Raw genomic sequence first — 119,576 nt, 5'->3', positions numbered from 1 at the left:
ACATCTGAGCCAGGCATGGTGATGCACACTTTTAATCTCAGCACTTGGGAGGCAGAGGCAGGTGGATCTCTGGGTTCCAGGATAGCCAGGGTTTCATAGAGAAACCTTGCCTCAACAACAACAACAAAATCTACCTTCTTGTTTGTTTGTTTTTCGAGACAAGGTTTCTCTGTTGTGTAGCTTTGGAGCCTGTCCTGGAACTCACTCTGTAGACCAGGCTGGACTCTGTGTGTGTGTGTGTGTGTGTGTGAGAGAGAGAGAGAGAGAGAGAGAGAGAGAGGGAGGGAGGGAGGGAGGGAGGGAGGGAGGGAGGGAGGGAGGGAGGGAGGGAGAGGGAGGGAGAGGGAGAGGGAGAGAGAGAGCTCTAAGACAGACTTTGTGATCCCCAGGAATCCAGGAATTGGGTGTTGCCAAACATGGATGTTGGGAACCAAGCTCCGGTCCTCCGGAAGCGCCATCTCTGCCGCCCTGTGACTTTTCTTTTAAACTTTCAATATATCAGAATTCCAGAGGCCCTCCCAGCACTGGCTGTGCTTTCCCAGCTGAGAGTCTTTGAGATGCAGGGCTGAATGGCACTGTGGTGCCTAATTCTCAAGGCCTGCTAGACCAGTGCTGCCTCTGCCTGCCACCTGGCCCCGCACAGTGGTCAAATTTCATGTCCCTTCACATAGCTGGTAAAGTTAAGTCACTTAGGGGGTGAAGAATAACCACAGCTCGAGGTAAAGAAATGAAATTGGCCCTGTCCATGAAGGCCTTAAAGATGGCTCAGTGAGTGAAGGTACTTGCAGTGTAGACTGATAACCTGAATTTAACTCCCCAGACCCACATGGTGGAAAGAGAAAACTGACTCCAGGGAGTTGACCTCTGACCTCCACGTGTGCCATGCCATGTGCATGTCCACATACACGCACACAGACAGCACGTAAAATCTAATAATTTTTACAAACTAGGAGCTTTTTAGCTCATTCCTGCCAGATTGCTCAGAAGGTGAAGGTGATGTGTAGAGGGGCCCATGGCTGTCTTTGGAACCTGGTAAAGCCCAACAGAAGCCAGCAACCTCAAGTGGCCCTCCCAGGAAGCATGTCCATCCGATGCAATCATAGACTGAACTAATAATTCCCTTTTGTTTTTATTTGTTTGTTTTTAGTTTTTTAAAGATTTATTTATTTTACTAGAGTGTTTTGTTCTCATTTATGTCTGTGTACCACATGTGTACCTGATGTCCTCGAAGTCAGAAGAAGGAGTCATATCCCCTGGAACTGCAGTAATGAATGATGTGAGTGTCATGTGAGTTCTGGGACTTGAACCCAGGTCCTCTGACAGATCAAGTGTTCTTAACTGCTGAGTTATCTCTCCAGCCCCATGTTTGTTTTTGTGAAATGAAATCTCATATAGCCCGTTGGACCTAAAACTCACTAGATAGCTGAAAATGGCCTTGAACTCTTCTTCCTGCCTCCATCTCCCATGTAAATGGTAGGTCACTTCCCAGGAGAAGTGAGAGATGGGAAGTCCCTAGGAATATTTTTTCAGACAGAATGACAGACAGATAACAGATAGGTTGATAATAGGTAGGTAGGTAGATAAACAATGGACAGAAGATAGATTGGTTGATAGATTGTGGGTATATTGTAGATGTCACTAGATGATTGATAGGTACATGAGATAGATAGATAGATAGATAGACAGACAGACAGATAAATAGATAGACAGACAGATGATAAACACAGCAGATGGCAGATGCATGAGAGATGGCTAAGAGGCAGCTATTATTTCAACTATTTGAATTCTTTGATGGAACCAAAGAGCACACGACATCCTGGAGGGCTAGCCCAAGACCAGCGGGAAGCAGAGGGTGTCTGACCATCTCCCCCTCTGTACACACCACCCCAGGCTCAGCGCATTGAGCTCTGCTTTAGAGAAGAGTGATTCGCCAAGACTCTGGGAACGTTGCCACTCCTTAGAATGTCTGAAGTGATCTTTATTGTTTTTGTTTTTGTTGAGAATGGGATTTCTCTGTGTAGCCCTAGCTGTCCTGGAACTTACTCTGTAGATCAGGCTGGCCTCAAATGCAGAGATCTACCTGCCTCTGCTGTGATTAAAGGAATGCACCCAACCCCCCACTCCGGACTTGAAGTGAACTTTTAAAATTTCCTTCATGCAGACTGGGGATGTAGCTTGGTCTGTAAAGTGCTTGACTAGAATACATGACACCTGGGTTCCATTCCTGGCACTGCATTAGCTGTTGGGGTGTGTAACCCCCGACTCTGTCATCCCATACTTGAGAGGTGGAGACAGAAGGACCAGGAGTTCAAGGGAGTTTAAGGGAAACCTGGGCAGCATGAGATGCCGCCTCAACAAAGTGTGTGTGTGTGTGTGTGTGTGTGTGCGCGCGCGCGTAGAGGGTACATTCACCATGTAGGTAGGTGTGTGTAGAGGCCAGAGATTGATGTGGGAATGTAATCCTCAATCATCTCTCACTAGTCTAGGGTAACTAACCACTGCCCTGCCCAGATTTTACTTGGGTGCAGGGGTTTAAATCCAGGGTCTCATGCTTGCACAGCAAGTGCTTTACCCAGTGAGCTGTCTCTCAAGCACCCCAATTTGTAAGTGGGTTTCATTATTATTCAAGCTGGCAGAACCAGTGACATGTTAATGAAGACCATTACAGAGTATTGCTACAGTGCCAGGAGGAACAAGGCACAGCCAGCAGAGAGGTGACCCTCCTGAGTATGATGGTAGCAGACAGTAGGATGCTGCTGACACCCAGACTATGACAGGAAGAGAGGGGAGAAATGCTCAGGCAGAGGAAACCAGAGGCAGAAAGCTGCTGAGGCTGCAGAGTGGGAAGGGCTCACTGTTGAAGGTCCTGCTGGGTGGTAGAGAGGAGACACCAGGTGGCCAGACAGATGATTATCCCTTAAATGGGAAGTCCATGGGTTGGCCTGTCCTTGTGGTCAGAACCAGCCTGTGCTTGGATGCTATAGAGTTTGCCCATGTCCAGCTGGTTTCTGTGGCAGGTGGCACCTAGGAGGAGGTCTCAGGTCCACATACAATGCAATTTGCAAAGCCCAGAGGGTGAGTCCAGAGGCTTCTGCTTCCATAGGAGCCCAGGCCCCAGGACACAGTAAACTGGTTAGAAGCCAAGCATGGTGACTGGTCCTGTAATCCCAGCACTCAGGAAGCTGAAGCAGGAGGATTTCCACAAGTTCGAGACCAGACTGTGCTACACAAAGAAGCCTGAAAAGCTTGAGCTACATAGAGAAATCTAACCAGCCTGGGCTACAGAGTGAGATTCTGGCTCAAAAAACACATAGAAGCTGAGCATGGTTGTGCACACCTTTAATCCCAGAACTTGGGAGGCAGAGGCAGGTGGATCTCTGTGTGTTTGGAGACCAGTCTGGTCTACAAAGTGAGTTCCAGGACAGCCTAAGCTACACAGAAAAACTCTGTCTCTAAAAAGTACAAGGACTGGTATAGAGATGCCTTTTCCTTGTCAACCACTTGGTTTTTCCCCACCAGTCGCCTGGGCTCTGCCGCATTGTAGTCCCCAAATAACACACAAGACGCAGTATTACTTATGAAGCTGTTGGCCTTGCTTGTTTCTTACTGTCTAGCTCCGACTTAAGTATTTACCCCATAACTGCCAATCTAAGTATTTCTCTTACCAGAGAAAAGTTTCCGGGCTTCTTACCCCTATGGCGGTTACATCTTGACTCCCTGTGTTTCTCCTTCCCAGAGTCCTCCTTGACTCCTAGTCCCACCTATCTTGCTTCCCTATTGGCCAACAGTGCTTTATTGACATATACACAGGACTTCCCCATCAGACTGGAGAGATGGCTCAGGAATTAAGAGTACTGCCTGCACTTCCAGAGGTCTGAGTTTGATTCCCAGCAACCATGTGGTGGCTCACAGCCATCTGTAATGAGATCTGGTGCCTTCTTCTGGTCTGCAGGCATACACACAGGCAGAATACTGTATATGTGATAAATAAATCCTTAAAAAAAGAAAAAGAAAAAGACCTGTCTCAAAAACTGAAAACCCAACTCTGTACTAGGGTGATAATTCACTGGGTAAAGTACCTTTTATATAAAAATGAAGACTGCTGATCAGTTCCCCAGAACCCACACAAAAAGCCAGTCACAGCAACACATACTACAGAGACAGGGATTCCTGGGGCTCACTGGCCAACCAGCCTAGCCTACCAGCTGAGTCCAGGGGTCTTGAGAGACCTTGTTTCACAAAGGCAAAGTGGACAGCTCCTAAGGAGGTAGTCCTCTGCCCCCACATGCATATACACACGCGTGTGCAACTAGTCCCACTTATTCCCACATGTAAGCATAATGATACAGAAATCGTGCTGAGGAGTAGAGGCCAGGCACAAAGGCCACACATTGTGTGACTTCATTTCTATGAAGTCCATTCTATGAAATGTCCAGAACAGGCGAGTCCACGGGGACAGTAAACAGACCAATGGTCCTCTGGGGCCGACAGAGGGCAGAATGTGGGAGTGACTGCTGATGGCAGGAGTTTCCTGTCCAGAAGTGAATGTTTCTGAAATGGATGGAGCTGATGGCTGCAGGGCCCATTAAATATAGTAAACCCCAGCTGTCGATGCATGGGTTGTGTCAGGTGCTGATCATGCATCGCCAAGGCCAATTGCTTCTTTGGCTTGGTTTTGTTCTTGTTTAGTTCATTTTGTTCTGTGGTTCTTTTGAAACAGGATCTCACTATGCTGCTGTGGCTGGCCTCGAACTTGCTATGTGGACCAGGCTGGCATGGAACTTGCTGCCATCTTCCCGCCTCTGCCTTCTGCCTTTTGGGATTACCAGCATGCAACACCAAGCCCTACATTTGTTTTATTACTTCTATTTATTTGTGTGTTTGTGTGCAGGAGAGTGCCACAGCATGCCTGAGGAGGTCAGAGGACAACTTGCTGGACTTGGTTCTCTTCTTCCACCACGTGAATCTCAGGGATCAAACTCAGGTACTCAGGCTCAGCTGCAAGCTCCTTTACCCACTGAACCGTCTCACAAGCCTAACTTTTTTGTTTTAAAGATGTACTGGTAAACTTTCTTAAGCTTAATTTATAAAAAGACTAACAGCCTAATAGAAAACCAGGCAGAGTGACTGGGTAGTAAGTGGGAAAAATGCAAAACCCTCAGCATTATTCATAATGGAAAAGAAAATGTGAAGTAAGGGCCTGGGCATGGCTCAGAGTTAGGCCACTTGCTCAGCAAGCACAGGACTCTGGATCTGGCATCCCAGGCACTGTAAACATATGAATGAGTAACTAATTGAAATTCAAATTAAAACTACCCATAGAGTCTTCTATGAGTGTTCCTATAGTTCCAGTACTTGGGAAGCTGAGATGGGAGGATAGTGAGTTTAAGGCTAGCCTAGGATATGAGCAGGACAGTCTCAAAACAAAAAGACCCCAAGGTCCATTAATCATTTCTCGGAGCAGGGGGAGCTCACATTTGGGCACCTGCTATATTTTGCTTGGAATGCTGGGAACAGAGCCAGTTGCCTAGTACAAGCTTCACCAACATTCCACCACTGAGCCACCCAGCCCCTCGGCACCCACCCTTGCTGAGACCATGAAATGGCAATCTCATATCAGACTTCAGGGAGTCACAAAAGGGCCAGACAGCTCAGAGTCAATGGCTAACTTCCTGCATCCATCACATGGTATGTGCAAAGAGAGTCAAACACCTGTAAGGACACAACGAAGACTGATGCTTGAGTTAACAGAACACGTGGACTGAATAGTGCGCGCTCTCCCCCCCCCCCTTATGTTCATGTAGAGGTCAGAGGTCAACAGTAGGAGTCAGCCACCTTCTTTTTTGAAGACAGGGGTCTCTTGCTGGCCAAGGGCTCACCAATGAGACTAAGCTGTCTGGCCGGCAAGCCCAGTTCTCTTCTGCCTTCTCTCCAGTGCACCACATCTGGCTCTTTACCTCGGTGCTGGGTACAGCATGCACACACTGGCACAGCACGTGCTTTACAGATGAGCCATTGCCCCAGATGGCAGTCACTAATGGACAGACCCCATTCAGTAAGTGCTCTTGGCGAACTGTCTTGACCTTGGAGGATCACTGTCCTCGCCCTTGAACTCATATTGCAACATCCCCCTGCCTGACTCTCAGGCCTGTGGGCCTTCAGAGGCAAGTGTGGCACCTGCAGCTGCGGAAGGCAGTCTGGGCGTCTGGCAGCCTCAGTGAGTCACAGGCATGCACTGGCTGCACACCTACATGAACCCACACACATGCTGATGTGTGCATGTGTACCTATTCACAAGCATGCACACATCAGCACACAGTGCACCCACATCTCCTTTGGGGCCAGCCTCTTCCTACAGCCTAATAAAGAAGACAGCTCGGTTAAGGACATCGACACATTGTTCTGCACATGACCTTGACCCTGAAATCAGTTCTGAGATCCCATGATACTCACAGGCCTGAGGGGAGCAGATGACCTTTGAATAGTTATCCGTGGCCACCGTATCTATGATAGGGAAAGCTTGGAGACCCCTCTTGTTGTGGGGAACAAGTTAACTGTGGTAAAATAAAGATATAGGAGGAGACACTCTTGGCAGCCAATAAATCAAACTGAACAACAGAGAAGCTGTTTTTACTAAAGGAAAGTGGCTTCAAGATCCACAAGTAAATTCAAGATGTAAGTAGGAGCCAGCCACAGGACAAAAAACAACTTTAAAACTCTATTATTTTCACCAGGTATAATGGTGTGTGTACACCTTTAATCCTAACAGTCTGAAGGCAGAGGCGAACTAATCTCTGTGAATTCAAGACCAGCTTGGTCTACATGAAAAGTTGTAAGACCCTACCTCAAAAGTAATTAATTAAAATTTTAAAAAATGGCCGGGCGGTGGTGGCGCATGCCTTTAATCCCAGCACTCGGGAGGCAGAGGCAGGTGGATCTCTGTGAGTTCAAGGCCGGGCTTGACCGACAACCTCCAAAACAATACAGAGAAACCCTGTCTCGTAAAACCAAAAAAAATTTTTTTAATTAAATACAGCCATTTATTTATTTGGGTTATGTTTCCAATTTCGGAGTTTTCTTTGAGTACTTATTTGTTTTACAGTTTAAAATTAGGATAAAAAAGCTTGGTGGTGCAAACCTGTGATTCAAGAACTCAGAGGCGAGGCAGGTGAACTGCTTCAAGCTGAAGGCCAGCCTGGGCTACATAAAATAGGAAGATTTTGTTTCTAACAAATAGCATAAGCTCAGGGAGGGACCCTGGTGGTTAGTACGGAAGATGCTGGGTGTAGACAGACCCAGAGCAAGAATCAGGGGAATGCTGCCTTGCTAGAAGCTCAACACAGGAGGCCCACCGCAGTCCCCAACCAACCCTCCCCACACCGTGTTCCCGTACACACCACTAGGGGCGCCTTTTCGTTCTCTGCCGGGTAAACACACAGGTGACCGGTTCCTCCAGCAGTCTAGCTGACTTTGACCCTAGAGGGATTAGCTGTGGCTGACCAGCACCCCACCCACATGCCCCGTCCCCAATCTGTGTGCAGACTTCAGCTGCCTGACCTGGCTCCTTCCCTCCCCGTCTCCTGGCACAGGTCGCCTGGATCACCCTGAAGTGGCTTGCCAGGAAATTACATTTAAGGGGCAGAGCAAACAGGTGTTTCTAACTAAACCTGGGTGGAGTGTGGTCTCTGCAGCTCCTGGCCACTCTCACCCCTATAGGCCACAGGGAACAATCACTCCCTCTCTCATCTCTGTAGTGCTAGAGCTAGTCCAAGAGGAAACAATAATTTATCTGGAGGCCAATTAGCGCTAGGCAGCTCCCTCTTCCATTGCACAAGTTCTGTAGGGCAGAAAGTGCCCGAGGCCTCAGTAAAGTTCCAGATATAGTGTGGAGCAGAGAGATGCTGCCAGTCCCACAGAAGGCTGCTGCAAGGCCAGAAAGACAGGGTTATCAGTCTAAGTGATGAAGCAGGTGGCCTCAAGGTTGGACCTTGGAGTCTATGTTTATTTCCCAGATGGGAAAGACTACAGCAATCTACTCATAGTTCAAGGCCAGTGAGAGGGCCTCCCACAAACAACACACCTGACATAGACTGGTTAGGAGCATTCAGCTGATGAATTGAAAAGCTAAATGTGGTATGCCCATACAGATGGAATATTACTCAGTCATAAGAAGGAATTAAGGACATGTACCACAGCACACCCAGGAGACCCCTGAGAACGCCGTACTCACTCAAAAACACCAGACACAAATGATCATATTATAGGGTCCCACTTGTATAAAATATCTAGAAAAGATAAATCCTTATTTTTTAATTTGACAGAAAACAGATTAATGACTGCCCAGGACTGGGATATGGGGAACAGTGGCTGTCAGGGATTGGGAGTTGGGGGACTAGTGACTTTGAATGAAAGAGGTTTAGAGAAAACATTATGGAATTGGATTTCGGCAAGGATTATAACACCCTGTTTGTACAACCAAAACCACCAGATTGTGTGTCTCCAATGACTTGTTAGGCTATGTGAGTCATGTCATTGTAGGCTTAAAAACTGAGACCTTACATTTAAAAACTACCATACAACAAAGTCAAGTTCATTGGCTGAACACAAAGAGCTAAGCAGAGCTGTATGCAGCCACTACATGGTAGGTCTCACCATCACCCCATTTGCCTCCACAGAGGTTGACACTGGAGCTTCTATGCTGGGAGTACGTCTTCTCGAGAGAGCCAGGACTAGTCTGGTTGGCCCCTACATCCCCTTCGGGTCTCTGTTGCATAGCTGTACACAAAGACAGGATGGGAGCCGGGCGGTGGTGGCGCACGCCTTTAATCCCAGCACTCGGGAGGCAGAGGCAGGCGGATCTTTGTGCGTTCGAGGCCGGGCTGGACCGATAGCCTCCGAAACAATACAGAGAAACCCTGTCTCGTAAAAACCAAAAAAAAAAAAAAAAAAAAAAGACAGGATGGGAAGACCAAAAGACACTTGAGTAGAGGGAACAGAAGGAATGGATGCTCAGAGGCAGGAAGTGGAATGAGTCACTGAGCACAGGCACAGCAGAGCTCAGCAGATGTGGTTAACACGGGCTGGGAAGAGGTCCAGGCCCTAGGACAGGAGCAGCTTACAAGGATGCCACCTAAAGTCAGTTGTACAGGGCACTGATGTCACTCTTGAAAGTCTTCTCTGCCAGGCAGTGGTGGCGCACACCTTTACTCCCAGTGCTCAGGAAGCAGAGGCAGATGGAGGTCTCTGTGAGTTTGAGGCCAGCCTGGTCTACAGAGCAAGTTCCAAAACAGCCAGGGATACACAAAGAAACCCTGCCTTGAAAATGAAAAGAAAAGAAGAGAGGGAGGGAGGGAGGGAGGGAGGGAGGGAGGGAGGAAGGGATGGATTCTGTGTGTGTGTGTGTGTGTGTGTGTGTGTGTGTGTGTGTGTGTGTGTGTGTTATATAGTGGAGATCAGAGGACAACTATGAACTGTTGGTTCTGTCCTTCCACTGAGGATACAAGTTCAATTCCCAGCAACCACATGGAGGCTCACAACCATCTATAATGAGATCTGGTGCCCTGCAGGCATATTTACAGGCAGAACACTGTATACATAATAAATAAGTAGATCTTTAAAAAAAAAGAGTTTTCTCCAAGGCTAAGCTTTACTGCCCTGCTTGGTATTAAGAGGGGGAGTTGGTCTGGGGGAGAGGGAGAGTGAGGAGAGGAACCAGGAGGAATGGAGGTAGGGGACACTGTAGTTGGATGTAATGTATGAAGGAAGAATGAAAGTTTAAAAATATTTATTTGTTTTTGGTTTTTACAAGACAGAAAAATATTTATTTTTAAATTAAAAATATTTATATCTAAAGATTTGTTAATTTACTTCAAATATTTATTCATTTATTTTTATTTTTTATTTAAGTTGTATGGCAGTGGATCTGTGCTTGGTCCCCCCAACCCTATATCTAGGATCTCACAATGTAGGCTTGGTTGACCTAGAACTCACAGAGATTTGCGAGAGTACAATGATTAAGGAAGTACTCCACCATATCCATTAAAAATTTTAATAAATGTTGGGAAGCTCTACATAGCCCCTCCCCTCCCCTTCCAGACTCCACCCCTGAAAAAGGGCACCGTCAGCAGCTCCTCCCCTGGTAACTGCTCAAGACTGCCTACAGGCCATTTAAGACCAAGTCAATAGATCGGCCATGTGTGGTGTGCTCGGGTGCTCTCCTGTGCCCTCCTGGTTTCTCTCTACCTTCCTGAGAGTCACCTAGGAGTGCTCTGCTTTGCTTTGTCCTGTTTTATAAATATGGGTTTATTAATTCAGTTTGATTTGAATAATTGCATCAGCAGTGGAGGAACCCAGTAACTAGGGATCCAATATTTAGCAATAACAACAACAATAATTATTATTGTTTTTTTTTTTTAAAGAAAAGCCTCAGGGCAGGCAAGCTGCAAATCTCAGCAGAGGACCAGCATACATCTTCATAGGCAACTCACAACTACCTGTAACTCCAGCTCTAGGGGGATCCAACGCCCTGAGGGCACTTACCCATATGTGAACACACACAGATAAAAAGTTTTAAGATCTTGCCAGGCATTGGTGGCGCACGCCTTTAATCCCAGGCAGATCTCTGTGAGTTCGAGGTCAGCCTGGTCTACAAAGTGAGTTCCAGGACAGGCTCCAAAACAATACAAAGAAACCCTGTCTTGAAAAACAAAAAACAAAGCAAAAGAATAAATAAAACTTTTAAGAATAAATACACAGATATTTTAAAACCAAAAGCTCTAAGGACACAACTTCCTGCCTGTCACCTGTTTCCTCTACCCCCACAGGCATCCTGACACAGAATGCTCTGTCACCTACTTAGCTTGAGCCATCAACTGGACACAGCCTAGACTTATCTGAGGGAGTTTCATTTGGGGGGGTTGTCTCAATCAATTGGGCTGTGGCATGTCAATGGGGGTAGCTCAGTTGGTGGCATACTCATCTGGCACACACAAAGTCCTGGCCTTTGTTTCCTGCAGGGAAACAAACACTGGGAGATGGTGTCAGGAGGGTCAGGAGTTCAAGGTCATTCTTGGCTACATATTGGGTTTCAGGTCAGCCTGGATTACTGGAGTCTGTCTCAAAAAAAGGGTGGTGTGGAGGGGCTGGAACACTCACTTGCTGTTCTTGCAGAGGATCTAAGTTCAATTATTCCTAGCATCCACATGGTCCTGCACAAGCGTCTGTATCCAGGATATTTACTTATTTTTGTGTTTGCCCATGAGTGTGTGTGTAACAATTCTTTTTCTGTTCTGCCAGCTAGTTTCCAAATAATTACAGGGAGACTTCTTATTAATTATGAAAGCTCAGCCTATAGCTTAGGCTTGTTTCTAACTAGTTCTTATAACTTAAATTAACCCATTTATGTTAATGTACCTTCTACCACGTGGCATTACCTCTCTTCCACCTTGCACCTCTTCTCTCCTCTCCATGTCTCCTGGCGTCTCTTCTTCTTCCTTTCTCTTCTTGGAAATCCTGCCCAGCTATTGACCGTTCAGCTTTTTATTACACCAAACACAGCCAATGCATCTTCACACAGTGTACAAATATCCCACATTTCCCCCTTTTGTCTAAACAAAAAGGAAAGGTTTTAACTTTAACAACAGTAAAACTATATACAATAAGAACAATTATCAAGTAGGGATTACATTCACAATGTCCAGTCTATTTGATTTTGATTTGGCAAATTCAGAGAAACTACTCTTATCTGTTCCATCTTGGTGAGTCCAAAGCTTGGTACCTAATTCACTTTCATTGTTTGGAGACTGTGCTGGAAATCTCTTTGAAGACCAGGCTGGCCTCCTCGAACTCACAGAAATTTGCCTGCCTCTGTCTTCTGAGTGCTGGGATTAAAGTTGTGCGCCACCACCTGGCCCTAATTCACTTTCTATCCTAACTTGTATTACCAACTCAAAATTATCTTTTTAGACCTCCAAAACATTTTCTTAGATAAACACTTTAAGCTTTCATGTCTCTCAACCTTATATACTTTTGTGAGTTTTTTCTGAATTTGGTAACAAAGAAAACTGTAACTATAACTATCTCATCCTCAACTCCATCATAGACTTGAGAAAAATATAATATTACCTGAATAAAGAGGAAATGCAGAGCAAGCATCTTCTAAAACTATGGAAGTGACAGAAAAGCTGAATGCCTGGACACTTACCCAAGGTTCCTCTACAGTGTTGGGGCATCCATCTTCAGCCTACAGGCCTAGAATATCTGACAGACTTCTCTGTGAAGCAGGTATTTTGAAGGATCGTCCTGTTTGTCTTGGCAAAGTTCGGCAGTTGTGTCTTGTTCGGTTCAGTTTGGACAGCATATTGTCAGCAGTCAAGGCAAGGATAGTTTCTTGCCCAAATGGCTAACTTTGCCACAATAAAAGCAGGCTCATTATGGAGGTTCTTCCATGCCCATCATCCTTTTTTAAAGTAAATTGGTGCTGCCAGGAACAAACTTGTCTCATTGTCATGAGAAGCCTTAGATTATTAAGACATCTTAAATGCCATATTCTGTAGGTCTCTGAAGTGTTTGAAGACCGCCTATCTAAAATATATCTCTGTTTAACCTTGAAAACATACCTAACATGACTACAAGTTTTATTATTATAGATGACTAACTACTAATCTGTATTTCTTAATTATACATTGAATTTTTAAATGAGCTGCATAGGTACAATACCTTAAACAAGAGTAAAAATATATATACAGTATAACATAAGTAACCTTAAATTTATATCAATATACAAAACTATCTTAAACAAGAGTAGAAACATATATAGAGTACATTCTAGTGTGTGTGTGTGTGTGTGTGTGTGTGTGTGTGTGTGTCTGTGTCTGTGTCTGTGTCTGTGTCTTTTCCCTCTGAGCTAACCATCTCACTGGCCCTGTCCTCATCTCCTACTGTGATGAAACTGAGGAATAGAAGCCACCCACACTGACACTCCTAGCCTCTGCTCCTATGTCTTCACATGTTTCTCTGGGACAGCAACTACTGAGAATCTCCCCTTCACAGGGTGCTGGGGGGAAGAGACGGAAGACAGTAGAGTATAGTCATTGACCTGAAGGTGACTGCCAGGGAGGGGACCATCACAGGACCTTTGCACTCTCTGGTGGGAGCATCAGGGAACAGGAAAAGCCTCTTGAATTCCAAGTTCCTTTCCCCACGCCATTGGCAGCCTTGCATTTGTTACCCTTGTGACATCTCCACTGTCCTCATTGAACCTGGTGATGCTGGCTAAACAAACAGTACCTCCTCTATTGACTCAAAACGTGTACCGGGACTCAAAGTTCAAGTTCAGGGGGACTTGAGGCTTCGAGGAGGAGGGGAAATCACTGAGTTCTGGGATTACAACATTCTTTATTATGGGATAAAGTTCCCTCAAATGTTGTGCACTTAGATGGAAAGCTGTTGGGTGCTGCCAATGGGAAAGGAGGATGGGAGACTGACCGTGGAGTGGCCATGCTCTAGGCAAGTCAGTGGGGACTTTAAGAGCTCCCTGTTGCCTATATTAAGTGGGATAATTAGGGTTGGGATGTGGTTTGGCCTACTATGTGTAAGACCTTGTCTTTCAGCCCTAGTACTGCCAAAAATAACAAAATATGAGTGCTGTGGTAGCTCAGTCGTACAGCACCTGCTTAGCAGGCATTAATCAACCTAACTCATTCTTTTTATTGTCCTCAAACTTGATATATGGCCAGTGATGACCTTGAATTTCATGCTGGAATCACAAGTGTGTATCACCACACCTGCTTTAAGTGGTGCAGCCGATGGAACCCAAGATTCATGCATGCTAGACAAGCACTTTAACACTGAGCGACACCTCCAGCCCTGGTCTGTTTGTTTCTTTGTATTATATGTGTGGAGGGTATCTACACATGAATACAGGCGCCTGAGGAGGCCAGAAGAGAGCCTAAGATCTCTAGAAACTGGAGGTAGGTGATTGTGACCCTCTGCACATGGAAGCTCGGAACCAAACTTTGGTCCTAGGGAAGAGCTCATTCTTCGCTCATTTTGAATCATTTTCTCCAATCCTGGTTTTGGTTTTGTTGATACAGGCTCTGCTGTAGCCTAGGCTGGCCTCCAATTCACATGTGATCCTCCTGCCTCAGTCTCCCAATGCTGGGTTTATAGATGTGAGCCACCACAGAGTGCAAACGTGGAGAGCTGGCACAGTCTATGTGATTAAACCTGAGAAAGAATGAGAAAAATAACCAGAAGAGCTTGAGAAACGTTATTCTAGCTTTGGGGCCAGTTCCTGAAATATTTTCAGTGCTCAGGGAGTTTAGGTTAGGGCCCCATGCTCTCCCCTGGGGCGCGGTGTAGGGGGTGTGTCCTTTAAGCTCTTTATTAATAGCCACCTCGGGAGCTACAGTTCCTTGGAACAGAGTCATAGTGGGGGCAGAGGAAGGAAAATGAAGTTCCCACAGCATAACGCAGTTCTGATTCATTACCGTACCTCCCCAGGGCACAGGTACACGAAGTATGAAGCGCCCAGGCGCTCCCAGTGATGAAGTCCCCGCCCCTGCTCCTGCCCCGCCTCGCCTTGCCTGCAGGTGGCACCGAGGCGGGCAGGGAGGGCCCCACGGTCAAGGCCGCAGAGCCTCCCAGACAGACAAGGCACAGGGCCAATCCAGACTGACAGACGCAAAGCAGGACACCGAGAAGGGAGGAAGTGTCCTTGGGGAGGGGACCGGTTAGCGCTGGGGTTCTAGGGAGAGGAGGAAGGGCATTTAAGGTGAGTGAGACAGTCCACCCTGTTAAGGAGCCTTAAGTAGGGAGCGGCAGGTGGTGACGCTAGAGCTACCAGGGTAAATCCAACAGGTAACAGCGCAGGGCCTAGTCTCCCGCCTTCAAAAGCGGAGAAAAATCAGCCTTCTGCAGGCAAGCCTCAACAACAACAATGATAATAACGCCGATGAAAATAAGGAGAGGTTCTCCCCCTTCGCCACTTTAGGCCTGGTGGACGGAAGACAGTGTTTCCAGATAGCACCTCGGTAGGAGCAACGCTCATGCCACACTTGTCATCGGCTTCCACGCCCAGAAACAGGTGCTCAGAGAAGGGCGCTTAAGAAGACCCATGGCATGTGGGTGTGGATGTCCCTAAATGTCCTTTGGAGGCCGTTTTAGTCAAGTCACAGCAGAACTGTGCAGCCAAGTGAAAGACCCCGATTATCTCCGAGTCACTTCACATAAACGAAGTAAAAACTGCAAAGTTGCACACAACTATCTCTGGGCCTTTTAAAACAGCAGGGGGTGGGGGCGCGGTTAACCATAGTTGGGGGCGGGATCAAAGGGGAACTTTCATTTTCTCTTCTGAACCCTTCCGTGGTAACACGGAGGAACATGGAGGCAAACAAGGCTCTCCCATGACCAGGCGCGCTCGACTTCAATCTTCCTTCTTCAGTGCATTTATGGAGCGGTTGCTATAAGCAGTCTGAGAGGGCGCCCCACCTGGCTGGTTGAGCGCCCTGCCGGGTCTGGCCAGGCTTCTTCGCACCCCATCCGCAGCGCATCCTGCAATCTTTGTCCCCAGAGTGCTGCCTGGCAGTTCCTCTGCAGAGGTCACTCTGCACCAGGTTCCAATCACTTGTCTCCCGGGACCTATTAGTTCTAGGCATCCAGATAGTAATTCTATTGCTTTTTGGTACTGAAAATCGAGGACCTTAACAGGACAGGCATGCACCACACCCTAATTGTCCCACAAATGAGTTTTTTTTTTTTTTTAACCCAGATGACTTTATTCCAGGGAGCCTACGAGTATGTTGGTCTCTGGAGCCAATCTGCCCTAGGGTAAACATCTGTCACTCAGGTTTGGGACTTGGGCTTCTTCACTCGGTGATGTTAGGCAAGTCATCCCATTCCTTTTTCCGCCACGCTCCTGTCTTGTTTTTGTTTGTTTGTTTGGTGGTTAAAAAAAAAAAAGAAAAGAAAAGAAGTCCGGAGCATGAACAGTAGGGGTGCAGAGAAGTGTGCCGGTGCGTATATATCGCGAATGTAAGCCAGGCAAGGTGCAAAGAACTTTTATGGGCATGGCCCTACCTAGTAAGTTAGCCCCTTTTGCAGAAGAAGAAACAGGCTTGCAAGATGAGGAATACTGTCCTAGCATTGCTGTTGGCAAGCTCCGGTGCTAGCCTCAGTTTCCTCACGGGACTCCTCCCCGTAGTCCCGCCCCATTCGGGCCCCGCCCCATCCCGCCAGCGCCGCAGCGGGGCCCACTTCAGCCAATCACCCACGGCGCGCGTCCGTACGCTTGGCCTCGCCCGCCCCGGCCCGGACTCCGCTCGCTCATTCCGCCGCCGGCGTCCGCAGACTCGGTAAGGCAGCGCTTGGGTAGCGCTGTGGCACCGCCCTGGGCCGGGCGCGCGGGTGTCACCTCTGGGGGCGCGGAGGGGAACACAGTCTGCACCCACGGGGTTCGCGGGAGCTGCTCATTGGAGAAGCAAAGGGCACCCCCACCCCTGCGCAGTAACCGGTGTGGGGATCCCGGGATGGGAGGAAGGATGCTTGGTCCCCGGACTGGGCATGATGCCTTCGCCAGGGACTCGTGGGGCCTCGGCTCCTGGTGTACCTCCCCATGGTGGATTCCTTCTACGCTTGGGTTTGACGTCCTCATTACACCGTGACGGATGCTCAGCATTAGGCATGACTCCTTGGTCCCTCCCTGTCCAGTAGAGAGGTCAACTCCCCTTTCTTGTCCCATCCCACTCCTCACTCCGCGGGTGGTTTGGAGCCCGCGTGGACGCCGTACCCTTTTCCAGCCCCATCCTACTCGCCACTGTGCAGGGGGATTGGTCCCGGGGGTCTGCGAGGGTCGGGCGCGGCAGCAGGAAGGATGCTCCGCCTCGGGACTTGGCAGGTGGCCGGCGCCCCCTCCCCGTGCGGTGCAGTGCAGCCGTCGGGACACGCCCTTGGCGCAGAGACTCAAGTGTTGAGCACCCCTCACCCTCTGTTTTGCGCGGGGTTCAAGGGCAGGTGGGTGCCCAGAGACTGCCCAAGGTCGCGCAGGGACCGGAGCCTGGGAGGGTGGTGTGTCACGTGACCCGGCCTAGGCGAACTTGGCCAGGGACAGCCCGACGGCGCGGTCTGGGCAGTCCTGAGACCCGCTTGGCTGTCCTAACAGCCGGTTCTTTTCGTTTTCCTTCATCTTCATGTTGTGAATCCGGGCTTGGCTTTCGTTAATGCCACAGAAAACAGATGAATGCTTACTTTTGAAGTAGTTAAAAAGTTCCTCGAATGAACCAGGCTAGACATAGATCAAACTCGGTACTCTCAACTCCTGGCCAACTCAGCTCCTTTCTGTTCCTTGCATTCAAATAGTTGTCCAAGGACAAATTTTAGTTGGAAACTGCTAATTTCGGAAGTTCGTAAATAAAATGAAAGTGAGTTTAGAAGCCTTTTGGAACGCGTATTTAGTTACAGCATTTTCTCGCACAGGCGTCTGATTTCTGGTCATTCCTGATATTCAAGCGTGTTTATCTCTGTCAAAACCACAAGCCAAATGAGTAAAATACAGCTTTGGTTTTTTATTTGTGTCAGCAAGCATACATTCCCTCCCCCCACCTTTTAGTCATTCACTGGGAGGACGGTGGTGTGGCGGACGAGCAGGGCAGTAGGTAGGTTTGGGCACCATCCGCATCCAGTGTCTCGCTGGTCTGGCTTTGCCGCAGCACCAGGAGACCTTCTGTCGTGTAAATTACTATTATCTTAACTGTGACTTAACCTTACACTGGAATTACTTTTGGGGGGGAGGGGAGGGTCCATGTAGCACAGGTTGGCACAGGTTGGTCTCGAACCCCTGATCTTCTTCCTGCACACGTGCTGTGATTTCAGGCGTGTACCACCATGCCTGGCTTTGAACTCCATCTTAACCGTCTCTGGAACCCCTGGCTGAAGCGGTGTCTTGTACAAGACAAAAAACCTTTAGAGTTTGAGCTAGTAAGCCACCTGACTGCAGATGAGGAAGAAAAACGCCTCCCTCCCGCTGCCGCACTTGGCCAGGACCCAGTTGTCAACCGACCGGGCAGCCCTGGTTCTCCCGGGATTTGGGGGCGCTGGCCAGCGCTTACCTAACCCTGATTCCTCTTGCCCATTTTTGCCCATTCATGAAAACGGGGATAATTTTTTTTTTTTTTTGGCTTTGGTTTCTCAGTGAAACCCTTTGAGGCACAGTGTTCGCAGCTGTTTTGTTGCAAGCGACATCTGTCGTCGGACAAAGCGGGTCGGTGTGTCTCCCGGGGTGGCGCTCTGGGATGGCAGCGGCAACGTTCTGGCTAGCTCCGGAAGGCCTGCGTGGGCTCGGCTGGTGGAACAGGATCCGAGCGCCCCGGACGCGCCAGCACGGGGGCGGGGCTCCCGTAACCTTTCCCCTACTTTTCTCAGCCGCCACGTGACCCCGGCGCGGTGGGGGGAAGGGGCGGGGCGGGAAGCCGCGGTTGCTAGTGCCCTTCCCTTCCCGAGCGCCTTGAACTTGGAGTCTTGGTCTCCAGGCGCCTAGAGGCCCGGGACGCTGCTGTACTTTGACCGTTTACTGGTTTTGTTTTGTCGGAAAATATGTTTAGTCACTCTGCATAGATACTTACGGGTAGGCCAGAGTCCTGCGGCTGGTGGAAGCCTGCATTTGAGCTAGGTTATAATAAACGGTAGTCCAAGGTGAATCGTTGTAAAGTGTGTTTAGCAGATGTCCAGTACCCTGAGGAGAGAGGATCGCTTGAATCCGGGAGTTCAGGGATGGCCTGCAAACATGCAAAGATCCCCAGCTCAGGAAAGAAAGGGGGGGGGGCATTGTTAAGCCGGAGGCGAGCCTAGCAGGCTGAAAAAGGATTACTGCACATTTGAATTAATGCCAGCTTAAGCTTTTATTGCAAGAATTTTTGTTGTTAGGAAAATAAGCCTGCTGCCAAACCTGATGACCTGAGTTGGTTCGATCCCTGAACTCACAGGGTGAAAATTATCCCGATTTGCACACACGTGTATGGTGTGTGTATAAATGATACACATTTTTAAGTAAAAAGCAATACCAGTATACTGTGCAAAGTTAAGGCGAAAATGGGGATGCAGTGTGATCCCCTTCCTCCTGGGTAGCTGTGCAGAGGCTGCCGCTGAGAGCAGTTTCTTGAGGCCTGCGATGGTGTTTGCCTGTACACCATCTGGCACCAGGGAGGTGGACAGAGGAGAGCAGAACAGGGTTTAAGGCCAGCTACACCACCAGGATACACAAGAACTTATCTCTAAACCAAACCTAGGCTGTGCAGGGTTTTTGTTTTGTTTTCAAATTTCTTACCTAACACAAGGAGTAAGTTCCCACTTGTTGATTTCAAATATTTGTTGCCTTTGTACCCTTCACCTAGAGCCCCATGCAAATATTGAGGCGGACATTGGGTACCCAGGCCCTGGGCTAAGGCCAGCCTTGCCCTGTTTAGGTAACGTGGCAGCCTGGTTCTGAGAAGTGCCCACCTTTGCCCTTTTTGTGCGGGTTGTTCTGACCTTCAGGAATGTTTTCCCGAAGTTAATAACAGAAGGCGTGCTCCCATTGAGGGGCCCGACACCTGGGTAACTGCCACTTGGGAGGTTGGGAAACGCAGTGGCTGCTGACCTTACCTCTGAGGACTGTCAACCCATGTTGCACACAGACCCGTTTAGATAGGATGGAAGTTTGGCGTGGTTGAAAACATCTGTAATCCCAGTGGGGGTTGGTTTTTTTTGGGGGTGGGGGTGCTGAGGCAAGAAGATTGCCATGAATTCCAGAGCTGTATAGCAAGCTCTTCTCTCAAAAAATAAAATTAAACAAAACAAACAAACCCAAAACAGCAAAACCAGGCTTAGTTGTCCATGCCTATAATCCCAGCTCTTGGGAGGTGGAAGAAGAAAATTAGGAGTTCAAGATCAGCCTCGGTGACATACCCAGTTTGGGGCTAGCCTGGAGTATATAAGACCCTGTCACAAAACAAGGAAATAAAAATTACAGTGTCTACACTAGTGTTGGTGACTTGTGGCACTTAGGAACACATGAGCCGTCTAGACTCTGTCCCCTTGTCCGTATGTGATCGGAGCTGAGTCTGTTTAAGTCAACTTCCTCAGTGTGAAGGAAGGACAGAAGGAAGGACAGAAGTTGGAGTGTCCTTTCTCCACTGGACTGATCCAGCCTACTGATACTGTATTAAGAGGGTGGGGTCCTTTGGGAGTTTCACTGGTTGAACCCCTAAAAGTCCGTGCCTGGGACGCCATTAGAGGAAGCGGTTGGGCCTCTGCCTCAGTGCGCCTTCCCCAGTGCTGATCAGTACCTGTTGTCAGCATCCTGCCCCCAGCCAGGCCACTGGCTGCAGCCACCTCACCCACTGCCACCTGCACCGGCTTCCTTTAGGGTCCTCGGCTTTGGGCAAAGCCATGAATAGAGAATCCAGCATACCTTGTTAAGATGCCCTGAAGGGACGTTCATATGCATGCAAAGGCAGGCCAGTGAGTGACTCCCTGTACCTCCACTCTCCTTGAAACAGAGTCTCACTGTGTATCCCTGGCGGGTCTGAAACTCACTGTGGACAACAGGCTGTCTTCTGACCTCAACTTCTGATGTTCTTCCCTCCATCTCAGCCCTTTGTGAAACAGATCCGTTTACTAACACATTCACTCCTAGCTGCCCTGGATGTGCTCTGAGGAAGGTCTACCCCTGATTTGTTGAGCACAGCCCACTCATTGTGTCCTGTGGGTCAATGAAGGTGTTGTGAAAAGAAATGAATGGACTTTCCTGGTTAGTCAGAAGAGAGGCAGAATACCCCAAGCTGACATTGAGGCGTTGACATGGGTGGGGTATGGGGGAGAGCAAGGACTAACACCCACTTTCTGTGTTGACTGCACAGGCTCCTGCTAGAATGACAGAATGTGGCCTTGAATTAAAGAGTGGGTGATGGGCTGCACGCTCTGATGTCGTCAGTCAGTGGGAACTGGGGTGTTGCACTAATAAACAGTGTACAAGAGAGGGTGATGTTTGTCAGTGAGAGATAGAGCCACAAATGAGCCCACATCTGTGTTTAGCCACTTTCTGAGCGAGACCCAAGTCACCTGCTGTCACAGAGCAGGGCTCTTAGTGGTGACCTCCACCCCCATACACACAGACTGAGACTGAGAGTAACAAGATGAGGTAGACCTCAATCGCAGCACTGAGGTAGCAGAGGCAGGCAGATCTTAAGCTTGAAGCTGGCCTCGACTTCTGAGAGTGTGATCTATGCACAGTCTTGAACTTCATGATGCTTGAAAAAGAAAAAAAAAGATTTATTCTATTTTGTTATTGAGACGGGATCACACTTTGTAGTCCTAGCTGACCTGGAATTTGCTATGTAGGCCAGACTGGTCTTGAACTCACAGAGATCTACCTGCTTCTGCCTCCCCAGTGCTGAGATTAAAGTGTGCCACCACACATGATTTTTTAAAATTATTTTTACTTTTTAAATGTATGTGTGTGTGTCTGCAAATGTGCACATGAGTGCTGGTGCCTCTGCAGAGAGACATCAGCTCCCCTGAGACTGGAGACAGGCGATTGTAAGCTGCCTGATGTTGGGACAGGAAGCTAAGCTCAGGTCCTCTGAAGAACAGGGTGCACTCTGAGCCTCCTTCCAGCCTTGTCCCTGATAAGCTAAAACACTATACGTCCCATAGAAATGAACTTAGAAGGGTAAATTTGGATCTTTTCCTGGGCCTGATGAAGTGAAATGCCATTTTCTCTGTGACCCTGGGTGATTTCCATGTGACCCCACGACAGTGGGGAGGACCACAGGCCCCTCACAGGCTGTTGTATTGCTAAGGTACAGCCTTCAATAGATTGTATTGACTCAACACCTTTTATTTTTTCCTTCTTTTTTTTATTGTTTTGGACTGGCTTCAAGGTTTATTGGTGAAGACCTTCTGTGGGGGTGTGGGATTCAGCACAGAGGAAGACCTCAGGAGTGCAGGTCCAGGGGACCACAATTGAGGATACATTTGCACCCCAAGCCATCAGGGATGAATCACTTCTGAGTTCCATATCTTCAAATCCATCTGCATTAAACTCGAAGCCCCACTTCTTTGAGATGTGGACCCTCTGGCAGCCAGAGAACTTGGAACTTGGCCCTCGAAGGACCTCAGTCACACTTCTCTTACTCTGTAGCTTGATGAACATGACTAGGGCATACTAACCTAGCCAGTGTGAACCCTGGCCACTGTGCCCTGGGAACTTCTTGAAGGTACTCCACACACCTATTTGGAACTGAGGTTGGGGACAACTGGCATGAATATCCACAAGAAACCTGTGTCGAGGGTCCCTTAGGACAACATATGCACACGACAGGTTTCTTTAGCTACCAGGAGGGCTACTGTTTGCAGCCATTGCGTGACAGCCCCTCCATTCTTAAAGAGATTGGAGTCAGTAAAGGGATTTAAGGAGGCTTAAGTACAAAAGAGGAGGGGCGCTCAGAAGAAAGTGAGACACGGCACATCTAAGAGCCCAGAGACTTGCTGTGAGCCCTATTTTCATCTTACAGTATTTTTTTGAGACTTATTTTGCTGGAGGTGGTGGCACATGCTATAATTCCAGGACTCTCTAGGCAGAGAAAAGCGGATATCTGTAAGCTCAAAGCCAACTGGCATATACAGGTAGTTCCGGGCCAACCAGGGCTACATAATGAGAACTTGGGTTTTCTTTTTTTAACAGATTTGTTTTAGTTATGTATTTGTATATGTGTATGGGAACCACTTGAGTGCAGTGACCTCTGAGTCCAGGAGAGAAGGTAGAATATACTAGAGCTGGAGTTAGAGGTGTGTGAACTACCCCCCATGGGTGCTGGAAACTGAACTCGAGTCTTCTGCAAGCAGCACACATTCTTAACTCCTAAGCCATGTCTCCAGCCCCATCTGAAGGTGGTCTGTGGCATGTGACCCTTGCCTCTGTAAACCGGGACATTTGTAGGAACAGTCTCTAGATGCCAGGATTGCAGCTAGACAGATTTTTCCTACTGCCACTGTTTTCTGCATTGCTTGTATTGCAGATGTCAGGTTGCTGAGGTTACAGACATGCACAGAATGTGCAGGGCAGTCCCAGAGGTTATGGATCATCTGTGGGAGCAATATCTTGGTGTGAGGAGAAGTTTGATCTCCTTGAGCTGGTAGATACGTGTCCTTCCCTGGCAGTCAGAACTCAGGCTGGCATTCTGATCTGACAAGGTTGGATCCAGGTGCTGTTTCAGGATGGATGGGCTGTACTATTAGCCTTGTCAACATGTGCTTCCCTTGTTAGTAAACTAATAGTACATATATTTTTTTTGTGGGGCAGGTGTGCACATGTGTGTGCTGTGTGTGTGTGTGTGTGCTTGTGTGTGCACTTCATACTACCTGTGAGGAGGTTAAAGGACAATTTGTGGAAATTGGTTCTCTTTCTCCGGTGTAAATCTCTTGAGGACTGAACTCATGTTGTCTGACTTGATAGCAAGAGCCTTCTCCTGCTGAACCATCTCATTGGTCTCCATTATTATTTTTATTACTAATTTGTTTTGTGTTTTTGGGACCGAGTCTTATATATGCATGCTTCCCTCAAACTCACTATGTAGCTGAGTTGATCTTGCCCCGCCTCTTGAGTGCTGGACAGGTGTGTCCAACCAAGCCTGCTTTAGTGGTGTTGGAGATGAGCAATCACCAGGACTTCCAGCATGCTAGGCAAGCACTCTGTCAACTGAGCCATATCCCCAGCCTTGGTTATTTTCTTTATAAAAGGGTGTCCTTTGGTGGCTTTCCCTAAATCCAGTTTGCCAAAGTCACATTTAGCTGGTTACCAAATCTTAATAATGAGGCGCAGTATAACGCCTAAATTTGAGTTTGCTTTACTTTTAAATTTCCTTTCTTTTTGAGGCAGGGTCTTACTATGTAGCTCTGGTTAGCCTGGAAGTGGAGATGTAGACCAGGTTGGCCCCAAATGCACAGATATCTTCCTGCCTCTGCCTCCTGGGATTACAGGTGAGCACCACCCCACATTTAGCTTTTATTTACTAATTTATTATTGAGACAGGGTCTCGGGTAGCCTAGGCTGGCCCTGTAGCCAAGGATGCATTTGAATTTATGATCCTCTTGCCTTCACCTCCCAAGTGCCAGGATTAGAAGTGTTTACCATTAAGTCCAGCTTGACTTTTTACAGTGTGTGATATTTCTGTTGTTATTTTTTAGAGACATAGATTGAATGATGACTGAAAACCTATTTTTTTTACCATCCAAATACTAACCAGACCTGACACTGCTTAGCTTTTGAAATCAGACCATTCAAAATGGTATGGCCATACCCCCAAATTCATTTTCTAACCTGACCTGAACTGCTGTGTCTAGCCTATCAATGTGAGTGGCATACGGTGATGGTGCCTTACTATGGAGAAGTCACCTGTGGCCAGTTTATATAATACACATAGGGAATGCTCAGCCTTGAAATCAAGGTACAGCTTTTCACAGCGAAGCTCCCTTGCTGTGGTTAGTCTCCAGCCACACATGCCCTGAGTGAAGAAAGCTGTAGAAATCTATCTGGTAGCCATAGTGACAGTTTTCCTGGTAGAGTTTTTGAAGGGGACAGGGGCTAGTGTCTTGATCTGGAGATCCAGTCAGTTCTCATAAGGCACACTAAGTCAGTGCCTTGGGCCCTGCCTTCTCCTCTCCCCATGCTCACTTCCGCTCTTGTCCAGGCTCTCCATGCTCACTTCCACTCTTGTCCAGGCTCTCCCATGCTCACTTCCACTCTTGTCCAGGCTCTCCCATGCTCACTTTTGCTCTTGTCCAGGCTCTCCCATGCTCACTTCTGCTCTTGTCCAGGCTCCCCATGCTCACTTTTGCTCTTGTCCAGGCTCCCCATGCTCACTTTTGCTCTTGTCCAGGCTCCCCATGCTCACTTTTGCTCTTGTCCAGGCTCTCACCAGTCCAATGGCTTCTCCCATCATAGGTCATAGCATAAGGCCCTCACACCAGGAGGGAGTGACCCTGAACTCCCCAGACTCTAGAACTACGAGGCATGTCAATCTCTACATAAAGTGCCCACCCTCGGCTCTTCCATTACAGCAACTAAAAGGTACCAAGATGTTCCTTCACTTTCCTTGTACCCTAAACCCACCGAAAGCACAAGGTAGGTGCTCATGTCTCATGCTAATTCACTTCCAGTGGATAGATCAGCCATATTGAGGTTTTTAAATCTCTTTTTTATTTTTGATGTGTGCATGCATCATTTCACATGTGCACGAAGTTCCACAGCCTGTGTTGTCTTCAGTTATTCCCTAACTTTCTTAAGACAAGGGTTTATCTGTGTAGCTTTGGCTATCCTGGAACTCGCTCTGTAGACCAGGCTGGCCTCAAACTCAGAGATCTGCCTGCCTCTGCCTCCCAAGTGTTGGGATTAAAGGTGTGCACCACCTTGCCCAGCCTCTCTAAGCCAGAATTATTTCTATTTAGCAGAGCATAGTATTCCCAGGAGTTACCAATGGTAAGAGACCCTATTGGCAGCGTCTTTGGGGTTTGTCCACGGTCAGGGCCCAGGGCTCATCAACCTGGTGCTGTCCTTGGTGTGGGAAGCCTGCTATGTTCCTAGATGCCCTGCCTGGAATCCTGCTAAGCTGCCTCTTCCTGTGTGTAACCCGTTCTCTAAGGATTTCCAGCAGTTGTTTACTGCTAGGCAAGATGGACAGCTGGTGAGGGATTAGAGCTTGAGGCAGAGCTTGCTCTTGTGCACTGGTAAATTATTCGAATCTGTGGGCAGCTAGGCCGTTCTGATAGAGTTCTTCCTGGCCCGTTTGTAATAATTGAATTTTCCTGTTGGCTGTCACCTATCATTTCGGTTATAGCAGTGATCTAAGCCAACATATGTTGCAACTGCAGGAATCTTAAACTGGCCTTTGCGGTCACAGCCACCACTGCACCTTGGTAAGTGAGGACATGCCTGTTGGCGCTGGGTCTGGACTTGATTCCTGCCCTGCTGTTGGCTGGCTGTGACTTTAGCAAGCTTCTGATGTCTAAGCCTTGTTTTCCTCATTAGTGAATGGGGACAGTCATGGGTTCATTTCTTAAGAGTTGTAGTTGGAATTTGATGAGTAGATAGAGGTAAAACAAATTAATAAAAGCCTGGTATGATGGCCACTGCCTTTAATACTTCTTGATAGGCAGATGAAAGTCAATATCTGTGAGTTCCAGGTCAGACAGGGCTACACAGACCCTGTCCAAAAAAGAAAAGAAAAAGGCAGAGGCCAAGGAGATGGCTCAGTCAGTAAAGCACTTGCTATGCAAGCATGAGGATCTGAGTTCAGATCCCCAGTACCCATATTAAAAGCCAGGAGCAGTGGTGCACATCTGTAATTCCAGCACTGGAGAGGCAGAAACAGGAAGATCCCTGGGGCTCATTGGCTAGCCAGCCTAGCCAAATTAGTGATCTCTGGGTTCAGTGAGAGACCCTGTCTCAAACAATAAGGTGGAGAGAGATAGACACCAATTGGGACATGCATTAACACACATGAACACACCCACAAAATAGGCCATGTAATCATGGGAATGGGTATCCCATATTTTCTTTGCCATGGAAAATGAGCCTGCCTGCCATCTATGCTGGTGTACTGTGAGTCACAGTCCTGCCTGTTGTTCTTTCTACCTGTCTACCCACCTGTCTGACGTCCCATCTGTGCACTACAGGACCATGTTGAAATACTCCCTGGAGTATTTGCATAATTCAGTTGCTTGGAGGCCTGTCATCCGTGGGCAAGTCTTACTGTTTGATTTATATGATGGACACAGTTTCCACATTGCAGTTTCTCTGGCATGTGCCAGTTTCTGGTGGTGTGCTGGGCCTCTCCTGAACTTTCCCCTCCTTTCCCAGCTGGCTGCCTGCCTGCCTGCCTACACTCTGCAGCTGCAGGGATGCTAAGAGGGCCTGGTCTGGGAAGGGAAGGGAATTTTTTCTCAGGAGTGGTAGCTTGGTGGCATAGCCAGTGCTAGGGCTCATGGGCTGACCTCAGAGGTGAAATACTTTTGATGTAGAAGAGTTGGCTGTGGATAAAAAGAACCCAGTGGGCACATACCATCAGCGAAAAACAGAGCCATTTATTTAGCCAAGGGCTGGGGCACAACACCAAGCCACGTTGTTAAAATGAAGACAGACTTAAGTCAGCAAAATGCCTCAGTGGTAAAGTGCTTGTTGTGCATGCCTGGTGACCTGAGAGCAACTCCCAGATCCCATGTACATGTAGGAGTAGAGACATGACTCCACAAAGTTGTCCTTTGACCTCCACACATGCCCAGCGGCACACACACCCATCATGCATACACACACTCTCATAATAATAAATAAATCTTTAAAAATGAAGACAGTTTTGGCAGTGGCAAGTGAGATGCAGTCCTCAGGGTCCTCAGGGTTCGATCAAAAGCATTAAGTAAGATTGGTGTCTTTGAAAAGCTTTCAGCTTATTGGGGGATGATTAACCATAGCTTGGAAGGGGAAGCCCTCTGCCAGAAAGCATAGGTGAGTGACGGAGTGTGTCTTGAGGCATCACTATGCTTTGGAAATGTGAAGTCAATAGCTGGTCAAAACCGGGCCCTGACTGAGGGGTATATTTAGCTAAGCGTAATGAAAGGTGAGAACAGGAATGACCCAAGAGGAGTTGAGGAGACAGGTCAGTCAGTAAAGTGCTTGCCTTGTAAGCATAAGGGCCTGAGAAAGGTCAGGCATGGCAGTGCATGCTTGTAATCTCAGCTTTGGAGAGGTAGATACAGGAGCATCTCTGGGGCTTGTCACCAGCCAGCCTAGCCTAATTATCAAGCCCCAGACCATTGAGAGAACAACAGTGTATATGATGCCCTAGGAACAACACCCAAGGTTCATCTCTGGCTTGCTCAATGACACACACACACACACACACACACACACACACACACACACACACACCCTTGGATCTAGTGCAGGTGGAGGTACAGAATTGCAAGCTTGGGGGCAGATATTCACCAGACCTGACATGTGAGATTGGTGACATCCTGTTCTGTATTTTGGTGTGCCAGGAGCGGATTACAGTAAGGGGCTTAGTGCTCTACCGCAACACTCCTTGGAAGTCTCTCCAGCAGTGGGGCTGGTATATAAATGATGTTGGGCCTGAGTGTGGGGGTACCTGCACATTCCCAGGCAAAGAGGTTGGCAGGTGGGATGTGGGAGTGGACAGTCACCACTCTAACACTGTCACTTGGGTCAAGAGCCCAGACTTCCACACCCACTTCTCAGAAGTATGTTTCTCTCTGACACCAGATACCACAACCCAACCCTACACCATCAGGATTTTTTTTTTTTGCTTTTGGCATAGTGGATGCATTTCTGAACATCTTCCTGGCACCTGGGGGGTGCATTCTTGCTGGAGCAGCCACCTGCAGTTTTGCCCTGAGCCAGTTTGACAACACAGGGCAAGAAGCCACCTTGTTAGGAACAATCCCAGAGGGGCCTTTCCTTGTGCCCAGTCAGACCTGCTTCTGGGGTGGAGCAGTCAATGTGTTTACCTAAAGGGTGTGTCCTGTGTAACTCTTCCCCTCTGGTTTAGAATTCTAGTCCAAAGGCTAACATTAGGTGTGGTGGTGTATACTGTAATCCCATTATGAGGATAGCCACAAGTTCAAGGCCAGCCTGGTCTAGATACCAAGTTGTTCTTGCTGAAGAACTTGGGAGGAACAGTGAGTGGCAGAGGGAAGGTCCAAGCCCTCTTCCCTCCCATCTATGTAGTTCTCTTATGCTTTTCTTTCCAGCATATGTCTTGTGGTCCTCTTTGAACTTGGGATACACAGGAGATGCCCTGCGGGGCAGTTACTTCCCTGTGGTCCTGTGTGTGGACCTTGTGTCTCTCTCCACCCTGGGCTTTGATGGATCAGAGCAGCCCCACGCGTGCCACCCCCCAAACCTATAAAACAGAGCTTCGCAGGATACTTGGGACATCTCTGTGAGTGGCAGTAGACACTGGAGAATTGGGAGGGGTAGCAGAAAGCTGGCTCTGTGCCCAGGCGAGAAGGTGCTGGTGGAATGAAGTGCCTCTTCGCTCTGTGGGCTCTGTTGCCTGGGTGAATAAAACAGAGGTGGGGAAGGCAGTTAAGACAGTGTGGTCTGTGCGTGCCCCAGTAGGAGAGGCAGATAGAGAGGGTGCAGCTGGAGAAAAGGTAGACTGATGTCCAGTCTGTAGTTTTGGCCTTGAAGGGGGGCTTGTAACATCTGGTCATGTGCACAGGTTATAGAGGCCTGATTAGGGACGGGAGTGGGGGGGCAGGCTGCCTCTCAAGGTACAGAGAACCAAAGAGTCTCCCATCAGTGCAGAGGTCAGGGACTGGAGGCCATAGGAGATGATGTGGTAGGCTAGGCTTGAGCCACTGGTGACCTGAGGCAGGAAGGAAGGAGGAGGAACTGGAAGTGTGGACTAGGACAGGGAAACCAGTGTTTTAGTGCATATTGTACTTAGACATGGACCATGGAAGCCTGCCATGACCTCTTTGCAACAGCCTTTGGAAGGGAGGAGGAGGCTGCCCAAAGTCAGTGGCCTGTGTCCAGGTACAGCTGGCCTGCTAGACAGAATGGCTGGGCCAGCTGGCCCCAAGGGCCATTCTTCTAGTACGTCAGGGTTCCCAGCTGCATAGACACAAGGACACAGCCTTGGTGCCCAAGCTAGGCAGGGTGTGATGACCAGAAGTACTCCTGGGAAGGGAGAGCTGAAGTCAGGGCAGTGGGTGTCCTTTGTATCCAGACTAAGGTGCTTTGCAAAGAGCCACCTGGGGGACAGATTGGCTTCCTATTGACAGGGGGCACCTAAGCCAAATACAGCTGGTGAAAGGAGATGAGAGGAGGGACCTGTCCTTAATCCTTGCTCTGAGACAGAAACACATTTCTAGAGAAAGAAGAGGAAGGGCTCCTGATTGGCAGAGAGCTTGAGCACACTTCCTTATGAGGCCAAGGCGAGGTAAACAGAGCAGCCAGGCTCCTGGGAACTGAGGTGAGGATATAAGAATCGATATGGCAGTATTTGTGAACCACTTGTACACAAATCCTGCATGTACAAACACACACACACACACACACACACGGTATTAGGTAGCCTGTGGCTGCTCAGACACGGATGTGAAAGAGAAGCCTAGAGTTCCAGGGACCTGTGTGACAATAGTGTGGCTACGTGTATGAGTGTCTGCATGTACATCATGTGCATGTCTTGCCTCTGGAACCCAAAGGAAGGCATCACATCCCCCGGAGCTGGAATGAGCCACACAATTTGTCCTCTGCAAGAACAGTATGCGCGCTTAACTGCTGTGCCGTGTCTCTATTCCTTTGATGCTGTATTCTTATTTTTTAACTATTTATTTTTATCATTTTAAATTATGTGGCTATGTATGGCTATGTGCATGTGAATGAAGGTGTCCCTGAGTCCAGAGGTGTCCATTTTCCCTGGAGCCAGAGTTATAGACAGTTCTCAGCCACTTGATGTGGGTGCTGGGAACAGAACTCTGGTCTTCTGCAAAAGCAGTGTGCATGTTCTTAACTACGGAGCTATCTCTGCAGCCTCCCAATACTGTCTTAATTAAAAGGGCTAGATAGCCATAGGTCTGTGTCACCAACCAACTTATTCATTGCAGGGGCGGGTACATGGACAGGTTCTGTACTGACCTGGATGTGTTATATCATAACTTTGAACATTTGAGGAAGTGTTGGGTTATGGCCAAGTTCATGGAGGCTTTGGGGACACTTGTAAGGTTCTTGGATTCATGAATGCTTTCTTCCCTCCAGGAGACTCTGTATACCTCCGCCCCTTCTCCTCAAGCATCCTCTCAGCCTGTGTGGTCACCTCTGGGCTGTTTGTGTGTGTTGGATGGCTTTTCCGGGTGCGCCCAGGACTCCCAGTCCCACAGACAGGCCCTCTAGCAGCCACTTGCGTTTGGTGTTTTACAGAGAGCTTTTATTCTCCTACAGTGACTTCAGAAGGGAGGTGAGGAGGAGCACAAGGGTGTCCAGCCTACAGCCTGTGGGGCACATGCAGCAGAAGACACGAAAATAGCCTGACATAGTTCATAAAAGTAGGCGTGTGCCGCAGCACACGAGTGGAGGTCAGAGGACAGCTGCACCATGAGGGTGCTGGGGACTGGACTTGAGCAGACGGGCTTGGCGGCGAGCACCTCTGCCCTTAGCAATCTTGTTGGTCCAGAATCTTTTTCCTTTTTCTTTAAACTTGATTTTTGTAGATAGTAATGTCCTGTTGAAAGACAAAATGTGAGACACCCTGCCTACAGTTACTTTCCCTCTGAGGAGGAAGGCCCTGTTCCCAGGGGCTCTGGGAATACTGACTCAGTCAGGGATGAGGGAGCACCTTCCCCCACTCTGGCCTGGGGTCAGGTTGACTAAGCAGCATTATGGTGACTGGGTTGGGACTCACCGTGACTACTGTTCATGGAGTGCCAGCCCCCCAGAGACATCTGTGCCCACCTAAAAAGTAGGGAGCTGCAGGCAGCAGTCTCTGCCAGGTGTGGGGTGTGGTCTCCTGCCCAGGAAGAGAATGGCAGGACTAGCATGCAGCCTGTGAAGGGACTGGTATCCGCTCAAGACCAAGTTCTCAGCACAAAGGAGAGTTATTTGCTCCAGAGAGACAAAGGATAGGAAATAACCAAGACAGGAGACAGAGGATGAGGGAGAAGGGGTTAGGGAGGAGATGGATGTGGCCCATAGGCAAATAGCAGTTTGTAAAGGTAAAAGGGGAAACCCATGTTAGGACGAGATGTTTAATTTTGATTGGATAGGTTAATTAGGGCAGCCACAAGGGGGCTTTTGATTGCTGGACTTCAGTACTTTGATAGCTGAACCTTGATAGTCAACCTCAGGAGGAGGAAGTGGCCAAATAAGTAACTAGACCTTGGTGGCAGCTTTAGGAGTCAGGTCTAATGGTTTTTATCAAGGCAGAGGGAATGGAGGAGAAGGGCAAGGCCTGCCAGAGCCATGTTCACCATTCTTGAGCTGGCTAGAGTCCCATCAGCATGACCAAAAGGTACAGTTCAGTCTTGTCAGATCTCAGAGTGTGGTGTGTGGAACAAAACTTTCCCTGGAGAGACACAACACACGGGTGTACTCACTCCCTGATGAGGATCCCACGACAGACTACCAGAATCTAACTTGGTGGACCACCGGCTTTATTGGGGTTACTTAAGGAGCAGAATTCAAGACAGTTGCATCACCAACGCCCACTCCCACATAGGAACCTGGAACTGCAGGCAGCTCAATATGTTGGAGAGTGTCCTTTCTAGGTGCCCCAGTTGGTCTAAACCTCTTCCAGTCAGCTTGGGTGGTTTCTGCTCCTTCCAGGCAGCTGGTCTGTCTGGTCTCAGCTTCTTCAGAGCTGCTCTGTTTTGCTAGTCTCAGGGGCTCTGTTAGCTTCTATTGCTTACTCTGGTGGGAGGAGCCTAGTGTGTCTGGTCAGTTTCAGGGACTTCCTGAAAGTATTTTGAGTTATTTACTTTCCTACATAAGGAGCTTTCCTGCAGGATGGAATGTTTTGGAGGGAACTGTTACACAAGTGGACGTGTGATGGGATGGGGGCTTTGGTGGCAGGGGCTGCCTTTTCATTCTCCCTGGCTGCCTATTTGATCTTCCTGTCTCCACTCTATCTCCTGCAGAGACTACTGTGTAGTGCATGGATGGAGCAGGTACTTCCCATCCCAGGAGGCAGGGGCACTCAGGACCTCCTTAACCCCATGAGAGCTCGGGCACACTGAGAGGACCGCTGCATTAGATACAATAAGAGTTGTAGGGAGGGGGCCTGGAGAGATGGCTTAGAGGTTAAGAGCACTGACTGCTCTTCCAGAGGTCTTGAGTTCAATTCCAAGCAACCACATGGTGCCTCACAACCATCTACAATTCAATCTGGTGTATATGTAATAAATAAATAAATCTTTAAAAAAAAAAGAGTTGTAGGGAGATCTTAGACGAGTGCGGAAAAAGAGTCCAGCAGGAATGACCTGCGTGTGGTCACTGCCTACTTTCCCTGGATCTCAAGGAACATTTGCACACCCTTTCCCATCCCAGTCCTAGGTGCCATGAAATCTCCAAGTGTGTGTGTGTGTGTGTGTGTGTGTGTGTGTGTATACATCACATGAGTGCAATGCCCATAGAGACCAGAAGAAGGTATCAGATCTCCTGGAACCAGAATTACAGGTGTTTGTGAGCTGCTTAATGTGGGTGCTGGGAACTGAACTTGGATCTTCTGGAAGAGCAGAAAGGACTCTTGATCACTGAACCATCTCTCCAGCCTCTGAGACAGTATTTCTAAGTAGCAGCCTCATTGAGGTGGTCCTAGCTAACTATGCCACTTTGACACAGGTTAGAGTCATCTGAAAGGAGGGAACCTCAATTGAGGATATGCCTCCACAAGATCCATCTGCAAGGCATTTCTTTCTTTTTTTGTGTTTGTTTTTCAAAACAAGGTTTCTCTGTGTAGCCCTGACTGTCCTGAAACTCACTCTGTAGCCCAGGCTGGCCTCGAACTCACAGAGACCTGGTAAGACATTTTCTTAATGATTGATGGGGGAGGGCCCAGTCCCTTGTGGATGGTGACATCTCTGGGCTGGTGCTCATGAGTTCTATAAGAAGGTGAGCTGAGCAAGCCATGCGTAGCAAGCCAGTAAGCCGCACCTCTCCATGACCTCTGCATCAGCTCCTACCTCTGGGATCCTGCCCTGTTTGAATTCCTGTCTGAACTTCTTTTAATGGTGTACTATAATATGGAAGTGTAAGACAAACAAATCCTTTCCTTCCCAACTTGTTTGGTCACAGTGTTTCATCACAGCAGTAGTAACCCTGACTAAGACAGTGTGTAATTCATATAAGCAACTCACATGCCTAAAGTCTGTATTTTGGAGATTTTTAATTTACTCACAACAATGTGCTACTATCTATCATTTTACTCAGTTTGGAAACATTTTTATCAACCCCAAAGAAACACTCCTTAGCCTTCATTGCCTTTCCAAGCTCTCTCAGCCCCTGGCAGTTCCAGTCCTTCTATTTCTATAGATTTTTCTGTTCTGGACATTTTGTAAAGGGAGTGATGTAGGGAGAGACCAGGTACCTGCAGCTGACCACGCCCCTTGGGACGTGATCACGAGTATGTGGGAAGATTCAGGGGATGAAAGAAGGAACAGATGGGCACTCACTCTCGCTTGGATCCTGACCATGGTTCGGAGACCATAGAGCGCTTCCCAGTAAGTGATTTCTATATTTAATAAAGTATCTTAGGCCCTCTTATTCTTGTAACATTGCTTCCTTATGAGATGACATTTGACTTCTTGGACTTCATGTTGTGCTCTTGGCTTTTTTTTTTTTAAATGACACACGTAGCTCAGGCTGGCGTCTAGCTTACTCTCAAACCAAAGATGATTGATGATTTCAGCATTTGATCTTCCTGCCTCCCCATCTCAAGTGCTAGGATGACAGGCATGTGCCACCATGGTTTATTTGGCCTTGTGTATGCAAGGTGAACCCTCTTCTCACTGAGCCACATCCCCAGACCCCGATGTCATGGTTTCATCCGTGGTAGTACCACTTTCCTTCTCAGGGCTGAGTCATGTTCTGGTGTGTGAGTATGTCACAATTTACCTACGCACCTTCTGTGGAGGGACCTGGCTGTAGTTTCCTCTCCTGCTGTGGAAAGCCTGGCTGTTTCTATCTGACATCAACATGACTGCTGTGAACACGCCTGTATAGGTTTTAGTGTGGACTTGTTTGAGTTATCTTGGCCAAGGAGAGGAGTTGGCTGAGTTCCGTGGTTTTTACATTTTTGCTTTGTTTTGTTGAGATACGGTCTTTTTGGGTAACCTAGACTGGCCTTGAACCCACTACCTCGAAGGAGTTTCATGTTTAGCCTCTGTGGAAAGGACAGACTGTCTTCTGGAATGACCTAACCCCATCACATTTCTATAAGAGCAGTGGGTGACGCTCCTGACTTCTTAGTGTCCTCAACAGTACCTGTCACTCACAGTTTGCGTTCCAGCGGTTCCTGGGGGTGGCATGTGCTGTGATTTGATTTGTACTTCCTGGTGGCTTCTGGGAGCAGTCTGAGAAGCTGAAGTAGCCTGTGAAGCCAACATGGAGACTGAGACTGACTCATTAGACCTGGCACCAATAACTACTTAATGGTCTGAAGCAGAGAGGCTGCATTTATGAATTGCTTATGCAAGCCCACAAAGCAGTAGGACTGCCTGCTACCTTCAACCTGTCAGAACAAACGAGGCTGTCATTAAGATTAGGCAGTTTTTTGTCTGTTTGTGACAGGGCTTCATGTAGACTAGGCTGGTAATACACTATGTAGCAAAAGATAACCTTGAACTCCTGATCCTCTTGCCTCTGCCTTCCTAGTGCTAGGTTTATAGGCTTGCACACCTGATAGGTTCTGAACATTAAACTCAGGTCACATGACAGGGACATTTCACTCTGGAAAGGTCACTATAAGTATCCCCAGGCCCCATGGTTGTTCTGAGACTAGGTTTGGTTTCTATAAGTATCCCCAGGCCCCATGGTTGTTCTGAGACTAGGTTTGGTTTCTATAAGTATCCCCAGGCCCCATGGTTGTTCTGAGACTAGGTTTGGTTTCTGGGCAAACATGGGTTCATGACTTTGGATTGAACTGACTGCAACACTACATCTAATCTTCTGTTAACAGCCTGGTTGTGGGCTGAGGTGAATCAGTGGGGAAAGTGCTTGCTGAGCAAGCTTGAGTACCTGAGTTTGAGCCCCAACATCCATGTAAAATGATGAGTATAGCAGCTCTGGGCCAGTAATTCCAGCTCTGCGGTTGATGATGGGAACAGGAGGAAACAAGGACTCAGGGATCACTCCCCCAGCCAATCAGCACTCCAGGTTCAGTGAGAGACCCTGCCTCCAAACAGTAAAGTTGAAAGCAATAGAGGAAGCTAGCAGATATTGAACTCATGCCTTCATGCACATAAAGGAGTAAAAACACCTAGGAACATGTATACACACACATGTAAGCAACAGAAAAGTCTACACCGAAATAGTTACCTGGTGTTTTAAAAATTTATTAATGTATTTATTGAATTTGCTTTTGGTTTTGTAACAAGGTCTGTCTGTAGCCCAGCCTGGAATTCACTGTTTAGCCCAGGCTGGCTTTGAACTTGAAACAATATGTCTGACTCCTCTTTGAGGTCGTATAAACATTTGGCAAGGTGGCTAGTCACGGAATCCTGTTTGCCCAGATTGATGCTTGTGGTGTGGGGTTCCTGTCTGTACTACTAGCCCCATGATTGTGGCAGATATAGGAAGCTTAACCTGGGGCTGACTCTGTAGTCAGTGGGGTGTCTGCCTAGCATGCCCTGCCTTCATCCCCGGCAGTGGATAAAGCAAGCACAGGGGCTCATATCTGAAATGCCAGCACTTCAGAAGTGGATGGAAGATGATCTGAAGTTCAAGGGAATTTCAGATGTGAGCCTCCTTACCCCACCAGAGTTGCATCTGTGCCTCACCCAGGTTCTGTGTGTGTCTGCACAAGCAAGGGCTTGTAGTCTTGCTGCATTCTCAGGTAGGGTCTGTGCCTTCAGCATGACCAGGCCCTGTCTCTGTCTCCCCGCCTGCCAGGCAGGATGTAAATACACGGGGACTTTGCTCAGGCCCTAAGTTATCTTCAGTACCGGGCTCTTTTGGCTCCCTCAGCCTTTTGGAGGTCAGAGCAGAACTCAAAGACCAGTTTCCAGCTGTGTTGCCCCACCACATTCATCCCTGGCTGCTCAACCTAGGTGTCCTCGGTGACACTGTGGCATTTCCAACGAAGTAGGCCCACAGGCGAGATGTCAGCTGCTTGTCCCCCCACCCTACCCCAGGAAGTGGCTTTGCAGAGCACATAGGTCCAGCCCACGGGACTCAGACTGTTGAGTTGGTTGTCTTCATCTCCGATGGCGCCACGCTGGGCCAGGGCTCTCTGCTCTCCTTCCAGGAGGGCATGCTGAGCTTTGGGGTCCCCTGTCTGGCACTCTGTCTCCTGCACCCTAACTGCCACACAGGCATTGCTTGCTCTTTGCCTCCTCTCTGTGCCACAAGAGGGCTGAGGGACCGTTTCTGCCAGAGTCCGGGTTCTCACCTCACTGATACATGGCAGGAGGCAGCCAGCAACTGTTTGTTGGATGAACAAGTGATTGACAATCGACAGGGTTGCAGTCTACAACTCAGGCTGATAGGTCAAGTTGGCCTCAAACTGTGGCAATCCTGCCTCGTCCTCCTGAGGTCCATGCTTCCACACCTAGCTTTGGTTGGTATCTTTGAACTATATTGATATGTATTGATTAAAAATTTGTTTTTCATTGCTGGTGATAGAACTCAGGGCCTCACACATGTTAGACAAATGCTCTACCATTGAGCCACACCCCAATTTTACTTGTTGATGTCATGTATCCCAGGATAGCCTCTAACTTTCAGTATAGCCAAGGATAACTTTGAACTCCTGATCATGTTGCCTCTACCTCCTGAGTGCTGGAATTACAGACATGTGCCACCACACATAGTATTGGGCATCGTGTCCAGGGCTTGTGCAAGCTCAGCAGGCACTCTTCCTCCTCAGCTACAGCCATAGAACCCTATCTGCTGGTTTTTGAAAAAAAACACAAAAAATACATGTATGTGGGCTGGAGAGATGGCTTGGTGATAAGTGCTCTTAATTACTGAGCCATCTCTCTAGTCCTGATACCTGTTGGTTTTGACAGGTTTATCAGACCTTGTGGACCTCGGTGGCAAAGTTACTATGTGATGAGAACACACCCATAAATTAGATTTTATTATGGTTCTGCATAGTATTATTATGGTTCTGCATAGTTTTTTACCTCTTATCTTAAATATATTAATATATTAATATATATTAGTGCTTTGTAACAAACAGCTTTGAAAAACAGAGGGGGTCACACACCTTCAGAAGAGGGGACTCCTCAGGCAGCTGCTGGGGGAGTGGAGGAACCAAGAGGGGAGAGTGTGTGTGTGAGGATGCCTTTGAGGGAATAGTTCTAGGGGGTGGGCAGAATACATGGGGTGGTGGTGACATAGGCCCACACCGTCACCGCAGGCCTGTATGGAGCTGGACAGGTGCGAAAATGTGGAGTGAGGGGCAGCACTGTGTCTATTGGGGACACGTGTGAGTCTGTTAAGTCACAGGGTTAAATTCAGAGGGCATCCTACTGGAGGCGTTTCCCTAGTTCCTGGTGTGTCAGGTTTCTCTGAGACATCTCTATCCCTGCTCCAGGTCCCTACTCAAGATGGCAGAGGCTCATCAAGCTGTGGCCTTCCAGTTCACCGTCACTCCTGAGGGCATCGACCTCCGCCTGAGCCACGAAGCCCTCAAACAGATATGCTTGTCAGGATTGCATTCTTGGAAGAAGAAGTTCATCCGCTTCAAGGTTGGTTGACTGGTTTTCTCTGCAGTGCTTGCTGGGATTCAAGGTTGGTTGGCTGATCTTCTCTGCAGTGCTTGCTGGGATGTCTAGTGTACCTCCTTAGGTTTCACTCAGGGAGGAATTATGTCTTAGGCGGGTCTCTGAGAGAGAGCAGTGGTCTTCATACTGGCGAAGGCTTATGGAGCACACTTGTATAGAATAGGCTCATAGCTCCTTATTGTTGGATTTCAGAGGGTTTTTTAAAGTTTGTTTTTGTTTAATGTTCATTGATACTTTGCTTGCCTGTACAAGGGTATCAGAAGCCCTGGAACTGGAATTATAGACAGGTGTGAGCTGCCATGTGAGTGCTGGGAATTGAATCCAGGTTCTCTGGAAGAGCAGTCAGTGCTCTTAACTGCTGAGCCATCTCTCCAGCCCCTTGTTTTTTGTTTTGTTTCTTGTTTTTGAGACACAATCTCTTTGCATCCCTGACTTTCCTGGAACTTGCTGTGTAGAACAAGTTGGCTTTGAACTCACAGAGATCCACCTGCCTCTGCCTCCTGAGTGCTGGGAAGGCAGGCCTCTGCCACCACACCCCTGGCAGACAGGTGATGCTCACCAGCTCACCGTAAAACAGGCTGAGCAGCTGAAGCTAGAGCAAGGGGCCCACTCGTCAGGAGGCAGAGTCAAGATGGGAACGTAGGCCTGCTCTTCATCCCTCAGCTGAATCCTTTGCACCTCAATGAAAAGGCTTATTTTCAAACTTCAGTGGGGTCGTGTCTTATTTATTTATTTAATATAAAGAACAGGTCTTGTGTATCTCAGGCCAGCCTGGAGTTCTCCATGTAACGAAGGAAGGCCTTGAATGCCTAGTTCCCTTGCCTCACCTCCCTGGTGCTGAACCGCAGGCCTGCTTATTGGGCCAGTTTATTAGGGCTTGGCCTTGGGGATGGTACCCAGGGCTTCACTCAGGCTAGACAAGCATGTCACCTCTTAAGCCACATCTCCAGTCTGGTGATCTTGTTGTTCCTAATGGAATTTTGTTTTCTTTTTTTGTTTTGGTTTTTTGAGACAGGGTTTCTTTGTGTATGTAGCCTTTCAGCCTTGGCTGTCCTAGAACTCACTCTGTAGATCAAGCTGGCCTTGAACTCACAGAGATCTGCCTGCCTCTGCCTCCCAGGTGCTTGGATTAAAGGCGTGTGTCACCATTACCCAGCCTTGTTTTGTTTTAATACAGGGTCTTACACTGTAGCTTAGGCCAGCCCAGAACACAACTAGACTTGGCTGGCCTTGAACTTTCAACTGTCCTCCTGTGTCTTTTTTTTTTAAAGAAGGGATCTAATGTAGCTCAGGTTACCCTGGAGTCCTCAGCATTTCAAGTGCTGGAGTTGCAGGCATGGGCCACAGATCCAGTTCAGAGAATTTGTTTAATTGCTACTTCACTAAAATTCTGAGACACCAGAAACTGTTTCCACGCATTCCAGTATAGCCCATGCCACAGTTCTCAACCATGGCCACCTGCAGAAGTGGCCTCTGCTTTCTGCTTTTTTAGATTTACTTACTTTTATTTTTATCTTTTTGGAACCAGCAGTTGCAAAAAAGCATTATTGGGGGTGAGGAGACACACACACACACACACACACACACACACACACACACGCAGCAGGCACACAGAGCAAAAGACCCTCTGCAAAACATTTCAGGAAGCCAAAAATACAGTCTTTTTCTGAGGGCAGGTTTTTAAGTCTCTGAAGAGTTTTCCTGTCTTAATTTAGGGTTAGTCAGTTTGAAGAAAGATAGGTTGGTTGATTGGCCCACATAAAATGGTGTGTGCGTGCGTGTGCAGCATGTGTGTCTGGTACCCAACGAGGTCAGAAGAGGGTGTTGCATCCCCTGTAATAGGAGATAAAGATGGCTGTGAGCCATCAAGTGGGTGCTGGGAAATGAACTTGAGTCCACTGTGTAAATATAAGTGGAGGCCTGACCTTTACATGGGTTTTTTTTCCTCTGTAAGTCCTCATATATTGAGACAGCCTCACTAAACTGAGCTCACTGATGAGGGCTGGTCTAGAGCCTGACTAATCTAGCTAGCCAGCTTGCCTCTGGAGTGCTGGGTTACAGGTGGGCGCTGTTCTTGCCTGGCTTTTAAATTGATTCTAGAGATCAAACACTGGTCTTTCCTCCAGCTTGTGTCCCCAGCCTTGTTTTGCTTTTTTGAGCTAGAATCTGACCCTGTAATCCAGGCTGGTCTGTAACTTAAGGCAGTTTTCCTGTCTTTGCCTCTCAAGCGCTGGGGAGCCGTGTGAGTCCCTGCCCTCTTTGCTTGGAGAATTGTTGTTGTTATTGAGTTAAGGTCTCACTATATAGCTGTGGCTGTCCTGGAGCTCACTGTGGAGACCAGGCTGGCCTCAAACTCACAGAGATCTACCTGCCTCTGCCTCCCGAGTGCTGGAATTAAAGGCGTGGGCCGCCACCGCCTGGTTTGGATTAGGGTTATTTTTTACAGTATATCCCAATGGTGTGAGGGCTCCTGTAAATATATCTTGACTTAGAGGGCAAGGGGAATTTGGGAGTTGGAGGTCCCTGAGTGCCAGATAGTGGCAGACTGGGGTGGGACCTCATGGTGCCCAGGCTGTTAGTCACCATATGGGGACATATATGGTAAGTCAGGCCTGGTGTTCCTGCTGATCCAGAGTCCCTCTTGGGGAATCTCCCAAAGTGTGTTAGGCTCAGAAGTTGGGAAAGAAGAGACTGCATGAAGGTGAGGCAGTTGTGGCTCCCGGAAGAGTTTCAGCTCTGGACGCTGGTTCTTGGTGACTTGCATGCCACACCTCCCTGCTCCTGCTGTCCCAGCTGCCTGCTGTCCCAGGGCTGTTGTAGTGCAGTGATAGTGGCCTCAGCAGGATGCTGTTTATAGCTTGTGTGTCTTTCCAGAATGGCATAATCACCGGTGTCTTCCCAGCAAGTCCCTCCAGCTGGTTTATCGTGGTGGTGGGTGTGATATCATCCATGCATGCCAAAGTGGACCCCTCCCTGGGCATGATTGCAAAGATCAATCGGACCCTAGACACCACGTGAGTAAACTCCCCTGCCCAATCTTTGTAGGACGATAATAGTACCCTGCTGACTGTCCTTGCTTTGGACTTTCCATGAGACCATGGCTGCCCTCCCACGTGGGTCCTCTTCACTTTCCTGACCTGGTATTGAAGTCCCTTGGAAATCTGTAGACACAGCCACCCTCCTATGGATAGTAGGCCAACAATGGCAGAGGTCTGGGGTACCTGACTTCCACGAGGTGTCTGTCTCCCTGAGGTCGAGTTGTGGCAGTAGATGGAGCCCGTGGTAGCTCAGAGGGCATCTCTGCTACAGAAGATGGCTCCCAGTGTGCTGTTCCACTGGAGCTAGTTTATCCAGTGATCTAGTCCCCTAAACTAACTGTCATTGGTTGCTTAGGGACACTTCAGCCCTTGGCCCCTTCAGCGGCTTAGATTCCCCATTGTACCTTGACTTTGAGTTTTTGTTTATTCTGGGAACTTGAAAGTAGTTGTCACCCTGTTTAGAGACAAGGTTTAGCCAGCTTCTGGCATTTCTTTCCTTTTTAAATTTTTGTCTAAAGATAGTGTCTCACTATGTAGCTCTAGCTGGCCTGACTATGTAGACCAGGCTGGCCTCGAGCTCACAGAGATCCATCTGCCTTTTATTTCCCAAGTGCTGGGATTAAAAGTGTGCCACACCACGCCTGACTTTTTGTTTAAATATTTATTTATTCTTTTAAATATATATATAATATATATTATATATATAAGTGTTTTGCCTACATGTACCTATGTATGTATACCATGTGTGCCTGGTACTCTCAGAGGCCAGAGGAAGCTGTTGGATCACCTGAAATTGGAGTTACAGGCAATTGTGAGCTACCTGATGTGGGTGTTGGGAACTGAACTCAGGTCCTTTGCAAGAGCAACAAGTGATCTTAACCACTGAACAATCTCTCCAGCCCCATAGTACTTTTCTTTAAAAAGGGGTCTGTTGTACCTGGGGTTCTCCTGCTGGATGCTGGACCTGCTCTAGAAGGTAACATGGAAGCATTCTATATACTTCTCTCCTTTTCTGGGATAGCATGAAACCTTGGGCCTCATGCATGCTAGACTAACTCTTACTACTGAACTGTGCCCTGGCCTCAGGTCGCCTCTGGTGGCAGTTATTCCAGTTATTCCAGGCAGCTTCTGACAAATCCCTGACACCATGTAGGATGGAGATGCTAGACTCTCTTATTGCGGAGTGACTGGACACAGGACACCATGCCTCAGTTACCTTGTGCACTGTGACCCCTGCATTTGGACTTTCCCTTTTGTTCTTCTGAGACAGGGTCTCAAGCTGCCATGTAGCATAGGATGACCTTGAACTCTTGATGAACTTAACCCTCCTGCCTCTCCTGGGACTACAGTCATGTAGTTGTCCCGTGCTCAGTGCCCTTCACAGCATGGCTTTCAGTGGGTTTATAACCAAGGAGCAATAGCCACAAGGTCCTTGCTATGCACTTGGCCTTGTTTCCTGGCCAGCTGTGAAGTCTTTACAATGTTGAGGGTTATGTCTAAGCTCAGCTGGGAGTGTGAGTTCAGTGCCTTCGGAGTTCAGTTGAGGGCATTGGGCCCTTTGGAGCTGGGGTTACTGGTAGTTAGGAGCCACTCCACAACAGACCTTGAACTCTGGACGAGCAGCACTGACCACTGAGCCATTTGTCCAGCCCAGATCTGGGCCTTTCTAATCTTGCTTTCCTGGTTGTTCAGGTGTAGAGACTGTACACTAAAGAGTTGCAAAAGCAAACTGATAAGAGAGTGACCCCAGCTAGAGGAGTTGGTTTCTGTTGAATTGCAGCATGGGCATGCTTAGGGCAGCTTGAGTTAGGTGCTCCGAATCCTGGAAGTTGGTGTTTCATGGGCCTCCATGCCCTGCCCTCTGATTGAGACACCCAGGAGTTACAGAGAAGCCAGCCAACTCCTTAACTTCTAGCCCTCCAGGCAACATTGTTCATGCCTTTGCAAGCAACTGCAGGAGACTGGATAAAAAATGCCTGTTCAGGCTTCCTGCCAAGGGCCTTGTCTGCCTGGGGCCTGGGACATCCAGCAGGAGCTAGGTTATCAGCAGTACGTGGTGATCTGGTCACCACAGACTGAACCTTACTGCCCTCCTACAGGTCCTGAGAGGTAAGGGAAGCCCTGCCAGCAGCTTGCATGATGCTCTGTGTGTTGAGCTGGCTGCCTGGTCGAAGGTAGCTTGCAGAGCCAGCAGTTTTGCTTTGCTGTTAACATGGGCTGTGCCTCAAAGCCGATTGCGCATAGCCGTGCCAGCTACTACAATCTTGTTTAATCTCAGTCTTTATAAGATTTGTTTCTTTATTCCTTGGAATCTATTTTCGTAAACTGGGTCATCTCTGGCCCAAATTTAGAAAGGCCAGGTGAAGGGCCAGAGACCTGCAGTCTGGAGGGTTGTTCTGGGACCGTCTTCCAGTTGAGGACAGAGTGCTTATGTTCCTAGGCTGCAGTTTTGTTTGATTAGATCTGAAAAGAAGATCAAAGAGGCCAAAGACACAGCAGAACTTTGGCTTACTTCTTTATTTTATTTTTCTATTTTGGTTTTTTTTTTGTTTTGTTTTGTTTTTGTTTTTTGTTTTTGGTTTTTACGAGACAGGGTTTCTCTGTATTGTTTTGAAGGCTATCGGTCCAGCCCGGCCTCGAACTCACAGTCTATTTTGGTTTTTAAGATAGGATCTCTCTATGTAGTCCTGGATAATATCTAAAACATGCTGTATAGACTAGGCTAGCCTTGTGAACTCATAGAGATCTGCCTGCTTCTGCACGAGACATCATGACCAGCTTGAATTGTTTTCTATTCTATGTGTAAGCATGTTTAGCCTACATGTGTGTCTGTGTACCATAAGTTTACCTGGTACCTTCAGAGATCATAAAAGGACATCAGATCTCCTGGAACTAGAGTTCCAGGTAGTTGTGAGCCTCTATGTGGGTATTGGAAATTGAACCCAGGTCCTCTGGAAGAGCAGCCAATGCCCTGAACCTATGAGCCATTTTTCCGGCCGCTTGAATGCTGGGTTTGACCAACTGTGGGAAAATACAGTTCATAGTATAAGTCTTTTACATCAGAAGAAACTTGTCTCTGTCACTTACATGACGTTAGGTTAATATTTTCCAAGATTAGAACTTTTGTAGTTATGTATGCTATTGTTTTGACCATTTGGAGTCTCAATTTTTTAAATAGAATCTCTTTTATTCATTCCTTAACAGTTCCATACATGTCAACAGTATGATCATATCCATCCTAACTCTCCACACCCACTCTTTTGTTAATCTACCGAGTCTAGATAGTGCCCCACTGGAGAGTCAACTCATCGGGCTGGCTTGGCCTTGGCCCACAGCCTCGGCGAGATCTTGCTTGTGTCGTGTCCAGGTGACAGCATTTCTCCGCTCTGCTGTCTGTCCTGCTGCTCTTGCATTCTTCCCACCGATTCTTCCCTGATGTGTCTTGAGCCTTGCAAAGGACGGGGCTAGTTTTTATTTTTGCCACTGTTTTTCCATTTCCAAAACAACTAAAATACCCCCCCCTAAATAGCTGCATTTGTGTTTTGGTTTTTCTTTCATAGCCGGCTACTTTGTTTTTGTAAGTATTTAAAATCTTTTAATTTTTTGTTCTAGATTTACTTATTTTTATTTATATGTATTTTTTTAGGATGTTTGTTTTTGAGACAAGGTTTCACTGTGTATGTAGACCAGGCTGATCTTGAACTCACATAGATCCACTTGTCTCTGCCTCCAGATGCTGGGACATTTGAATTTCTTATGAATAAAAACAATATCTATATATATTTGAGGACTTAGGGTATTGCTCAGGGTTTGAGCCCCTGCCTAGCATGCATGAAGTCCTGAGTTCAGTTGTAGGCACAGCAAAAACCAAGCAAACACAAACAAGGGGTGTTTGAGAGGGGAGGGAAGCATTATGATCTAAGGAAGATGGGCCAGGATGCCTGTGGGCGGTAGTTGGTGGTCCCCACCCACTGGAAAGGTTTGCCATTGTAAGCAGGGCTCCTCCCACAGGGGACCTCTCCACTGTTCAGGATTGCTTGGGTCACTAGTGGTCTCTTGTTTCTTCCTTGTGGATGGAAGGCTTACTCTGTTGCCCAGGCTGGTCTCTGGCCTCTGCCTCCAGAGTTCCAGGACAAGAGGCCACTCTGCTGCACCCAGCCAAGGGATAGAGAATGCCACAAGCACTGGGATAGTTGGTGGGTCCCTCAGGCTTCTTCTCTAATGAACCCAGCCCTGTTTTGGGGTGCTGCAGCCTGCGCTCTCCTGTCCCTGGGAAGGCACTTGGTCTCACTGCTTGGTGGTCGTTGCTGTGGCCACCTTCCCACGCTGACACCTTAGCTACTTGTCTGCTTCATCCCCACAGTGGCCACATGTCAAGCCAGACGAAGAACGTCGTGAGTGGCATCCTCTTTGGCACTGGGCTCTGGGTAGCAGTCATCATGACCATGCGCTACTCACTGAAGGTGCTGCTATCCTACCATGGCTGGATGTTTGCAGAGCATGGCAAAATGAGCCGAAGCACCAGGATCTGGATGGTAACTACCTGCCACGAGCTAGGGGACCTGCCGTGCTGGCATCACTAGACCCTTGCCTTGTTAGATCGCTTCTCCTTTGCTCCTTGGTGTGTGACCTTTCCCCAGCCTCTGGCTATGGGAGAGCCATGGCTCACCTTGCCACTCCGATGGAGCTGAGGGCTGCTTGCTAATGGTTTCTGGGAAGTCTGCCATCTCTTCTGTTCACCTCTGTTCAGCCTGTAACTCAGGCTGGATACTGAGCCTAAGTGCCACCCACCAGGTCGTGGTAGCCTTGTGACCACTCTGCAATCAGACACTTTTGCTGGCCAGATCACATGATTTGCTCTGACCCTTCAGTGCTCCCCATTTCATCTTTACCCTGAGTCCAAGCACACTCATTTAAGAAAGAGGGGTATACCATATGCATGGGTATTGTCAAAGTCTTAAATTGTGGAGATTTTTTTGTTTATTGTTTTTGCTTTTTGAGAGGAGGTCTCATGTCACCCTGGCTGACCTTGAATTTACTATGTAGCCAAGGATGACCTTGAGTTTCTGGTTCTCCTGCCTCCACCTCAGGCATGTACCACCCTGGCTTTTATGAGATGCGGACAATCAAGCCCAAGCTTTCATGCATAGCTTAGTTGGGTGAGCTGTCTACCCACTGAGCCATATCCAAAGTCCCAGCTACTTGTTTTTATAAGCTTCATTTTCTGGGGGGAAGGGGGAGGGTGGCTGTCCAAAGTGGAGATCACCCCTGGGGCCTCCCTCCACTGTGTGACTGTCATATGTGCCCTCACCCACAAATGGTCAGCACCCTCAGCCTCTGCTCTTGAGTTCTGTTTCTTATAAAGAAACTAATTTTCTACTCCCAAGGTTTGTAAATGATTTCAATGAATCTGGTCCTAGTGAAATTGCCTTTGAATTGTTCTCTCTAGGGATCCTTGTTGGTACTTGGGAGGAATGGGTCAGTTTGACCTTGGCCTACAGGCCAGCACACACCCAACACCGCTACTTGTGATCCTTTCCTTCAGGGTCCCCTTGCTACCCACCACACACTCCACTCTGTCCCAAACCAGCTTCCACCTTGTCTGAATTTTCTAATGTCTAGAGTAGCAGAACTTAAGACCTAGATAAAGATGGTTTCCCAGGGGCTTAACAGCCCTCATGGCTGATGTTGAGCTGAGTCCCAGCACTCCTGAGCACTGAGAATCATCACTACCCATACCTTGAACCCTTAGAGCTGGCCTGGTTCCTGTCAGCAGGAGACAGCTGCCTTCTATACCTGGCCTGCATCAGCCTTCCCCTGTGGGAGGTGCTTCACTTTCCCTGCTGTTTGACCTGGTGGCAGGGACACACTGCCACCCCTGGGGGAGGCCTGAGGGCTAGGCACCTCAACTGACCTTACTCCCTGTAGCCAGAGTCTGCAGCAGCCTCAAACCAACAATCTTTCAGGAAGAGGCCATCAGCCCAACTATTAAAGTGTTGTCAGCTCCAGAGTTCCTGGTCAAGGGTGACAGTCAGCAGCCACATCTGAAGCCTCTGTCAAACTTGGGTTATGTTCAGCCCAGTTTTTACCTGATGGTGCAGGACAGGGGTGACCCCACCATAAACAGTCAGCAAGCAACGTGCAGGTGAACCCTGGCTTTGGCTCTTTAACACAGCCTCATCTTTGAAATGTAACTTGTATCTTCAGGCTATGGTCAAGGTCTTCTCAGGCCGAAGGCCCATGCTGTACAGTTTCCAGACATCTCTGCCGCGCCTGCCTGTCCCAGCCGTGAAAGACACTGTGAGCAGGGTAGGTGTGACTCACCTTCGTGCTGAGATGCCTGTGTCCTTTAGATGGATATGTCTAATTGCTGTAAATTACAGTCCCTTCTCATTATTAGTGCTCAGCAGCCTCTCCTGTAGGGTTGGCATAACAATGCCACCCCACCTTAGAGTCCTTACACTGGCTAGACAAGTGTTCTACCATTGAGCTACATTTGCAGCCCTTTGATACATAGTTTTTGCGTACAAGGTCTTGCTAGGTAACCCACACTGACCTTGAACTCTTAAATTTCCTCTTAAGATTATTATTTGTTTATGTATGTGTTTGACTTTGTGTAGATGTGTACACTGTATGTATGCAGTGCCCACCATATACATGTATGCAGTGTTTGAGGAGGCCAGAAGAGGGTGTTGGATCCCCTGGAACTTGAGTTACAGACAGTTGTGAGCCACCAAGTGGGTACTGGCAATAGAACCCAGGTCCTCTGCAAGTGCAGCCAGTGCTCCTAACTGCTGAGCCATCCCTGCAGCCCCATAACCTTGAACTCTTGATGTTCTTGCCTTAGCCTTCCATGCTGGGATGATAGACATATTTTACCATACATGGCTTGGTGGTTTTCTCTAGTGCATTAATTGCATCTTCCATGTTTAAAGGTGCCATATCCCACCTATTGGGGAATGTTTACTCTTTAATGGCTTTATTGACATACAGTTTAGCACTGTATGATTCCCTTACTTAATGTGAATGGTTCAGTAATTCGAGTGCATCCATTATTGCAAATTGTGACAAATACATACAAAACCCACATTTATTATTTTTTTAAGTCTGGGCATGGTAGCATATGTCATTAATCCCAGCACTCAAGAGGCAGAGGTAGGCAGATCTCTGTGAGTTTGAGGTCAGACTACATAACTAGTTCTAGACCAGCCAGTGCTACACAGTGAAACCCTGTAAAGAGAGGGGTTGGTTGAGGAGATGGTTCAGTCAGTAAAATGCTTGCCGTGCAAGCACAAAGTCCTGAATTTGATTCATCAGAGCCCATATAAAAATACCAGGTTTGTGACACACTTGTAATCCCCATACTGGGGAGTGGAGCAAAAGGATCCCTGTGGCTCACTACCCAGTAAGACGAGCCTGATTGCTAAACTCCAGGCTGAAAGACCCACTTCCAAGGGGGCGGATGCTGTTTGTAAGGATGGCACCTGAGGGTCTGTGTCTCCAAATGCCTCCATACATGTATGTACTTATGCATGTGCATATATGTGTGCTCTTGTGTGCGCATACATGCGGGTGTAAGCATTTTAACTGTTTTCAAGTGTAAGCTCATTAGCACTAATTATATCTAGGGCATTGTGCAATTGTGACCACCATGGATGTCAGACCTTTTTATGGCCTCACACAGAAGCCATAGTCATTAGGCAATAACTCCCACTCTCCCTGCCCTGAGTGCCAACCTCTCTTCCACTTTCTGTTCTAGTTGGGCCTAGTCAGGGAGTATGGCATGAATGGAGTTATGTAATATGTGACTCTTTGGGTTTCCCCCCACATACTAGCATTTATGTTTCTTTGAGGCAGGAAGGATCTTACTGTGTAGATAGCCCAGGTGGCCTCAAGCTTGTAATCCTCCTGTCTTAGCTTCCCAAAGTGGGATGATTTTGCGATTCATCCCTGTCCCAGCATGGCTGGGCTTCTTCCCTTTTTGTGGCTGATGGCCGTCATTGGGTGGGTAGATCATGTGGGCTGTGTTTTAAGTATTGAAGCTGGGAATGTCCCTGCAAGTGTTTCTATCTGGGTGCCTGTTGCTGCTTCTTGATGGCAGGTGTCCACGGGTGGGATTTCATGTCACAGAGGAACAGAGTGGCTGTGTTAAGCCTGATCTGCTGTAAAATGCCACACCCTGTGTTCCAGCCTGTGGTTCGGGAGGGCACCCATGCTTTCGTAACTTCTGCCCACTTTTCAGAGCTGTAAATCGAAAGCATCTTGACTTCAGGGGAACTCCAGCTTCCTGCATGCTGTGGCACAGTGCTCACCCCAGAGAGTATAGCCCTCTTTCCCCTTTTGAGGCAGGATCTCAGATTGCTCAGACTGGTCTTGAACCTCCTAGATGTCACAATGTAGCTGAGGATGACCTTGAACTTCTGATTCTTCCTCCTCCACCACCTGAATGCTAGGGTTGCAGACAAATCCTACTATCCTCAGTTTTGTTTTGTTTTTTGAGACAGGGTTTCTCTGTGACTTTGGAGGCTGTCCTAGAACTAGCTCTTGTAGACCAGGCTGGTCTCAAACTCACAGAGATCCGCCTACATCTGCCTCCCAAGTGCTAAGATTAAAGGCATGTGCCACCACCGCCCAGCTATCCTCAGTTTTATGCAGTGCTAGGGATAGAATCCAGCTAGGCAAGTGATCTGCCAAGAGAGCCCCAGGAGAGTGTAAACTTTCTGTTTCATCAATGCCCCTCTTGCACTTGGAGTAAGCCTCAGACATAGCAGCTGGCCCTGCTGAGGAACGGCCCTGCCCCTCATTGTGCAAAGCAGGCCCTAGAAAACACTGTTGTCCCCAAGCTGGTGTTTGTTTAATTTGTTTTTGTTTTGAGACAGTGTCTCACTGTGTAACCTTGGTTGGTCTGGAACTTTCCACATAGACCAGGCTAGCCTCCTCTGCTGGGATTACAGGTGTACATCACACCCAGCTCCAGACCTGGTTTTATTTCCTGACAAACTAGATTTGACAGCAGTTCTGCTTCCTGGAACTCACTCAGATACAGGTGGGAGCTTAGCCAGGCATGTGTGAAATATCCCTGTGTTTTACCTCCAAACATGTTCAAGGTGGGCATCTGTCAGTCTGAACTGAGCATCTAGATTCTGGAACCATGGTCCCCGTCCTGCTCTGCCTGGACACCTGCCTGACCCTCACTAGGCTTTCAGGGCTGTCCCACCCAACTCAGGACACCATATCCCAGGTCATCATTGAAGTAAAGGCCAAATAGTGGTTAAAAGATGTCTTGGTACCTCCTCCAGGAGGAAACAATGACCTTGATTATCGCTCACCTGCCACAAGGTTCAGCCCTGTAGAGAGGGCAGACTGACCTAGGGAAGCTTTCCAAGCCTTTTCTACATGGTCTGATTTTTCTAAGGTGTGTGAAGTGGTTCATGGCTCGGGGGGTGGGTGTCTAACTCAGCCCATGTTTTCTTACTCCAGTACTTGGAATCTGTAAGGCCACTGATGAAGGAAGGAGACTTCCAACGCATGACAGCGCTGGCCCAGGATTTTGCTGTCAATCTTGGACCCAAATTACAGTGGTATTTGAAGCTGAAGTCCTGGTGGGCCACAAATTATGTAAGTATTTCTGCACCTGTATCTTTTCTCATAGATCTTTTCACAGTAAGATATTTCAGTGTGGAAGGTCCCATTTGGGTACCAGGACTCATGGAATTCTAACTGTAGCTGAGGGCAGCCATACTCATCCCTGAGAACTGCACAGAGCTGCTGGCAGCCTTTCCCTGTGCAGAGGGTCCTCAGTAGCCATTGCACCCCACTCAGGACAAGGTGCTGCTTTGCACATGAGCCTCTGGTCCTCGCCTGGGAGGTCTTTAAAGGCTGTTCCTCCTGTGGTGGCCCAGCCACCTCACCTTCCTCCCTGGTACCTTTTGCATCCAAGAATATCCCTTCTGAGTTCCTGGATAGGGTTCAGATGATGCTGACAGTGGCAACTGTCTGTGCTGGGAACAGCTAAGCTTCTGCCTGTGGAGTTGGGTGGGGCAAGAGGGCATGTTGGGGCTGTGAAACCAAGAGGGGGAGTCCAGATGTAAGGAATAACTTGCATGGAAGATAAGGGATTGAAAAAAACCTATAGTGAGCCAGACAGTGGTACATGCCTGTAATCCCAGCTCTTAGAAGGCAGCAGCAGGAGGATTGTAGGCTCGAAACTAGCCAGGACCACATAGTGAGATCTTATCTCAAGAAAAGCTCTTAAATTATTTTTTAAAAGTGTTTATGTTTATTTTTGTATATGTGCCTGGTGAGTATTACGTGCATGTAGGTGCTCATAGAAACTAGAGGGCAGTAGATCCCCTGGAACTGGAGTTTTAGGTGGTTATGAGCTGCCCAGCATGGGTTCTGGGAGCCAAATGTGGGTCTTCTGCAAGAGCAGAGTGCACTCTTAGCTACTGAGCCCTCTTAGTCTCTCAAACAGAGAAGAATTCTAAGGGCAGGGAAGGAGGCTCAGTTGATAGAGTCCTTGCCTGTTGTGTACAATGCTCTGGGTTCAGTCCCCAGCACTGTAGCAGTGTTGGTGTCACACACATGTGTTCCCAGGACTTGGGAGGTAGAGGCAGCAAGATCAAAGTTCAGGGTCATCTGTGGTTATATAGAGTTCAAGGTGAGCCTGGACTTCATGAGACCTGCTTCAAGAAACAAAACAAGGGGTTGCAGAGATGGCTCAGCAGTTAAGAGCACTTGTAGTTCATGCTGAGGGCCCAGTAAACATGGTGACTCACAATCATCTATAACTCTAGTGCCAGGGGATCCAATGTCCTCTTCTGGCCTCAATAGGTACCAGGCACACACATGGTGCACAGACATATATGCATACAAAACACACATGAAAAATTATCTGGGCCAGATGGTGGTGGTGCATGCCTTTAATCCCAGCACTTGGGAAGCAGAGACAGGAAGATCTCCATGAGTTTGAGCCCAGCCAGGTCTACAGAGCAAGTTTTAGGACAGTCAGAACTGTTACACAGAGAAACCCTGTCTCGAAAAAAACAAAACAAAACAACAACAACAAAATTAGGTGGACATGGTGGCACATGCTTTTAGTCTCAGCACTTGGGGAGCAGGGACAGGTAGATCTCTGAGTTCAAGACCAACCTGGTCTACAGAGAAGTTCCAGGATATCCAGGGCTACACAGAGAAATCATGTCTCAAAAAGAAAAGAAAAGAAAAATTTTAAAACCACAAAAACAAACAGAGAAAATAGCCAAAAGAAACAGAGAAAAGGATCAGACAGACCCAGCAGAAGATACCAGACACAAGCACTGTGGCTGGGAGTCGACAAGACCCTCAGACCATGAGGTGTCTCCTCCTTGTGTTTCTCAGCTCCTATGTCTTGTCTGCTTAAGACAGCTTTGTTTTGGAGCCTGTTGTGTTTTTAGTCATAGGCCCCCTGGACTGCTGTGCGCCCAGACCCTTGCCCAGGTGTGCACCTCATCACAGTGCTCAAACCAGCACAGGTTGTGAATGGGCAGCCTTTGAGTGGCTGGGGCAGCTTGCTGGATGGCATTGCGATGGTCACTTGAGAGTGAAGACAACACATTCTAGCCTCTGGCTTGTTGCTGTGGCCTTGGGACACAACCCAGGCATCAGGAAGAGGAAGACTGATCATCGGGAGATTTGGGGTCATCTGTGTTATTTTTTTTCTGCAGTGCCGGGGATGGGACCCATCAGGCAGGCCGTGGCACTGTACCCTCTCTCAGCCAGGGCACTTTGGCAGTTACTCTTTTTTGGAGACATGGTCTCAGGAGGCTCCCAAGATAGCCTCAAATTTGCTGTGTAGCAGTCTTGAATTTGCTATAACCTGGAACTCCTGATCCCTCTGCCTGTGTGTGTACCACTGCACAGTTTCATGGCCAGTTCTATGCAGTGCTAGAGATCAAGCATTCTAGCAGCTGAACTACATCCCCAGCCCTGACTTTTTTAAGTTAGTGTGAAATGATGATCTACTGTCTAGTAGCCAGGTCTCCCCTTAAGACCAGTGTGCTTTTCAACGTCTTGTGTCTTGTCTGCTTACGACAACTTTGTTTTGGAACCTGTCATATGCTGGAATCGTCTAGAAAGTTTTGTGTACCTCTAGAGCAGCTGGTCCTGGGGAGGCAACTGCATGGTTCCTGCTCAGCACTCTGTCTTGTTTGTGTTTGCACCTTAGGTGAGTGACTGGTGGGAGGAATATATCTACCTGCGAGGCCGAGGGCCAATCATGGTCAACAGCAACTACTATGCCATGGTGAGTTGGTCTTCCATTACCACTGCAGCCAAGGTGCAGTCATTATGCTGGACAGCCCTGCTACCTGCCTGGGAAAGCTTGGGGTGGGTTCCTCTCCCCTTGCTCCTGCTTCTGTTGTCCACAACTTCCTGTTGTTGTGAAGATCCTACTGGGGCCCATGTATTAGATCCCCCTGTGCCTGTGGGGTCCCTGCCCTCCACCCAACAAGTACATTCATGGCAAACAGCACTTGCTTAGTAAGTCCAGGCTGGTCTAGAACCTGTGTAGAAAAGGTGTACACCACCATGCCCAGAAAACTCCTGCTGTCATTTAATAGCCCAAGCACAGACGGAGGCTGGGGTTGTAATAGAGCAATAACACATTTAAAGCCTGTTGTGGATTATGCCTATCAGGCCAGCACTGGGGAGTTGGATACAGGGGGATCAGGAGTTCAGGGTCTTCCTTGGGGCCAGAGAGATGGCAGTTTAAGAGTACTTGCTGCTCTTGCAAAGGACCCAAGTTCAGTTCCCAATGTACTTGTCATGTGGTTCAGAACCATCTGTAACTCCAGTTGCAGGGGATCTGATGCCCTCTTCTGGTCTCTGGACACATGCACACAATCATACATACAGACACATATATATACACATAAAGAAAAAGCAAATCCAATCTGCCAAAACCCATAAATGGACCTAAAGCAATAGCAAAATTGTCCAAATACAAGGACAATAGTCCAACAGTGTGTTAAGTTCTACAATTAGGCCTGGTGACACATGCCTTTTATCCTAGCTCTCAGGAACCTGAGCAGAGTAATAGAACCTTGTTTCAAAGAACCAGAACCTAAAACAAACATAAAAAAACAGTTGTAACTGAGCAGAGCTGTAGGAACACCTTGGTGTCGTGGAGGGAGGGCCTCCACCCTGTATACAAGTCTCTCTGCCATCCCTATGAGCACTCTCTGCTGTCACCCTATCACAGGAGATGCTGTACATCACCCCCACCCACATCCAGGCCGCAAGAGCCGGCAACACTATCCACGCCATGCTGCTGTATCGTCGAAAGTTGGACCGTGAGGAACTCAAACCTGTATGTTAACTTTTTGTTTGGTTGGTTTTTTTGTTTTGTTTTTTGAAGCAGGGTTTCTCTGTGTAGCTTTGGAGTCTGTCCTGGAACTCGCTCTGTAGACCAGGCCGGCTTCGAACTCACAGAGATCCACCTCCCTCCCTCTGGCGCCACACCCCATGCTTGGATTAATGGTGTGCACCACCAACACCCAGCTTTGTATGTAAACTTCTAAAAAATGTTCTTTTGGGAGGCTGGAGAGATGGCTCAGGTGATGAGGTGCTTGCTTTGAGAAGACAGGAGGATCTAGCACAGTGACATCCAGCCAGGCACACTGCTGTGCAGTTGGAATCCCAGCACTGGGGACCAGAGACAGGCAAATGGCTGGGGCTCACTAACAGGCCTAGTCAGTGAGCTCAGGTTCAGCGAGAGACTTTGTGAGGGCCAAGCACATGGTTTATTCCCCGGGGAAAGAGAGAACCTGCTCCTGCACATGTATGTGACATACCGGTGAACAAGAACCGTTTCTTTCATAACCTTGGGTGGCTTACGTGTTTATCTGGAAGGAGCTTCAGTACCTTGCCTGGTACTGTTGAGCAAGTCCCTCAGGTGCTACCCCAGGGGACAACTGAAGATGATGAAGTCAGACCGGGCAGTGTGCACAGGAAATAGGCAACATTTTCATCAGCTCCATTTAAAGTTTCCCTGTGGGATTTTTGCCTGTTGGTTTAAGACACATTTTTATTACAGATTCGTCTTCTGGGATCCACGATTCCTCTCTGCTCTGCCCAGTGGGAGCGACTCTTCAATACCTCCCGCATCCCTGGAGAGGAGACAGGTCAGTGATGCTCACCAGGGGCTTCCCTGGGAACCAGCATTTGTCATTCTGTTGCTCAGAACCAGGAAGCATTGGGGAACATTGCGGGCAAGATGCTCTGCAGGGTCTCAGGGGCAGGATGCTCTCCAGGGTGTCAGGGGCAGAATGATCTCCAGGGTGTTGGGGGCAGGATGGTCTGCAGGGTGTCAGGGGCAGGATGGTCTGCAGGGTGTCAGGGGCAGAATGATCTCCAGGGTGTTGGGGGCAGGATGGTCTGCAGGGTCTCAGGGGCAGGATGGTCTCCAGGGTCTATTCTGAGAGCTCCTGTTTCTGAACATTCCTCCTCTTGGAATTCCTATCTTTTGTTGTTGGTAAAGGTTTGGGAACATGATCTCATGTGTTCCAGGATGTCCTAAGACAATATATAGTTGAGGGTGACCTTGAATTTCTGACCTTCTTGCCTCCCACCGGGATGTGTCACTGTCCGGAGTATACGGTGTGGGAATGGAATCCCAGGTAGACAAGGGCACTACCAACGGGACCCTAGCTTTGGCCTGGATTCCCTTTGTCTTTACTAGGTCTAGACAGTGGGTCAGTTCTAGATTTTAATATTTCTTCAGTCCAGAGTTTGTTTCATTGGCCATTTTCCCTAGACTTGCTGGAACGTTCCCTCGGACATCTTACTCTAGCCCACATGCAGGGTTTGTTGTAAATACCCACACCTGAGAAACCCACACCTGGCCCAGCTGCTTGCTGTCGGCCTCCTGGCCTGGGCAGTGTGGTCATATAATCTGCCTTCTAACCTAAGACATCCTTGGAAAAGACAGGAGAATGGATACCAGCTGGTACCATGAAGGCCTGCAGGGCTCACGTGTACAGTACGGGTCACTTTTTAACATCCTGACAAAATTATCCCTGAGCAAAGCCACTTAGGGGAGGAAATATTTAGTCTGCCATTGTTTCTGGCTGTGGAAGGGCAATGCATCATGGGATGCAGAGGCATGTGAGGGAGCAGAGCCCTTACCTTCTGTCAGCCAGGACACAGAGCTTGAGAAGGGGGCTGGCTGGCAAATGGCTGGCTTAGCACATAAATGTTCCTGTCCCTAAGCCTGGTGCTTGTGTTTGATCTCAGGAACCCTTGTGTTAGGAGAGAACCAACTCCCACAAGTTGCCCTCTGTCCTCTACATGTGTACCATGGCATGCCTGTCCTTACATGTTTGAGCACCCACACACGATAAGTGAATAAATATAATTTTTAAAAATTTGAAAAACCTTCAAAGATGCATGCCACAGAGGACATCTTGAGGGGGCTGGTTCTTTTCCTCATCATGTGGGGTCAGGCTAGGCAGCAGATGCTCTTCCCAGCTGAGCTGTCTTGCTGACTCTGTCATGCCTTTAATAGTAGTTATCATAAATATTAAAATCTGGGTAATGCTGGGTGTGGTGGTGTATGCCTTCAATCCCAGCACTCAGGAGGCTGAGGCAGGTAGGTCTCTGTGAGTCTGAGACCAACCTGGTCTACAGAGCAAGTTCTAGGTCAGCTAAGGCTACTTAGTGAAACCCTGTCTCAAAAACAAAAACAACAAATAATAGTTTATTAAATGTAGTGTCCCTGGTGGGGTCATATAACCACATGCTGGCATTCAGGGGCCTTGCTACTTAATTGCCCAGTCTGTTTGCTTTCTTCTTTTGAAACAGGGTCTCGTGTTGTAGAACCCCCCCCCCCCAGTGTAGACCAAGCAAACCTTGAACTCACAGAGATCCACCTGCCTCTGCCGAGTAAGTGCTAGGATTAAAGGTGTGTGCTGCTGTAACCAGTCTTTTGTTGGTAGTTCTTTGTAAGCTTTGTCATTGTGTCTATTTGTGTGTGTGATTGTGGGAGGGACACAGCCACACTGTAGCGCTCAGGTGCAGCTCGGATGACTGTTCTCTGGGACTGGCTCACGCCTTTTGCCTTTACATGGGCTCTGAGGGGGCAAACTCACATCACCAGGCTCATGCAGCAAGTGATTTTACCCACACATCATCTCCCTTCCCGCTCTCCCTCCTTGAAACAGTTAGCCTCTAGCTGAGGCTGGCCCTAAAGTACTGATCCTCCCAGATGCACCGTCATGCCTAGCTGAAACATGTTGTGGTGCCAGCGCCACAAACAACTCCAAGGTATCAGGAAAAGAGAGACCAGACATCCACTTGTTTGTACTAAGAAAATGCACGTGTTGCCTTTATTGCCAGGAGAGTGTGTGTGTGTCTTCATTGCAAGTGCTAAGAGGTCTCTCCCTTGTAGGAGGGAGGAGCTTTTTATACAGGTTTACAGCACAGTGGAAAAAACCCCAGGTAGAAGAGATCGTTGTTTTCCTCCTGCTGAATGTTGATGTCAGAGGGTCAAGGCCAGGGCAGTAAGCCAGGACTAGAAAACAGAAAGTACTTGGACTGGAAAACAAGTTGCCCTTGTAGGCTGACCAGCAACTCACAGAGACCCCATGGGGCCGGGGCCCAACACATGTCAGAATTGTATGCAGAAGAGGGCACCAGATGCCCTGGAGCTGGAGTTACAGATGGTCGTGTGGCACCTGATGTGGGTATTGTGAGCTGAGCTCTGGTTCTGTGGAAAAGCAGCAAGTGCTCCGAACCACTGAGCCATCCCTCCAGCCCCTGAAACAGCTTTCATGTTGGAGTTTTGCACTTTCTTCATCAGAATATTTTCTAGGATGCCCTCTTGTATAACCTGTGGCCTGGGTGCTTTGGACTCATGAGCTGTGTGGGAACTGGGTGTTCATTCATGAGGAGAATGCCCATCCCAAAGGACACCCCTACTCCTTCCCAAATTGCCACCAATAATAGGCAACCAAGTACTCAAATGCTCATGACTTGTAGGAGACATCTCATTCAAACTACATGTGCCAGCCCTGTTTCAGAGGCAAGGAAACCAAGGCTTTAGGGGGCTGGTTAAGCCAAAGATATGACTTAGTTTGGAATCAAGGGCCACATACCTGTAATCCTAGCACTCAGGAGGTAGAGGCCGGAGGACCAGGAGTTCAGGGTCATCTTTGGCTGTCTATATAGGGAGTCTGAGTCCAGTCTGGACTACACGAGATTCTCTCTCAAAAAGCCAAACAAACACTCAGATCTGAGGCTCCCACCAAGGCCTTCTGACTCCCTGTCTCTCCCTTTGGGTCCTCACCACCTCAGATACCATCCAACACATCAAGGACAGCCGGCACATTGTCGTGTACCACAGGGGGCGCTACTTCAAGGTCTGGCTCTACCACGATGGGAGGCTGCTGAGGCCCCGAGAGCTGGAGCAGCAGATGCAGCAGATCCTGGAAGACCCCTCAGAGCCACAGCCTGGGGAAGCCAAGCTGGCCGCCCTCACGGCTGCAGACAGGTGGGTCTGGGATTCACAGTGCTCTGAGGAGCTCTTCCTCAAGGGGCCCGTCCCCACTGATGCCAGCAGTAGCACCAGAGCAGCCAGAGCACCGTGTTGCTTCATAGTGTCAAGTCTGACTCCTGGATGGTGGGCCACAAGGGCAGCTGAATTCAGCACATGACAGGCAGGCCTGTGGGGTGGGGGTGGGGATTAAAGGTGTTTGCCACTACCGCCCAACCTTGATTTCTTTTTCTGAGGCAAGTGCTCCATCACTGAGCTAGACCTCAGCCAGGGAGACTTGGCTTTGTGTGTGTGTGTGTGTGTGTGTGTGTGTGTGTGTGTGTGTGTGTGTGTGTGTGTGGTGTGTATATGTGCGTGTATTTCAATGCTGGGTATCTTCATCTGTTGCTCTCCATCTTTTTTTTTTTTTTTTTTTTTTTTTTTTTTTAGAAAAGGTTGTTCCCAGAACCTGGAGCTCACTGATTGGCTATTCTGGCAAACCAGTGCACTCTAAGGATGCTCTTGGCTCCACCTCCTCAGTTCTAGGATGATAGGCAAAGGCCACAGATTCTCATGCCTCCGAGCTGACTTCCCAGCCCTCCACCCTCAAGTGAGCATGTCTTTAAGGTCAGCTCCAAGAGAGCATAGGAGTCAGATTAGAGTCCCTGATTCACTGTGGGAAAGAGAACTGCCTTGTACCCTGCTTTGAGCCGAATAAGGAGCAGGTGGAACAAGAAAGTGGGGGAGGGGATTTGGCTCTCCATCTTCCACAGAGCTGCTCTGAAGCTGCTGCAGGAGCCGAGGCCAGGGGCCAAACACTTTGATAAGGCACTCAGGAGAAACAGGGCTGTGTGTTGTTTGACATTTGGGCCCGAGACTGAGAAGGAAACAAGCATAGTTTCATCTCCTGCCTCTAGGGCTGGGGACCTGTGGCATTTGTGGGTGGAGGTGGGCAGTGGCGGTACAGCAGAAGGCTTGGGGACTGAGGGAGGGACCCAAGAGCAATGGGCGGGAGCTACTGAAGGGTGGCTTTGAAGGGACATGGCCCTCACACCAGTGTCAACAGTGTGGTGGGCACAGGATGGTCACCTTGGGTGTATCATGTGATCTGGGTTCAGGGGCCAGATGGTTTCACTCATCCCCTGCTCCAAAGTAGCTGTGGCCTGTTCTCTGTGCCTCAGGTTTCTTCATCTGAGGACACACACACTTTGGGTATTGTTCCTCAGGTGTTACCCATCCTCATTGTTTTGGAGACAGGGTCTCTCACCAGCCTGGAACTTGCCAGTTTGGGTGGCCTGGCAGGCCAGTGAGCCATGAGAATCTTGTCTTGGTCTTCTCAGGCCTGGGGTTTCGAGAATGTACCATCATACCTGGCTCTTTTACGTGGGCTGTGGGGATGAAATTCAGGTTTTCATGCTGACAATTGTCCACTGAGCAATCTGCCCATCCCTGGCGACTGTCTTCAGAGGCATTTACTTCTTGCTACAGAGTGCCTTGGGCAAAGTGTCGGCAGACCTATTTTGCACGAGGGAAAAATAAGCAGTCCCTGGATTCGGTGGAGAAGGCAGCATTCTTCGTGACGTTGGACGATTCGGTGCAGGGATACAGGAAGGAGGACCCGGAGGCTTCCATAGACAGCTACGCCAAATCTCTGCTACATGGCAGGTGTTTTGACAGGTACCTCCTCCCTTTAATCTCCAAAGTTGATGGGAGGTTGTGGCAGATATTCCTGGGTATGCTTTGGAGCAGCCTCCCTAAATCTGACCCCACCCTGAGGGTTGTACTGTGCAGGGATGAGCACCAAAACACAAGGCTCAGCCGGGCGTTGGTGGCGCATGCCTTTAGTCCCAGCACTTGGGAGGCAGAGGCAGGCGGATCTCTATGAGTTCAAGGCCAGCCTGGTCTACAAAAGCTAGTTCCAGGACAGACTCCAAAGCTACACAGAGAAACCCTGTCTCGAAAAACCAAAAACCAAAAGCAACAAGGCTCTGCTTGTCTGCCTCCCCCAGACTCCCACACACCGTCCTTCCCTTGCTCTCCCCACCGCCTCTCTTAACTGGGTTAAGAGGTGGCACACAGGGCAGGGTGGGTTCAGTCCCAGGAGTCAGCACTGGCTTTGGTTGTGGTTGTGCAGTTGCTGTGGTCCTGCTCTCCTGGATCCACTTTCCAGAGTTGTAAAGTGAGGAGGTGCCTCCCAGGCCTGGCTGGAGAGGACATGTGCTAGTCCAGTATTACAGTAGTCTGCACTGCTCAGGTCCCGGGAAACACATGCTGCATTTTATCTCTGGTACAAGAAGATATGAATGACTTTGTCCTGTGTGTCAGTCCCTTTATTGTCACCTTCCTGGGGTATGGAAAACTGTCAGGGGTGAGGAGAGGCCATAGCCCATGCAGAAAGAAACACACTACAGCTTTTAGGCTTCGGTGTCAATGTAACCCTGGAGCTCACGATCCTGTTTTCTTCTGTAGGTGGTTTGACAAGTCCCTCACGTTTGTTGTCTTCAAAAACAGCAAGATAGGCATGAACGCAGAGCACTCATGGGCGGATGCACCCATCGTGGGCCATCTGTGGGAGGTGAGCCACGCCCTTCTTACATATTGCTGAATGTGGACCAGACCCACTTCAACTTGGCTATATTTGTCTAATCCTCTGTATCAGTTTGGTTTCTTGGCCAAATACCTGACAAGAAGGGGGGAAGATTTCTTTCAGTTTAGGCTTTGAGAGGGCACAGCCCTGTGTGGCAGTGGAGTGTGGGGCCATAACTTGCTTCCTAGTAAACCTCAAGGCCTGCTCCCAATAACACACTCCTCCCAGAGTCCATAACATCCAAAACAGCACTACCAGCTGGGGACCAAGTATTAAAACACATGAGCCTGTGGGGACTTCTTACATACAGTGCAGAGTTCTTCACTGGTGGTGGTACCACACAGGAAATGAAAAGCATTTGAGTTTTGGTTTCCTGTAAAGTGTGTATAGGCACATCAATGTCTCTTGATATAGCTGAAGTCACACAATGACTCTCAGCTCACACAGCTTGGTTCATTCTGAAATAATAAATTTACTGCTAGACTTCTTAGTTTTTCTCACTTATCCTAGTTTGAGGGCAAACAAAAAGAAGCATATTAAAATGCGTGTGTGTGTGTGTGTGTGTGTGTGTGTGTGTGTGTGTGTGTGTGTGTGTGTGTGACCATTTAACCCAGGCCAAATTCTAATGCATGGCAATACTCCTGCCTCAGCCTCCAGGGTGCTGCTGGGATTATAGCCGGGTGCCGCCATACCCAGCTGAAACTTTGCATCTTGGTTTCTTTTTAAGTTCTGTGCCCAGGATTTCTTTTCCTGTGGTGCAAAATCAACTGCATAGTGCATGCTATGTCTTCCTGCTCCTGCCCGAGCTTTGCCCTCTTTCTGGAAGGGAGAGGTCTTCTTTAGGCCTAGCTGACCCTGTGCCCCGCTTCCTCAAAGCATACCCCGTCCCGAGAGGTTAGCGGCACCTGTCTCACCTCTCATCCCCCGGGTGCACTAACCTCTGCTTGGTGTCTTGGCAATTCCCATCTGCTGCTGCTAATTCAGCCACGGAAGGTTTCCCACATGGAAGAGCCTCGAAAGGGAGAACCAGGCACTTGGGACTTTAAGACCAGCACACTCCTAAGACACAGATTTCAAACGGCGATGTGCTAGTGCTTATGTATCTGCAGGCCCTGAGCGGATGCCAGCACAAGTGTGGACTCTGTTAGCCCAGGTATACAGATGCCTCACCTTTATTGTCCCCAGACACTGCAGCTCACACACAGTCCGGGGAGGCTCCGCACAGCCCAGAAGTACAAGCCTGTCGAAATATCCCGGGGACCTTTTAGATAACACATGGGGCACAGGCCGCGTGCAGCACACAGAGCATAGTTATCCAGGGCAGACCTAAGAGGATAAATGGTGCCACATGCCTCTAGTTCCAGCACTCAAGAGGCTGAGACAGGAGGATTCTGAGAACTTGAGGGCAATCAGGGCCACAGAGTAAGACAGACAAACAAAAACCCAAATGCATGATAAAAGAGATAAAGAAGAAAGTCAATAAGATATCCACAGGGTCTGACTGATTTTAAGGTTTATTGTGCATATGAGTGCAGTACATGCAGCAACCAAAAGGGGGTGGCAGATCCCCTGGAGCAGGAGTTACAGGTGGCTGTGAGCGGGGGACCAAACCCCAAACTTCAGTCAGAGCTGCAGTCACTCTTAGTGGCTGAGCCATCTCCAGCCCCCAGACTAATCCTTTAAAGCAAGTCTGATTGCCAGGCAGTGGTGGCACTCCTTTAATCTCAGCACTTGGGAGGAAGAGGCAGGTGGATCTCAGTGAGTTAGTGACCAGCCGTGTCTACAAGAGCTATTTCTAGGACAGCCTCCTCCACAGCCACAGAGAAACCCCTACCCCCCAAAAAAAGCAAGTCTGATCAAGATAAGGCTAAGGGAGGTAAACTTAGGCCAGGGATACAAGTAGAATCAGTAGCTACTTTTCTGTCTGCCCGATGAAATGACGAGGGCTCTTGAGTGGAGCCTGGGTACCTAGGAGAGTGCTGGGGACTTGGCTCTCATCCTAGAGGCACAGTGCCACACTGCCATGGGGCTGATGCCGAGATGTGAAGCCTGGTAGAGGCAGCCATAGCCGAGGCAGCATCCTGGCAGATGCCTGTGCTTCCCTGGTATCACAAAGGGCACAGAAAGGCTGTGCAGGTGGGCACTAGAGATGCAGAGGATATGCCCTGCGGGGAGGCTTCCAGCTGCAGTTTTACCCTCTCAGGGCCTCTAGAAACCACACACCCCCTGCCTGAGAGCTTCCAGGTCTCTGCCCTTTTGGGGTTTAAGCTTTATTTTGTGTGTGTTGAACTGAAATGGACACCCAGCACCCAGCTGGTGGGTACTGGGGAAGGAAGGCACTACCCTCGCTTCCAAGACTGGTTCCAGGTGTGTTCTGTGCTGAGCATGGAGGAGACATGTGCTTACTCTGCTCTCTCTGCTTCTTTCTCCTCAGTATGTCATGGCCACTGACATCTTCCAGTTGGGCTACGCAGAGGACGGGCATTGTAAAGGAGAAACCAACCCCAACATCCCCAAACCCACCAGGCTACAGTGGGATATCCCAGGAGAGGTAAGTCTGCTGAACCAGAGACCCTCATTCACCATGGTGCTTCTGAAACGGTCCTGAGCCCCTTTGACAGGCAAGCTCTTTCCCAAACAGAGAGGAAGCCGTTTGCCCGGAGTTGGGGACGGGGCCTGGGCTGCTGGAGAAAATGAGGCTTCAGTTTTTACCTCTCTGTTAAGATTTCTGCTGTGAAGTCACTGAGCTTCTGCAAATTCCCTGAAAATAAGGATGAAAACATAAATCATAACTTGGTGGCAGTAGTGCTCATCTTTAATCCCAGCACTCAGGAGGCAGAGGCAGGCTGATCCCTGTGAGTTGGAGACCATCATGGTCTACAAAGCGAGTCCCAGGACAGCCAGGTTCCGGGCATGGCACCCAGGGCTTTGTGCAAGCCTGGCAAGCGCTCCACCTACTGAGCTACATCCTCAGCTCCCAGATTGGTGATTTATAATTTTTAAAACAGTGAGTATTGGCTCCCCATAGTTATTTTTGGATTGTGTAAAGGTGGCCTACTTCTGTCATCCCAGTTCCTGTGGCTGAAGCAGGAGAACCTCTGTGACCTTGTCACAAAACAAAACAAAACAAAAAAAAAACACAGAAGATTCTGAAACACACTTTGCATGTGTGAGATTTTAGAAGTGTAAATAATACTATTTCTAAATGACAATAAAGGGATTTTTTTTATAGGAGCCCTTTGAAGAAGGGATGCTAGGGTTGGAACACCCAGCCTGTCGGAATTTCTGGGGCCTGAAAAACACTTTTTCCTGTGGTTAAAGTTCTAGACCCTAGGCTCTGAAGTCCCAGGGCAGTGTGGGGTCCATGGCCTCTGCAGAGAGGCTGACCTTGGTGCTGGGCCTGACTAGGCCACAGACTGCTCACTGGGTCTTTTCAACACACCTTTTGTTAGAGCAGAACTAAGAGGCCGAGGTAGTATTTCCTGGATGCCACACAGCCTGCCCTGCTCAGCATCCCCACCAGGGTGGTGTGTCTGTGAAGCTTCCTGGAAAATCACCAGATTCTGTTTACACAGGGTCATGTGGGTGGCATAGGTTGTGTAGGTTTGGACAGACATCCAGTATCATGTGTCTGCTGTCACAGCATCAGACAGCAGTCACTGCTGTAAACAACCTGTGGCTTCCACCTGCCACCCCCTTCCCCAACACTGATCTCTTTATTGTCCTTTAAAAATAATATTATTTAATGCTTCTAGAATTTCACATGTGTAAACAATGTAATTTGATTATATCCATTCCTCCCTCCAGTTCCCCCTGGGTCCTCCCTAACACATCTCCCTCCCAACTCCATGACTGTTATGACAAAGAGCGAGGGAACCTTGACAGATTCCATGGCAGGCGAGGTGACCAAGGTGGGGGACAAACATGTCAGGCAGACAGAGCTTAAACAAGAAGTTTCATTAAAGAAGGAACTGAGTGGGAAGGAAAGAGAAAAGAGGTACAGAGACAGAGAGAGGACAGAAGAGATGAGGGAGACAGGAAAAGTCTGTCTGCCCCAGGGGAACAGTGGGAAAAGAGCATAAATGGACCCCTTTCTTTTAAAGGGGTCCTTTGCACCTGTGGCGGACTGCTAGTCATGGAACCCTGGGCTGACCAGGGTGCTGCCTAAGTGTATTCTGCCAGGTGACAGGGGCAGGCCAGCACAATGCCTGAATCCCTACAATGACATCTTTATAAATTTTACTTTTAATTTTGTGTGTATATGCCCTTGTGGGTATGTGTATGTGTGTAGAGTGCCCTTGGAGACCAGGAGAGTCAAATCCTCTGGAGCTGGAGTCACAAGTAGTTGAGATACGGATGCTGGGAAGTGAACTCAGGTCCTCTGCAAAAGCAGTACACACTGCTTAATTGCTGAGCTACCTCTCCGGCTTCTCTATAAAATAATAACAACAACAGTCCAATGAGTCCGCTAGTGCTCCCAGTGTGCTCAGGGGTGTGGGCTGGCCACCAGAGCAGGGACCCTCCCACTGGCCTCACCCTACAAAAGAATGACACCACCACCTCTAGCTGCCATGGCTGCCAATACATCCTTGGCTCAGAGTGGGCCTCATGAGCCCCTCCCTGCTCCATGCTAGAATGTTGCTTGCTTGATCGTGTGCAGGCAGCCACAGCTGCTGTGAGTTCATGCGTACAGCAGTCCTGTCATGTCCAGAAGATACGTTTTCATGCCGCTTTCCCATAACATCTTCCTTAAAATGAGCTTGCTTTCTGCAACAGACCCTCAGTTGTTGAAGGTCCCTTGAGTCTCTGGGAAGTCTTTCCCTGAGGAGACACAGTCTGCCCCTCAAAGACCCCAATGACAAATTAAAGTATGGTCCCACCGAAGTTTGAGTTTATTGGACTTGCTCATGGAGTGATCCTGGAGTGAGGGCAAGGATCACGTGGCCCCAGGAGCAACTGTGCCAGAAGAAGGTCAGACTGGTGTGGATGATGGCGTCCCCATTGCCCATAGGTGGAGTTCTACTTTGTGGTACCTTTCCATCACCCACATAGTCTAGCATCTTCCAAGGTGACAAGGTGACATGGTTGGGGCAGAATCACATACAAATAACTACATGAAATGTGAGGGCAATCTGGCTATGTCATTTGTCACCCCAGTGATCTCCAGTGTTAATTGATCTGATCTGGCTGGCCAGACAGGTATCCCTTCCTTCATTACTACTTCTTGCTAGTCTCCTAAAGCTGCCCACCTCTTGGAAGAAAACCTTCCCCTTACAGAGCAGGGCCATCATCCTTGTACAGTAGATACCCTCTCCTTCTAGACCCTCCAAAGAAGGATCTGGAAATGGGGGAGGGGCTGCCTTGGAAGTTTCTTACACATAACCCTAGCTCTGATGATGTTGCCTGTCCTGTTCGAAGGATTGTTCTGTTGCACTCCACGACAGTCTCATGGGCAGCAGGAACTGTGTTTCCTGACTCAGTTTCCCCACTGCTCCCAGGGTGAGGTAGAGATGCTGTGCTTTTCCCTCGCCAGGGTTTCCAGGTAGCCTTTCCAGAAAAATCGCAGAGAATGTGAAATGCACATTTCCAGACTTGGTTCTGCCCTGTCCCGTTCTGTCGTGCTTCCCCAGTGACTGGGGCCTCCTTCTTTTCCTGCAGTGTCAGGAGGTCATAGAGACTTCCCTGAGCAGCGCCAATCTTTTGGCGAATGATGTGGACCTGCACTCCTTCCCGTTTGACACCTTTGGCAAAGGGCTGATCAAGAAGTGCCGGACGAGCCCCGATGCCTTCATCCAGCTCGCACTGCAGCTGGCACATTACAAGGTAAGAGAGGATCTGCTCTCATCCTGAGCACTGTGGGGTCACCCCACACACCTGGGCTGTTTCCCCAGTAGGAAAGAGGTTTAAAGTCTAGCATGGAGGGCAGCCGACACCAAACACCAGCCCTGCAGGTCTCTACCAGGTGTAGAATGTCACACTGCAGATCACCCTTGGTTTATAGTAACATCCCTCTCAAGCAGTAGCTTCTATAACAGTTCAACCTTATAATAGGGGCTGGAGAGATGACTCAGCCTTTGCAGAGGACCCCATTCAGTTGTCAGCGCCCTGCATGGTGACTCACAACCACCTGTAACTCCAGTTCCTGGGATCTGATGCCCTCTTCTGTCTTCTGTGAACTACATTCACATGGCCACATATTTGTATGGAGGCAAACACACATAAAATTTTAAAGTATAAATCTTAAAAGCAACCCTATAATAAGGCCTGGAACCTACAGTGTGGTCAGAGGACAAATTATTTAATATGTCTGATCTTTGATATCCCTTTCCATTAAAGTATAAGTCATCACTCCTCGATGCTCTAGGCTGAGTCAGGATTATGTGACATTTCCATCTCCTTCCTCTAAACACCGCTAAAGGGTGGCAAAAGCAGTCTATGCTTGAGGGAGGATGTGGAAGGGACTTTGGTTCTTGGGAGGGGACTGCCTGCCCTAGACAGAGACACTCAGTTGCTGGGGCTGCAGAAGTCAGTGTGTGTGGCACCAGGTCTAGATGTACTACATGGTGGGAGGGTGGATATTGGCTCCCCGGGGCTAACTGTCCTTCCCCTACTGTGGTGTTGTGACATCCAGGGACACCGCCTCCAGCTGTACCATCCTTCTCTCAGATGTCCACCACCCTCGAGTTCTCCCCACCCACCTTTGTTCCCCTCCTTTTCATTTCGGGACCCAATTCCTAGTCCTCTGTGGTCACCCTAACCTCACCTTCCTCTTCTTCTCTCCCTAGCCACACCCTCCTGGCCACCCCCCCACCCTCTCCACAGGTTTCAGTGGCTGTTGGTACCTCCCATCCTACTCTCCACAGGGGCCTTCTATGCCGTCCTGAGAACAAACTTCCATCTGCTCCCGGGGCTACTGTCCTGTCCTTGGTCATGCTGACTGAACTCTTCATCCTCCGGCCTTGCCTTACTGCCCCTATCACTCCCCTGTGACTCTCAGACCTTCCCGTGGCCCTGACCTTGCTGTATGCCGTGTCCTTCCTAAGTGTGTCCACAAGCATTCACATTAGGATCTAATGTCTTCTTCTGGTCTCTGGACACCAGGCACATACATGTTGCTCAGATGCATATGCAGGCAAAACACCCATACAATACAATTACGTTTTAAATAAAGGGCAGGGGGCATACTCCCTTCTAGGCCACTTCTCCCTGTAGACTTAGATGGTCACTCCCACCTGTCAGCCCTAAGCTGTGTTTCCTGCCTTACTAGGACATGGGAAAGTTCTGCCTCACATATGAAGCCTCCATGACTCGGCTCTTCCGAGAGGGTAGGACAGAAACCGTACGTTCCTGCACTACAGAGTCCTGCGACTTTGTGATGGCCATGGTGGACCCCACGAAAACGGTAAGGTCATAGTGACAGAACACAGCATGATGCATGCTTTTCTGGAAGCTCCTGACCATGAGACTCTCTAGCCCTTACATATGCACTCTTCCATCCTCACCCTCCTCCCTCTACCCCTGCACTTACACCCCTGCACTCCTCCCCATGCTCCTCTCCCCCCAACACCTCATGCTTCCATCTTTCCAAAGGAACAGAAAGCATTCACGAAGTTCAGTAGGGACACACACACACAGTGTTGTCCACTGAGCTTTGGGGGATGAGATTATATGTACTGAGAACCTTCACATGAGAATGGGCATAGCACAGGAATGGAAGACAGAAGGATACCCATGACTGGTGTAAGTGGACTTTGACTGGGCTATCTTCTGAGCCTGTTTCTCGATCTACCAGACAAAGCTGGAACTTCCTGTGCTCTGCCTCTGAGGAGCCCTGTAGTAGCCTTGTGAAGGTAAAGGTGAAGAAGTAGACTCATGAATTCAGTCTGCTGCAGGCCCCAACTAGCATATAGCTACATTCAGATCTGTGCCCAGGGGCCCAAGCCCCCGGATAGGTGCTTATTGCCAACCAACAATAGACTGCAAGAGAGCCCACCTAGGGCTTTCTTTCTTCTAGAAAAAAGTGGCAGTTGGCTCCATTGTCACTAGATCCTTCAGTATGCTCCTGAGAGGCCCTGTCTTTCATAGGAGGGCCAGTGCCTCGACGTACCTCCATGTAAAGGTCACGTTACTCAGATAAAGTTTTAATGCCCAGAAGAACCAGAAGTAGCCTATGTGTATGTGTGTGCATAACGTGTGTATGTATGTGTGGTCTGTATATGTGAGTGTGAATGGAGGCCAGAAGTCAGTGTTGGTGTCTTCCTCCTTATTCTTCACCTTGTATTTTGAGATGAAGTCCCTCACTGAATCTAGGGCTTGCTGTTTTGGTTAGACCGGCTGGTCAGCAAGCCCTGAGGAATGAGCTTGGGTCTCATGCTTTTGTGCAGCAAGCATGTCCCTGAAGCATCCCGCCCGGGTCATATTGAACCTTTCCCAGTACCATTTTAACAGAATTGCCAAGGTGGGTTAGTACTCTCATCTGTGACACAAAAAATAAAAATAAAAAACAGAGGGACAGCTGGGATGGAGCACCAGGTTTGACAAGAACTCTTAACAGCTTATGAGGTCTCACAGGAGTGTACACAGCAGACACCTCCACACAGGGTGCCTCTCCAACAACCAGCCCACCCTGGCAGCCCTTTTGAGGCAAGAATCTGGGAAGGGACAGTGAGCTGGTGGGCTCTGTCAAGACATCTTGGTCATAGAACCGGGACACATCCCACTGCCTTTTGCAGACCACTGAAGAGAAAGTGGCCTGGCACACAAGCATGTCCTTGTCTTGTTGACCCTTAGATGGAGCAGAGGCTCAAGCTGTTCAAGATAGCTTGTGAGAAGCACCAGCACCTGTACCGCCTCGCCATGACGGGCGCCGGCATCGACCGCCACCTCTTCTGCCTCTATGTGGTGTCCAAGTATCTTGCAGTTGACTCCCCTTTCCTGAAGGAGGTAAGCTGCCTGCCTGCCATCGCTGCATGCTCAGCCTGCTTGCTGGGATCAGGTCTTAGACTTGCTCCAGCCTCGCACATCAGCTGGGTGGAAGGCAGTAGGCGTGTGGAGATGCAAGCTGCAGCTTTGGTACCAGGTTTCTTCAGCAGCTTGGGAAGGCTGATGTGGGCCCTCAACAAGAGCTGAGTGCTAGTAAAATATGGCAAATAAGTAGAAAGAGATGAGCACTGAGTATTTGTCAACTTTGTTCTGTGTATGTACACCTGTGTGCACTTGTGTGAGCAAGTGTATGCACACATGTGGAAGCCAGAGGAGGGCATCGGGTATCTTCTATCATCATCCCTCACCTTAGTCCCTTGAGAACTGAACCTCCAGGGTCAGCTCACCAGTGTTTCTGGCAAGACTGACAGCCAGCGATACCCTGTATTATGTTTCTACCCACACCCAGCACTGGGGTTGCTGGCATGCTTACTGCTGTTTTTTATTGTTGTTATCTTTGTTTTCCCATGGATGCTAGGGATCCAAACTTGGGTCTTCATGCTTACACAGAAAACACTCTCACCCACTGAGCCATTTCCCCAGCCCCTTTGTGTGTGTGTCTGTGTGTGGCTGTAGCTGTTTTACCCTCATGTGTGTCTGTGTATCATGCTTGGTGTTTATGGAGGACATCGTGTCCCCTAGAACTTTAGTTACAGCTGGTCGTGAGCTGCTATATGGGTGCTGAGAATCGAGGTCCTCTGGAAAAGCAGCCAGTGCTCTTAACCTCTGAGCCATATCTCCAGCCATCTGTTTTTGGGTTGAGGCAGGGTCTTACTAAGTAGCTCTGGCTACCCTGGATCTCAGTATATGGACTAGGCTGCCCTTAAACTCACAGAGATCCACCTGGGATTAAAGGTATATACCACCACACCTGACTTCATCTTTGTTCTTAATATTTGTGATTTTAAATTTTGAGATAGGCTCACCATATTGATCAAGGTGTTCTTAAATTCCTGTGTTCAAATGGTTCTTCAACATCCTAAGGTAGCCAGGACTAAAGTCATGTACCACTACACCCAAATTTCTAGACTTGGGGGTGTTGTTGTTGTTGAGACAAGGTCTCTATGGCCTCAAACACAATCTGTTGCCGGGATAACTTTGAACTGCAGACCTTTTTGCCTCCACCTCCTGTGTGCTAGGATTATTGTGTTCAGCCTGGCTTTTCTGTCTTATTGAAACAGGATCTCACTTTGTAGCCTGGGATAGCCTTCAGTAGCAATCTTCCTGCCTCGGCCTCCCGAATGCGGGGATTATAAGTACGCATCACCATACTGACTTTTAACAGTGGCTGAATATAATAACCAGCTTGAAACATCCTTGAAAATCTAGAGGTGGGCTCTTAGAGGTTGTCCCAGATCCCACTGACTGTCATCCACCTCCAGAGAGAGAGATGGTTTGGTCAAGGGGAGGGGCCTCATGCTCTCATATTTTAATCTTTGTGCAGCCTCCAGGGTCTTGTCTTCCTGTTAGGGGTCCTCAGGCAAAGGAGAGGAAGGGTGTTCTATATTGCTTTCTGCTGCTGCCGTAAAATACCCTGAGCACTTGCCACTTGGGGAGGGATGGGTTTAATCTGGCTTACACTTCCAAGTCACAGTCCATCACTGAGGGAAGTCAGGGCAGGACCTAAGCAGGAACAATGGAGATACACTCCTGGAAACGATGGAGGCTCGCTCCTTGCTGGCTTGTGCACAGGCTCATATCTATTTAGCATTCTTTAAAAATACATTTTATATGTATGAGTGTTTTGCCTGTGTGTATAAATGTATGTCTATCAGGTGTGTGCAGTGCCCAGAAAGATGTCCTGAAACGATTGTAAACCACCACGTGGTGCTAGCAATCACACCTGGGTCCTCTGCAAGAACCGGAAGTGCTCTTAACCACTGAGCATCTCTCCAGCCCTCTCCACTAGATTACGTACACAGTTCAGGACGGGGAACAGAACCACCTACGGTGAGCTGGACCTTCCTGCATCACTTAGGAGAGTCTTCCACAGACATGTCCACAAGCCAGCCTGACACAATTACTCAGTTAGGAATGGTTTATGCTCACCCCCAGGTGATTCTCAGTTGTGTCAAGTTGACAGTCAATGCTCACTAGGAGAAGGGGGTGGGGGAAGTGTCATTTGAACATTTTTTGCTTTGTCACAGGTTTTGTCTGAGCCATGGAGGTTATCCACAAGCCAGACTCCTCAGCAGCAGGTGGAACTGTTTGACTTTGAGAAAAACCCCGACTATGTGTCCTGTGGAGGTGGCTTTGGGCCGGTAAGTGCAGCCAGGACCACCTACTAACTTCAAGCTCATCCCGTTGTCCTCAGACTGCCTCAGACCCACTCACTACATAGTCCAGGCTGGCCTTGAACCCACTGCTTCAGCCTCTCCAGTGCTGGGATTCCAGAGTGAGGCCCCACCACTGCCCAGTTTTCTATTGAGAACAGGAAGTCCCATACTCGTGATCTCATTTCCTAGTGCTGAAACTGACCTTTCTCTCTGCAGGTTGCTGATGATGGCTATGGTGTTTCGTACATTATTGTGGGAGAGAATTTCATCCACTTCCACATTTCTTCTAAGTTCTCCTGCCCTGAGACAGTGAGTATATTGGGGACTCCTTTTTCCCAGAAACGTGGTAATTTTCTTTTTGGAGGGAGCATATCTTTTTCTTTCTTTTTTTTTTTTTGTTTGTTTTTAGGTGTTGTTTTGTTTTTTTCCAGACAGGATTTCTCTGTAGCTTTGGAGCCTATCCTGGAACTCGCTCTATAGACCAGGCTGTCCTCAAACTCATAGAGATCTGCCTGCCTCTGCCTCCCAAGTGCTGGGATTAAAGGTGTGCGCCACCACCGCCCGGCCAAGGGAGCACATCTTAAATAGAAACTTTCAGTTCAGATGTCAACATTTATTAGCTTAGCTATTTTCACATAGATGAATTTCACTCATTTGAAAGGCATATGTTTATTTTATTTACCTACCTTTGCTGGTAGCAGTGGTCTTAAGTCTTTGTGTATATGAATGTATGTGTTTCTGTGATTCTCTCTATTCTAAACAACTTTGTGAACAAGTTTTGGCCTCACATGAACTTGGCACTGCCTGAGAGATCCCCCCCCCACAGAAACCTGTTTGATGGCCTTACAGCATCAGCTCTTATGCTGCCAATGCTATAGAAGCTTCCAGGCTGCCAGCCCCCACCAACAGAACCAGAGTCCTTAAGAATGTGGTTCAAAAAGCCAGGCCTGAGGTGCACACCTATAACCCTAGCATTACTTAGGAAGCTGAGGCATGAGAGTTGAGAGTTCAAGGATAGCTTCATGCCTCAGCTTTCTAAGTAGTGAAGAGAGCACTGAATACTTATCCTTACCAGTCTCTTTATTCCCTGGAGAAGGGGGTCCCTCTCTCTGGACTCGGTGCTCCATTTGGGCCTAGGCTGTTTGATCAGCGGGTTCTCAGAAATGCTGCCTCTGCCCCCATCCCCAGCTGGGTTACAGGTGGAGAAGGCCATGCTTGGCTTTTACATGGGTGCTGAGGATCCATACTCACTCCCCAGGTTTGCACAGGCATTTTGTCCAATGAGCCGGCTCCCCGGCTCCTTTCATTTGTCTTTTGAAGATAGAATCTTGTTATCAAGTCCAGAATAGACTTAAACTTGCTACAGTCCATGCTCCTGCCTCAGGTCTCAGTTGCTGGGATTTGCGTGGCTGCTGATGTGTTGTGCTCTCCTTTAGGACTCACACCGATTTGGGAAGCATGTGAAACAAGCCATGATGGACATTATCACCTTGTTTGGCCTCACCATCAATTCCAAAAAGTAACTCCCCTGAGCCGCATGGAAGGAAAACTCTTGTGATACAAACCAAATGAAGAATAGGTGTTGCTCCTGATTGTAGCACAGGCAGAAAATCACCCTTATAAAACTCAGTTTTCCTTCCAGAAGGTTTACCGTCTGTCTCCCTAGAACAACAGTAGGCTCCACTGTGTGAAGCATGACCCTGCTACATCCAGAGGTGCCCTGGCTCCGGGAAGACTGGGCACAGTTCCCTGAAGTCTTCTGAATCAGCTCCTACTGATGAAGGGATTAAAATACTGGTGAATTCCTGGATTATTGGGATTGTAGCTTCACACTTGGTGGAGGTGACAAGACTTCCTTGGGGACACCTTATAAATACCTGGGACTGGAAGGTGCCTGGTTTCGCCCAGGCAGTACAGACATCACCTTGTGGAAAGAATCTTCAGAGCCAGTGGAGGAAACAACTGAAGCTAACACGCATGTAATGCACTAGTGGGATGTTTGGGCCTGGGTGACAGCCATCATCCCTTTGGGAGTCACATTTGAATCGCCACATTTCCAAGAAGCAGAACACCACCTCTTCAATGTCACCAACCCCACACGTCTTCAAAACCCAGTGCCTTAAAGATGGAAGCCCCTTGGTAAGTGGGGCATTAGAGAAGACTGATTTGAGAAGTCTTGGGGTGAATGTGTGAGGATGTTGCTTCCCCTCAGTGGTTTCCTACATAGGGATCCCCCTAAGCAAGCACTTCCCCTACTCTCAGAAGACCAGGTCCTTGGTGAAGGCAGTGACACTGAGTCTCCTTGCCTGTCAGTTCCATTAAGACAGGTGTGTGTCAGCAGAGGGGGTTGAGGGGCCTGGTGGTCAAAGGCTCCATAGCTGGAGACCAGCTGGAGAGTGTGGCTTGCTATATTGGCAGCTGGTGGCAAGGGGAGTAGGACCCTAGTCACTGAGTGGGGAACAGAACTGGCACAGGCAACCTCACAGGCAGCTAGGAGACACACCCTAGACATCAACGGGGTTACCTTCTGACCCACCCAGAGAGAGGAGACTTGCTCTCAGTTCCACAGAAGACTGGGTCATTTTGGTGACAGACTCAGGAGTCTCACGTGATGGGTGCTTTGTACCCAAATGCCATCCCTCAATGGACGTGCCTTTCTTGTAAGCGCCTGATGAACTGCAAGGCAATTCTGCACCAAGTCTGTTTGATATTTGTAAACATAAGCATAATGGGCCCCCTCCCCCATTGCCATCCTGTCCTGACAAGCTTAACTATTGGTCTTTCAAATCATGTATTTATTTTTCTGACCACTTCCAGTGTGCCCTTTGGCCTTGCTCAAGTCCTGCCCCTGTGCTCGCGGTAGCACAAAGTGAGGGCGGGGTGACCAGAAGCGCCAAGAGGTGTTGACTGAATAGCTTATGCATGTCGTACAGATGTACATGTATAATTTTGTAATCTAAAAAATCACAACTAAAAGGGCCAAAGATTCTTTTCCTCTTAAAAGCAAGAAAACAAAAGACAACATTAATACAAAAGCAGAAACAAACAGTAAGCCAGAGACACCTAAATCTCACTATGACCACTGACTAACATGTGCTACCCCAGGAGTCCTGCTAGTGTCCAGGCGTCACATTCCTCTCTGGGGCTTCCAGTGTCCTGGCTGCTCCTGAGCAGTTAACAATGCAATTTCATATTCCTCACAAGGTGGAAGGGTGGGCTTTCACTGTGTATGTCGAAAGAAGGAGTAAGACTATTATATATTTAATTTAATGTGGAACAAAACAGTCTTACCACAGCCAAGATTTGATTTCAGTATCCTAATTTATCAATTGCCTATAAATAACCATATGCTGTCTGGATATAAATCTTAGAATGCATGTGTGAATGAATGTAGCTGACCATTAATAAAACATTAATCCTGTCTACTACAGCATTTGTCCCTGTCTCCTTTGTCATACTAATCAGTGGGGGTTCTGTGACAAGTACTGGCCTCTGAGCAGGCAGTGTGGGACACTACAAACAGTAACTGAGCAACAGCATGCGCTGGAGCCTGCCTGCTGCCGCTTTCGCCATCCTCTCCTCTGTGAGTGACAGGCATCATAGCAGGTGCTTAGCAAATGCATGCTAAACAAATGATGGATGTTTCCTTTTCTTGAAACGTGTAGAGTGCATGCCTGTGTGGCATATGCACATGTGTGTACAGCTGTGCAGGTACATGAAGAGGTACGTCACTCCTCCATCACTTTCTGCCTCATTCCTTTGAGACAGGGAGCCTGTGCTTGCTTTTTTTTTTTTTTTTTTTTTTTTTTTGGCTCAGCTGACAGCCAGCAAAGCTCCAGCAGTCCTGATTCTGCCCCGCCTCAGTGATAGGGTTACAGGTTACAGGCGTGTATGCAAGCACACCTGAATTCTGGTCTTCATGTTGTTCAAGTTTTACCTGCTGAGCCAACTCTCTAGACAAACACTTGAGTTTCTTCAGCAGGCTTTCCTGAATATATCTGCTCTAGGCACTGGGAATGCAGGCCTGACTTGCCACTGCCACCAGTTCCAAGTCAGCCAACTTGTATAAGGGCTGGGTGGGATGGCACAGACCTTGAATCCCAGTACTAGGGAGATGTAACTAGGAAGATCATGGATTTGAGGCAACCCAGGCTACATAGTGAGTTCTAGACTAGCCTTATCTCATAAATGAAGCAACATGGAGCTGAACATGGACCAGCAGTTAAGAACATGTGGCTGCTCTTGCAGGAGACCTGGGTCAATGCCCAGCACTCACATGGAAACTTAACAACCACCCATAACTCCTATTCCAAGAGATCTGATACCCTCTTCTGACCTCCACCAACGCCAGGCATGCAGATGATACACTGCATAACACTCATAAACATAAAAAGTTAAATCTCGGGAAATTATTTATAAAGTAAACAAGAGCCCCGAGAGGCAGATGTGGAGAGTAGAAGCTGGCACAAGGAAGTACCCAACTGGGAGTGGGTTGGAGCTGAGACCAACAAGAATAACAGGAAAGAGCCAGCTTTGGCCAACACACCAGAGACAGCATCAGGTCCAGAATTACCAGGCTTGGTCTGAACAACTTTGGTGACACACCAGCGTCTGTGTGTATCTGGTGGTTAGGTGTCCAAGACTCCTTACCATGTTCTCCAGGAGGTTCTTGGCATAATGCAGTAGGGTTTCCAGGCCTGCCCTTTAATGTACTGTGTTCATTCCAGCTGTGGAACATGTGTACCCAGACACCAGGAGAGGGGAGGGTTGGAGATACAAAGCATCATGACAAGACAGTCTAGGGAACAAGAGGATGTCAGCCTGGTCTCCCATTTAAGCTTTTGGTGGGAGGTTTTCATGGAGTGTAACTGAATGAGGGGAATCTCATCTTAACTGGAAGAAGCTGTGTAGAACAGAACATTGTGTAGGAATCCTTCCCATGGGTGTGGAAATAGCGAGGTCGCAAAGAAATTCTTGGTGCAAAAATGATGATGTGGCTCAGTCTACAGAGGGCTTGCCTAGCATCCAAGAAGCCCTGAGTTCGATTCTCATAACAAATAAATTGGGCATAGTGGTACATGCCTATAATCCTAGCACTCAGTAGGTAGAGACAAGAAAATGAGAAGTTCAAAATCAACCTTGACTACATAGTAAGGCCAGCTTGGGCTACATGAGACCTTACTGTTAAAAAGAAGTTAAAAAAATAATTTAGTTGAGGTCAGTAGTTACTTCGAATTGGAAATCAACCTGGACTAAATATTGCCAGACCTACCAGAGTCACACAAGACCCTGTCTCAAAAAACCTAAAACAGCTGATGAGATAGATGGCTCAGTGGGTAAAGGTCCTTACTGCCCAGCCTGACAACTGAAGTTTGATCCCTGTCTTGGGGTTTCTATTGCTGCAACGAAACACCATGACCAAAAAGCGAGTTGTGGAGGAAAGGGTTTATTAGGCTTACACTTCAGCATTGCTGTTCATCACTGAAGGAAGTCAGGACAGGAACTCAAACAGGCAGGAACCTGGATGCAGAAGCTGATGCAGAGGCCATGGAGGGGAGCTATTTACTGGCTTGCTTCCCATGGCTTGTTCAGTCCAGCTTCTTAAAAAACCCCGGACCAACAGCCCAGAGATGGCACCATCCACCATGGGCTGGCCCTCCTGCGTTGATCACTAAATGAGAAAATGTCTTACAGCTAGATCTCATCTAGGCATTTCCTCAACTGAATCTCCTTCCTCTGATAAGTCTGTTTAATAACGTGTGTCAAGTTGACACACAAATCCACCCAGAACAATCCCAGAACCCATGCAGTGGAAGGAGAGAATTAACTCTCCACTCTGGGAAGTTTTCCTCTGCTGCAAACTCATGACATGGTGGGTCTACATATACAGACAAACACAATAACTATAAATAAACAAAAAAATCTGAAAGCAAAGCCTGATGGCACAGGACTTTAATTCCAATTGCTGGGGAGGCTGAGACAAGGCAACAAGTTCAAAGGTCTCCTAGTGTACAGGAGTCCCTAAATTCAATCTCACGTTCTAACATGCATACATGCTTACAACTACCTGGAACTCCAGTTCCAGAGAATCAGGCACCCTTTTCTGGCCTTCTCAGGCACTACACCTACATGCATGCATACATGTGCACTCGCACACAAATGCACACACACTCGGGCACTCACACCAAGCTAGAAGACCCACTTAGCACTACTTCAAATTCCCTGGAATGTCAGTCATGCTTTTAGCCTCAACTCTGGGGAGGCTGAGGCAAGCAGATCTCTGTGAGTTCCAGGCCAGACTGGGCTACCTAATGAGACTGTTGATATCCTGGCTTCTCCCTCTCCCAGGGTCCTGGGCAACCTGGCCCTGCTCCTGCTCCTGCTCCCGACTCATCTTCTCTCGCCCCAGTGGTTTCTCCTCAGCACCTGCCTGTCACTCCTTGCCGGTCCTCTCCTGGGCCTGGGCCTTCTCCTTAGGGAACCTTTCCTGGTCCCAGAGCCTCTCTAATCCTCAGGCTCTCTCCCGGCCCCGGGAGTGCTCTTCTCGGGGTGACCTTCCCTCTCCCAGGGATCCATCTTTGACAGGTGATCGCTCCTCACTGACAGCTCAAAGGCTGTCAAGGGTTGCATGGCTGCATCATGCATGCCTTAGCTGGCTGCATAAGGACTCTGCTTGCAGAAACCATGTGGAGTTGGGGCCTTGCAGAGCTGGGCCAATTTTTGTTCTTTGCTGTAGCTTCGGGTGATGAAACACCCAGTGGAGTTTACTGGGAAAGGGAGCAAAGGGAGGAGTAGATGTTAACAGGTCAGGAGCACAAATGGAAGGAGAGAGAGAACAGGCAGGAAGCACTTGCTTATGTAGAGAATGGGAGTGGTTTAGAATGAGTCTCAGCAGTTGGGGCCATTGAAACTAGAGCCATTGAGCTGCCATTGGCCCAGCTCCATGTGGCCCCAGTCAAAGATGGATCCCTGGAGAGGTAAGGTCACCCCGAGAAGAGCACTCCCGGGGCCAGGAGAGAGCCTGAGGATTAGAGAGGCTCTGGGACCAGGAAAGGTTCCCTAAGGAGAAGGCCCAGGCCCAGGAGAGGGCTGGTGTGGAGTGACAGGCAGGTGCTGAGGAGAAACCACCTGGGGGGGGGGGCGGAGAGAAGGAGATGAGTCGGGAGCAGGAGCAGGTTGCCCAGGACCCTGGGAGCGGGAGAAGCCAGGGTATCAACACCAAGGGCAGCTCCACGACTCCAGTTTCAGCTGCTGAGCCTCGTTCTAAACCGCCCCCTTTCCCTTTATAAGCCAGTGCCTCCGCCTGCTCTCTTTCCATTTCCAATCCCCATGGGTTAACACCTAACACCTACCCCTCCCTTCACTCCCTTTCCCAATAAACTCCATATGGGTTTGTTGAGTTTGGTGATCGTGTTTCATCGCCCAAAGCTGCAGCAAAGGACAACAGAGTTCCTAACTTAAAAACAAAAACTGGTGGAAACGGTGTAAATACAGTACTCACGTATGAAATTCCCAAAAGAGTTTAAAAAGCAAAAGAACCACTACCTTGGGAGCCTCAGTTTCCTCACTGGGGGTAAAAGTGATTGATCCCTGGAGTGGGTCCCTCCAGCCTCCATCCAAGCACACAGACCTAGAAAGGCTAGACTACAGGCCCTGTCCACAGACCAGAGCTCGCCCATCATGCCCGGGCCCCGCCCATCGATCCAGAGCCTACCCTACATGACAAGGCCCCGCCCACCACAGGCCCCACCTACCACAACTCAGGCTCCTGTCAGCTTGGCCGAGGCCCCACCCACCACAGCCTTGGCCCCGCCCCATCCCTAACGGTCAACGGTCCACACAACCTCTCAGGGTCGAGGCCAGTTGGACGGCTGCGTCGTGTCGCTGCTCTCGGGTCCCCACGACCATGGAGGACGCTCTGCTCGGAGCCATGACGGGCCCCGACGACGAGCTGGGCGCCGAGCTGTTCGGGCCGGAGCGCGGGTTCACGGACGGGCTGGCGTTGAGTCCCGCGACGGGTGCAGCCGAGCGGGATGAGCTGCCTGTACTGGCAGACGCCTACCTGGGCGCCACCGAGCCTGGGGAACAGTTGCTGCGCGCGCTCAGCCCCTCTCCGGGCGCCGAGGTACCGGCCGCCCTGCTCGGCGACTTCCCGGGGCTTCCCGAGCTCCGCAACCCAGACGACGCCGCGCTGCCGCCCGCCTACAGCGTGCACGTGCTATCGTCGTTACTTCCCGGGGCGCGCGGGCCCGCGCTGTTGCCGCTGAGCGCAGGAGTGCGCGTGATCCCAGTAAGCGCCGGCAGGGGGCGCTGTTGGGCCGTATCTCCGCGAGCATACCCTGGGGGTCTTGTCCCAAGCTTACGGAGTCGGGGAGTCGGGCGTCCCTGGGTGACACACCGTGAGGGTGCCTCTCCACCACCTCTCAGTCTCCCTGCCCACCGTTTTCCCCTGCAAGTGACTGTGCCCCACTAGAAGAATTTTTAACTGCCAGAAAGTCATTCATTCCTAGCCTGTTGGACTGTGTGTCCCCACCCCACCTCACCCCCGCCCACGCCCGGGATGTGCTAGGGATGGAACCCAGGGCCTTTTGGGTACTCTGGCAGATTGTCTTCAGCTAGTCTTGTAGATTTGGGTTTGTTTTATTTTATACATCCTTGTTCACATCAAAGACTTTTATTTATTGAGTTCATTAATTGATGATTTTTTCCTCCCCTGTAAAATAAGGAACAGTTCTTCAAATCTATGTAATGGAGTCTGAATGAATTCGACTTCTCCGTCAGCTAACGGTCCTTGAAAGTGCTGTGTAGCTGAGAGTGACCTTGAGGCTCTGTCTGTCCTGCTCCACCTCCTGAGTGCTGAGATGATGCATGGCACTGTTCCCGCTAGTCAAGCACTCCCCCAACTAAGCCACATCCCTAGTCCTCCTGCTTTCTTGCCAAAATGAAGGAATCCGTTTTTTAAAGCAAGCCCAGCATACATGTGAACCCCCAAAGAACCCAGCTTGGGAAAGAAAGTGGGTTCCTCATCCAGTCAAGCATGTCAGGTCTAGAATAAGCTTTCATGGAATATTTTTTTAATCTCTGTGGAGATGACAGGAGCAGGACTTGGTACAGCCTAAGTCACAGGTACTAGAGCTCAGGGTCCAAGAACTTTGTTCCCTGCTTACTTTTCAGGGAAGGGCTCCAGCCTTTCCCACAGGAACTCTAGCCCAGCCTTATCCCAAGGCAGAGGCCTCCCCCTGAGTGTCCAGTACTTCCAGATGCTAGCAGCTCCGTTTACCATCAGCAGGAGCTCACTGGGCACCTTGTATCTGATGGTCCTAAGCCCAGCTCCCTCCCCTCAGAGTGGAACAGGGAAGGGGACGAGCCAGTGTTGAAGACAGGGTTCTCTTTTAGCATAATCCCAGTTTCATAGATTATTGGGTGACAAAACAGACGCTCTGCTTTTTGGAAAATTTTAAAGATCTTTAAAAAATATTTGTCTATATGTAGGCACACTGTGTGCATGCAGTGCCCATGGAAGCCAGAAGATAATGCCAGGTCCCTGAAACTAGAGTTAGCCACAGGTGTGAACCACCTTGTGGGTGCTGGAAACTGAACCCAGGTCCTCTCTAAGAGCACCATCTCTCATCGCTCTGAACATCTGGGGACTATTTACTACTTCGTCATAAGATAGGACATAGGTATAATTATCTTTTAAACAAGTTGGATCATTTGTTTCTATTCTAGGAACTATTTAGAGTGAATCACTAACTTTTTTTTTTGCAGATCTTCTGTTTGTTTTTGTTTTTTTGAGGCTACATGAGTAGCCCAGGCTGGCCCTGAGCTCTGGTACTTGCACATGACTTTGGACTCTGCTCTTCCCTATCTCTAGCTCAAAGGAGCTCGGATTCTAGGCTTAGGCCGGCACCCCATCTCTCTCTGTGGGAATCCCTCCACTACATGGTCATGTATTTCGGTGCAGTCTGGGAAAGTGGACTTCCACTGTGGAAGAAATAGTTCTGATATTTGGTGCTGATGGAGAGGTCAGCAATTGTGTTTGTGGGTCCAGGGAAGTCACTGAGTGAGACTTCAGTGAACTACCCCTGACAAGTTCCTAAGGCGTCAAGCACAGAAAAATCGTAAGTTCCTGCATTTCCATAAAATTCGAAATGACTGAGTAAGGCTGTCACTCAAAATCTAGCTGTACTTTCTTGTCTTCTAAGGTTTGGACCACTCAAGTCTGAGGTAAATTTTCTAATCATTGGGAACTTTCAGCCTTTAAATCCCATTGCTTCTTAGTAAATATAATTTTGTCTCATTTATTTTATAATTAGATTTATTCATTTGTGTGTGGCTGCATGTAGCACAGTACACATGGGTCAGAGGACAACTTACAGGAATTGACTTTCTCTACCATGTGTGTCCTGGGATCAAAGTTGGGTCGTCAGGTTTGGTAGCAAGTGCTTTTGCTACTGAGCCATCTTGCTGGCTCTATTTATTTCTTTTGGATGCAGGGTCTCAGTTTGTTCCTAACACTAGTCCTCTGTGCACTCCGGGACTGATGGCTGTCCTCAGAGGCCTCCATCCTGGGGCTGTTCGGATGACTTATTCCCTTTCTTTCTCACAGGGAAAAGTGGTTCCGGCCCGGAGGTCAGGGTAGTCTTTGCCCTGACCTCAGTGTTCTGTGTGCTGTACTGCAGCATATGTCCCTGGTCCTCTGACACGGCCATTGCTTTTCCAGGTTGAAATCAAGGAAGCAGGTGGCAGTGTGCCAGGCAGCAGCCCTGAAGAGGCAGCTTTCCAAGCCCCTCTGACTCAGGAATCCTGCTGCAAGTTTCCATCATCCCAGGAGACAGAGGAAGCTTCCAGCTGCCCTCGGAAGAAAGACTCCAGCCCCATGGTAACTATACAAAACAGAAAAAAAATGGCATCATTCAGCCTGTCAAAGATCCCTGTCTGCTACTGTCACTCACTTGCTAAGTTATTGCTCTTTGCTTGTTCATCTACAAAGGGGGAGAGTCTACTTGAGTCATCTACCTTCACCCCCAAGATTCTCATATCTGCCCCACCTCAGAAAATCAAATAATTGGGACACCGATGTGTTCCATGGGAAGTCATCGTAAGTCACACTGTCCATGTAGAATACAGAGTTAGGAACTGAAGTGGTGACAGTCTAGGGACAGCCTAGGTTTGCCATGTTAGTTGGCCCAAGGCTGTGCTTTTACAGCCTTCCTGCCTGCCTCCAGGTTGCCAGCAACAATAGTGTGGAGGGTGTAGGGACTATACCTGTGTGATGTCATTTCCTTCTCCACAGCTTTGCAGGCAGCCCTTCTATACCTGTCTTAGCCCTAGGTATTGCGTGCTGTATCTCTGGAACTGCTCAGGGGACATCAGGTAATCACCAGAGCTTCAGCCAAGCTTGGGCTACTCAAGTAGTGCAGCCTCAGAGACTTCAGCAACTCCAGATGAGGTCTGGTCGAAGGCACAGACTGTCCCGGAAGTGCTGGAAATAATGTCCTTGTGAAACCTGTCTTCGGGGTGCAAACACTAGTACCCATCCATGTCTGAGACTTGGCTGAAACCCCAGGTTCTGATTGCAGAGCTTTCCCACGACCTTAGAGAAGCTATCGGACAAAGAACGAGTCCCTCTACACTGTAGGGTAACACCTGTAATCTTGTCCTGGGTGTGCGGCCCAGGGTCAGGCATCACTGTGGACCATTCGCAGCTAATCTCATGCTGGTATGTGGCGTCATTGCCCTCCAAATACAGCTGTGCAGAGTGCTTGCCTCTCCAGGATCAGGATGACATGAGCTTTTTGCCCTGGAACCTGCTTTTCCTCTTCTGGCAGGCTCATGAGCGTTATTCAGATGACCTTGGTCTTTTGTGCTTATTTAGTCCTCCTGCCGTAGCGTCCACACCACATACCATAGAGCAGCTGGACATGCAGGGCACTCCATCCCCTACTGCCTGTATTGGTGGCTCTACTGTACAGAGCTTGCTAAAGATTAGCAGGCAGAACCCACATGAGGTCAGACAGCGTTTGTCAGGTCCCATACATTCAGCATGATTTCTTAGGAATTTCCAGTCATTGACTTCACCTTCCTTAACTGTTTTTATAGGAAATAAAATAAATGACATAAAAAACCTACTTGTTAGATAATAGCCTGGCTCTGTGCTAGGAAAGAACACACAACAAATTAAAGCTAATTCTATAGGTGTCCTCAGCCCCCAAGGGCCTCATAGGTGTGAAATTGGGGGTCAGGAGACAGCCCAACCCCTGCTCACAAGGCTGTTGATCAAAGGCCATCAGAAAGGAATCCCTGTCCACAGGCACATAGTCCTTCAGCTCCTTCCTTCAGAGGATGCAGGAGCAACCTGTGATCATGTGGGAACATCACAGGAATACATGGGTGGGGGCTAGGGAGCGGCAGTTAGTGCAGAGTCACCTTCTCCTGCCACTTAAACCAGAGGGGAAGTCTTCTCAGGTTTCCTCTGTTCCTGCTCCAACTGGAGTCACTTTCCCTTTTCACCATGTCATTTCAGGTGATCTGTCAGCTGAAAGGAGGTGCCCAGATGCTCTGCATAGACAACTGTGGCGCAAGGGAGCTCAAAGCACTCCATCTGCTTCCTCAGTATGAGGACCAGAGCAGTTTCCCACCGTCAGGTACCACAGCACAAAAGCTACCCTGGCTCACACTGGAGGTGGTAAGGAATAGGGCAGCGAATGAGTTCATTAGGCTTTGTGTCTAAGAATGTGAGGAGGGGCTAGGAGAAGGCTGTCAGTAGCTGGCTACTGGCCAAGAGTTCCAGACCCGTGAGAGACTCTGCCTCAGAGAAAGAAAGAATGGTGGCTGGCTGCTGAAGGACAGTTTCTGAGGTTGTTCTCTAGCCTCCAGTGTGCAAGTGCACACGCAAGCACTGCATACACACACACACACACACACACACACACACACACACACACACACGCACGCACGCACGCACACGCAGTAAAACAGGCCATTGATGTATTAAATGAGTGCTTGGACAATGATAGTCAGAGAATGGAACAAAATCAACTGCCGTAGGCTAATCTGTCCAGATCACATTAAGCAAATCTCTTTCTTTTCTGGCTTCCTCCACTGCCATGTCTTTTTAGCAAGTGACAGCTCTCATCAGGATGGCTCTGCTACATTCCTCTAGTCAGGGCAGACATGGCTTGCCTGCACCATGGCTCAGGGAGAGGCTGCTACAATTACTGGTGGGGTTTTTTGTTTTTGTTTGTTTGTTTTTGGTTTTTTTCAAGACAGGGTTTCTCTATTGTTTTAGAGCCTGTCCTAGAACTTGATCTGTAGACCAGGCTGGCCTCAAACTCAGAGATCTGCCTGCCTCTGCCTCCCGAGTGCTGGGATTAAAGGCGTGCACCACCAGTGTCCAGCTTTTTCAATTACTGGTGTTTTAATGGAAGAGTTTGTATGGTCAGTAAGGGTGATCCCTCTGCTTTCACCATCAGGAGATCCAAGCTGGCTCTCCAGTGACCTGTCTGATAGTCACCCACCCAACTCCTCACACTGACACAATAATTAACAAATGACACCAAAGGGGACCTGATCCACACTTTAAAGCTGATGAATGATTAGAGAAAGATGACATGATGTGGTCTTGGGCCTGTGTCTAACCAAGGGACTCAGGCTACTGTGATAGAAGGTAACCTTCCAACAGTGTCAGGCCATGTCAAGTTCCCTCCTTGATTTCCTTCTCCAGGGGCCGGGCCTTTCCTGGGGGGTCCTCCACTGCTCATCATCCTGGGGTTCTCCGATCTATCTCCCACAAGTTAGAGCTGTGCCTGTGATGCTCAGTGGGCAGGCAATCAGTCTTTCTCACGCCCAAATCCTGATCCTAGAGCACTACAGACGGGCTTCCAGTACAACGTCCTTGTGGAGGCGTTGCAACCCTTCCCTGCTTGTTGCTTCCTGCTGCTTGTAGCACATCTGTGGTCTCCAGTGTGTCTCACTGAAAGGATACAGAGGCCCAGGGGCAGGGTAGATGCAGGCTGGAGAGCTGCAGAGAGGAGGATGAGGATCCATTAGGTCTGCAGGGCTGTTCCCTGGTGGAGCCTTTGGACCAAAGTGTAAGTGGATTTGTCTGGACAGCTTAGAAAGCATCGATAACCTAACAACTTAGGGTAGTGCAAAAAAAGGAGATGCACAGATTGAAGGTCATGGGCAAAATCACTAGACTTTCATTGAAAGTATAAAATGCCTCCAAGTGAATTGACTTTGTCATGTTAGGGCACCTTGGCACATAGCTTTGGAAGCTGGGTGCTAACATTTTTTCAGTATAGTAGACCTTTGCAATGTTCAGACCAAGCAGCTTTATGATAAACAAAACCAGCAAAAATTATAAAAGTTTAAAATTACAATGACCCAAAAGGGTCTATAGAAAATCACAAAATCCAGGAGTAGTGACACGTGTGTAACCCAGCACTGGGAGACGGAGACAGCAGGACCAAGAGCCCAAGGACTATATATATACATGGTGAGTTGAATCTGGGCTTTGAGACCCTGTCTAAAAGCAAGGAGTAGAAGAGATGGCTTAGCAGTCAAGAGCAGCTCACAAACTTCCTGTAGCCCTGGACTCAAGGATCAGACACTCTCTTCTGGCCTCTGTGGGCATCTGCACACACATGATATATACTCACACATACACTCATATGCATAAATAAAAAATTGGAAACAAAACAACTAAGATCAGGATAAGTTTAAATAGCCTACCCATGGTAGACTCACACCTTTCAATGTTTGCTGTCAATTCATGTCCATTGTTTTGCTACAGATCTCCCTAAACCAATGACAACTTTAGTGGGAAGACTTCTGCCAGTACCAGCAAAATTAAATCTCATCACACAGGTGAGTCGTTTAGTACAAAACACACTTTATGTTGTCTCCTGGCTTTTTAATTGCTGCACCTATTTCTTCTCAGGTTATACAGTTTACAGTGAGAGCCAGGCCTCATAGCATACGCCTGTAATCTCAGCAGTTGGGAATGGAGATGGGAAGATCAGGAGTTCAAGGTCATCCTCATCTATATAGCAAGTTCAAGACCAGCCAGGGTTACATAGACTCTTGTCTTAAAAACAACATCAAAAGTCGGGCAGTGGTGGCACATGCCTTTAATCCCAGCACTCGGGAGGCAGAGGCAGGTGGATCTCTGTGAGTTCGAGACCAAACCTGGTCTACCGAGTTGGTCTACCGAGTGAGTTCCAGGACAAGCTCCAAAACAATACAGAGAAACCCTGTCTCGAAAAAACAAACAAACAAAAAAACCCAACATCATCAAAATCAGTAGTGAAATAAGTTACTATGTATTTGTCCCTTCACACCTGTGTCAGATCCTGTACAGAAAACTAGCAACAGGGACATGAGAGTCTGGAGCTGTGGAAAAGGGCAATAGTCACGACACTAGTTAGGAGTCCCTTATGTCCCCATGGCTGGCCCTCCACCTGAACAAAATGCAAGATCAGAGAAATGTGCTAGCAATGGTGTGGGGAGAGAAGAGAGGACACCTATCTGGGTATGGACAGCCAGGGATGTTTTTGGTCAGGTAGGGGAGATGTGGGTATAGGGATGGAATCCAGCTACTAAATCAAACAAATAGTGTTTGCCAGTGAGACTTAAGATACCCAGGTCTCTTTGTTATTCTGACAACCTGATATTTTGGGAATGCTTCTAGTCTATGGACATTTGTAACTGTATTTTCAAATACTTGTTTGTGTACTCAAAGTGCTCCGATGACAGTGTCACCAGTCTCCAAGTGACAGCAGTGTGCACTGCTCCCTAGCTTGTCCTTGTTGGCCCTAGGCCACGCCCCACCCTGACTGTTCCCATCATCCCCATGGTCAGATACTTTGTACCCTGGGACCCTGGGCCTAAGCCTGGGAATAGCTTATTAGAGGGTCGAAGCCTATGAGTTCAATGTCAGTGGACTTGCTGTGGCTATGAGGCCTGGCCACGGGATTGTGACATCCACCTGTAGGGGCTGCTGCTGGCTCTTCACATACACTCTGAAGAGACCATTCTTGGTTTTGCCTCCATCCAGGTTGATAATGGAGCACTCCCATCATCTGTCAATGGAGCTGCCTTCCAATCAGGACCCGCTATGCAAGGGCCACCCAAAATAGCTCTGGCTGGGTAAGGATTCAAATCGGAAGTCTTTGCTTTTGATGCAAGCATCCAAGATGCTGCTGTGTAAGATGCCTTTCCTGCTGCACTGTAGAATTAGCTTTGCTGAAAGGTCAGTGGTCATCTCCCCTCCCATCAGGGCCACTGACCTTCCTGGGGGTACATCAGTGATGGCCCCTGGCCTCCCCTCCACACTCTGCTGTCCTGTGTGTGTTCCAGGCTACCCCCCCACATACACATACACTGCTGTTTGTAGTTCTGTCATGGTTTTCCAAGACTCGGGTAGTGCCACATTGTTTCTTCTTGGCTGTCATTGATGCAGACACAGGGGCAGCTGCTTATGTGGATAATATTTGCTCCATCATTTCACAGAGCAAGAAGGGGCCTTTCCCTGGGCTGTCTTTGGGGGTACACTCTGAAATGGGAGCCAGTTTATACAATGACTGTGAATGGTTTGCAGGGCAAGGGTTGTTTTTGTTTGTTTGTTTTGGGTTGTTTGTTTATTTGTTTGTTTCAAGACAGGGTCTCTATAACCCTGGCTATCCTAAAACTCACTACGTAGATTATGCTATCTGAAACTCATAGAGATCCACCTGCCTCTGCCTCCAGTGCTGGGAGTGACATGTCTGGTCTCCTGCGGTTCAAACTGACCTCAGACCTGCTATGAAGCAGACTGGTCCTGAACTCCCGATCCTCCTGCCTCCCTCTCCTGAGAGTTGGGGTAACAGGCCTGTACTCCCTCTTCTTTCTCATGTTAGGACACTGAAGCCCACAGCACTGGCATCTGAGGCTCCAGCTTGTCTGAGTCACTGTTGCTTTCTTGAGTTTCTGCTCACCTGGTCACCTCGTGTTCTGTGGCTGCTTTTTCCTGTGGGTTACATCATGGAGGTGGGGGTAGGTGAAGGAATTCTGTGCTGTTTGGCATGAATGAGCTTTTCCCAAAGTGTGTTTTCAATTTTCCCTGGAGCTGTAGCTCCCAAATTGGACTCTCCAGCTCCAGGGTCTACTGCTTATGGAGGGAGCATGGAACAGGACTCCCCAGCCATGTCCTTGAACACTATTTTACCTCTCCATAAGCATCAGGGCAGGGTGACCCAGAAAGCACTGCCATCAGCCACCCTGGAGCAATGTAGATTTACAGGTGACTGCTTTCGTGTACCAGAGGTGACAGAGGGAACACCACATTCAAGTGGTGGCTGTCCATGGGGTTTCCCAGGCAACAATGGAAGTAGACTGATGGTGATTGATGCCGGTACTTTGTACAAGAATCCCTGATGATCATGGTACAGGAGCCTGAGACCAGGGAGAGTGCCATGCTCAGTTTCTTTCTGCTGACATTGATATTGCTGTGCTAACTTGTATTTGACAGGGCAGGGCTGTTGGCAGAAGGGAGCAATGCTACCCAAAAAGAGAAGCCACACTCTGAGAGGAAGCGGTGGCAGCTTGGTGGTTCCCTCACTGCTGTGCCAGGGAGAGTGGAGGAAAGCAGAGGGCAAGGGAGTGAGATGATAGATCGCATGTCTTCCAGAAAATGGTGCTGCTTTGCAAATCCTGTGTTGTAACCAATGGCTTTACTAGTTTGTCTTTCTTCTGTGTTAGTAAGATATTACACCCCACCTCCAATTCTGATTTTCATACGAAAAGGCCAAAGGAAACCCCTAAATGGAGTCGCCTGTCCTTGTGTGCCTGTTCTTATGTCAGGCTGCCTGTGCCTGAGGACTCAGTGAGCCTTTCCCTCACAGATACTGTGACTGCTTTGCCAGCGGGGACTTCTGCAACAGCTGCAGCTGCAACAACCTGCGTCATGAGCTCGAGCGCTTCAAAGCCATTAAGGTAATGCGCTTGATAGAGCTTTACCAGTGTTGTCAGTAACCATCTCCAGAATCTGATTCAAGGAAGAAGCATAGACACATACAATGACCTGGGCTGCAGCCTGGGAGGCTCTGACTCAAGAGCACAGAGTCTGTCTTGGTTCAGGGTTCATGACTCTGGGTAGCACTGTGCAAGGAGGTACAGTGTATCACCTGTGGGTGGGAAGCACTTGGTTTGCCCTCAGAGACTTTAAATGTTCATTCCTTTAGCTTCAGGTGCAACGGGACCTAGGCTCTCTCAAGGAGCAGTGAAGCTGCAGGATGTACTGCATATATGTATTTCTGCAGGTGCAAGGACCGGGAAAGCGAGGGAAAGCTAGACTGGGCCTGGCAACTTCTCCAGGAAGATGCTTCCAGGGGCCCCTTCAGGGTTCATGACTCTGGGTAGCACTGTGCAAGGAGGTACAGTGTATCACCTGTGGGTGGGAAGCACTTGGTTTGCCCTCAGAGACTTTAAATGTTCATTCCTTTAGCTTCAGGTGCAACGGGACCTAGGCTCTCTCAAGGAGCAGTGAAGCTGCAGGATGTACTGCATATATGTATTTCTGCAGGTGCAAGGACCGGGAAAGCGAGGGAAAGCTAGACTGGGCCTGGCAACTTCTCCAGGAAGATGCTTCCAGGGGCCCCAGGAACCTTAGCTGAGGCTCGAGGGTATCCTGTTCAATAGAACAAAATGACCCTGAGACTTGATCAATCTGTCTGGTGTTGATTTTTCCCTAGAACAATTTAATTTCCTCTCTTGAGTTGCAGATATATCACTTAGAACTGCCTTAGAAATTCTGATATGGCCAGATCCAGAGGACAAAAGAAATTGGTCATGCCCCTGAGCTTTATAGCAGTCAATTGTCACTTCTTCTTTAGCAGCGAATGTAATCTCTTACTGTGAGATTAGGATTCTCATGTGACAGGGATAGCAATATGGCTTGATAAGGCTGCTCTGAGAAAGGATTAGCAGACACTCTGACAGCTACATGTCTGCCTAGATGTCACCCAACATACTCCTCCCTAACACCCTAACACACAGCCTATGGAAATTAGAGGAAATCCTCACAGAGACTTGCCAAGCAAGTTCCTTAGCAGCTTCATTCATAAGAGACAAAACCTGCCTGCCACAAACTCCACAGACCAACAGTGGTGGGACATAGCAACTGCCGGCTGGGGGAATACGGAATGCCACTCCCAGTGGTTCCCTCCGGTGGAAGGAATCCTGTTGGCCTCACCCTTGTTCTGAGCCATGTACACACCATCTACCTGACACCCCTACAATTTTAAGCTCCCAAGCTTGCTAGCAAGATGAAATGAGAGACAACCTGCAGCACAGAGAAAGATGACTGGGGATTGGTGTGAGCTGTTTTATGCCATGGCCTCATCTGCCTCAAGCCAAGATGTGCAAAGCATGCTGGGAGAGCAGCCTGGTTTTCTTTGTATCCTTCCCGAGCATTATTCTGTACAGTACAAATGCCTGGCCATCAAATGCAGAGAAAGGGTTCAGTGCTTCTAGAACCCAGCTGCATCACAGTTCTATGTGAGTCATGGCCACACAGGAGCCTCAGGGCCTCCAGTATGTCCTGAGGCCCCAGCTACCTCAGTGACTTCTCCTGTGTGGCCTTCCCTTGCATGGAGCATTGCTTCTGCTTCCCACACATTTTCTGATGGTTCCCATGTTCTCTCTTAGGCATGTATTGATAGAAATCCTGAAGCTTTCCAACCAAAAATGGGGAAAGGCCGCCTGGGAGTTTCTAAGATGCGACACAGCAAAGGATGCAACTGTAAGCGCTCAGGCTGCCTGAAGAACTACTGTGAGTGTTATGAGGTAAGTGGCAGCTTCCTGGAACAATCGAAGACATCCAAATAGCATTGTGGTTAGAAGATGTTTACTGTAATGTAAAAAGAGATTCACAATCCCTGTCCTTCCTTCCCAAGTGTAATGGTAGCTGCTGTCAACTTAACAGAGTCTAGAGTCATCTGGGAAACAGGCCTCTGGGTGTGCCTGTGGGGATTATCTTGAGGTAGGAGGAAAGACCCACCCACTGTGGGTAGCACCACTACCACTCCCTGGTTGAGGTCCTGGACTGTGTGAGTAGAGGGAGGGAGCTGAGCAGTGGCACTGGCAGCATTCTTCACTCTCTGCTTCCTGAGTGTGGATCCCATGTGACAGCTGCTTCAAGCTCCTGTTGTCTTGACTCGCAATGCTGGACTGTACTCTTGAACTGTGTGCTATAGGAAGCCCTTTCCCACTTGAGTTACTTTTGTTCAGGGTTTTGTATTTTTTAAATCACAGCAACAGAACTAAGACACTATTCTGTTTTTATAAGCCGGTCCCATGTAGTTCAGGCTGGCCTGGAACACGATCCCTAGCCAAGGATGGTGACCTTGAATTTATGATCCTCCTGCCTCCACCTCTAGAGCACTAATGCTGCCATGTCTGCTTCCCTGCCTGGTGAACAGCTTCTAGTATTAATCTGAACTAATCTGATCAAGTAGATGGACAAAGGCTGGGTGGCTTTGGGAGGGAACCCCGATTTCAACAAAGCATTTTCTGTCATCAGGCCAAAATCATGTGCTCTTCGATTTGCAAATGCATTGCTTGCAAAAACTATGAGGAAAGCCCAGAGCGAAAAATGCTGATGAACGCGCCCCACTATATGGAGGCCGGGGACTTTGAGGGCAGTCACCATCTGTCCCCAGCCAAGTTCTCAGGACCTCCAAAACTGAGAAAAAATAGGTAGGTGCTCTGAACAATTAGACTGGGGTGATTCTGAGGGAGGCTTAGAAACCACATCTGCATTAGCTGGAATGTGCAGGGGTACAAGGACAGGAGGGACAAGAAGATGGAAGCCCACTGAGCTGGACACACACACACAAACACACACACACACACACACACACACACACACACACACACACAGCTTCTTAATTTGACCTTTCCTTCCCTTTTCCCTGTCTGGATATCCCTGTCTGTACTTACAGACTGTGCCCACCCTGTTAGAGCTTCTGGTGTTCTGATGTCTCTGAGGCCAGAGTCTTGCTTGATCGGGCAATAAATGCTTAGACCTACCCTTCCCTTCCATCTTCCCTTCCCTTCCTCTTCTCTTTCCTCTTCCCTGCCCATTTTCCAGGCTAAGGATGGAACCCAGGACCTCCCTCTTTCTAGGCAAGCACTTTCCCACTGAGCTGTGCCCAGCCCACACCTAACCTTTCTTTACTGTGGACAGCAGCACAGATATGTCTTGGACACGTGCTGAACTCTTAGCTGAAGGGACTGTGGTTGGATGTCTTCCCATTGGGTAGTTTTTAAGCCACACTAATTTTAGCAGTTCCCAAAGGCTAAGACATCATTTGGTCATATATTAGTCTTGATTTGCCTATTTGAAAATATTCTCCCCAGGGGTTGGAAAAGGTGACTCAATAGGTAAAGTGCCTGCTATACAATCCTGAGGACCTGAGTTCAAATCCTAGCTCCCATGTAGAAAGTCAGGTTTGATGGCCTATGCTGGTAATCCCAGTATTGGAGGTGGAGACAGAGTCCCCAGGGCTCATTGGCTAGTCAGGCAAGCCAATCAGTGAGCTCTAGGTCAACCAATGAGAGACTCTATCCTTAAAAATAGAGTAGACCTTCTAAGGAGACCAACCAGTGCCAAAGCCTTGCTATTCAAGCTGAGAGTCTGGGTGGCTATGGCAGGTGTCTGTAATCCCAATGCGTGGGAGGCAAAGACAAGGGATTCCCCAACTCTATAATATATATTCGTCTCAAAATATAAAGTAGAAGAGTGATCAAGCATACAGTTACACATGTCCATATACACGAACAATACACCACACATGTGCACACATGCACACACACACCCGTGTGACCTTGTGACTTTGTCACTGAATCACATGAACCTCCAGGTTTGTCAGTGGCCTTAGCACTGAGACATTTAGACTCTGCCAGGTGATGTAGGGTCCCTGTGCTGCTCTTCCAAGCCCAGCCCTCACACCGTCTTCTGGTGTGTTAAAACAGCATCTCTCCCTCTAGCCCAAACTGGGGCATAGGCCTGGGCCTGTGGACTCAGCACAAACCAAACCCCTTTTATTAGCGGAAAGGAATATGGCTCCTTTTTAAAAATTGCTTTTTGGCAATTTCATGAATGTGTAGAATGTGTTGTGATCATAGTCTCTCTTTTGCTCTCTTTTCCCCTACCCTGCTGACCCTCTTCTTCAGAACTAGTCTTCCTCAGGTGTGTAAGTGTGTGTGTGTGTGTGTATGTGTGTGTGTGTGTGTGCGTGTGTGTGTGAGACTCTTTGTGTTTAATTAGGACTTCTCACCTCTGTGTGGGGTGTGGTTATTTACTGGGACATGGACTATTTACCAGTGGCTATATCCCTGAAGAAAATGTCCCTTTCCCCCAGAAGCCATTAACTGCCAATCACTCCTCAGAGAGGGTTGGAGACTCATGAGTCCCTCCCCCATCCATGCTAGGATATTGAAAGACCCAGTCCTATGCAGTGTCTTTTGAGGTGTTTCCTGGACCTTGAAGGGGAGGTGATGTAGGTGTTCCCTGTAGAGGCCTTTGATTCTTGAACTAGAGTGATTGGGAACCACCCTGCTGAATGGGGAAGGCACTGAGTTGCTGTGTCTCTCCTCAGGCAGACCTTCTCCTGTATCTCCTGGGAAGTCGTGGAGGCCACATGTGCCTGCCTGCTGGCCCAGGGCGAGGAGGCAGAGCAGGAGCGCTGCTCCCCAAGCTTAGCCGAGCAGATGGTCCTGGAGGAGTTTGGAAGATGCCTGTCGCAGATTCTCCGCATCGAATTCAAGTCCAAGGGGCTGAAAATTGAGTAGAGTGCAAGCTGGTAAAGGGGAATGCCTGTGGCAAGCCTCAGCCTTGGGGAGTCTGCATCTAGGAAGGTGGTGCCAGGGGGAGGAGCAGGAGGCCCCGTAGTGTGGCCAGGCCAACCAGCATGAGGTCTGAGCCATCCTTCTGTGTTGAATTGGCCAGCCTGCTCAAGGCACTCTGAAGTACAGGCAGGCAGAGCTGCCCTGGGGATGGGGAGGGCAGTGGACACTGCTTTTCCTGTCTCTGGGGTCCCTGCCTTGTATGAGAAGAGGGTGGCTTTCTGCTTATTGTTATATGTTTACTTTTCAAATCGTTTCGTAGTTTCCCCATTCAAGTTGTTATGAGACAACTTCAAGTCTCCAGAGAACAAGGCTGGGCTGGTACCCCAGACACAGGTCAGCTGGCCAGCAGGGGTCTTCCAGGACAGGCCTGTGACAGTAGGAAGAGGTCAGGTTGGAGCTGGTTTCTTCTGAATTTTTGCTTGACTTGAGAAAACAGTCTCCTGCCCAGCCCTCATTTCCATAATTACTGTTACACTGTGGCCTGCAAAAACAAGTCGCAGTGACCAGCTTGCAGACACCAGCAGGTGAGATATTGTGCCCATGCTTTGCATTCTGTTGTGAGAGAGAACCGTCCCAGATCCCCAGTAGGACCTAGGTTAGTAGCTGAAAATACATTTGTCTCAATAGCCACGCTGGACTCCACTGGAATCTTCTTTTCATGAGTCTGTGTTTCACAACAGCACTGGTGCTTCCTCACTTTGAGTGGGAGAAAACCTGAGCACAGCCAGGACAGTGGCAGGAGGCTGGCTGGGGAAGCCAGGGGTTCACTGACAAGAAGGAAAGGACTGGAGAAGGCTCAGCCAGAGAAGTGCTTGCTGCACAAGCACCCACCACCCCATCTCACCCCCACGGGAGCCACAAAAAAAAAAAAAAACAAACAGACAAAACCAGACACAGACTTGGAATCCCAGTACCGGGGGAAGCAGAGACAGGAGGCTCACTAGGGCTCACTGGTCAGCCAGCCTAGCCTAGTTGGCAAATTACAGGCAGAAGATACCTTGGCTCAAAAGGCAACTCGTGGATTAACGCCTATACACATGTGCCTTTGCACAGATGTACACGCACAAACACACCATGAAGGAAAGACCTAGAGAAGTCTGAAGATGATGTGCATGTGTTGGGGAGGGGCAGCTGTGCACTGCTGACCCAGAGGCTGGGCTGCCATGGGAATGGTTGCAGGAACACTCTCCTGGAGGCCTGGTACCAATGGGCTTGCAGGACCCTAGGGCTCAGGAGATTTTGATGAGCTGACCAGCTCCCCCAGAAGTATAGCAACAACCTTTATATTAGGGTACCCCCCAGCACTGAAGCCAGAAGAGAAGGAAGGATGCTACATGACAGTGTGGTCCTGACAGACTCCTGGACCATGTGCCAGGCATTAGGAGGGGCGTTTGGGAGGGCTGAGGTGAGGCAAGGCAGGCACAGCTGCAGCTACTAGCCTGGAGAATTGGGGGTGGGACACAGGAGGGAGCAAGGCTAGAAGGATGCCACACAGGGCAGGGTTCAGGCTGGGGGGCTGACTGCAGCAACCCAGGTGTCATCCTTCTAGAGCAGAATATGACCTGCAGACCCCCTGACACTGGGCAGGGCCCAGCAGTCTGTCTTCTCTAAGTCTCAGAGTCTGGATGCTGCTCAAGTCAAAGTTAAGTGTGAAAGAGGAAGGGGTGAGGGGAGCTGGGGGAATGGCTCAATGGTTAAGAACATTTGGCTTCTCTTCCAGAGAACACGAGTTTGATTCCTAGCACCCCTGTTGGTGAATTTGTAGCTCCAGCTCCAGGGCCTCTGGCCTGCATGGGCATCAGCACACACATGTACATGTCCCCGCATATACACACACTTAGGGTTTTAAAAAAAGAGTGAGGTTGGAGTCATCCTCTGTGGCCTCCTTTCATCTCCCCTGTTCTGTAGAGGACACAGTCACATGAGACCAATGGTGACAGCCTGCCGTATAGCCAGGGAGACACAGAAGGTAAGGCTCAGCTCAGTCTAGTACGTGGGTGCCTGGCTGTCCTGTCGCCTGTGTTCATTTCTGATCTTCTGGTATCATCTGCTCTCTGCTTAGAGCCAGTTCTCCTCCTGTCTTCATAGCCACGGCTCCCGGGTAGGGTTGCACCCATCTGAGCCTTTCTTTGTGCCAGTAGCATGCTAGACAGCCACATCAGACTGATCTGAGCAGAGAGATAACTGATCTGGGCACAGCAAGAGCTGACGCTCTGCAGTCCATGAGTTTAATTTGGATTTAAATCTCACCTAAAGCATGGGTGGATGTCTACCATTACCTTTTAAAACACACGGGTGGGGAGCCAAAGAGATGACTCAGCAGGTAAAGGCACCTCCTGTCAGGCCTGATGATCTGAGTTCAATACCCAAGGTGCATGTGTGCATGCGCACACATATAAATAAATAACCACACTGGAGGTGATGGGCTGCAGCATAGAAGAACCAGTCCCAGATACTTGCTAGTCTTTATTGTGTCACACAATTTAATTACTCCAATCAAAACATCTTAATTATAACAACACAGCATCAAAGCAGAAAACAGAGGGTTTGCTTGAGGAGCTGGCAGAAGATTCTGCCTAGAGTGACTTTAAGTTACAACATAGGGCAGAAGCTGGGTGGGTGTGGTCTCAGGACTGCTCTAGGTCTTCTGAGGAGGTGGCCAAAGGGAGGCCAGGCAGGCTGTCGAGGGCCCCGGCCTCTGAAGAAGGAAGAATAGCAGTCAGGGAGTTAGCTTGAGAGAGAATCACATGACCGTACCCATAGAGAGAGAGGTAAGGTCTCACTGTGGGGACCTTGAATTGGGGACAGCATCTGTGTGTCTAACCTCTGGAGGACTGCCCACTCTTGAAAGAGTGTAGACTATTGTAGTCATGAAGTTAGTGTCTAAGAATACTTTCCCTGTTACAAGATCAAAACCATATGGAAACACAGAAGCCCCTGGCAAAGCCAAGGCACCCTCAGCAGCAGTAGTCACCCAGAGATCTGCAGAAAGCCCTAGAAACTCCCTAGAGGCCTGGGAACCTGGGGTTGGGGCTTTTAATACTATCAGCTCTCCCACACTCCCCTGCCTGGTTGGTTGGTTTTGCTTTTTTAAATACTTTGTATGTGTATGTGTATGTGTATGTGTATGTGTATGTGTATGTGTATGTGTATGTGTATATGTGTACCAGAAGAGAGTGCCAGGTCTTCTGAAACTGGAGTTATGGATGGTTGTGAGCCACTTGACATGACTTGAACTGAACTGGGGCCCTTCGGAAAAGCAGCAAATGCTCTCAAGAACTGGGGCATGTCTCCAGCTGTTACACCTGTTGGGAAGCTCCACCCAGCCCCACTCCTCCCATTCCAGACCCTGCCCCCAAGAAAGCTCACCACGGGCAGCTCCTCCCCTGGAACTCCTCAAGGCCGCCTACAGGCTACTTAAGATCGGTCCATAGATCTGCCATGTGCTCTCCCTCCTGCCTCCCTGAGAGTCACCTGGGAGTGCTCTGCTCTGCTTATCAAATCTGGATTTATTAATTTGGTTTGATTTGGCTTATTACACTGTCGGATGAACACAATAATTGGGGATTCAATACTTATCAACCTCCACCCCCCCCCCCACTGCTTCCCTATAGGTTTGAATCTCGGGCCCTTCAGCTCCTCTTGGAAGGGCAGTGGAATGACAGAAAGCTGAGTGAGGAAATAGCTTCCAGAGCCAACATGCCAGGCACTGGCTTCTCATGGCCTTGCAGAACCTGGCTTGAGGCATACCATGTCCTAAAAAAGCACTATGCCAAAACTAGGGGCAGGAGAGTGACCTGCCCCCAAAGCTCCACTCCCTTCTCAGTAGTGACATCAGCCTGTTGGGACTGCCAGCCCCAGCACAGGACGTTTGAGTGTGATATGCCTCAGTTCTAACATAGGGCAGAGTAGGGTGATGGGTGTTTCCCTGTGACATTCCATGAAACCCATTTTCACTCTTTTTCCTGTAGCCCAAGATGCCATTTTGGATGGAAAATACTATACCTTTAAGGTGCAGGAAACTCAAAAACTCCATTATGGTGCGCACAATGTTGCTCTCAGGCAGGGGTCCATCAACACTTCCTAGACAATGGAAAAGAACAGTGTTGTGGCCTATTTCCTCACCATCCTCTTATTACCCATCAGAGACCAGGGAGGCGGGCTGAGAGCCTGGGGCATCGTAGGCCATCCAGGGTCTCTCTAGGGAAGTAGAGGGGCTCTGAGCCAGCTTTTCCGTGGCCAGCTCCTTAGTTGTAGCTGCATGCACCATGATTTTGCTCCCCAGTCCTGCTAGTTGAGAGGTGTGTGAGGCCACGGGCTCCCAGGTCCTGCCTGGCCAGCACAGCCTCAGGCTGTGACTGGAGGCAGGACAGTGGTAGGTGTCATACCCCACAAGCACCTGGGGGGCCCAGGAATACTATTGGGCTGTACATTCTGGGACTCCCGCTTTACCTGGTCTTCCTTCTTCTGTTTCCAGCTGTAGCTCCCGCTTGCCTGTGAGGCCATGCTTGTCACTGAAAGATCTGTGGTTGTCAATGGCATCTGTGTGCAGACCAGAGAGGGAGGGCCTGCTGTCACTGTGGCTTATCCTATGTCCACCCCCAGGGGAAGACCACAGGCAGCCGGACCACCAATACGTGGACACCGCAGAGAGAGAAACAATGTCTCCAGGGTTCCTGGATGAGGGTGGTGATCACAGGTGACTATGTAGACCCTGCACAGGGCCCCAGGCAGATTTTGTCAACCCTATGCCTTGTTTCTTGTGAACATCAGACTCAGGCTGAGAGGCACCAGCCCCACTCCACTGTCCCTCCCCTCTGGTGGACTGAGGATAGGGAGGTGGATGGATGGATGTTTTGTCTCTACCCATGTATCAGGGCACAGTGAATGGGTACTTAAAATGGACAGGCATCTCAGACCCAGATGTGCATGTAAATTTGAAAGCCACAACAGCTAAGCAACTAACTAGGCAGCTCTCAGGAGAGAGCCGGTGTCTTCCAGTCCTCCTTGGGATAGTTCACCTCTGAAGGCATTAATACAAGTCACAGATATACAGGACAGACCAGGGAAAGTGGGACAGCACCAAACACCTCTGTCTGCAAGCACCTTTCCCCTCTGTGGCTGTCCGTCTCTGCAGAGCTGTTTTTGCCCCTTGGTGACTCCACAGCCCCAAGCAAAGTCTCTATCTCTGGTGGTCACAGGTAACAAAACATTCACACTACACAGAAACATCAAACTCAAAGACAGAAGGCCAAGCATTGGTCTCCATCCCCCACAGGATGACAGCACTGAGATGTGATGGGTGTGTCATCAACACCACTTGGGTGATTTGCCCCGCCCCACTCTATGCAAAGGCCTTAGATTCTAACCCTCCCGAGCCATGAATGCAGAGAAAGTACTAGTGACATTGAGTGGGCCCTGTGCTGAAGGGACAAGACTAGTGTTAGTGTAAGGTGCTGGGGTGACAGTGGGGCTGGAACTGGGGGAACATATTTGATCAAGAAAGAAACCAGCGCAGGCGAGTCTCAAGATGAGACATCTGGCTACCTTAGTTTGTCAGAGTTCCTTTCTAGAGCTCAGAGGGCAGTTTCAGGATGCCAGGAAGTAGAAGAGGATGTTAGTGAGACCCAGGGACTCAGAGAGTAGACCCAATCAGAACTCCAAGGAGTCCTGGAAGACTCCCCAGAAGCCCAAATCAGTAGAAGAAACTTCTAGAAGGAACAAGTGCTGAGGTTAAATGTACAGAGCAGTAATGGGCAGTCTCTGGTTTGCCCAGGAGGTGTCAGGTGCTGAGTGGGGCAGGGCAGCTTTGAGAAGTGGAAAAGAAGGTTCAGACCAGAGCAGGCTCAGAGGCAAGCTAAAGCGAGGAAGCTAGGCACTAGGGTTGCCAGGAGGCTTTCTGGATGGTATCAGGAGACCCCAGGAATGAACTCATCGGCTAAGAGTGAGAGCGGAGGACAGAGGGGTAAGGCATTTGAGAGAATGGGAGATTGCCTCCCCACCTCCGACACAGCAGGTGTTTTAAGTTGCAGTGTCTTGGCTAATGGAAACCCACAGTCCCCACAGCCCCCTGCTTTTCATCTGAGAGTAAAGTGCCTATGAGAACAGTGGCTGGCTCCCGTAGTCACATCAGGACCCACAATGAAGCCACCCAGCCCTACATCACTCACGTGGGCCCAGAAGGTAGCCAGCGCTGTTCAGGGTCCAGCCTCTCTTCTCCTTCACCTAAAATAGGGTGACATGGGTCAGACAGCCTAGGTCCCTGTGCTGAGGAACAAAATAGCCTGTACCACAATTCCCAGTCCAGCCCAGAGCAGAAGCCTAGGCACCCAGGCTGCCCTGAGTGACAGCATTTGACCTGCATGCATGAATTCTGGGTCCACTAATGTTGAAACCAGAGCAGGAATCAGCTGGTAACTCCTAGTAGTCTCTTCAGAGCCAGGTGGCAGTCTTACTCCTGAGCAGCCTCAGGACTGAGGGTTGTGCCTCCAGCACCCACATTCTCTGGAGGAGTTAGTCTATTTACCACAGGCGCTGGCCAACAAATAGGAGTTGTTTTGTTGATACAGCCTGCATATAGCCCAGGCTGGCCTAATATTGCTATGTAGGGGAGACCCAGCTTTGAACTTTTTTTTTTTTTTTGGTTTTTACGAGACAGGGTTTCTCTGTATTGTTCTGGAGGCTATCGGTCCAGCCCGGCCTCGAACTCACAGAGATCCGCCTGCCTCTGCCTCCCGAGTGCTGGGATTAAAGGCGTGCGCCACCACCGCCCAGCCAGCTTTGAACTTTTGATCCTCCTGCCTCCACCTGCCTCCTGAGTGCTGGGATTACAAACCTGGACCCCTACACGTGGCTACGAATAGAGCCATTTTGAGCCTGACAGTGCCCAGCTGGTCCTCAGCCCTTCTCCTGGGACCTTCCCCACCCTCCAGCAGCTGCAGGGGGGGCACCACCCCACACCCACCCCTGCTGTGGGGAGAATGAACCATCCTTCTTTGCTCCAGGCTGACCCCCTTAGTCCTCTTTAGTGACCGTCTGTCCTCAGCACTTACTGGCACCCCAAGTCCCAGAGTAGATGACAGGGTCGCAGCCAACAGGAGCCAGGCTAGCAGGAGGGCGCTGCCTTTAGCCATCTGGAAGGAGAGAAGTTGACACCATCTAAGCGGCCTTGCACAGGCTCATGTCTGGGGGCCACTCGGACTGCGGACAGAAATGTCGTCGAAGTGGGAGGGGCGGGATAATGGGAACCGAGCTGTGAGAGGGACAGGGACAGGGCAGGCAGCCACCCGAGGACTAGGGCCTGGCGCACCTCAATGGGGGCGCAGGTACCTTGAGTAGCGGTAGGAACCGGGCGTGGCTGGTAAGCGCAGGTCGGGGTGTCTGTCCGGGCGTGGTGTGCCTGGGCCGAGTAGCTCACTGCATGGCACAGCGCCGCAGCGTGAGGAAGCAGGATCCCTCGACGTGTCTGCAGCAGGAGCAGCGCTGCCGCCGCTATTTATGCCCCGCGGGAGCTGCCGCGTCACCCGCTCAGCGCCGCCTCCCGCCAGTCCCAAGGGCTGCAGTGACCGGAACCGCTCCTGGGAGCAGGAGAGGACCACCCCCAGTCCCAGACCGTCCCCCGGGCCATGCCTGCATCACAGCGCTCCTCCCACAATGTTCCACCCCGCTGCTCAAACAAGAGTGACTCTTACACCCCATCCTGAGGTGAGCGAGGAGTCTTACTCTCCTTCCCAGGGCTGGGGCTGGAAGAACTACTACACATCCCAAGCGAGGCCAGTCACAGTCGGGGGGCACCTCCTGAGAAACCAAGTTCCCAGGTCCTCCTCTCCACCTGCAGCTTCCCTAGCCTGGGCCCCGCAACCTCACCCCTGTTTTGGGGGCAGCCATTCAGGGATGCGGGCAGAGTGGAGGGGTGGCTGGATTCTGTTCACCCTCACTCCCGCAACCAACATGCTCCTTGGAGCCCCCTATCCTGAGCACCCCGAGTGGGCTCTGTTGTAGTTGTAGTTGAGTCTCAGAGAGCCCAGAGCGGAGCCCCAGGTCAGATTCTTGACAAGAGGCAGGCAGCGGGGCAGAGCAGTCCTCACCCCTGGAGTTTAGTCGCCTATTCAGGGAAGCACACGGGCATGACCACACACCCCGCAATCACACCTCAGTTCAGGCACAGGGGTAGCAACTCCGGACTCCCAAGGTGTGAGATATTTCAAGCAGGTGCAGTCCTCCTGTGATGAGCGGCACAGCCCTTGAGGTCACCTAGCTCAGAAGTAGACTGCATTAGCATTGCCAGCCAGGTCCCGAGAAGCCCTGTAAGTCAAGAGAGGAGGGTTCCAACCTCCACTTAACAGCACCCTTTGCAGGACCAACCAGCAGTGTTCACATCAAATAGGGCCACTCGGGATAACCTGGGTGTGATGAACACTGGCCTGACCTGTACAGAAGAGCTCCCCACTCCCTAAAGACTCACCTGGGACCCTGGGCTGAGCAGAATATAGGCAAATGGTGTTTGTTCCATGCTGTGCAGACTCCGGCTCTCCTGGAGGGATCCACTGACCCACATGGACAGGAAGGCCATAGAGTACTAGAACACTCTGGATCATCACACCTGGGTTTGTGTGCCATGGAACATGCGGGAGTCAAGGGACAACTCTGAAAGCCAGTGCTCTCTCATATTTCCGTGGTTCTGGATCTCAGGCTTGTACTTTGCCCACTAAGCCGTCTTGCTGGCTCACTTTTTAAAAGACGATACTTTGTCTTCAACTATCCCTTGCTTTGCAAATGTTCAAAACCAATAGGTGAACAACATCCTCTGCCCACATCTCCCAAGGACTCCAGGGAAATCCAGCCTCAGGCAGGCTAGGGTCTGAACATCAAGTCCTGTTGGAGGCTCAACCAAGGGAGAGGGAAGTGCCTCTCACCTTGTCCACTGACTGAGATCTCTGCCATTTGACCAGAAGGCAGAGCCCCAGTGTGTCCTCTGATCCGAAGCAGCTGGGATAAAAGGGAAAACAGACCAAGTTGGTGTCTGCCCCATAACCAATGAGACACAGTGGCAACAGCCTGCGGCTAAGTTGTCTCAGCTAAGACAGGACGGTGTCTTGAGCCTAAAAGATCAAGACAAGCCTGAGCAATGTGGCTGGATCCCATCTCAAAAAGTTAAAAGCAAAGCAAAACAAAAACCAACAGGAGCCAAGACTACCCAGTGGCCATTTCTTCTACATGTCTCACAGGGCAACCAGACACGGCCCTAATCAAATACTTGAGTGTTAGGAGTTCATTTAAGGAGGTTACAGCAAGCTGGGTGCTGTGGTATGCACTTGTACCCTCAGCATAGGGAAGGCTGAAAGAGAGGCAGGAGTTTCAAGGTTGTTCTCCACTATAGAGTGAGCTCGAAGCCAGCTTGGAATAAATGAGGCCCCGGCTTTTTGAAAAATGGAGAAAAGGAAGGAAGCTATGTGGAAGACTTGGGCCAGACTCAAAGCTCACCCTTCAACGTCACTCCCCTCCAGGATGTTTCCACCACTTGGGGTGGCCCCTGCTATCACTGCTCCTCATTTTGGTTGGGTAATGGGGTTTCTGTCCAACTCCTGGAATGCCTGGCACCTACTGGGGAACACTGAAAGGTGGGAGCAGGACAGGGATGCGACTTGTCATATCGCTGACAAACTCGCTCCTACAAATGAGGACAGGCTACAGGATAACAGCACCCTGCTTCCTGGTACATGCTGTGCTGGAACCCAAGGCCCTATGCTAATGGGCTCTTCACTCAGCAATGACCCAATGGAGTCATTGTCAACTTGTCATCTTCAAGGCGGCCCAGCGTGTAGCTAGCAAAATGGGTCACCATTAGAGTAATGGACACGAAGCACAAAGCATCATTTTCCTACCTGTAAGTCCAGACTTTCTCAGAAGCTCTGCTTGCGGCTGCAACCAAGAAAAACCACCCACCCAAACCTGAACACCAAAGATCCGGGGCTCAGAACAGTATCCCACATGGGAATGTGTCAGCAGTGCCCTGGCACTGCAGCTGTGGCCCTGAAATGGAGGGACCTGCCCCCGGGGGGATTCCAATCTGGACAGACCTAAATATACAACCGTTCTCCATACTAGGTTATACTGAGAAGGTCTGTGAATCCAGACCTAACAGGCAGGCAGGTCTGTCCGGATGAAGAGCCAGGGTCCCGCACCTCCAGGTGGAGGACAGCACATGGGTACGCCTCTTCTCAGTCTTCCTTTGTTTCCTCCTCCTGCCTGGAGGGAAGCAACCATTTTGGAGCCCTGGGTGATGGCTATGAATGATACCCAGACTAAAGGAGCTGTGATTGTGGGTACCTGGAACTGGGTCCTCCACTGCCTGCCTCTAGGCTTGTTTGAGAACAAAGCCCACTTTTTATTCAAGCCCATGTTATTTGGAGTTCTACAGTGGATGCATTTGGAGCTACTGTGATCAACATTTCCCACCAAACATTCACCATCTCATGGGTAAATGAGCACATACAAACGGAAGAACAAGTCATCAACACTTCTGGCCATGCTGGGAAGATGGACTCATGGAAGGAGAGGCTGGGAAGAGCCACTAGACTGAGAAGCGGCCCTGCACCCCACTGTGATCTCATTACAACTGGAGAAGTAACCAAGAGAATGGCCAAATGATCTGAAACTGGCTGGCCTTCACCCTGGAGGTATGCTCGACTCCCTCTTCCACTGGCTCCTACTGGCCTGCTTCCTTCTAACCCAACCCCAGCATCATGGTAGTCACTGGAGGAAAACAGAAGCTGGGGCTAGGGTTGTGGTTCAGGAGTAGACCATGTGCTTAGAATCTCCCAGTGAGGGGCTGGGAGTGTGGTTCTGTGGTAGAGTCCCTATCAGGCATGCACAAGCCACATAAATAAAATATTAAAACAAAAGGAAACAAGATACCACCTAGGGAAAGATTTAACTAAAGCAACATGTCAACAGACAGCTGTGTGCCAGCCTGTGAGTGAGTCCCTGTATTCAGTTGTTAGAGTTTGAAAGTTTGCTAACACATTCATATATATAGCTGGCACTTTCCTCAGGGGTTATATAGGAGGGACTGAGGTCCAGCGTTCAGGGAAAGCTTGGGGGATCATCTGAGGGTGTTCAGAGTCCTATGTCTTCTAAAGTTTTTCATTTTTATTTACATGTTTATGTATATAGGGTTTTTGCCCGAGTGTGTGTGTGCCAAATGCATGCAGTACCTACAGAGGCCAGAAGTTGGATCTCCTGGAAAGGGAGTTTTAGCTGATTGTGAGCAGCCACAGGGGTGCTGGAAATCGAACCTGGGTCCTCTAGAAGAGCAACCTGTGCTCTTAGCTGCTGAGCATCTCTCCAGCCCCAAGATGTTTTTCAATCTTAATTCTGGAGTTTTCCTTCAATTTATTATTTAGTGGTGTGTGTCGTGTGTGTGTGTGTGTGTGTGCGTGTGTGTGTTTATGTGTACAAGTGTATACAGGTGAGTGTCTATGTGTGCTTATGTGTACAGGTATGTACAGGTGAGTGTGTGTGTGTGCGTATGTGTACAGGTGAGTGTGTGTGTGTGCTTGTGTGTACTGGTGTGTACAGGTGAGTGTGTGTGTGTTTGTGTGTACTGGTGTGTACAGGTGAGTGTGTGTGTGTGCTTGTGTGTACTGGTGTGTACAGGTGAGTGTGTGTGTGTTTGTGTGTACTGGTGTGTACAGGTGAGTGTGTGTGTGCTTGTGTGTACTGGTGTGTACAGGTGAGTGTGTGTGTGCTTGTGTGTACTGGTGTGTACAGGTGAGTGTGTGTGTGCTTGTGTGTACTGGTGTGTACAGGTGAGTGTGTGTGCTTGTGTGTACTGGTGTGTACAGGTGAGTGTGTGTGTACTGGTGTGTACAGGTGAGTGTGTGTGTATGTTTGTGTGTACTGGTGTGTACAGGTGAGTGTGTGTGTATGTTTGTGTGTACTGGTGTGTACAGGTGAGTGTGTGTGTGCTTATGTGTACAGGTGAGTGTGTGTGTGCTTGTGTGTACTGGTGTGTACAGGTGAGTGTGTGTGTGTGCTTGTGTGTACTGGTGTGTACAGGTGAGTGTGTGTGTGGAGTCTTGTGGTGCTCCCCAGGAGCTGTCTACCTTTGCTTTATTTTGCTTTGTCTTGAGACTTGGTCTCTCGTGGGATATGGAGCTTGCAAATTAGGCTCTGATGACTAGACCCTGAGCCCCAAGGCTTACCTGACTGCCTCCCCAAATTTACATCATTTATGCCCAGGGTTTTTACACAACTATTGGGGATGGAATGCAGGTCACATGGCAACCTCTTTACTGACTATATCCTCTCCTTAGCCCCTATTAGCATACATAGGGTTTCATTATGCATAACAATGGGTTTCATTATGACATGTTCATACATGCATATAATGTACCTTGATTGTATTTGCCTCCATTAGAGAATTCTGTCCTTAAGAAGCTTCTGTAAGATGGCTTACCCACTTTTAAATTTTAAAGGTCTAGGGGCACCCAGCCATGGCAGAGCCAAGTAGTGATGTCCTTTGTGTGGTCTGTGAGATGCTGGATGGGCACAATGGCTCTGAGGTTAAAAGGAGAGGGACATGGGACATGGAAGGACCTGGTGAGCACTCTGGTCTGCTTCAGGTGGGACTTCAAGGTATGTTTCCTGGGCCAGGGCAATGCCACTTTCTTGTAAAACCATGCCCAGCAGGGTTGCCTCACACAGCAACTCCGTCACTGGCCTGACTGCCAGGAGGGAGCACAGAGGGCTTTGTTGCCCTCCCTGGGAATGGTCAGACACACGCCCCCTCCTGGCAGTCGGGGATTCCATCTGCACCCTGAGGTGACTCACCTTGCTCAGCCTGGAGGAAAGAGCTGCTAAGGACCAGGCCACTGCCCATCGTGGGGGCTGAGGGAGCGGATGACTCAGCTCCAGCCCTGGCCAGCGGCACCTGTTTCCTGGCCCTGAGTCAGACAGACCCACAGCATTGTCCAGACCAGATGGGGCCCATCTGGCTTTCAGGGACATTTCACCTCTGCCTGAGCTGCACAGAAGAGTAATCCACAGTCTTGCTTCTGCCTTCTTCCAAGGGACCCAAAGAACTTCAAAAACCTGTGTCACCAGGCCTCATTCAGAGCGTGACACCCGTTCCCTCAAGCACTTTAAGGGCTGCTTCTGAAGCCTCCAGTGGCTGCTCTTCTTGGCACCTACTTCATTTCCCCCAACAGTTTCTGGGGTTTCCATGTCTCTTTGTGTCCCTGCACGTCCCAGAACCTCAAGGGCTGAGTTGCAGCTTCCTGTGGGGAAAAGAGCATCTGCCAACCTCCCCCCCGTTCCTCCACCCAGTCCTCCTCAGGGGACCCCCATCTGCCAACCTCCCCCCGTTCCTCTACCCAGTCTCCTCAGGGGACCCCCATTGCTCGCACCATCTCCAGTAGCAGTCACATCCTCACAGCTCCATGCTCTTGCGCTTGTCCTGTCTACAGTCCTTCCGGGGCCATATGCAGCCATGCCAGTTTCCTAGGGTGGAGGGGGTTATGAGACATGGAGTTTCCAGTGTCAAATCCACAGCATTCTGGGACACTAGTGGGTGGCCTTCCCCTTCACGTCTGTACCAGGCACTCTTCCCCTCAGCTTGGGAAATCTGCCTTGCCAAAGTCTCTCCTACAGGATCTCCTGTATCTTCATCCTCCCCTCCCACCACCACTAATCCCATTCTGAGCACCCCAAGTCTCCCTTTCTCTGAGTCTTTCCTGTAACACATCACACTGTTCACCCCCATTGCTCCCTGAATGGCTCAGGCATGGTCAAATAGAAAATGTGTAGCTAAACTGGAAATTCAGATAGACAATTTAATTTTTTCTTATATTTTTTAAAGATGTATTTCTTTTCTTTTTATGTGTAAGATGTTCTGCTTGAGTGTATGTATATCCACTACAGTTTGCAGTGTCCACAGGGGCCAGAAAAGAGCAGTGTTCCCTGGAACTGGGGTCACAAGCAGTTGTGAGCCACCAGGTGAGTAATGGGAATTGAATCCAGGTCCTCTGAAAGAACAGCCATCTCTCCAGCCCATCAAAATCTCCTTACACGTACTAAGTTCACAAAATACCCTGTAGAGGTCAGAGGACAGTTTTTAAGAGTTGGTTATCGATCCTTCCAACCAGGAACTGAACTCAGGTCAGTAGGATTAGCAGCCAAGTTCCTTTCCCTGCTGAACCATTTCACCAGCTCAACAAGCGAGCATCTTGAAGCATATGCTCCATGCAATACTCAGAACATACAATCTGAAACAGTTTGTTCTGATGGTCTGATGTCTAAATGTGACTGAGTGCCCCACATTTCTGCCTGTGCCAAAGCAAGTGAAAGCCCCAAAACTAAACTCTGGGGCTGGAGAGATGGCTCAGGGGTTGAGAGCACTGGCTGCTCTTGCGGAGTACCCAGGTTTGATCCCCAGCACCCACGTGGCAGCTCACAACTGTCAGTAACTCCAGCTCCAGGTGATTCAATGCTGTTTGCTGGCCTCTGTGACCATTGCATGCACGTGGGGCACAGATGTACATATGTGTAGACAAAACACCCATACATGTAAACAAATCAATTAGTTTATTAAAAACAAAACAAAAAGACCCCTGAGCTCTCAAAACAGGAGTTATGATGGTCCAGGCATGGTGGTATGCACTTTTGATGTGCCTTTTTTTTTTTTTGAGACAGGGTTTCTATGTGTAGCCCTGGCTGTCCTGGAACTCACTCTGTAGACAGGCTGGACTCAAACTCACAGAGATTTGTCTGTCTCTGCCTCCCAAGTGCTGGGATTAAAGGCACACACTACCATCACCAGCACCTCTGATAAAGAGGAGGACATAGACAGAGCTCTATGAGTGTAAGGTCAGTCTGATTTACATGGCAGTTTGAGGCCATGCAAGGCTGCTTAATGAGACCTTAAGAAAAAACAAACAGACCAACTAATGAACATAACCAACTAGTAGGAGCCACAGAAAATGATGTATCCTGTTGGGGTCTTTTTTTTTAAAACATAGATCTGGTAGAAGAAAAATGTACATAAACATTAATTAAGAGGAAATCCAGTTGATGGGCCTTGATGCCTAGGGACATCTCCCCTGTGATATACAAACAACAGCATGCTTTGTGACCTGGGAGTGGGGGAATTAAATTCCCAAACCCTGTTAATCTATTTGAAGAGTCCGACTGTACTCAACAAGGAAAGGACATGGCCAATTACTGTCTCCAGGGGCAGCTTTTTCCGGGGAGAGCAGCTGTCCTGCACGCTGCCCAGATGGCAGCCCCTGCCTGACAGCTGGCCTTGGCCCGCGCCATTGCCAGGGAAACTCACTCTGTTGGATGTGGGCATTAGAGTGCGGAGGAGATTGCAGGTATTTTTCTTAGGAAATGACACTCGGGAACAGCTGTCAAACTTGTCCAGATACTCTGGGCCACTGTTCTGGTCCCTGCTCAGCACCACGAATGAACCAAAGTTCTCCTTCCCAGACTCCCACTGTTTTGTGTAGCAGACCGTCCCCAAGCTGTGTGGCAAGTGCTAGGAGTCCATGTCTGCCACCCAACACAGCCCCTTTAGCTTTTGACTCAAATGGCTGGTGTGTGTGGTGCTGGCTGGAGGCGGGGAGCACCACAGGGGACAATGGTTGCATCTTCAGGGCCATCTTTTTGATTTTCCCCCTTGTGGCTGCTTGGGCTTCCTCACAGTTTGGCAGCTAAGTGCCAAGTCAGAGGAGGTGAAGGGCAGCCCTCCACAGGCCAGGCCTCTTCTGTCGTGCTGGTCAAAGCAGCCATAGGGTCAGCCTGGACGTAGGGGTGTGTGTGGTGAGGACTGGTCCCTTTTCACAGCAACACCTCAGGTCCCTTTTAAGCTTCTGAAACACATATATGACCCCACCCTTGTTTTACCTCAGGAGCTGTCATCCACACTGACAATGTTCAAACATTTTCCCAGCATTCAAGGCTCTCCAGGTCTGACTAGAACCCATATTCCTACCCCACTAGCTGCTTTGACCTTCTTGACCTTTGGTCTGCACCCCTGAGATGCCAATGGTATGCTTACTGTTATTCTAGAAACATCTTTCTCACACCAGAAATGGAAATGGAGTTAATGATATCACATTGACTTGAATCAGTTTTGTTTAAACCAGTCCCATGACTAAGAGAATGGTAGATTCTGACCAGTTAGGCCCAGCACGGGGTAAGTCCTGGGTCAGTCCCACCGGTGCCATGATGGGATGCTTCCAAGAGTTGCTTCCCCAGCCTACAGGTATCTAGGAGGGAAGAGGAGATGAGTGGAGAGATGTACCAGGGGAACCAGAGCCTTTGTCTCCACACTCTGTGAATCTGTGGAACAGCAAGAGGGGCCGGCCCGTGGATGTGGAGGAGCATGCCTGGGTCCCCACTGCCCCTCAGAGACAGGCTAGCTGGTGCCCCAAGGGACAAAGTCCAGTATCACCAGTGCCCACAGGGCGCATAGAGGTAAGCAACATCTAGTCTGGCTCTGAGAACCAAGGTGTGTTTCAGGGCCTGACAGCCAAAGCAAGGCAGGGGCCTCAGTGTTGTTCCAAGCCCTAATGAGGTGTTTCTACAAAGATGAAAGGCCAGCCTGGGCTGTCCAGCCTGCCAGACTCCAGGAGAGTGGCTTTCATGTCACATCCTCTTTAATCTGGGGAGCTGCTCACAATGGGCCTAAGTGGCTGGCCGGTTCTGTCTACACAGGCTCAGTCCAGAGCCCTGGCAGGCTCTAGCTGTCCTGAATGGCATCTGTCCCCTCTGAGCTCCTTCCAAGGAGGGGGTTGCAGATGTTTCTTACTCACCCTTGGGTGACTCTAATTCCCTTCTTCACCGCTTGCTCCCTGGCTCTTCGGAACCTTCAAGATGGGTCAACTGCCCTTAACTGGCCTTTACAGTTCATGGGGCCTCAGGAGGAAAGATCATGCAACAGCCAGGACACTCTGAGGGGCCTTCATGCCCCTGTGACACACGGTAGGGGTCACTCAACAGCCAGGACACTCTGAGGGGCCTTCATGCCCCTGTGACACACGGTAGGGGTCACTCAACAGCCAGGACACTCTGAGGGGCCTTCATGCCCCTGTGACACACGGTAGGGGTCACTCAACAGCCAGGACACTCTGAGGGGCCTTCATGCCCCTGTGACACACGGTAGGGGTCACTCAACAGCCAGGACACTCTGAGGGGCCTTCATGCCCCTGTAACACACGGTAGGGGTCACTCAACAGCCAGGACACTCTGAGGGGCCTTCATGCCCCTGTAACACACGGTAGGGGTCACTCAACCTGCCTTTCTTCTCACACCAGTTTCAGACTAGAAACTTGGCCCCAGAGAGGTACCAGTCATCTCAAAGACACACCTTGGACAGGAAGAAGGCTTGGCACTACTGGGGAAAGGTTAACTTGAGACCCAAGGGCAGGAGACCTATTCTCATCCTCATAGTCTAGGTCAAAGGGAAGTGGCATAGAGGGAGGGGAAAATGGGGTTGATTGGTGTTTACAGAAGGGTTTCTACACAGGCAACCATTTAGTCCCAGAAGGGAACCAGACTTGGGATAGTTTAACTGGTTAAATACAGACAATTCCAAAACATTGCTACCCACCAGATGTAGATGTATGTGAGGTGTTGGAAAGACAGCCCCCAGGCCTACCTACTGCTTTCCATGGGAGAGAGCAGTCTGTGAACTGAGGCCCTCAGCACACACAAACCCTAGTGGGAGGACACTATGAATTGAATCTGTAATGTCCTCACAGGCTCATATACTGGGCACTTGTTCCTCAGCTGCTAGTGCTGCTTTGGAAGATTCTAGAAACTCTGAGAGGTGGGCCCCTACTGTGAGGAACTAGGCCAGCAGAGGCAGGCTTTTAGGGGAATACCTGGACCTGGTTCTGGCTTTGATTTCTGCTCCGTGATCCACTGAGTTATGAACAGTCCACACACACCTGGCTGCATTCCCCACTGCGATGGACCGAACCCTTTGGAGCTCTGAGTCAAACCTTCTTCCCTTAAAATGTTCTTCCAGAGCCGGGCATTGGTGGCGAACAACTTTAATTCCAGCACTTGGGAGGCAGAGGCAGGCGGATCTCTGTGAGTTCGAGGCCAGCCTGGTCTACAGAGCGAGTTCCAGGACAGCCTCCAAACAATACAGAGAGAGAAAACCTGTCTCGAAAAACCAAAAAAAGAAAGAAAGATGTTCTTCCAGGCATTTTGTCACAGTCTCACTGCAGTGGCAAATACTAACAGACTCCATCCCCTTGTTGCCTTCATAAATTTATATGCCATCCCTGTCCAGCCCCAAGGTTGGGGACCACCACCAACCATGCCTACAGGAAAGCTGGCTCTAAGGTAAGTCCCCAAAGTCACAGATCCAAGTCCACCCTGAATGAAGTCCCCTGAGACAGGGACATCTCATGTCTGTGCTCCTGGTGCCTGCAGAGGTTAGAAAAGGGCATCACATCTCCTGGAACTGGAGTTACAAATGGTTGGAAGCCACCATGTCGTTGCAGGGAACTCTTCTACAAGAGCAGCTAGTGTTCTTAACCACTGAACCGTCTCTCCAGACCCCCAAAACAGTATCTTTTTTACCCCTTTGGGCCCATTGTATTCCAAATGGGTGAGTTTGATGTCCCCTGGAGCTGGAAAACTTTCTGTCAATTGATGAGTGGCCCACCCCATCTCAACCGTCACAAGACAACCTGCAGATAACAGACCTGCACTTAAACTCTTAACTGTGACAAGGGAGAGAATTAAATAGCGTTTAGCACCCCTCTAAGAGTTCAGCAGAGAAGACAGCTGCTGGCATTTTTGTCCTATTAACCAAGAAGAGATTTTGAATTACCTTCAGAAACCCCCCCCTTTTTTTTTTTTTTTTGGTTTTTACGAGACAGGGTTTCTCTGTATTGTTTTGGAGGCTGTCGGTCCAGCCCGGCCTCAAACTCACAGATATCCGCCTGCCTCTGCCTCCCGAGTGCTGGGATTAAAGGCGTGCGCCACCACCGCCCAGCCCAGAAATCCCCTTTTACCAAGACATGGTGTTCTTTAAAAGTAGAGTGGGGTGCCCCAGAGAAGCAGCAGGAAGAGTCGGGTACCAGCTGTGGAGACCTGCAGACTGTGGGAACCCTGGAGCTTCAGTCTGGCAAGTTATGAGGTCCCATAGGCTGGGCTGGTTGAATTGAGAAGTCCCAAAGGCCACCTCGGCCACTGGTGAAGAGCAGGCTGTCAAAGGGCACAGTGTGACCCACCCATTCGTTTTAGGTGCCTCAGAAGAGCACAGGAGGTCAAGTTCATGGAGCCCCAGGGCAGGAGGACTCTGCCTACACAGCAACAGGCAGCATTGCTCACAGACAGATCTGTAACCGGGTCAGCAGGACCTTGGTGGGCAGTGCTGGCCCCAAGGCCCATGGTCTGTTAACAAATGCAGTGGCAGATGTCAGTCTGTCTCTAGGGAAAAAAAGACTGAGTCAGCTAAGGAAGTATATTTACAAAGCTTCCAGAGCAGAAGACGCAGCTGAGTGGGTAAAGGTGCCTGGTACCAAGCCTGACGGTCCGCGTTTGATCCCCCAGAACCACAGGGTGGAAGCAGAGAATCAGCTCTGACCTCCACACATGTTCCATGGCATGTGTGCACACTCACACACGGTACACACATATGCCTACCCATGCCATTGCTCTCTCTCACACGTTATGTATCTATGCACACTCAATACCAACAGACACACACCTGCATGTGTATCCTGCTCTTCCACTACACCCATCCCATTCATACGCACTTGGTCATGTGAGGGTTACTAGTTAGGAAACCGCAGTTCCTCAGGGGTGTGCTGAGCCATGCCACATGCCACCTGAACTCTCCCTGCCTGGCAGGGTGCTGAGGGGTTAGCCTCCCAGGAAACCACTGCTGATGCCCATGTGTGACAGGCCTGCCTCTCACCCTGCCCTCCTGGGCCAAGCTGCTCATGTGAGCTCTACCCTGACTGAACTTCTGAGGAAAGTCAGGACAACTCCAAAGAGAGGCAGCAGAGCCGTGTAGAGAAGCTGCAGGCTGGAGGACGCTACAGGTCTGGGGACTGAGTGCCAAGGGGACCCCTGGGCAGAGGGGCAGGTTCATTTTTCTCTGGTCTCTGGTTCTGCTGTTGGAAATGGGGGTGAGAATTAGGGAATCTGCAGCTGTGTGAGTGGCCAGTTCATTCCAGGATAAATGCCTGTTATAGTTGGAGGTGGTTCGGGAACTGATTTATGCTTGACACTAGTAGGTAAGATGGGCTTCGCTCTCACCATTGTTTCTTAATTGATTGTTTATTTTCATTTTATTTGCATCAGTGTTTTGTCTTCATGTGTATCTTGTGTGAGGGTGTCAGACCCTAGAGTTACAGACAGTTGTGAGCTGCCATGGGGTGCTGGGAATTGAACCTGGGTGCTCTAGAAAAGCAGTTAGTGCTCTTAACCACTGAGTCAACTCTTCAGTCCCCTGATTTTTTAATTTTTAAAATCACATTTATTTACTGACTTTAAAGATTTTTTTAGCCAAGCAGTGGTGATGCACACCTTTAATCACAGCACTCCGGAGACAGAGGCAGGTGGATCTCTGTGAGTTCAAGGTCAGCCTGTCTACAGTTCAATTTGCAGGACAACCAAGGCTACACAGATAAACCCTGTCTCAGAAAAAAATTAATTGTTTTTTTTTTTTGGTTTTTCGAGACAGGGTTTCTCTGTATTGCTTTGGAGGCTGTCCTGGAACTAGCTCTTGTAGACCAGGCTGGTCTCGAACTCACAGAGATCCGCCTGCCTCTGCCTCCCGAGTGCTGGGATTAAAGGCGTGCGTCACCACTACCCAGCAAAAAAATAAATAAATAATACTTTTTAATTTGTTTTTATTTAACTTTATGTGAATGGATTCTGCCTGCATGGATGTGTATCTGAGCACTGAGTGCAGTGCCTCGAGGCGAGCAGAGGCTGTCAGATCCTCTGGAACTGGAGTTACAGATGGTTGTGAGCTGCAGTGTGGGTGCTGGGAACTGAACCCAGGTTCTTTGGAAGAGCGGCCAGTGCTCTTAACCCCTCAGCTGCTTCCCTAGATGCACATGTATCTATTTATTTATCTGTTTATTGATTCATTCATTTATTCATTTGTGCATGAATGTGCTACCATGTTGAGGTCAAGCCACAACTTACAGGAGTCATTTCTCCTTACAATATGCGGGTCCTGGAGATTACAGGTTCTCCCATTTGGTGCAAGTGTTCTCACCCATCGGGGAGGATTAAGATGTGCCACCACAAGGAAACAGAGAATGACCCCACACCTCGGCTCTGCGGGCACCCAGGACAGCCCATAGCTGTGTGGGAGACCAGGCAGCCTGTCCTGCTGCTGACCGGAGCCGAGCTGGCAGTGCTGGCCATGATGCTCACACCTGACCACAGCAGCCATCTAAACACCCGACCATCGGTGACCTAGAAACAGAGCAACTCCGAGGAGCAGGAGAACGCCATCGGAGGGTCGTAGTGCCCTCCCGCGCCTCCTGACAGTCACGGGCTTATGGAACATCAAGGCCCATTTTCAATATTAAGTGATGCAGCTACCCTCAGCGGCCACTGTGACTGTCCCTGGCATTCTCCCAGCCTCACCAGCCCCATCAGTGTCACAGAGATTTTGGAAACCGAAGTTTGAAATTTGTAAAAAGATTTTTCAATCAAACTACTTTTGGGGACATTTGTAAATAATATTTTGAGAAAGAATATTCCCCACTAACCCCTTGTCAGAGTTTCCTATTCCTATAGTTGAGGCTGGCCTCCAACTTGCTCTGTAGCTAAAGATGGCCCGCCCAGAGACTTGAGAAATAAGTACTTAAGTTTCTAAGCACAGGTCATTTGTTTTCCTAAGAATAAGTCTGGTTCCTCCAACAAAGCAAGGCTTCCTTGTTTTCTTCTCACCCCCCCCATGGTGTTTTCTTTAAAACAAAAATAAAAACAGTGGTCCCTCAAGACAGCACCAACCACCAAGCCTGATGACCTGAGTTCAATTCCCCCATGGTGGAAGGAGAGAACCAGTTCCCACACATGCGCGTGGCATGTGCTCACATTCTCTCCAAATAAATAAATACAATGTATTAAAATTTTCATTGAAAGGAAATAAAGGTGTTAACCCTAAGAATCATAAGGAGAAAACACCAAATCCACGATTGTCCAACTAAACGCAGGTTGCATTTTGAGGGGCACCTAGGACTGCCCAGTCACTGCCTCACCCTAAGTTGGGATTTGAGAGAGCAGCCCCGATGGCTTCTTGGAGTGCTTTTTAGTTTTTTATAGGAGAGGTAAGGTGTTCACAGAGGAGACAGAGTTGGCTGGTTTTTTTTTTTGTTTTTGTTTTTGTTTGGTTTTTTTTTTTTTTTTTTTTTTTGGTTTTTACGAGACAGGGTTTCTCTGTATTGTTTTGGAAGCTGTTGGTCCAGCCTGGCCTCAAACTCACAGCGATCCTCCTGCCTCTGCCTCCCGAGTGCTGGGATTAAAGGTGTGCGCCACCACCGCCCGGCCAGAGTTGGCTGTTAACATAGACAAAGATCGATGGAAGGGAAGGAACAAGGGTAAAATGGACTTTATGTGAATGGGGTCCCAAGTTTTGAAGTTTACATCGGATCTAAGAAACAGGACTTTATTCTATTTTTCTTTTTTTTATTTAAATTAGAAACAAGCTTGTTTTACATGTCAATCCCAGTTCCCTCTCCCTCCCCTCCTCCCCTGCCCACCAGAATTTATTCTTAATTAAAAATAGAAACCTTAACTTGGAAGGACTTCACACAGGATAAACAGCAGCTTATTCTTTAACTACAAACAGGAATCTTAACCTGCAACGTATATAATTCCTGTTTTGGTTTCACAAAAGGAAGAAAACAGGAATAGGTAAGGGCTGCAGCTCCATAGGTGAGCGTTTACCTGAGTCCCTCTTGCAGAGGACTGTAACTCCAATCTCAGGGTATCCAACACCCTGCGCTGACCACTGAGAACACCCAAACACACATGCAAGAGCATGTACACACACACACACACACACACACACACACACACGTTCATGTAAATGAAAATAAAATAAATCTAAAAAATAAGAGTCCTTGATAGGCCCAGGTGACAGTGACAAAATTGAGACGGGGGACTGGACACTGTAGAAGTGAGGTGCTCAGCCTCAGAGCAGGACCGGAGCCGAGGACAGCAGTGCTCACCTACTCATGATTCTGGAAACCAAATTTGCTCTAATAAGGAAGCATGGTTTGATTTTGTGGCGTTTACTGCTTACCAAGCCTCAGGAGATTTTAAATAAAGATCATTTCCTGCCCAACAGTGAGTTAGGACTCAGGCTTCAACCAGATCTCTCTCAGCCTTCTCTCTAAAACAGTGTAAAACAGCCTGGGGTACCACTGCAGGCCTCTCTACCCAGTACTTGGGAAGGAGAGGTAAGAAGTTTGGGAGTTCAAAGCTAGCCTAGGCTACATAGTGAGACACCATCTCACTTTTTATTTTTTCAAAATTTATTTCATTTTATTTTATATATTTTGGCTTTTTGCCTGCATGTATTTATGTTCACCATGTGTATGGCTGGTGCCTTTGGAAGCCAGAAGGGGAACGGATGCCCTAGGACTGGAGTTATAGGTGTTGTGAGAAGCCATGTGGGTGCTGAGTATTGAACCTAGTCTGGAAGAGCAGCAGTATTCTTACTCACTGAGCCATCATTTCAGTCCCTCTCCACCTGAAACAATTAAGCAAAATGAAAATATGAGTTAGGTGTGGTAGTGCATGCCTGT

General features: G+C 49.1%; 3 protein-coding genes and 1 pseudogene across 3 annotated transcripts; 2 read left to right on the top strand and 2 right to left on the bottom strand.

Annotated features, from left to right (window-relative positions):
* The first annotated feature begins 16,236 nt into the window (after positions 1 to 16,236).
* Cpt1a (carnitine palmitoyltransferase 1A) lies at positions 16,237 to 76,310 on the top strand. The gene is made up of 19 exons (XM_040750544.1): positions 16,237 to 16,352; positions 38,301 to 38,454; positions 41,365 to 41,504; positions 45,892 to 46,063; positions 47,736 to 47,837; positions 51,009 to 51,146; positions 53,734 to 53,811; positions 54,769 to 54,876; positions 55,603 to 55,690; positions 58,860 to 59,055; positions 60,526 to 60,714; positions 61,507 to 61,612; positions 64,059 to 64,175; positions 67,283 to 67,447; positions 68,892 to 69,026; positions 70,415 to 70,567; positions 72,754 to 72,867; positions 73,099 to 73,191; positions 74,319 to 76,310. Exons 2-19 carry the CDS (start codon positions 38,314 to 38,316, stop codon positions 74,403 to 74,405), a joined length of 2,322 nt encoding a protein of 773 aa, XP_040606478.1. The 5' UTR covers positions 16,237 to 16,352; positions 38,301 to 38,313; the 3' UTR covers positions 74,406 to 76,310.
* Positions 22,312 to 22,403, bottom strand: LOC121135601 (annotated as a pseudogene).
* A 4,478-nt stretch (positions 76,311 to 80,788) lies between the features above and the next one.
* Positions 80,789 to 96,405, top strand: Tesmin (testis expressed metallothionein like protein). Its single transcript, XM_005064103.4, has 9 exons — positions 80,789 to 81,172; positions 83,606 to 83,764; positions 85,409 to 85,529; positions 87,680 to 87,753; positions 88,943 to 89,034; positions 90,768 to 90,858; positions 92,572 to 92,709; positions 93,446 to 93,621; positions 95,526 to 96,405. The coding sequence occupies exons 1-9, from the start codon at positions 80,789 to 80,791 to the stop codon at positions 95,716 to 95,718; spliced, it is 1,428 nt and encodes a 475-aa protein (XP_005064160.1). The 3' UTR covers positions 95,719 to 96,405.
* Positions 96,406 to 98,228: 1,823 nt separating this feature from the next.
* Positions 98,229 to 103,300, bottom strand: Gal (galanin and GMAP prepropeptide). Its single transcript, XM_005064102.4, has 6 exons — positions 103,105 to 103,300; positions 102,828 to 102,908; positions 101,946 to 102,000; positions 100,228 to 100,317; positions 99,781 to 99,858; positions 98,229 to 98,473 (listed from the first exon to the last, which is right to left on the bottom strand). Exons 2-6 carry the CDS (start codon positions 102,906 to 102,908, stop codon positions 98,403 to 98,405), a joined length of 375 nt encoding a protein of 124 aa, XP_005064159.1. The 5' UTR covers positions 103,105 to 103,300; the 3' UTR covers positions 98,229 to 98,402.
* Between the last annotated feature and the right edge of the window lie 16,276 nt (positions 103,301 to 119,576).

The sequence above is a fragment of the Mesocricetus auratus genome, unplaced genomic scaffold (assembly GCF_017639785.1).
Source record: "Mesocricetus auratus isolate SY011 unplaced genomic scaffold, BCM_Maur_2.0 Super-Scaffold_4256, whole genome shotgun sequence".
Taxonomy (NCBI): Eukaryota; Metazoa; Chordata; class Mammalia; order Rodentia; family Cricetidae; genus Mesocricetus; species Mesocricetus auratus.
Note: the sequence above shows the minus strand (reverse complement) of the source record. Positions and strands in the feature narration are given on the sequence as shown.

Coding starts and splice junctions, on each gene's coding strand:
- Tesmin (XM_005064103.4), top strand. CDS start 80,789: ATGGAGGACGCTCTGCTCGGAGCCATGACGGGCCCCGACGACGAGCTG. Junction 81,173..83,605: donor CAGGAGTGCGCGTGATCCCA/GTAAGCGCCGGC, acceptor TTGCTTTTCCAG/GTTGAAATCAAGGAAGCAGG. Junction 89,035..90,767: donor CCCAAAATAGCTCTGGCTGG/GTAAGGATTCAA, acceptor TTTCCCTCACAG/ATACTGTGACTGCTTTGCCA.
- Cpt1a (XM_040750544.1), top strand. CDS start 38,314: ATGGCAGAGGCTCATCAAGCTGTGGCCTTCCAGTTCACCGTCACTCCT. Junction 61,613..64,058: donor TCGTGGGCCATCTGTGGGAG/GTGAGCCACGCC, acceptor CTTTCTCCTCAG/TATGTCATGGCCACTGACAT. Junction 72,868..73,098: donor GTGGAGGTGGCTTTGGGCCG/GTAAGTGCAGCC, acceptor TTCTCTCTGCAG/GTTGCTGATGATGGCTATGG.
- Gal (XM_005064102.4), bottom strand. CDS start 102,908: ATGGCTAAAGGCAGCGCCCTCCTGCTAGCCTGGCTCCTGTTGGCTGCG. Junction 99,859..100,227: donor AACAGAAGAAGGAAGACCAG/GTAAAGCGGGAG, acceptor TCCATTGTCTAG/GAAGTGTTGATGGACCCCTG. Junction 98,474..99,780: donor GAGTTTCCTGCACCTTAAAG/GTATAGTATTTT, acceptor TTCCTTCTTCAG/AGGCCGGGGCCCTCGACAGC.